We start from the raw sequence: 144,179 nt of genomic DNA, 5'->3' as shown, positions 1-144,179 counted from the left end.
GAGGCTTGCGTTTAAGTGGAAAGATTTTTCTCAGTGCTGGACACTGGGATGCCCACAGGGGACTTAAAGGGCCTTCAAACCACAGGATAAATTGTGAGAAAGCTTCAGGCTTTGAAAGCCTGCTGCATGGAGCTGCAATTCAACCGGTGCTATGAAAATCTCTGGTCAACTCTACTTTGGGAAATTGGACTTTCATCTTTCTCTGCTTGTGTATTACTATTTTGATCTCCTGTTTTATTTTCCTTGGCTCTTCTTTTATTTAGTATTATTATTTGAAGAAATTATTTTAATAATCTTAAATTTTTCTTTTAAATATTTTAGTTTAGTTGTTTTATTCAGGGATCCAGAAGACCCAAGTCAGAGCAATCATGACTGCAGACAAACTTCTTTTCCTCTTCCAAATTTGTATTTGTGGGCTCATATCTCATGCTAGCAGCAGTAGGGAGTCCAGTGTTTACTGTGGAATTAGAAGTGTTTATTGCTGCTTCACAAAGGTTGGTGTGAAAGGCACCAACGGCAAGTTTTCACCTTGCAAATACACTTAGCCATTGGGGTCCTGTGGAAATTGTCTTGAGGCTGCAGATTTTGATATTTCATGGGCACTTTGCAAAGACACTATCAGAAGTGCCCTCACTCTTGCCTACTCACCTGGCAGCAGTCACAGGATTCCTTGGCAGCTGGCTGGGGACTCCTGGGTGGGCAGTCAGGAGGTCCTTGGGAGCTGTAGGAGTTTCATGACTGCAGTAGGAAGAGGTGGGGACTTTGAAACTGTTCTCCATGTGGTGGTTGTTCCAGGGCACACCTGTTGACACTGTGGGTTCCAAGGGAGTCCAGACATCAGAGGGTGATGACCTCTGCTCACAGCACCTCCCCAAGCCCTCTTTGTTCATTGATTCAAGAACAACAGGAGGCAGGAAGCTCTCACTTGCCAAGAAGCTGGAAGTGCCCAGCTGTCCCCTTTGCAGCCAAGTGGTCCATGTGTCCACTTCCCAGGGGGGAGTGGGATTGGAAGTCCTCTGGGCCCTTCCCCAGAAGTGTACATGCAGATCAGAGGGGCATGAGCCGTATACCTGTCTTTGATCTGGTCTGAGAGGTGTGCATGTGTGATGGAGCCTTTCTTGTCCCCCAACTGATCACCATGCTCAGACCCCCAAATAACCCTGTCCCTTGAGTTTCTCCCAAATGCACAAGGCCTCAGGCTGCACTTTATGCCTAAGACTAGCTGGAAACCCAACCGGAGACAAGTGTAGGTTGAGTGATACGGGTGTGAGCATAAGCTGGTGTAGTTGTGGGTGACCCTGAGAATGAGTGAACAGAGTGCGGGAGGCCCTTGTTCTCTGCCATGTCAGGCCATACCTGGGGTCTCTGGTCACCCCTGGGCATCACCCATCATAAGGGGAAGTGGCAAATGAACTTGTGGAGGAGTGAAGCAGCCAGAAGGAAGGTTAGAGGGATTCAAAACATGTCGTTAAGAAATAGCTGAAGGAGTGGAATGTTCGTTCAGACTCTACAGGGGACCTGGGGGGTCTGTCTTCAGATGCTGGGAAGGGATACTACTACTAATACTAATGATGATATTAGCTCACATTTTTTCAATGCTTCCTCAGTGTAAGCTCTATTCTAAGCATTTACATGTAATTCTCAAATTATCTCACTGGGTATATACCATTATGATCCTCATTCTGTAGATGAGAAAGCTGTAAATGGATTATGAATTGTGAGTTTCATTAGAAGGTAATGCCAGGAAAAATGGTGCTTGTCACCATGGGGCAGGTCCAGTAGGAGGAAGAGCTTTCTGACATTTGCACTCTCCAGAGGAAGGTAAACATGGGTGGAGGAAGGGGAAGGAAAATAACGTGTGTTGAACATCGACCGCATGCTGGACATGGCTTTGGGAGCTTCCCGTGTGTTATTTCAGTTAATCCTCACCAGAACCGTGTGAGACAGGAACTATTATCCCTATTTTACAGATGAGGAAACTGAGGCTTAGGGATGTAAAATAAATCAACTGAGACCTTTCCACCAGAAACTGACAGCCCAGGTACCTTGAGCTCTTAAGTCCATTGTCACTGCTGTTTAAACAAAGATGATGGTGCACAGGTGGTCCCAGGGTGCAGGTACCAGTCTGGCTCTCTCTGCTGTACGCTCCTGCTTCAGCCTGAATTTCACAAGTTGTAACTGTTTTATTGCTTGCCTGTCCCACTAGACTGCAAGATGCGTGTGGGCAGTGGCCACATCTATCTTGCTCAATGCTGTATTCCTAGTGCCCATCGATATTTGAAAGAATGAATGAATACCAGTAGAGATCCCTTGTTATGACAGGGGAGGTTAGAAAGAGGATGTTTAATCTCCTCTTGGGATGTTAGAGGGAGATCAGGGATGCATTAGCAGTGGTTCTAATCCCAGCAGAGCTTCAGAATCACCTGAGGGATTTTTATAAATATAGATTCGTAAGTCCACATCAGACCCCTGGAATCAGACACTCCAGGAGCGGGGCCTGGGTATCTGTATTTTGCATCACTCCCTGGTCGCTTCTGCTACTTGGCCAGGTTAGGAAGCCCCCATAAATGCATCTGAGTCTGGGGTTCTCTGACTCTCATGTGTTCCTGGGGCTCTTGGACAACCCTTCTCTCTTCCCCCTGCTTCTCTGCCTGGGCTTCCAGGCCAGGCCATGTGTGTGCCTGGAGCATGGATGGAGGTCTGGTGCTGGTCAGGCTTGGGGTCTTATCAGGTGGGTATTTACTGAGCAAAGTTTGGTTAGGGCAGCACTGCAGATCCGGCTTTAATAGATACCCAGGCTTCCGGGCCTTTGATTCAGAGCCCAGGTCCCTGGGCCCTTATCAGTGGATGATAATGGACTCCCATGTGAGTCGTAAGGCCCAGTGCTACTTGCCTTTCTTGGCTGACCCAGGCCTGCCCTCCAAGGGCCCAAGGCCTCCGGCTGTGGGCCATCTGGGGGGGCAGATTGTCACTGCCCAGCCATGGCTGCTTTGGACTTCTTCTCCTGCCAGGGAGAGCCCTGTGTTCCAGCTCATGGTGCTTTGGTTTCCTGGCATTGATGGCAAAAGGCAGATGGAACCTTCTCTCAGAGGCAAGGCTGGATACTCTCTGGCCCCAGGGCACGTGGATCACCATTGGGTATTTGTCCTGGGAGACACAGAGAACCTGGGAAGCATTCACTGCAGCCCATTCTAAAGTTCCAGGAGAGGTGAAGGGAAGATGAACGACAGCACATTTTGAATAATCATCCAACCAATTAATCAACAAATAACTTACTGAGCTTATGATGGACATGCTACTTGGGATGATATAGAGAAATAAGGTATACTATTTCACCTTGAGAAGTTTATAACCTAGCTAGGGGCATAAGAAATTTACCCCCAAAAGGATTACTAATTATTACATAGCAGACTACAAATTTATTGAATGCTTACTCTGTACCTGATTTTATACTTAGCATGTATTATGCTTCCCATTTACTACGTCAGTGACTCCTTACGACACTCCTTTGATAAGAAACTGCAGGTTAAGAGGCACAGAGAGGCTTAGTAACTCGCCCAGGATCACACAGCTAGAAAGTGGCAGGGGCAGGTTTTGAGGCATCTGACTCAGAGTCCCTGCTCTTATGCCGTCCTCTGCTGCCCCCTGTGATGAATACTAACCTGCCTGGAAGTGTTGAAGAGGTTGTAGGATGAAGCAAATTCTGTGGGCTCTGTGGTCAGTTAGGAGGCTTGCAGTTGTAGTCTTGGGTCAGGAAGAATCCAGAGGTCGAGAAAAGTGAGAGGGAATCCTGACCATGGGAAACTGCAAGTAGAGACGAGGAGGGGAGACATTCAAGGGAGGTGGAGAGGAGTCTTGGTAGACCTTCTGGCTGGAGTCAGGCTTTCCACAGTGGTTAGTGTAACAAAGAAGTTGGGAAAATGGGTTGAGATCGCCCTGTGGTACTCGGGCCTTAATCCTCTGGGTGCAGGGGAGCCGTAGAAGGTTTGGGGCAGGAGGAGTGATAATAGCGGGAGGAACACCCTGGGAAGTCTCGTGTGGTCCTGCACGTTCAGGCACAACTTTGGTGAGCAGGCAGACCCTCGAGGAGAGGGGGCACGTTGGGGTGGGGCCTGTCTGCGAAGGGAGACGAGTACCAGTGATGCTCTCTTCACAGCCACAGCTCCAGAGCAAGCCCCGGCCCCACCCCGGCCGTACCAGGGCGTGCGGGTGAAGGAGCCAGTGAAGGAGCTGCTGCGGAGGAAACGTGGTCACGCCAGCAGCGGGCCGCCGGTGGCACCGACCGCGGTGAGGGGGCCGCTGTGGCCAGAGTGTGTGTGTGTGTGTGTGTGTGTGTGTGTGTGTGTGTGTGTGTAGGGGGCTGGGGGTGGTCAGGTGGCTGTGTATGTCCCGCTCCACGGGATACTCCTCGAGGGCACGGAGGCTGCACGCTGCCCTGGTGTGGCTGCCGGAGAACGTGCCCAGGAAGAAGTGCCTTGAAGTGGGATGAGGAATATGGGCCGGCTGGCTTGGTCCCCTGAACAGCAAGTGTCTCACACGTCCTGGTGTGAGTTGAGGGCTCCCCCTGGGACCTTGATGAAGCCAGTTCCCTCAGTGCACAGCCTTCTTGCTAAACGGGAACACCGATCCCTCGAAAGTATAGGTGGTGATGGTTGGGACATGGGGCTTAGTTCTAACAAGGGAGCTTCTTGCGCCCCACCCGATACTCTCCTGCCCTGGGGCCCTCTGGGCGAGCTCCCTGCAGAGGGCCAGCGGGAGATGGCTGAACCCTGATCCCGGTCTTCCTTCTCCCCTCTAGGTGGTGCTGCCCCATCAGCCCCTGGCGACCTACACCACAGTAGGTAAGAGCTCCCCACAGCCCGGGCCTCCTCCCGGCCCCTCATCTGGGTGACACCTGCAGCTCTGTAACTTCCTCCTTCCCACAGGTCCTTCCTGCCTCGACATGGAGGTCTCTGCTTCCACAGTGACGGAGGAGGGGGCCCTGTGTGCCGGCTGGCTCTCCCAGCCCGCCCCGGCCACCCTCCAGCCCCTGGCCCCATGGACACCCTATACGGAGTATGTGTCCCATGAGGCTGTCAGCTGCCCCTACTCAGCTGACATGTATGTGCAGCCCGTGTGCCCCAGCTACACGGTTGTGGGACCCTCCTCGGTGCTGACCTACGCCTCCCAGCCGCTCATCACCAATGTCACGGTACGTCACACAAAGGCCTTTCTATACCCACCCATGCTGAGGGCACCCTTTTAGAACTGGGGCTGACTTCCAGACCCCTGATCTTCCTTGCTGTTGATTCCCAGGATAATCCCATCATCTAAGCCCACCCCATCCTCCAGGAAGGCCTACTTTCATTCCCAATGACTTCAAATATCTTTCCTAGAAAAGGCTTATGGCCTCCTTTGTCATGCTTTGTGCTCCTCGGGGTTGGCACGTCCTCCTGCCTCTCTGTCCTAAGTCTCCGCTGCTGCCCCATATGCAGTGAGTCTCGGTGATGAGTCTAAATTTTTATTGAATGGTGATACTTGTGTGGGGTCTCTTGCCAGAGCCAGCCTCTCCTTCCTACTCAGATTATTTAGGGGGTGATTGTTCACCCAATAATGGGAGTTACTAGAACATTTTTAAGCTGCACAACAGGTGACACAATTTTTCAGAAAACTACTTTTGATGGAGTCAGACCCACCTGCAGGGTAATGTTTTGAGTTCCGCCTCTAGTGTCAGATTGCCTGGGTTCAAATCTCTGCCCCTTCACTCACTAGCTATGTGATCCTGAGCTTGGTGACTTAATGCTCTGAGTCTCAGTGTCCTCATCTGTAAAATGGGTTGATGTCAGGATCAATGACATGATGCACGTAGAGGGCTTAGAACACTTCCTGAGCTCAGCATAGTTCCTAGCATACAGAAAGCACCCGATAGATGCTAGTTATTATGATCGTCACCAAGTTGGCCAACAATACTAACCAAGGGCCGTCTTCAAGTGCCGGATAGGAAAGGAAGTGCTTGCTCCCCCGAAACGGAGGAAGGAAGAGAAACAGTTTTATGTGAATGATGTCTGTTTGACCAAAGGAATGGGAATCCTCCAAGTGTTCAGAGGAGAAAAGACCTGTGGTTACAGCTACATCCAGCTCCAGTCCAAGGAAAACTGTGGGCCTCATGAGTCACTGCAGAACCCACCCTTGATGATGGAACTTGCTTTGGTGCCCCAAACCCCCTCTGTTTACCTCAAGGTCCCGTGTCACCCTGATGCTCCTGCCCCTCAAGCACCGTCCAGGCACAGGCTGCAGGAGCCCTCCCACTCCATGCCCACCTGGCTACTCAGCAAACCAGTTGTGGGGCCTGAATGATGGTGGATGGGAAGGAGTTAATTCAACACCTCTCCCAGGCAGCTCATTTCCATATCAGAGGCCTGGGATGGAGGTGGGGAGTGGTAGACACAATGGTTTCCCAACCATTTCAGGACCAAACATTCCTTTCATTATTTAATCCTTTCCTCAATCTCACCTCTTGCTTTGAAAGGTTCTGTGTAACAAACAAACTATATTTATTAAGAAATAATTTATTTGTTTTGCCATTTTGTAAATTAACTCATCAAAGCTGGTTAGAGCTGCCAATCAGCACTCCAGATCAGCAGGAGATAAGACCTGTTATGATGACAGGTTGATGTAATTCTATCCCTGAGTCAAGAAACCTGCAGTCGCAGTTGACCTGCACAGGTTTATGACTCAAAACTGTAGGATTTCTGTTTGGATTTTTGAAATACTAGAAATAACAAGGCTTTGTTGGGAGGCTGGAAGTCCTCTGAGACCCTTTCCAGCTCCATCATTCTATAGAAAAACACCCTAAAGCCTTGCTACTCAAACTGTGGTCCCTGGCCTAGCTGCACTGGCGTCACCTGGGATCCAATTAGACACGCAGTATCCAGGCCTGACCAGACCTCCTGTACCAGAATCTGCATTGCAACATGGTTCCAGGAGATTAAAATAAGCTCTTCCCTGAATGACTCTAATAGTTTGCTCCCAAGACACAGTGGCAACTGGAGGAGCTATGACAGAGAAGGGAGTGTGGTAGGGGGAGGTTTTGGCCTCTCACACACACATCTTTCCATGCAAAGACCTTCCTCCCCCACCTGCTGCCTCAACAGTGGAAGACAGTAAGAATCCAGGCCCTGGCTTTGCAGGCTTGAGCTGGGATTCGTAGGGCAGCTGCTGTGCAGGTGAAAGATGTTGTTTACAGAGGACCTGGGAGACCGGCGCTGACCTTTGGAGGTCCCTGGGGTGGCCACACAGGGCCCAGCTAAGAGGCAGCGGAGGGTGAGGTAGTGGGAGGCTAGTGGAGCTGAGTCCAAGGGGTCCTTAAAATGCCAAAGCTGCTGTGTGGAGCCTGGACAGTCTCTGTGTCTGGGCACAGCAGTGGCCGCTTTGGGATACAGCTGCTATGCTGTGTGATGGGCTTGTTGTTTAACATGCTGTGTTTTCATTGATTTTAAGATGCACACCTCCCCCTTCCTCACACATATTTTAATATCTCTGAAGTCGGGTTGCATTTTATATTCAGTGAAATCTGGAAAAGCATCTCTAATTCGCTCAGCCCTATGATGTCAGTCCTTTGTGTAATCTATTTTACAGACGCTTCAGATGGGGAAGTAGCATGGGCAAGGACATATAGCTAGTGAGTGACAGGGTAAGGGGTGCGGAAGTGTGTCTGGCTTCTCCCTTGGGGAAGACTTTGAGCAGGGAGAGACGGAGCCCTCTGGGGTGAGATGGCAGGAAAGGGCTGAGGTGAGGGAAACAGAGACCCCCATGAGGACCAGGGTGGGCAGTGGATATACCCCAGGGCTGCTAACCAACCAGTGTCTCCCCCATCACAGACGAGAAGTGCTGCCACACCCACAGTGGGACCCCAGCTGGAGGGCCCAGAGCACCAGGCACCTCTCACCTATTTCCCGTGGCCTCAGCCCCTGTCCACGCTGCCCACCCCCACCCTGCAGTACCAGCCTCCAGCCCCAGCCCTGCCGGGGCCCCAGTTTGTCCAGCTCCCTATCTCTATCCCGGAGCCAGTCCTTCAGGACGTGGAAGACCCCAGGAGAGCCATCAGTTCCCTGACCATCGACAAGCTGCTTTTGGAGGAAGAGGATAGCGATACCTACGCGCTCAACCACACGCTTTCCGTGGAAGGCTTTTAGGGCTGGCTCCCACCCGAGCATCCTGTCCCCTGAAACTGGGATTTGAAAATGAGCCTGGGACTGAGCCTCAGATTCATATCTGTTTGGAGTTTCATAACTACAAACTACAGTTTCTACCCCAAACTAGAATTGTAAACCAGACTTCCTTCCTCCCTCCCTCCCTCCCTTCCTCTCTTTCTTACTCTCCCTTTCTTATTTCTTTTTCCATTTCTGTTTCCTTTTGGGAGGGAATTATAGGGATTTTAAAGATAATATTTGATGCCAAGTGTTGCCTAATCTGTGGCCCAGGGCTTTCATTTCTGCCACGTTTCCTTCCTGGAGAAGGCCCCTCTCTCCAATGCCCACTGCTTCATGGGAGCAGCTGCCCTGCTGAGCCGCCTTCAGGTAGCGATGCCCTGTGCTCTATCATTTTGAGATGGATGGGGTGCCCTGTGAGAAGACCAGCCCTGCCAGCATCTCCAAGGGCAGAACCAATGCCAGAGGCCTTGAGCTGTCAGTTCCCACAGTTGCTCCTTTGTTTGCTGTTCTCAGTTTTGGCCAGATTTACAGTCTTGACGGCAGGGTCTCAAGGCCTGGGGCTCAGCGAGGCTGAGGTCTCAAGGCCTGGGGCTCAGTGGGTGGAGGGTGGGGGGAAAGGGAACATCAGAGTGTGTAGGGGCTGGGTCAGAGGGCCAAAGGAGGGATGGGGGCATGGAGTGTGTACGTGGGGGGAGGGGCGAGCAGGAGGGCTGAGGAATGGTTTGCTTTAGATTACTTGGTTATTAAGAAGGGGAATACATTGAAGAAAAATATGGCTTTAATAGGTGGTTTTGCTGCTCTCCTTGAGGATGCTTGCAGGGAGAGCCGAGCTTTTGTAAACAGGACGATGGGATGTGTCTGACTGCATCTTTCCGTGTCCAGACCCTCTTTGGGGCTGTGTGCAGGCCAAGAGCCACTGAGACCCGGGGGTGACCGAGACCTGGTTGAGTGTGGCCACATGTGCTTCTTTAGTGTCTTAAGCCTACATGGGCCACGCTTATGTGGAGCCAAGACCCCCTCCCCAAGCACCATCCTTCCTGGGGGTTCTAGAGCCTCAGCCAGAAGGACCATTAGGATTCATTTCAATTTTTATTTTTATTTTTTTGCTGGAGAAACATCAGATTTGCAGGGACCTGAGCACAGTGTCACCAGGGGTGCACAAGCTCCTGGCAGTGGCTGTGTCCTTTGGGAACTAGCACATCTGTCTGCTAAGGACACCATTGTCACTATTAGGTAGATGCGTTAGTTGGAGGACTCCGCATAGAAGTAGTGGACTTTTCTGGGAAGTGACCCTTTCTTTGATATATATATTGTCATTTTAAATAAAGACTTTGGAGAAAAATTGCCTTTTTTGGATTTTTCTGCTTTGGGTTTATTTTTGATCCAAATTTTTGGTATCTGCCTAAAATCCCCAAACAGATATCTTGAATTGTTCTGATTTAGACAATTTTTAGATTTAAAAGGTTAAGATATCATTTTAGATAACAAATTTCTATCTTTGTTGGCAGTGATGTGAGTAGGAAAGGGAGAAGGGGGTCTCAGGCCCGTTTGATCAAAAGCCCTGGCTTCCTATAAAAAACACTATGCAAGATTTTTCCGCTTACTGTTTGAGGATTTGAGAAGATGCAGAAGCAATCTCCATAAGGGAGTTTCAGCTGACAAAACTAGCAAAGAAATAAAGTACTTGACATATTTGCTAAGATTTAAATCGTGTTTTTTTTTTTCTTCTTATCTTGAGGTCGGATATCTTGGTTGCATCCATCCATCTAGGTTTCCTCCTGAGTTTTTCTGTTAAGATGGAAACATTTTCAATAAAGATTTGCTCAGACTTTTCTGTGCTGAAGTGTTTTATTTCTTATCAGATTAATCCCCTTAGCTTGCAGTCCCATGTCAGGCAGTGCCATTCTAGGAAGGAGCTTATACTAGTCCTGTTGATTTTGCACCGTGACTGGCTGCCAGGGAAGATAAAACCAGCCCCACTAGGCTTGCGGTCCGATTATCCCAAGCAGGACATGTGAGGCCAGGAGGCTTGGTCTCCAGGAGAGTAGGGATCTGAGGAGAGGAAGAAAATCTTTGTAACCCTATTACTCTTCCTGTTATTCTTGGTACGTGAATACCTGGTCATGATGCTGGGCGTCCGGGGATAAATCAACCGCTGGCATTTCCACAGCAGGTTCTTAGCGTCCGCCAGTCAGAACCCAGGGCCGTGTACATGGTGCTGAGCGCTATGTGCAAAGGGAGCCATCTCTTAGGACCAGACATCCCAATGAAATGGAAACTCAAGACGCCAGCCAGCCTCCTCTAACACCAGTCCTCGGAATGAGTAACAGTTTGGAGGGATCTCCTTTTCCTGGTAATTTTCTGAGTTGCTGAGAACCTCTGAGGTCATTGCCTTCGCTGGTAATATTTACAGGGGTAATTTTTTTAACGATCCACTTTCTTCTGCTGTGTGTCTTATTTCTCGTTTAGGGGGACAAAAGTACATCCAGTTATTTACCTCAGTTTAGATTATCATCACCATTGTCTTTTTTGTTTATTCTCCTTATAGATCATAATCCAGAAAAAAAAGATACGGAAAGAAAGGGATTTGAGGTTTTTTTCTCCAGCTTTACTAAGGTACAACTGTAGGGGAAGATCTTTTAAAAATGCATTTTGCAGGGGCTTCCCTGGTGGCGCAGTGGTTAAGAGTCCACCTGCCAATGCAGGGGACATGGGTTCGAGCCCTGGTCCGGGAAGATCCCACATGCCGCGGAGCAACTAAGCCCGTGCACCACAACTACTGAAGCCTGTGAGCCACAACTACTGAAGCCCGTGAGCCTACAGCCCGTGCTCCGCAACAAGAGAAGCCACCGCGATGAGAAGCCATGCACCGCGAGCCCCGGCTCGCCACAACTAGAGAAAAGCCCACGCGCGGCAACGGAAACCCAATGCAGCCAAAAATAAAAATAAATAAAATAAATAAATTTATTAAAAAAAAAAGCACTTTGCAGTCCTCACCTCCTTATGTGATAGAAACGTGAACCTCTTGCTCTGGGATGTGAAGAGGGTGGCCAGCTTCTTCTATATGTATATTTAGTAATTTTAAAATTGTATCCCTGAACTATTCTATAAATATAACATCCAATATAAAACAGTCACAATAATAGAAATTTAAAAGATGAAGTAAGTATAAAATAGATAATATTTTAACTAATTATTTTATTTATTAGCGGTATAAAAGTACTTTTGACCTCATTTACTATAAATAATATTTAGAGGGAGAAATGTTATTGAATATGTCTAATTGCTTTTAAAAATATTTGTAATATACCAATTTGAAGATCTGGGTCTAAGTTCAATTGATTTCAGTTCTCTGCTTGAATAGATATCATAGCTGAAAAAGATACCATACAAAGATATTTACATCCAAATAAAATAGTATATAATTGGCTGTGCTAAGTAAATTACAAAACTCATTTCGAAATTCCTTCCATCAATTTTGCAAAGGCTTTATTTTAAAATTTGGCTAGTAAATTTCATCTTAGTTTATGTCAGCTAGTCTTGCAAACTCGTTAAGGGGGTTGACTTTTTATTTTTTAACACATTGAGTAAAAACCACTCAAATTCTTTATTTGGAAAATTTAAAATAAACTAAAAAATTCTGCTTCTACTTTTTAAAAAAGTGGAAAGATAAGAGGTTTTACAGGTGACACATACCTACATTGTTGTTAGAAATAATATCACATAATGGTGGAATCATTCCTAAACATGCACTAGACTTCACTTTCTAAAGTTTTCCCCATTCATTTACTTTCTAAAAGTACTATTAAAATGTCATCTATACCTTGATGGGCTGGATTAAATGCAAATTGTGATTATTACTTTAAAAAAATCTGCAGGTAGCATATTTTGGACAGTCAACTTATCAACCAAAAAAGGTCAGAAAATTTAGTACTATTGTATTTTTTAAAAATTACTAATAATTTATTTTTAAGTTTGACAGTTCTTTGGAGTTTCTTTGCCATGAGATAATCAGTGATTGTCTTTGTGGTGGAAGAATCTCATATCATTATAAAGATTGTATCATTTAAAGCTATTGCACCTATAAAATTAATCACATTTGTAATTGCCCTGTAAACTTCAAAGGTTGCCGTGTGATGTGGAAATGAATAAGCTGAGCAAGGGCATCACCATCACCCCTCCTCTCGTGCATAACTTCCACTTGTCCCTGCAGACACTTTCAGAACCATGGATCACACATAACCAAGTGGGATGCCAGCATTGGTCCATGTTAGGTGACCAATTTGTCCTGGTTTGCCTGGGACCTTCCTGGATTTAGTCCTGTGTTCCAGGAAATCCTTTAGTCTGGAGCAAATTGGGACGTTTGATCACCTCAGTCCACATATTAGGTACAACTAGATATTAATTTCTTCTTTTCTCTGTTTTTTTCTTACAAATTAGTAGTTTTTTGGTCTGCACGCCAATGGTTCGCCTCATGTGATTGCTAGGATACATGTGTCCCACTTCAGAGCTTGTAACTGAGATTCTTGCTTGCTAAAATTCTCAGGAAAAGTTCCCCTGGGGACCACATGAGGGAAGCTGGCTCTGGCCTGAAGAACCTTGTCCTAATGGGTTCTAAGTCAATACTAGGTCTAGAAACACCAGCGATTCTACCAGGGAATGATCCTGGGGTTGCTCATTTGAGTGGTAATAGCATGAGATACACGTTACATACTATCTTAAAACTAAAGTCAAGTTCTCACAAAAGGTTTTCTTTATGTAACCCGATCTTAAAGCAACACCTGTACGAATATGACAATGTCAGCTCATTTGGGAAAATCTTAAGAGAAGGCACATTTTTCCTAAAGTCAAGGTGATGGCTTCTCCTACCCAATTCAATCACGTGGGACACTTTAACAGGGGTCTCTGCCTAGACTGCATACTAGAACTTCTTGGGGGAGTTTTAAAAAATCCCTGTGTCCAGACCAAGACTTAGATCAACTAAAACAGAATTGCTGGGAGTGCGAACTGGGCATCAGGAATTTTAAAGCTCTCAGGTGATTCCAGTGTACAGCCCAAGCCCAGAACCACTGCTCATCTACCCTCCCCTGCCAGTGGTTTTGGGATAGCTGTCATATCTGAAAGCTGAAAAAGAGATCTCAATGACTTGTGCATGACATGTAGAATTGATGCTGTTCTATTTAATTAGCATTGTTTTCCTACCAAGCCAGGCAGGGGTATAGGACTGCACCATCTCTTCATTAGAGGGTGAAAGCCCGGTGGTCTTAGCAATCACTATAGGAGGGCTGCTATCAGTTGAGAGATAGCAGCTAAAGTCATTTCAGATGCCCATTATCTGATAGCACACGGATTTTCTTTTAATATGTGTAGTTCCCACAAGTAAATGCAAGAATGAAACATAAAGGAAAGAGCAGGATGTTAGAATCTTCTCCCCTTGCCTCACCTGTGTGCCTTTAAACTTCAGTAATGGATTGATGTATTCAATATGGAGCTGCTTGGGCCAGATGAAAAGATAACGGGGACAACAGCTATGATAGAATCCCCCATATAAGCCTATGCTTGTGGTCAAGTCAAGGGCCTCCCTGGGCAGAGGGCTTTATGACGTTCAAACCAAACCAAACCTTAAAGGATGAGCCATGTAGGACCGAGAAATCTGCTTCTTCCAGTGATGGAATATAACTAAGTCTTGACCAACGTCCTTATTTGCTATCTTAGATTCTATGTATTTCAGTGGAGAAAGATCTTGATGTCTGGAGGGCCTGAGAGAACTGGAGGACTTGGGGCCCAGGAGTGTAAGGAAGGTTGTCACCAACTGCTGGTAAATGAGACTGGAGACCCTTGTTTTGTTTACCAGGTGCAACAGCATTTATGTGCCGGGTACTTGTCGTGGAATTCCAGGCCCTGACCACAAGAAGCTCAGAGTTAGTGGGGCAAGTGGAAGGTTGCAGTAGAGTGAAATGAGTGGTAGATCTAAACACAGTTGATTTACCTGTCCCTCCTTTACCAGTGAAAGCGTTATTACCATCTCATTTAATCTTCACAAAAAGCAAATAAGGACTGTACAATTTTAATTCCCATTTATGGGAGGAAGACACAGATTTAAAGAGGCTAAGTAACACGTCCAAGTTCACACATTCAGTAAAAGGCCCTGCTGGTGTTCAAACCCACCATGTCCAATGCCATTCTTTTAATCAGTTTGTCATACAGCCAACAATATTGGCTCTGGCCTGAAGAGCCCTGTCATAATGGGTTCTAAGTCAGTACTAGGTCTAGGAACACCAGGGATTCTAACAGGGAATGGTCCTGGGGTTTCTCATTTGAGGCAAAGAGTAGGGATGGAGACCAAATATATCTATTTCTTACTATAAATCACAGTATCATAGTGACCAACTAATATGTCCAGACTTGGTGCTGGGACACTTTACAGATCAAGAATTTGTTGCCTTCTTGGTTCCTGGCATACTTAACACAAATCAGAATATTTAAAGGGCTGAAATAAAATGTATTAATATTTTGGTCAATTTCAACACAATATTCAGTTCTGTTAAAGTATTTGTGAGAGTCTCTTAATCTGTAGATTTGGTTAAAAATGACTTTCAGAGGAAGGATATGATGAATATGAAGTTTTTACAGAGATAATTCGAAATACCTATTTCACTTGATTATGAAAAAGATTTTCTTTTGTTTTTCCAAAAGACTTAGATTTACATATTCACATTCCCCCTTTTAAACGGAAATCTGCAAGCCACCTATTAACAAGAAATAGCCTAATTCTTTCTGCACAAGCCAGTAAAGAGTCCAAGGGCTTTGGGGCTAAGATGCACTAAAAATGCCTCAGTGCCATGGCAGACCTGGATTTCTAGAGGTGTGCTTTCTTTATGTCTAGGGAAGTAAGTCAGGATAAAGAGTTTTCAGAGTTGCAGCATTTGCAGCATTTGGCCCTGTTCACCCCTGGGAACAGTGACTCTGGTCCATGTACTTGAAGACAAGGAGGCAGACCGGAGATCCTCGTGATGCTGAAGGGGCTTTTGCTCACCACAGTGACTCAGCACCAACTTACAGAGACTAGCTCAGACTGCTGTGCATTTGCTGCTGTGTTTCATGTCCAAGTCTTGATTAGGGGCACTTTTGACATGGAATAACCGTCTCTTTCACATATCAAAAGCCATCGTTACCTCATCTGAGGCAATGGAGCACAGTGGAAGGAAGAACAGTTTGGAGCAGACGAAAGTGGGTTTGAATGGGGATAATATACGTGATAATATAATTAAAGAGACCACTGTCATGTCTGACATTTCGTAAGCCTTTCATAAATGTTAGGACCTCTTAAGTAGAAGGTTAGAAGGTCGTGCATCTGAAGCTTTTAAAATTTAAAAACAGCTCACAGTTTTGATAGAAATACTTTATATAAACAAAATTTAGAGGCAAATCAGTTTTCATATAGCTGATGTTGAAATAGAATCTCCTGGCTGGGAAATAATTTGCCTTCCTGTTTACAGTTGTCATTTTTCATCAATTTTAGGTCTGAAATAAGAGTACTTTTTACATAAATAAGGTAGTTGTCATAAGCTTTATCATATTAGTAATCACAGTTTTAAAAATTAGAATGTACACACAGACTTGCTGAAGTAGTAATGACTTGTTGTATATTCTTTTTCTGGGAAAGTTCAGTGCAGTGAATGAGCTGGGTTTATGAGAAGTCTGGGTGTTGGATAACCCATGCATGGCGCAGATGGGCTGATGGGCTAGTATGCGGCACGGAGAGCACATCTTCCAGGGGCTGAATTCCTCAGGGTTATGTCCTGAGGTCACCAGGGAGAGTTTTGATTTTTCACATCAGTGTTACTTTTTTTCTACCCATCATCTTATTATGCAAATGTTCAAACATGCACAGAAATTTAAAGAATTGTACAGTGAACTTCCATATACTCACCACCTAAGATTCTACAATTAACATTTTACCGCAAATCTGTCTAGCTCATTTACTCACCCTCTATTTCTCCTTTGATCTGTCTTGTATTAAGACAGATTTCAAAGTGAGTTGCTGATACCAGTACACTCACCCCTAGATACTTTACGATGCATACAAGAAACTGATATTAGATTAGGGTTTGTTTGTTTGTTTGTTTTTAAATTGTCAGGTCAAATTTGTGTATGGTGAAACAGATAAATCTTAAGGGTACCATTAAATTAGTTCACCTGTGTCACTCAAATCTCTATCAAGACACAGAACATTACCGTCAACCCCAAAATTTCCTCATGACCCTTCTCAGTTAATCTCCATGCCTACCTCCTTAAAGGCAACCACCAATTTTTCTTTTCACCATAGATTAATCAGTGTTGCCTCTTGTAGAATTAACACGAATGGAATGACACAGTGTGAACTCTCTTGTGTAAATATTCTTTTGCTCTGCATAATGTTTTTTATATTCATCCGTATTGTGCACGTATAGGTAGTTTGTTCTTTTTTATTGCTGAGTAATATTCCATTGCAAGAATATCTACTGTAGTTTGTTTATCCATTTTCCTATTGATTGACACCTGGGCTCTTTCCAGTTTTAGGTTATTATGGATATGGTTGCTAAGAACATTCTTGTACAAGTTGGTTTACTTTGTGTGTGTATATGTGTGTGTGTGTGTGTGTACATACATTTTTATTTCTCTTGGGTAAATACCTAAGAACAAAATTACTGGAGCATACAGTAGATATATGTTTAGTTTTATAAGAAAACTTAGATCTTTTTCCAGAGTGGTTATACCACTTTACACTCTCACCAGAAATGTATGAGAGTTCCTGTTACTTCACTGCCTTGCCAACATTTGGTCTATCTCATTTTGGTTTTAATTTGCATTTCTTTGATGACTAATGATGTTGGACAATTTGTTCTACATTTATTTATTGATCATTCATCTTCCTTTGTGAAATGTCTGTTCAAATCTTTTGTCCATTTTTAATAGGTTAATTTGTCTTCCTTTTACTGAGTTATAGGAGTTCTTGATATACTGTGAATACAATTCCTTTGTTAGGTATATATTTTGTGAATATTTCCTCCAGGCTGCAGCTTGCTTATCATTTTTCTAGTAGTATCTTTTGATGAGGATAAGCTTTTAAACTTGATGCAGTACAATTTATCATTCTTTTCTTTTATGGGTGTTTATTTCTGTGTCTTATCTAAGAAATCTTTCCCTCCCCAACCCCAAGTTGTGAAGATATTATCCTGTTTTCTCACAGAGGCTTGGTAGTTTTATGCTTTACATTGAAACCTAAGGTCCATTTGTGTCTGTGGTATGATACAGGAGTCAAGGTTCTTTTTTTCCTACGTGAACATTCAGTTTATAGGAGTCAAGGCTCTTTTTTTTTCCTACATGAACATTCAGTTTTCCTAATACCATTTGTTGAAAAGCATTTCCTTTCTCCATTGGATTTCTCTGATGTTTTTGTTGAAATTAAGTGACTATATAAGTGTGATTCTATTTCTCAACTTTATTTTCTGATCTTTTGATACTTTTTATCTATTCTTATACCACTGCCACACTGTTTTAACTAATGTAGCTTTATAGCAAAACTTGAAATCAAATATGTAAGCCCTCCAATCTTGTTTTCCTTTTTTCAAGATTGCTTTGAATATTATAGGTCCTTTTCATTTCCATGTAAATTTTAGAATCAGCTTATCAATTCCTACAAAAAACCAGGTGAGATTATGATTGGGTTGCATTAAATTTGTAGATCAACTTGTAGAAGATTGACATCTTAAAACATTGCATCTTCTAATCCATGAACGTAGTACGTCTCTCCATGTATTTAGACCTTTAAAGTTTTTCTCAGTAAGGTTTTGTATTTTTCAGTGTACAAGTCCATGCGTTTTTAAAATTTATTATGTATTTTACGTTTTTGATGTTATTATGAAATAAATTATATTTTTAAATTTTATTTTCTAATTGCTACTAGTATATACAACGCAATTATTATTTGTGGATTGACCTTGTATCCTTCACCTGCTAAACTTATTTATTGGCTCTAGTATCTATTTTTTGTAGATTCGTAATGATTTCACATGTAAGCATTCATGTCTGAGCAGACATTTTACTTCTTTCTTTCCAATCTGAATTATTTCTTCTCCTTGTTTTATTGTATTGGTTAGAACCTTGGGTAAAATATTGAGTAGAAATGGTGAGAGACAATGTATTTGTCTTATTCCCAATCTTAGAGAGAAACAATTCAATATTTCACCATTATATATGATATTAGTTATAGGTCTTTTTTAAATGTAAAACCTTTATCATATTGAGGAAATACCCTTATATTCCTAATTACAGAGTTAAAAAAATCACACTGGTGCTTAATTTGGATTTTTTTGATCCACTGAGGTATTCATGCAGATCTCTGAATATCATAGGAGGGGCTGGGCTATGAACATCACTGTCACAACATACATTTGATGAGCATCAGCTATTCGTCTTCATTGTGTTGTATGTAGTAGAGTTTGGCCTGGAGGCAGAGGGCTGGGTAAGGTGATCTCTGGTTGGCTGCCTGCCCTAAGATTCCATGACTCCTTCTTATGTAAGCCACAAGAGAAGCTGATGTCTCAAGCTGCCACTCACTAGGGAAACTGATCTTCCCTGAAGGAGCCCCTCCCTAATTCTCACCTGGCAGTCTAAGCCCCAGGTGGCCAATTTATTGGTCCTCATGGGGCTGGGCTGCTCCAGCTGGACCCAGGAGCTCAGCTATGCAAATACCAATTATGAATTTGTATTTGTGTTGACCTCACCTTTTGCTTTCAAACCTCCAATGCCCACCAGGAGGAATCTATCTAGGGAATTTGGACAGTAGTGTTTTTTTTTTCTTTTTTTTTGGCTTGTTGTTTATTTGGTTTTTGCTCGTGATGAATTTTATATCTCATAGACATGAACTTGTGATTTTTAAAAATATACCTAGCTTTGTTACAGTGATTTTTCTTAAAAAAAAAAAAAAGCACTTTGACTTTATTTGTCACCTAGCCAACTTTACTTCAATCACTTGCTCCTCCTAAAATAAGCTGTGGACCTTCCTGCCTCTGTGTCCTTGACATGCCCTTTCTCTGCTGTTGATTCATCTCCAATGTCCAGTTCAAATACTGCCTTCTCTGAGAAACCCTCACCATCTGGTCAGAGTAAATGATTCTGAGCTCCCAAGGTCCACTGAAGAAATCCTTCCACCTCCTGTGAACCCCAAGGATCCTCTGAAGGAAACACTTTCCCCTTCAAGATGTGTGGGGAGGCAGGGATTGGGCTTCAAACCCACTGTAAGGTCAAGACTGAGGGATGAGTTGTGTGCCTGTCACGACAGCCCTGGGTGGTCACCCTCTGCTCATCAGGTTGTCATGTCCTGGGAAATCTCTTTGCATTGATCAACGGTGTCTGTTTTTGCTCTATAGCTGGATAGAAAGGGTTAAGCAGTTAGGCAATTCCCCTGTGGCTTGGTAATTTCTGGAGAATCCTGGCACAAGTAATTTGCATAAGGAAGACTTATCTCCTGGACGATGCACTGCCCTGCAATCCCAATGCAAACAAACTGCAGCTGTATTAACCTCCGAGGCTTGGGGGACTGATTGGACCGTCCCTGGGAGCCCTTGCAGATCACCCTTCCCCATCCGGCCCCAGGGACAGCAAAGTAGAGACAGAACTTCCTTTGTCTGGGGTTGGAGTTATGCTGAAGGTGATTCTCGCCTCATTTCATCGCATCAGCAATAGGGCTCAGGAGACTGCCAGAGAGCTTCGCCTATGAGGCTATACGGACCTGGTTTCAAATCCTGGTAGTCATGTGACCAAGGGCAAGTTGCTTGGTAACCCTCTGCCCTCGTTTCTCCATCTATAAAATGGGTCCTCAAAGGATTGCCATGAGGATTAGATGAGATAATATAATATATGCAAAGTACTTAGCCTAGGGCCTGATGACTTGAGTGATTTGTGTCTGTGATGACGATAAGGAAGAAAACCTGCTCTCAGAGATTCCTCTCTGGAACCTGTGAGATCTGACATTCTCCCCTGAATAGAAGACCATCGGCAGTGTTCTAAAGACATGTGGCCCCCTCTCACTGAACTCTGCAGCTCCATTGGGGGTGACCAGGGGTCCCTCCTGCATGGGGACCCCCCCATCCATTCAGATGATCTGCTACCTATTGAGGGATGAAAGGGAGAAAGGGATGACACTGAATCAGATATCCCACGAGAAGAGTCTTAGGACACTGTGCAAACAGAAAACTCAGTGCTATGCCTTATGCTCTGATCAGATTCACTTCTCTACCAGCACGAGCAGAAACTCCTGGATCACACCTGCCAGCAGGGCCCCGGCCCCAAGGAGTTACAAGAGCCTAAGCTCTCCGCCCTTATGAATATCTACCCCTCTGTGGATCCCTGCCATCAGAAGCCCTCCTGGTTAGGAAGACTCTGCCGGCCTCTGTGAACAAGGAGACCTAGCACGTGGGCTCACCTTCTCCTCATCTCCAAGGAGATTATCGTTTTCTATTCTTGCCCCATTAATGGGGGTAAGGGGGTAGGACAGGAGTCTTCAGCAGGGACCTGGAAAGTCCCCAGGAAAGACTCAGTGAAGAGGCTGGGGTCCTGGTTGGTCCAGAAGAGTCTGAAGGGCCTGGTGGGACCAGGAGAACTAGGTACCCTGGGACTGAAGATCACCTTTGCCCCTTCCAAACTTCAATCCGGGCTGGTCTTTTCTTTAGGTCTGGGACTCTTGGACGCCCGCGGACCAGTAGACCCTGCTGACCCTGGGTTGGAAGGCCTGGATTTGGTTCCCAGCCTCAGGCAGGGCTCAGGTCCCCACTCTTCACCCCTCCCCATCCCCGGTGCCCGCACCTGCAGGGTATCACGGCGGTAGAAGTTAATGAGTGATTTATTAAGTCCCACAGGTGATATTCCTGCTATTCAGGCCCCCAAACCCAGAGGGCTGAGGCAGACTTTCATTCTAGGATTTAACAATCCGGAAAACTTGTTTTGCCGAGGAGTGTGGATTCGGATTCTGTGTATCGTGGAGCAGTTTCTTTGCCGAGATGGCTCAGGAAAGACTAGGGCGCTTGGTGTGGGAGGCAAATTCCACCCTGCGCGCTCCTCGGGGACCGCGTTTCCACCGAATCAAGATAAAGCAGGTAGAACTATTGTCAATATTTAATCGGATACAAGGATTCGGCTCTGTAAAGGCAACACTCAGGACTTGTGTTTGCAGACGCTGGCCAAGCGCCAAGAAAGTATTAGTCCCTCCCATGTTTTAAGGGCAAGATAACAGAATTTCTCCCAAAGTATGTCACAGGAATTCACATGAATAACTGAGCTGCATAGCAACCCCAGACCCCTACCTCTTCAAAGCCACGCTGCGGTTCTGTGCTGGGTTGGGCTGGGAGGGACAGAGCCTTGTCTTCCTAAGTGGACCTTCCCAGGCCCCCTTATTGCCCAGACCTGCTCTGTTCACCTTCTCTGCTCAGATAGCGCTGAGAGCGGTCAACCGCGTGGTGGCCTCACAGGAAGGAAGAAATGCTCTCTTTAAGTTCTTATATCTGACCTTTCTCTTTCCAAATGACTTACTCTAGGGATTTGGTCTCCTTGGTGGCGAGCTGCTGTCCTCAGAGCGAACGGGCTCTGCCAAGTCGGGGTTAGGACCATAGATGCTCTGAGGCCGAGTCCTGGGTCCCGGCCCTGCTTCCATAAACATCCTTTGATCTCAACAGACAAATGCTTCCACCTGTGTTCTCCACCCAACTCTCCTCTTGGATGTCACTTGCCCTCCCATTTCTTCTCCCTTGGGGTGCGTGTACCTGCATGTGCCTGTGTGCGGGGTGGAGGAGGGGCATGAGCTCTTGCTGTTTCCCTGATAGAAATCCTGGAGTTGTGATGAGGTATTGTTACTTCCCAGCAGATCTCTGCCAGCTTGAAGGCATAAATCAGAGCTCCTCCAGATGTTTAGGAGCGATAAAAGTTGCCTACAATGATTGATCACTATGTACGCACAGGGTTAAGAGCTTTATCCATTACCTCATTTAATCCTTCACTACACCTTCTCAGCTAAGTGTGATTATCAACTTCATTTTATAGCTGAGGCTAAAGAGATGTAGAAAGGTTAAGTAACTTATTTCAGATCACAGAGCTACTGAGTGGTCAAGTCAGGGTAGAAGCCCAGATCTGTCTGAGTCTACACTGCATCCTTTACCACCACATGCTATCATTTTTCTAATGTAAGTAATTAAAACAACTTTATATTAAATTTACTATAATTGCACAAGTAACACATGAATACATTATTCTTGTGAAAACTTAAAACTGCTCAGACAGAGCTGGAATCCCCTTTGATCAAATCCTCTATTCTTTGTTACTTTCCCTCACTCGGTGGGTAGTTATTCTCAGTTTGGCTAATATAATTTCAGACCTTTTCCTATATATTTACATACATCTAAATATATGCATAGAAAACATCAGCATCACTAGCTGTGCATAAATACGTGGAATCATGCTTATAAGTACCATTCTGAAGTTGCTTTCCTTTCACAATAGGTCTTGATTCTCTTTCCATGTAAGCATAGCAGATTCGTTCATTCCTATCACTGCCTAAAGTTTCATGTTATGTGTATATACCATAGTTTTCTGTTTTGTTGGTCGTTCGGCAATTGGTGAACATTTGAATTGTTATCCACTTTCCATTATCACAATATTTCAACCAAGATCCTTGAACATAGCTACTTGTACACTTTTGTAAGTATTTTTCTAGGACAGAGGAAGTGGGGTTGGTGTGTGATAGAGTATGCAAATTTTAAATTTTAATAGATACCAGCAAATGATCCTCCAAAGTGGCTGCACCAGTAAATAACTTTAACAATTGTTACACACATGTTGGGGGAAAAGTACTGTCTCTCCAGTGAGGACGGCACGAAAGAAAATGGGCTCAAACGGCCATAGGACACACACAGGCAACAGGCAGCAAGTGACTGAGCTGTGGCTTCACAGCCTTCTAGTTGGGCAGCTGACAACCTCTCTGAACCTCAGTGTTCACATCTGCAAAATGAAGACAACAATCTCACTAACTCAGGGGGCTGTTGTGAAGATTAATTGAGGTGATACATGAAAAACTCTTAGTATATAAAGCCCTGATGACGGTTATCATTAGCTCTAGGGGAGGTTCGGGGCTGTCTTTCCTGGGAAATCTTTAAGGACAGCAAACCCACATCTGGGCTGGACCCAGGTGCTGTCCCCTGGAGGCAGAAAGTTGGATGACAGGGCATTGATGCTCAGCCAATTTAAAAGCAGAGCTATAAGCCACTAGCCATGACCTTGAGCTTGACAGGCCAGCCTAGGAGTGGTAGAAGACCATACAGCATGGACATTCACTGCCATTTTATGAAAATTACAAGGTCATAAGAAATGCTCTTGATGTTTTTGCCCTTGAAATATCTTGACTTTTTACTCCCAACTTCTTTAACATTCTGTGTGGCAAATATTCAGGATTTCAGGCCATCAAGGCAATGCTAGAGTAGTAATGCTTTATTTTGTGGGTTTTATTTTCCTACCAGCATGGCATAGTCATCTTGGCTCTGACCTTCACTTGGTATGAATAGCCCTGAGAAAAATGTGGAACCGCTTTAGGTCTCAAATCCTTTGTAAAAATTGGATGATAATAATATCTATAAGTAAAGCTAATGTTTATGGAACACTTAAAATGTACCAGACATTGTGCTAACTAATCACTTTACATGTAGTGTTAGGTTATTACCTAATTTAATGCTCACAATAAGTAGAAGTGGGTGGTGGTCCAGGAGGCAAATCTGGGTTTAAACCCACTAGCAATAACTGACTCCAAGTGCCAGGCTGGGCCCAGCTCTCTTGGGGAGTGGTCTTCTCTTGGGCCTGGTAGATGAGACCAGTACTGGCAATTCTTGGCTTGAGAGGCAGCAAAGAGGGTCATGTGTTCCCGATCTGCTTCTCGGAAGCCTTCATGGTGATCTGATACTTGCATGGCAGATTGGGACTGAAACCAGAGCTCTTGAACCATCTTGAGCTTCTTAAACCGCCGTCTCCCTTCTCCATCCTTCCTTATGCCCAACTCTGTGTGCCAAAGGAAGGGTGCCAAAACTCAGTCCCTTTTTCTCCAGCTTCTAAACTGCTGAAACCCAAGGGGGAAATTCTACAGGGGGAGCAGCACCTTAGCATCTTGGCACCTTGGAACTCATCAGAGCTGATTTCCTGTCAGATAGGAATGCTGAGAACAGGGCAGTGAGAGAACAGGACACCACAGAGGTAAGATTTGGTGGTGGAGAAGTTTGGAGACTTGCCCTGGGAGGACAGGCCTAAGCATGGAGCAAAAGAGAGAAACACAGACAGAGAAGGAAGGGGCTTCTGAAGAAAATCTATATGCTTGTGACCATCCCCGTCTTGGTGACTCAGTTGTCTCCCCATCAACCCTGGGACCGTGAACTCCCTTCTCAGGATGTGACAACAGTCATACTGTCCTCACTGGGCAGCCTGGGAGCTCAGATGGGAGCTCTGCCTTCTCAAGTGCCTCTTGGAAACTCCTGTTCCCTGAGCAGGTAGGACATGGGGGAAGCCAGTCATAGGAACATGGGTCTGTCTGGGCATCAGAAGCTCTTTATCTGTATGAAACTGGACATCCCAGGGCCTTTCGACGGTCATGCCTAGAAGCACCTGGCTCATCACCATCTTTAAAGGAAACCTGTTTCTTGTGTGGTTGTGCCTGGGCCTGAGCTGCCCCCCTCCAAATTCAACAGGGACAGTGTTCTGGCCCAGGGTGTGGCTGACCGAGAACAGGATTGGGGGCCCTAAGACTGGGGTTAAGTAGTTGGGTGACCCAGGGCAGGTCTCTTTGGCACCGAGCTTCAGTTTTCTTCTCAGCGGAGTGCGGGGCTGGCCGGCTCTGAGTGGGGAAACAGTCACCCCACAGCACGCAGGATTGAAGGCAGCTGAGCGTTTAAGCAAAGGAGGCTAGTCTCTTCCTTGGTGAAACTGACAAATACCAGCTCCACACGGAACCGACTTCTTCAGAGGTCCTAAAGCAAAGCTAGCGAGTCTGAGGGTCTCACACAGTGTGGGGAGCTTCTGAGCTTCCAGATCTCTGTTTTGCCAGGGGCACTCACTGTTCCTAGGGTGACCAACTGTCCCAGTTTGCCCAGGACTAAGGGAGTCCCCAGAAAGGTGTGGGGGATGTTGAGTGGTAAAATTGAGAAATTTGAGGCAAACTGGTCAAATTGGTCACCCTAACTCTTCCCCGAGCTCTCTTCCTGGAGGCCTAGGGCAAGGCCCTTCTGCCTTTTGGTCTTGGGCTGAGTCCAAACCCAGATGCACTTGGCTCTGACCCACTGGAGTCTAGCAATGGACCTGGGCTTCTTGCTTTTCTTGCCTATGGGCTTGGTGTCTTTCTCTCCTCTGTGCCTTGTCAATCTCATCTCCCTCACCCACTCGAGTCAGACAGTCCTGGATTTTGACTCTTGGGGAAGTTATTTGACCAGGTGTTCTCATCCGTACAGCATAAAATGACACATATTGTGCTCTCATCAGGTGCCAGACAAAGTGCTAAGAACTTTCCATATCTTAACTCATTATTCCTCACAGCAATCTCACGAGCATTATTATTATCATCTGTATTATCAGGCATTATTATTATTATCTGTTTTAGTCAGAGTTCCCCAGAGAAACAGAATCAATAGGATGTGCATCCATCCAACTATCTATCCAGCTATCTATCTATCTATCTATCTATCTATCTATCTATCTATCTATCTATCTATCATCTATCTATCTGGAGAGATTTGTTTTAAGGAATTAGCTCACATGATGAAGGAGGCTGGGAAATCCAAAATCTGTAGGGATGGGGAACAGCAGGCTGCAGACCAGGGAAGAACTGATGAGCATGGAAAATGAGGCACAGAGAGGTAAAGTAACTTGCCCAAGGGCACATAGCAGCAAGAAGAGGAGCCAAAATTTGAAACCGGGCAATCTTTTCTTCAGAGCCTAAGCCCCTAATTACCATGGTAAACAGCCTTTGTAATATGGGGCTATTACTATACCTATTACCTTGCTGAGCTCTTGGGAGGATAAAAAGAGATACGTTAATCATTAGAGAAATTCAAATCAAGACCACAATGAAGTATCACCTCACACTGGTCAGAATGGCCATCAATCATCGAAAAAATCTAGAAACAATAAATGCTGGAGAAGGTGTGGAGAAAAGGGAACCCTCCTACACTGTTGTTGGGAATGTAAATTGATACAGCCACTATGGAGAACAGTATGGAGGTTCCTTAAAAAACTAAAAATAAAACTACCATATGACCCAGCAACTCCGCTTCTGGGCATATACCCTGAGAAAGCCATAATTCAAAAAGACACATGCACCCCAGTGTTCATTGCAGCTCTATTTACAATAGCCAGGTCATGGAAGCAACCTAAATGCCCATCGACAGACGAATGGATAAAGAAGACGTGGCATATATGTACAATGGAATTACTCAACCATAAAAAGGAATGAAATTGAGTTATTTGTAGTGAGGTGGATGGACCTAGAGTCTGTCATACAGAGTGAAGTAAGTCAGAAAGAGAAAAACAAATACCGTATGCTAACACATATATATGGAATCAAAAAAAAAAAAAAGGTTCTGATGAACCTAGGGGCAGGACAGGAATAAAGACGCAGATGTAGAGAATGGACTTGAGGACACGGGGTGGGGGAAGGGTAACCTGGGATGAAGGGAGAGAGTAGCATTGACATATATACACTACCAAATGTAAAATAGATAGCTAGTGGGAAGCAGCTGCATTGCACGGGGAGATCAGCTGGGTGCTTTTTGACCACCTAGAGGGGTGGGATAGGGAGGGTGGGAGGGAGGCGCAAGAGGGAGGGGATATGGGGATATATGTATACATATAGCTGATTCACTTTGTTGTACAGCGGAAACTAACACAACATTGTAAAACATTTATACTCCAATAAAGGTGTACAAAAAAAAAAAAGAGATACTTTATGTGCTTGGTGACTGGCAGTGAGGAGACACTCAATACTTGCTACTTCCCTTCTCCCAGATCTTTTCTGTTGTAAACAATGAGCCACGTGGCCACAGATAGTCTGCTTACTATTACTATTAGACTCAGATGGTTGGCACCCATGAGGAATGGATTTTTAGCCAGGAGCGCATGTGCCTTATGCACGTTTATTATGTTGCATGGCTGGGGCAGTGGGGATGCTGGGCCAGTCACCTGCATTCCTCTGTGTGTCTCTAAGCCAGAGCAGGGCCAAGCCAGGAGCCTGGAGAGAGATAACAGGGTCTGGGGCAGGCCTGTAAAGCCCAGGGCCCTGCAGCCAGCAGGGAGAGAGGGGCCAGGTGGCCTCAAGGGCCTTTGTGAGCCTGCCCTTTGTCCCGGGCCATGGCCTTGGCATGTGCCCAGCCTCCCATCTCTGCTGCCAGATGCTAGGATGTGGAACCAGTCGGACGGTGATCCCTGAGGCCGCCTCACCTGACCCTCTGCCCCAGTTATCGGTCCATCTGACCTGAGACCCACGATGAAGCTATTGAACTGCTGGCTGTGGTATGTGCAGGTGACATTCATGCTCATGTCTGCAAGCTGTTGTGCAGGACCCTGTCAGCTTTCGAGGAGACGCCACCAAAGGCAAAGAGGTGAGCTCTGGCGCCAGCCGGCCTGGGCTCAAATCCTGACTCCATTTACTAACTTTGTGACACTGATCAAGTCAATTTACCTCTCTAAGCCTCGGTTGACCTCTGAGCTGGTTGGTTCAGCTACAGGGACTCACACATGTCAAAGGGCTTGGCCCAGAATAGGAGCTCCTTCCTCTTCTGTGCTTGGAATCACTCCTCATCTGCTTAAGGTGTTGATCCTGAGGCCACCTTCTCTGACCATCTGCTCTGTCTTCCTTGAGTCTGGAAGCATCAAGAAGGGCTCAAAGCATCTTTGACTAGCCCCATGCTTGGAGCCTAGGCTTACAGTAACTGACAAAGCCAGGCTGGGCTCCTGAGAGGGGGGCCAAACTTGGCTGAAACCCGGATGGTGGCAACAGTCTCGCTGCAGGGAAAGCACCCCAAACTGCTGGGGTAGATTCTTGTGCATTTCAGTTATATCTCCCGGGAACAAGTCCTGGCTGGTTTTGATTGATTTTTTTGGCTTTCAAGTTATAGCATATGAACTTCTAAATTTCAAAGCCCTCTAGCCAATATGCAAATGGCTTTAATTTGAGGTGTGACAGGTGGAATTAACACTAGAAAGCCAGCACTTTTTTGGTTCCTGCCATAAAGCTGATCACCGAAAAGCAAGATTATTCTTTCAATTTATAGAAACTGTTTGGGTCTCTTCCATCCCATGGTCCTTCTAGGCTGTGGTGTTGAAGAGGAAAACATTTAAGGAGAAAATTCTAAGAAGAAGGATTTTTTTCCCCGCTTTTGGATACGACACATCGCTTTCTGTGTGGGTTTAGCAAGAGTGTGTTGGGGGCTGTTTGGATGACAGTTGGGTCAGTCTTGGATCAGAGAGGACAGGGCTTGTTTTGGTCCTTTTTTGTCAAGTTTTCCTTTTTCTTTAACTCCTCATGGACTTTCTTTTGTGGGACACTCTGGCCCTACAGAACAGTCCCTGACTAATTGGGATTAAGATAATGGTTAAAAGCATGAGCTTTAGAGACGGACAGATGTGGATTCAAGTCCTGACTTTTTCCACTTCCTGTCCTTGTGACTATGGGAACTTCAATAACCACCCTAAGACTTGAGTACCTGTAAAATGGAAATCAAAACAGCATCTGCTTCATTTTGCCAGGGTGAAATACGTCATTATGTCAATCACACAGTACAGCACATGATACTTGAAAACTCCCTCACAGAATGTTTCATTCTTTGTTTAATGTATTATTAACAAACTAAGGAGCCCCAACCCATTAGCAGCTGATGGGTCATACTGTGGTTCCAGACCGTGCTGCGTGCTCCATGGGGAGACAAGAGAAAGATTAGCCTTGTTTCTTGGCTCTGAGGACCTCTGGGAGAGACAGGACTCACACATGAATAGAAAATGATGAGCCAATGAACAGCCAAGCCAGTGTCTAATAAAATGCTAAGTTGAACGAGACCGGTGATAAGAGCGATTGAGATTCAGGGAGGCGGGAGGCTGTGAGAAGTGAGGAGGTGCCCAGCATTTACTGAGGACCTACTATGTGCTGGCTTCACAGGACTGGACCCTCAGTCCTTACCGTAGCCCCGGGAGGGGGACATTTTCACGCGTGTTTTACTCACCAGAGGGCACTGAGGCTCAGACACGTGAAATAACCTGCTCGAGGTCATCCAGGTAGAACTGGCTGGAGTTGGCATCGGAGTCTGGATGACGGAGGGTGGGCTTGAGCTGACCTGGAAAGAGGGGTGGGGTGTGGAGAGGCAGAAGTTGAAGGGGAGCTCTATTCCTTGGTTTGCTGCCTTTGGCCCTTGGAGCTGGGCCCTGCTTGGAAGACATTAGAAGTTCTGCCTGGGACCCACCGCTGGGCTTGCCACGCCTGACAGGCAGTGGGCATCAGTGCCAGCCGGTCCTGGCAGGTGGAGACCACATACAGCTCCTACCTTGCCACAGTCCAGCAGTGAAACCCGACCCGTGTCTTGGCTCCACAAGGTGCCAGGCATTTGCCTTCTTATCAGGCTGGGCACATTCCATGGCCAAGTGGCCACCTGGGTTGCCTGTCAGGGTAGATCCACTTTGGGCTGTGTGTGCATTTGCATTGCTGCCTGTCCTGCAACTTTTGCATTTTTGAGAGTCTGGCCTGGCGATGCGGGGGGCGGGTGCCGGGGTCCACTGCCTTGGCTGCTGCCCTTTGTGGCAATGAGACATACTGCATCCTGGGAGAAGCGTGGTTCCGGTGTAAGAGGACCTGGCTTTGAATCCTGCCCTCCTTTCTTGGTTGTATGATCTGGGGCAGGTCACCTAACCTCTCTAGGCCTCAGCTTCCTTTACCCAAAATGGAAATGGTAAAAAATACCTACGCTCAGTTTCAGCTTGAATATCACATATTATAAAGACCCTGACCTACCTTGCTAGGTGCTCCATAAAGTTAATAATCATTATTTGTAATGGTAATCACTGCTTCTGGAATATTGAGAGTTCTAAGCTCCAAAATCGTGCTCAGAAGGGAGTGCGCAGGGATGAACACAAGGGTGTGGTGTGAGGCTGCCACAGTGTCTCGCTTGTGCAGACTCGGGGGAGCCCCAGCTCCCGGTCCTCAACTGTGTGAGGGAATTTGAGCTTCCAGAAATCCTGTGCTTCACCAGATTGCTCAGAAAGGATGTGTGACTGTGATAAAACTTTGCCCCTACAAAGTCTCTGTTGGGCTGGAACTGGGTTTGAGGAGAGTTTAGCTCAAATGCATCACCCAGTAGGGAGCTATAGTGAACATAACGTTCAAATGCATGTATACGTTTCTCGTCCTTCATATCCGGGGCTCAGTGGAGAAAGAACACAGTATGTGTCAGATGAACCTGGGTTTAAACTGCAGCTTGGGTTTAAACTTCAGGTGATCCGGGGCAAGTTCTTCCACTTCTCTCAGCGCCCTCTCATGTCAGGAGGTCTGCATTCCTCTACACTTTCTTTCACTTGGCATTTACAAGAGCCTGTGAGGTTGGCGTTATGATGATTATTATTGAGCAAACAAGCTCGGATCACTTAAGTGACGTGCCCAAGGTCACCTGTGTAAGAAACCCAGACTGAGAACAAGGTGTCACACCAGGCTTGAGCCTCATGTGTTGAAAACTTCATCTAGATTCCCCGGGACCCTCTCAAAAAAGTTCTAGGCCAGTGGTCCAGTTTGAGACCTTGAGTTCTTCCTTTGGCTTCTTAATCACTGTGCTTTTCCAAACAAAATTCCTATCCTCTGGTGATACCGACTGCATGTTTGCATAGTGTATCTCTGAGAACAATCTCAGGCCCCTAATCTGCCATTTTATGAGAAGTCGGCTAATTATATGAGGCACCATCAGTCTGCAGCATGGAGAAGATAGGGTAGATTGACTGTTTCAGGGGATTGTAAAAATTCTCTGGATGGCTGTTGCTAAAAAAGCTCTAAAATGGACAACAAAGTGGTTCTGCAAAGACATTTTTGGGGAGGGGAGGTCTGGCTTTATGGAGAGTCACTACAGAATAGTCTAGATTGGCCTGGGGTTTTGATTTTGATCAATTCAGTCTGAAATCAACTTTATTCTCAAAAACCTGGTCAACCAGCCTACAGCTCTGAAGTCTCAGTCAGGTGAACACAATGCAGAGTTGGTGAGAGGGTGAAGGCAGTTCTGGTAAATTCGGGGTTCTTTTCTGAGTTTCAAAACGTAGAATGACCCATTAGAGGAGGCAGACCTGTGGATCAAACAAAAATTTTATTTTCCTCCAGCAAACGAACAATTCACACTGGCTGGAGGAGAAGCTGTGGCTTTTGTGGAAGCAACCTTAGCACTGTTTTCTCCACAAGAGCACGTGGCAGCCGAGCGGCGAGCAGGGAGGAAGAGGAGGCGAATGATGGATGGCACTCGGCCAGGAGGAGCAGATTTCTGCAAATCAGGCTGCGGGTGATTCTGAGACCTCTGCTTGATCTTAACTTGCCCAGCTCCCAGTTTGGAGAGTGAGAGACAATCCCCACTCCACATGGGGAGCTGAGGTTCGAAAAAGAGGCAGCTAATGGTTGCATGAGTCAGGCCGAGAGCTGGAGATGCAGTGGTGTTTTTTCTTTTTAACATCTTTGTTGGAGTATAATTGCTTTACAATGGTGTGTTAGTTTCTGCTGTATAACAAAGTGAATCAGCTATATGTATACATATATCCCCATATCTCCTCCCTCCTGTGTCTCCCTCCCACCCTCCCTATCCCACCCCTCTAGGTGGTCACAAATTACCGAGCTGATCTCCCTGTGCTGTGCGGCTGCTTCCCACTCACTAGCTATCTATTTTACATTTGGTGGTGTATATATGAGACGCAGTGGTTTGATTGGCAGGTTTGGAGACTGGGGCTCAGAAGCTGGCTGACTCCTTAGCTTCAGCCCTCCAGCCTCTAGGTGAGTGTAATTCCCCGTCCTCCCCACCCCCTACTTCATAGGCTGTAAGTGAAGGGAATAGAGGACCAAGAGGATGCCTCAAAGTCTTCTTTGAAGCCAAGGTAACCCAGTTCTGCCCTTCCCAGTACCACAAGCTGGCGAACCCATCAGTCTCTCTTTGAGTGTCTACCTCTTCTTCCTGGCTTATGCGGTGGGTCGTTCCCTTTTCTGGGAGGAGTCAGGAGGCGTCCCACAGTGGATGTGCTAGCGCCCTCATGCTTGTTCTCTTTCTTCTTAATCAGCACTTGAGACATGCTAGGAATAGAGTCCTTGCTTTCTCCTTCTCTCCCTCTCCTCCCCTCACTCTCACTCTCTTGCTCTCTCCCTTCTTCTTTTAACCTTTTCTGTTCCTCTTCTTCTTTTCTCTCTTTCCCCAGCCTTTCCCCTTCCTTGTTTGGATGCATTGATTTGGTCCCTACACCTGACAATCTTGCCTCCTTAACAGAAGCGTGGGATCCCTGAGGCCAGGGACCACGGCCTGAACTTGCACCCCGATCTGGCATGTGCAAGGACTGTCTCGAAACATTTGTCAGTGTGGTTCTCAGTGAGGCTGTGTCCTTCCTGGCCTGTGACTCCACTGCAGAGACCAAGGCAGGAGTGCCGCCTTCCCTCCCCAAGCCCTCCTGGGCTACTTTCCTGGGCTGTGGCTCTGTTGGGGCAGATTTAGTAGCTGATGGTGGCTTGTCTCTGCCCTGGATGGCGTGTCCTGTCCTCAGCCCAGGGTCAGTCCTCAGCTGCTTGTCTCCACTGCACAGACTCTTTTTTAGCAGCAGAAAAGGTCTTGGACGGCAACTAAGAGAGTCTACAGTTCCCTGTTCTCTGCATTTCTTTATTCCTCTGCTGGCAACAAGAAGCCTTAGTGGCTGGAAAAACCAAAAAAATATCTGAGCTGTAAGTGTCTGACCCAATCTGTCTGAAAAAATAACACAAAATAAAAAAATGAATTTGTTCAACTCTACTTGTAAGATATTACTGCAGACAAGCATATATCATTATCCAACTTTAAGGGTGAAATCTTGGCTTTTCATGGCTAGAGACTGACCAAAATGCAGAGATGCATGAGAGTTGGGGTCAGGAAGTCTCCGTGGAAGGTTTATTTGAAACCTTAAGGTAAATAGCTAATTTCAGGCACCCGGTTAGCTGCTTCATGTGCATTCTCACTGAGTCTGCAAACAATCCTAGGAGGCAAGCAAGTGTTATTTTTACGCCTATTTTACACATGAAAAAACTGAAGCTTAGGAAGGGTTAAGTAGTTTAGACAACCATATGTGCCTAGAGATTCAAACCTGGGGTGACTCTGGTTGGTGCTTATGTTCTTAGCTCCTATATTGTACTACCTCCAAAAGGAAGTATAGTGTCAAGTTTGGAAAGCCTTCAGGTCCTGAAGTGAGGATATCCAATTGATAATGAACTCTCAGATTAATAAGTCATCACAGGAGGATTATGATGCCTGCCTCTGTTTTATATGTTTGGGTCCATTAGACTAGCCCTAAAATGTATGCTCTTTACTTCTGGACACCATTACTACAATTTGTGTAGCTGCCACCAAGTGAATGAGCATCTTGGTCCCTTGCTACTCAGAGTGTGTCTGAGCAAGGCACTGAAGATACCTAGATGAGTTTATTAACTCCATAAACACATAGGTTCCATCCCAGCCGACCAGCAGTGTCAGCCTCAGCTGGGAGCCCGCTAGAAATGCAGGATCTCAGACCCACCCCAGACCTGCCCAAGCTCAGTCTCCATTCTAACCAGAGCCCCCAGAGACCCATGTGCACATGAAGTGACTTGGGCTCACAGCCTTGGCCTATGGCTACGTTACCTAAGCAGTTGGATTTTTCTCAAGAGTAGAAGACAGAGCTAATTGATTCATAATTCAGCCCACCCATTTTTCTAAAGGAACACAACTTTGTATTATTTAAAAAAATATTTAACCAATCATGATGTAACTGATAACCATGACTAGCTCATAAGAACTAACCATTTAGAGAGACAGAAACTCCACCCCAGGTAGAAGGACGTGCTCTCACTCCCTCTTGCGAGAACACCAGAATCACAACTAGTTGCTGGACAATCATCGACAGGAGGACACTGGAACTCACCAAAAAAGATACCCCACATCCAAAGACAAAGGAGAAGCCACAGTGAGATGGTAGGAGGGGCGCAATCAGAGTAAAATCAAATCCCATAACTGGTGGGTGGGTGACTCACAGACTGGCCAACACTTATACAACAGAAGCCATCCACTGGAGTGAAGGTTCTGAGCCCCACGTCAGGCTTCCCAACCTGGGGGTCCAGCAACGGGAGGAGGAATTCATAGAGAATCAGACTTTGAAGCCTAGTGGGAATTGATTGCAGGACTTTGACAGGACTGGGGGAAACAGAGACCCCACTCTTGGAGGGCGCACACAAAATAGTCTGGGCATCGGGACCCAGGGGAAGGAGAAGTGACCCTGGGGGAGACTGAACCAGACCTACGTGCTAGTGTTGGAAGGTCTCCTGCAGAGGTGGGTGGTGGCTCTGTTTCACCGTGGGGACAAGGACACTGGCAGCAGAAGTTCTGGGAAGTACTCCTTGGCGTGAGCCCTCCCAGAGTCTGTCATTAGCTCCACCAAAGAGCCCAGCTAGGCTCCAGTGTTGGGTTGCCTCAGGCAAAACAACCAACAGGGAGGGAACCCAGCCCCACCCATCAACAGTCAAATGGATTAAAGTTTTACTGAGCTCTGACCGCCACAGCAACAGTCAGCTCTACCCACCACCAGAGCCTCCCATCAAGCCTCTTAGATAGCCTCAACCACCAGAGGGCAGACAGCAGAAGCAAGAAAAACTACAATCCTGCAGCCCGTGGAAAAAAACCACATTCACAGAAAGATAGACAAGATGAAAAGGCAGAGGGCTATATACCAGATGAAGGAACAAGAAAAAAACCCCAGAAAAACAACTAAATGAAGTGGAGATAGGCAACCTTCCAGAAAAAGAATTCAGAATAATGATAGTGAAGATGATCCAGGACCTCAGAATAAGAATGGAGGCAAAGATTGAGAAGATGCAAGAAATGATTAACAAAGACCTAGAAGAATTAAAGAACAAACAAACTGAGATGACCAATAAAATAATTGAAATGAAAACTACACTAGAAGGAAGCAATAGCAGAATAACTGAGACAGAAGAACGGATAAGTGACCTGGAAGACAGAAGGGTGGAATTCACAGCTGCGGAACAGACTAAAGAAAAAAGAATGAAAAGAAATGAAGACAGCCTAAGAGACCTCTGGGACAACATTAAACGCAACAACATTCGCATTATAGGGGTCCCAGAAGGAGAAGAGAGAGAGAAAGGACCTGAGGAAATATTTGAAGAGATTATAGTCGAAAACTTCCCTAACATGGGAAAGGAAATAGCCACCCAAGTCCAGGAAGCACATAGAGTCCCATACAGGATAAACCCAAGGAGAAACACACCGAGACACATAGTAATCAAATTGGCAAAAATTAAAGACAAAGAAAAATTATTGAAAGCAGCAAGGGAAGAACGACAAATAACATACAAGGGAACTCCCATAAGGTTAACAGCTGATTTCTCAGCAGAAAATCTACAAGCCAGAAGGGAGTGGCATGATATACTTAAAGTGATGAAAGGGAAGAACCTACAACCAAGATTACTCTACCCGGCAAGGATCTCATTTAGATTTGATGGAGAAATCAAAAGCTTTACAGACAAGCAAAAGCTAAGAGAATTCAGCGGCACCAAACCAGCTCTACAACAAATGCTAAAGGAACTTCTCTAAGTGGGAAACACAAGAGAAGAAAAGAACCTACAAAAACAAACCCAAAACAATTAAGAAAATGGTCATAGGAACATACATAGCGATAATTACCTAAAACGTGAATGGATTAAATGCTCCAACCAAAAGACACAGGCTTGCTGAATGGATACAAAAACAAGACCCATATATATGCTGTCTACAAGAGACCCACTTTAGAGCTAGGGACACATACAGACTGAAGGTGAGGGGATGGAGAAAGATATTCCATGCAAATGGAAATCAAAAGAAAGCTGGAGTAGCTATACTCATATCAGATAAAACAGACTTTAAAATAAAGAATGTTACAAGAGACAAGGAAGGACACTGCATAATGATCAAGGGATCACTCCAAGAAGAATATATAACAATTATAAATATATATGCACCCAACATAGGAGCACCTCCATACATAAGGCAACTGCTAACAGCTATAAAAGAGGAAATCGACAGTAGCACAATAATAGTGGGGGACTTTAACACCTCACTTACACCAATGGACAGATCATCCAAAATGAAAATAAATAAGGAAACAGAAGCTTTAAATGACACAATAGACCAGACAGATTTAATTGATATTTATAGGACATTCCATCCAAAACAGCAGATTACACTTTCTTCTCAAGTTTGCACAGAACATTCTCCAGGATAGATCACATCTTGGGTCACAAATCAAGCCTCAGTAAATTTAAGAATACTGAAATCATATCAAGCATCTTTTCTGACCACAACTCTATGAGATTAGAAATGAATTACAGGGAAAAAAATGTAAAAAACACAAACACATGGAGGCTAAACAATATGTTACTAAATAACCAAGAGATCACTGAAGAAATCAAAGAGGAAATCAAAAAATACCTAGAGACAAATGACAATGATAACATGACGACCCAAAACCTATGGGATGCAGCAAAAGCAGTTCTAAGAGGGAAGTTTATAGCTATAAAAGCCTACCTAAAGAAACAAGAAAAATCTCAAGTAAACAGTCTAACCTTACACCTAAAGAAACTAGAGAAAGAACAACAAACAAAACCCAAAGTTAGCAGAAGGAAAGAAATCATAAAGATCAGAGCGGAAATAAATGAAATAGAAACAAAGAAAACAATAGCAAAGATCAATAAAACTAAAAGCTGGTTCTTTGAGAAGATAAACAAAATTGATAAGCCATTAGCCAGACTCATCAAGAAAAAGAGGGAGAGGACTCAAATCAATAAAATCAGAAATGAAAAAGAAGAAGTTACAACAGACACCGCGGAAATACAAAGCATCCTAAGAGACTACTACAAGCAACTCTATGCCAATAAAATGGACAACCTGGAAGAAATGGACAAATTCTTACAAAGGTATAACCTTCCAAGACTGAACCAGGAAGAAACAGAAAATATGAACAGACCAATCACAAGTGATGAAATTGAAACTGTGATTAAAAATCTCCCAACAAACAAAAGTACACAACCAGATGGCTTCACAGGTGAATTCTATCAAACATTTAGAGAAGAGCTAACACCCATCCTTCTCAAACTCTTCCAAAAAATTGCAGAGGAAGGAACACTCCCAAACTCATTCTATGAGGCCACCATCACCCTGATAGCAAAACCAGACAAAGATACTACAAAAAAAGAAAATTACAGACCAATATCACTGATGAATATAGATGCAAAAATCCTCAACAAAATACTAACAAACAGAATCCAACAACACATTAAAAGGATCATACAGCACGATCAAGTGGGATTTATCCCAGGGATGCAAGGATTCCTCAGTATACGCAAATCAATCAATGTGACACACCATATTAACAAATTGAAGAATAAAAACCATATGATCATCTCAATAGATGCAGAAAAAGCTTTTGACAAAATTCAACACCCATTTATGATAAAAACTCTCTAGAAAGTAGGCATAGAGGGAACCTACCTCAACATAATAAAGGCCATATATGACAAACCCACAGCAAACATCATTCTCAACAGTGAAAAACTGAAAGCATTTCCTCTAAGATCAGGAATGAGACAAAGATGTCCACTCTCACCACTATTATTCAACATAGTTTTGGAAGTCCTAGCCACGGCAATCAGAGAAGAAAAAGAAATAAAAGGAATACAAATTGGAAAAGAAGAAGTAAAACTGTCACTGTTTGCAGATGACATGATACTATACATAGAGAATCCTAAAACTGCCACCAGAAAACTACTAGAGCTAATTAATGAATTTGGTATAGTTGCAGGATACAAAATTAATGCACAGAAATCTCTTGCATTCCTATACACTAATGATGAAAAATCTGGAAGAGAAATTATGGAAACACTCCCATTTACCACTGCAACAAAAAGAATAAAATACCTAGGAATAAAGCTACCTAGGGAGACAAAAGACCTGTATGCAGAAAACTATAAGACACTGATGAAAGAAATTAAAGATGATACCAACAGGTGGAGAGATATACCATGTTCTTTCATTGGAAGAATCAATATTGTGAAAATGACTATACTACCCAAAGCAATCTACAGATTGAATTCAATCCCTATCAAATTACCAATGGCATTTTTTATGGAACTAGAACAAATCATCTTAAAATGTGTATGGAGACACAAAAGACCCCGAAGAGCCAAAGCAGTCTTGAAGGAAAAAAACGGAGCTGGAGGAATCAGACTCCCTGACTTCAGACTATACTACAAAGCTACAGTAATCAAGACAATATGGTACTGGCACAAAAACAGAAACATAGATCAATGGAACAAGATAGAAAGCCCAGAGATAAACCCATGCACCTATGGTCAACTAATCTATGACAAAGGAGGCAAAGATAGACAATGGAGAAAAGACAGTCTCTTCAATAAGTGGTGCTGGGAAAACTGGACAGCTACATGTAAAAGAATGAAATTAGAATACTCCTTAACACCATACACAAAAATAAACTCAAAATGGATTAGAGACTTAAATGTAAGACTGGACACTATAAAACTCTTAGAGGAAAACATAGGAAGAACACTCTTTGACATAAATCACAGCAAGATCTTTTTTGATCCACCTCCTACAGTAATGGAAATAAAAACAAAAATAAACATATGGGACCTAATGAAACTGCAAAGCTTTTGCACAGCAAAGGAAACCATAAACAAGACAAAAAGACAACCCTCAGAATGGGAGAAAATATTTGCAAACGAATCAACGGACAAAGGATTAATCTCCAAAATATATAAACAGCTCATTCAGCTCAATATTAAAGAAACAAACAACCCAATCCAAAAATGGGCAGAAGACCTAAATAGACATTTCTCCAAAGAAGACATACAGACGGCCATGAAGCACATGAAAAGATGCTCAACATCACTAACTATTAGAGAAATGCAAATCAAAACTATAATGAGGTATCACCTCACTCCTGTTAGAATGGGCATCATCAGAAAATCTACAAACAACAAATGCTGGAGAGGGTGTGGAGAAAAGGGAACCCTCTTGCACCGTTGGTGGGAATGTAAATTGATACAGCCACTATGGAGAACAATATGGAGGTTCCTGAAACAACTAAAAATAGAATTACCATATGACCCAGCAATCCCACTACTGGGCATATACCCAGAGAAAACCATAATTCAAAAAGACACATGCACCCCAATGTTCATTGCAGCACTATTTACAATAGCCAGGTCATGGAAGCAACCTAAATGCCCATCGACAGACGAATGGATAAAGAAGATGTGGTACATATATACAATGGAATATTACTTAGCCATAAAAAGGAACGAAATTGAGTCATTTGTTGAGACGTGGATGGATCTAGAGACTGTCATACAGAGTGAAGTAAGTCAGAAAGAGAAAAACAAATATCGTATATTAACGCATGTATGTGGAACCTAGAAAAATGGTACAGATGAGCCAGTTTGCAGGGCAGAAGTTGAGACACAGATGTAGAGAACAAACATATGGACACCAAGGGGGGAAAACTGCGGTGGGGTGGGGATGGTGGTGTGCTGAATTGGGTGATTGGGATTGACATGTATACAGTGATGTGTATAAAATTGATGACTGATTAATATAAAAAGAAAAGAAAAAAAAAGAACTAACCATATAAAAACATTTCTGTTAAACAGTGACGTTTACCTGAATCCAAATACCTGGGCACACCTCAAGTACTTCATTTACTGAACATCACCTGTTCTCATTCTAACACCTAGAGACTTTCGGAGTCACTCCACAGGATGAGATCGTTGAAAATCACTCAGCAAAAGCATTTAGCCACCTGTGTGCACTTATTAGAGAAAAGAACAAAGATAGCCACCACTTATTAAGTACTTCTACTTGGGGTCAATACACGTTACTCATATTTCTATTATTTTTTTGGTGTGGTACTTCAATTTGCATCTCTTCTGATATATTTTACAGAAGAGAATTTCATATAATATTGTGACTTTTTGTTGACAGGGGCTATCTTAGTCACGTTTCCACCTGCAGAGTGCCTGGTGCAGTGTTTTATATAGGGTAGTTGCACAATACATGTCTTTTGAATGTGGGACAGCCCGGAAACTCCAAGCTCTTCCCAAGGATGCTTCTTAAAGGAGCCTTTTGATTTTTCTTTAGGACATTAAAAATAATAGTTCCATGGCATCATTTGAAACAGAGTTGTAGTGGAGCAGTTTTTTTGCAGAGGCCATGATAATATCTGATCAAATTCTCTTAGTTCCTTTTCTGTTCTGTACCATGTTTTACCCCACAGCTTTCCAATTCAGCATTTTGTTGTTAGTCAAAGATGCCCTCATTCTGCTGATGGATAGCGCTGACTTATCCATGGATGAAGAGTGGGTCAGTAGTGTGAACCTCAGGACAATTCTGTTCTAGAAGCACCTAGGGCCCTTCCTAGGGGAAGGAGGTCATAGGCTATGGGATTAGACAGATTTAGGTTTGAATTATGCTCCTTTAGCTTACTGGCTTGGCATTTGACTCAAACTTACTGAATTTTAGTTTTCTCATCTATAAAATGGGATAACAATACCTACCTTACTGGCTGGTTTTGGGGACCAAATGAGATAGTGGCAGGTAGGTGGCCTAGCAGAAACAAAGTAACTGGGGATCTCTACCTGCAGGGGTGACCAGCTGAAATCAGCAAAACCATGATTTTCTCCTAAAGTGCAGAGAGAGCAGAAAAACCAGATAGTTAGGGAAGTCTTTTCCAAAGGAAGAAATGTGACTCTTCTCAGACCCCTGTAACACTCATGATGCTCTCACAATCCCCATTCTCTCCGAGACATGATGACCTCTCGTCTCAATGTCTTAGAGAATTTGGAAAGGTCCTGGATGCTCTGGCCATGCAATGTGACCCAACTTCCTGAGCTCTTTTTTTTTAAATTGAAGTATAATTGACCTAGAATGCTGTTAGTCCCAGGTGCACAAATAGTGATTCTATGTTTCTATACATTACAAATGATCACCACAATAAGTCTAGCTACCATCTGTCACCATACAAAGTTATTACAACGTTATTGACTATATTTCTCATGTTGTACATTGCATCCCCTTGACTGTATGAGCTCCTTTTGATCAATGCAAAAAAAAAAAAAAAATAGTATTCCGTAAGTTGTTTCCAGGACAAAACCAATTTTGAAGAGTTTTTCTGAATGAGTAGGTTTTACTCCATTGATTTGTGTGCTTTGGTCACTAAATTGTAGCCCAGAGAGGTTAAGGCTCTTGTCCAATATCACAGAGGAAATAAGTGGTGGAACCAGGAATCAAACCCAGGTCTGTCTGGCTCGAAAGATTGTAAGTCTGGGCTGTATTGCTTTGTGCCTGGGGAGCTGGATTCCCACTCCCCTCGTCCTGCTGCAGGAAGGAGACAGACAGAAGCCAATGCTCCTTTCTTCCGTTGCAGGGGTGGGAAGGGACACGGAGGCTCAGGCTCCGCTTGGCTACCCAGATCAGGAGGCTCATTTCGTCCTCCCCAGGTGACCTCCTCCAGGTGATCAGCCAGGACTGTAGGGGGTGGGGTGGGGGACTTCCTCCAGCCATTCCCACCGCAGGGAGAGGAAGCCTCAGGGAAGGGCAGCCAAGCCCATCGTAGCTTTGATCCTTCCTGCAAAACATTGGGAACACAGAGAAAACTTCAGCCTTTTCATTTTCTTATTCACAAAGCTCGGTGAGCGAGCGCTTAAAACTCTTGAAGAAGAACTTGAAAGAAGCCACAGGAAGACTGTCCTGCAGTCTGAGTCTACCTCTGCTTGCTGAGCCTGTGGCAGAGAACAAGCTGCTTGGACAAGCCTGGCCCCTCAGACCCAGCTCAAACTGGCTTCAGCTGGCGTGTGCCGAACAGGAGGGCGGAGAGTGGGGGACAGGAGCCCCAGGGTTCTCACCTGCTACACCCATCTCTGCAGGCCCTCAACCCACTGTGCTGCCCTGGGGCCAGACTCCAGTTAAAGTTTAGATGGATGTCCTGGCTGTGGTGTTCTGTCTCAGGTAAAGGGTGGCACGTAGAGAGATTTACTCAGGCCGGAGCCGTCTCACCCGCATGGGGCCACCTTCCGTGCCCTCCCCCGGCTGTGCCGTGTTTGGTGGACCGAGCAGTTCCATCAAACTGTGGAACATCTCGGTGTAGCAGCAGAGGCCACTGCAGAAGGGGGAAACACTCCTGTGGCTTCCTCAGGCCAAAATGCACATAAAATAGAGACACAGGGCCCCAGAGAGGGTAGGTGATCGCCTCCACCACCTGGCTCAATGCCTCAGTGGAGATGGGAAGACGGGTCCCCAGAGAGAGCATGGCAGGAGGTCATCTGAACAAGGCCGACTATGTGTCCCAGCCACTGAAAGTCCCTTTGCAACGTGAAGCAAGCAAAAGGAGCCACACAGAGAAGAGGTCGAAGGATATGAGAATGTCCACGTGATGCCAGGCCTGCGATCCCTCCAGGCCAGAGCTCTCTGATAGTAATAATCAAGGTGGGGGAGGTTTTCTGTTGGCCAGGGCCTATGCTTTTTATGAGACTTTAAAAAATGTCTTTCAATAACCTTATGAGGTTGGAAGGGCTGCCAGAGGTTGGATTTTCTGTTTGTCCCTTAAGGGGACCTAAGCAATTAGGCACGTGCCCCTTCTACCTCTTGCTCCCCCTCTCCGTCAGCTCTTTCTCAGTAGCTCATTGTTGACCTGTTAACAACTTTATGTGCAGCAAAGAACTTCCCTCCTGAAAGACAGTCGTGTGCTCAGACAAGTCACCTTGCCCCTCTGGACTCAGTTTCCTCACTTGCGGAATGAGGGTTGGTTGGACACAACCACTGGTTCTCAACCCTGACTCTGCATTAGGACCTTCGGGGGAAGTTCTTAAAACATACGAATGCTTATTTCATAGACACACACACACACCTGTGACACATAAATGCATGCATGTGAAAAGGGTGAAAACTGCATAAGATCTGTAGTCTAGTTAACGGCATTGTACCAATGTCACCTTCCTGATTTTGCTATTGTACTGTAGTTATTTAAGATGTCAGTCACCAGTGAGGGCAGCTCTGTGAAGGGTACATAGGACTTTAAGTACTATTTTTGCAACTTCCTGTAATTTGAAAATACGGAGTTAAAAAAATCCTAATCCCCAAATTCTACCCCAGAGATTGTGATTCATTAGTCTGGGGCTTGGATGGCAATATTTTTTTAAAACCTCCTTGGTGATTGTAATTCGCAGCCAGGGTTGAAGACTCCTGAAGTAGATGATGTCTGGGTCCCTTTCCAGCCCTGAAATATTATCAGCCAAATTAATCTCAACCCCTTCCTGAAACTATTTAAATGTTCAACTTGTAGGGGTAATTTTTTAAAGTTTATTACCCACTGTGTAAAGGCGTTCTTTTATTTGTCCTAAAGTTACCCCTTGTCTGTTAGCCTCTTTCATTTCCAAGCACTGTCATCCTCTAGCTGGATCTTGGAATTGCTGCTACTAATTGATGCCCTTTCCCTGTAATGCCATTGCCACCACTCACTGGCTGCAGGTCATTCTTTTTTGTTTTTTTAAACTTTGGGTTTATTTATTTATGTATGTATGTATGTATGTATGTATGTGTGTCTGTGTTGGGTCTTCGTTTCTGTGCGAGGGCTTTCTCTAGTTGTGGCAAGCGGGGGCCACTCTTCATCGCGGCGCGCGGGCCTCTCATTATCGCGGCCTCTCTTGTTGCGGAGCACAGGCTCCAGACGCGCAGGCTCAGTAGTTGTGGCTCACGGGCCTAGTCGCTCCGCGGCGTGTGGGATCTTCCCAGACCAGGGCTCGAACCCGTGTCCCCTGCATTGGCAGGCGGATTCTCAACCACTGCGCCATCAGGGAAGCCCCCTGCAGGTCATTTCTTATTCACCCTGGGCCACAAGCCCCTGCATTAGATGCTGCCAACTCCGCATGGGTCTCGGCAGATAGGGGTGAATCGGGCAGGCTTCCCTTTAAAGTCTCTTTATTCTCTGGACTTCCACCCAAAGCCCTATGCGGAACCAGACTTTCCTGAGCTATTGGGGGGTAACCAATAGGAATTATAATGTGGGAAGGGGAGGATTCAAGCATAATGCTGAATGGAACTGTGCTCACCGTCTGAAAGAAAACCACGTCAAACTTAAACCTCCCCCAGGGAGCCCACTTAAGGATGTGCCCCTGTTCTTATGCTAGACCCTCTGCCCTCTGAAAAACTGTCTTTTCGGAGAACACCCCCTTCTTTTCACAACCACAGTGAAATGTTTACCCTACCCACCTTTAGGAAAAGTGTCACCTACTGACAAATTGATCTCTTCTCCTAGGACTTGAGTAACCCCCAACAGAGCGCTTCTCAAAATCTGGCTTATTCAACTATGAATTACACGGAGTGAGGGAAGTGGACCTCGATAGGACAGCCCCGTGTGAGCTTTGACAGATTTAGTCCTGACAGGTTAAAAGTGAGTATCTCTTCTTTCCTGCTGATCACCCAGGTGGCAGTGAATGAATGTCTCTCTCTCTCTCTCTCACACACACACACACACACACACATACACACACACATTTTCCAAGACCCAACTGCATGTTCTTTATCTATAATTAAGCAAGAGAAACTGTTTTCTAAGTGGACGCAGATTCCTGCCCTCAATGAGTTTGAAGCTTCATTACCGTGCAGAGCTGTGTCCACTCAGATTTGTTCATCTTCCAGCTCCTACATCCTGCCCAGAGGCCTACTGGAGCAGAAGAAATGGCTCTACTTTCCTGCCTTTTAAAGCACAGAGCCACCTAGCCCTGAATCCCCCCTCCGTTGCCACACTAAAATCTAGTCACTCGGGCTTTGTGATACCCCCCGACCCCGGATCAAATCTTGTATCTTAGGCAGGGCATCCCCATCCCCTTAGCTGTGACAGGAAGGGAGGCAGTGTGAGGGTTAATTTTCCTGAGCAGCCCTGCCACCATTGTGCAGGCATCACAGAGGGTTTGAGGATTTAGAAACGATTGTAAGTCTGTGTTTATTTTAGTCTATTATAGTCACAGTTTTCATTGGCTTTGATTCGAGCTCATTGTAGCCTTCATCCTTCTGGAATGAATAATGATTTTAAAAAACAATTTCTGTCAGAAAGTAGCACTGCACCCCCTCCCTCCCCGTTCCTGCCCTGGCCCCATCATCATTCCAGTTATCCTTATCTGTGCCTTGCCTTCTGACGTCCACCTGCAGTCTTAGGCAAGCTGCCAAATGTCACCGCTCTGGCCCATTGCTTGAGGTAATAGTTTCCAAATGTTTACTGCTTTAAACTTTGTCTCGTCTTATCTCTCTCAGGCTTCAAGGCTTGACCCCCTAATGTAAATTTCCCAAGAATTTGAAAGTCAGTCCACGCCCATCCTCCCCGTTTCAGATTTTTAAAATCACACCTTCTTTTAAACTTTTGACTGGATTTTGAAGGCATGTAATCCATCTTGCACACAGTAAGCACTTGATATTTTGTTTTATTGATCTCTCTAATGGTTCTGAATAACATTCATTCATTTAAATTTCCATTTGTAATCTTATTAAATGACTCTGAGGTATGAGGAACTGGCTACAGATATACATGTACAGATACATATATGACTTTTAAGGCAAAAGATCAAGTTCCAAATAGATTATGCCTCCAGGTCTAATGCATGGAAAGTATACTGAGACTATTGGAAGTTCTGACTGTGGCATCAGATAACCTGAATTGGAGAACTCTGATCCCGATTTATAGGTTGTGTGACCTGGGGCAAGTTATTTCATCTCTCGAAGCAGCAGTTTTATCATTGAGAAAAATGAGAACCATAATAGTATCTATCGGGTGTGCTTGTTTGAAGATTAAATGAGATAATGCTCACGTCACTGGCCCATAGAAAGAGCTTAGTCCATGTAAGCTATAATTATTGTGCTTCTAGGTTCTACAAGGGAACAATCCAGACATTGAATACATCAGTGTTTTTCAAGTGTTTTTCAGAATCAACTTAGGTACATTTAAAAATGCAGATGCCTGGGCCCTACCACCGGCTTACTGATCATACTTTCTCACACTGAGGTGTAGGCACCTGTATTTTACCCAGCTTCCCAGGCATCTGTTGGTGAGAAGCCTTCTAGATTGCCCCACTGCTGCTGCGGGGCTCCCGAGCTGTTGTGTGAGCTGCAGTGGGTAAGAGACTGGGTGGGCTGTGATAGACTTTGTAATGTGCCAGGTGATCTGTTGCCCCAAATTTCTGCAAAGGTCTTGAAGACCATTTTAAGATTGGAGATATTCATCGTAATGCACAGGAGCAATATTAGCTCTTGTCTCACATTTTTTAAATGAATCTTTTTCCATGCCAGATTTAGGGAAAACCTCAGAGGCATGTGAAGAAAGAACAAGAAACAGGGAGGTAGGAAGTGCTCTCTGTTTGTTAGAGCTGCAAGATCATTGATTCAGAAGGCAGAGGATAGAAGTGGGGAATAAAAAAAAAAAAGATTGGCATCCAGGAAAGAGAGATTTTGGTGCCAACCACTGGACATCTATGGGTTCTCTGTTCTTTGTCCCTTTGGGACAGCTGCTGGGGGTGGGGTGCAGGGTGTGCAGGGGCTTTGGGCTGTGTGAACAGACGTTTGTTGACAATAGGCCAGTTTCAGTTTAGTTCGAAACTATTAAAAATTTAGTTTTATTGGTGTCTCAGAAAGGCAGTAATTGTTCTGTTCCCCTGGCATATCTATTCCATGAGGCAGGTTGTAACTCGTCTTGTTTGCCCAAGCCTTAGCAGAGTCCCCAGTGAGGGGACAATCAGACGGTGTCAATTTGAAAGCAAATCTGTCTCCTGATCAAAAGAAACCCACTGAGGTAGCAGTTTGTCTCCTTCTTCCCCTCAGTCCCCAGAGTGGGGGACTCTAGCAGCTCTTGTGCTTGGCATCTTTGTATCCTGTGGACAGCTTGACCCGTCTGGGGAGCTCTGATTATTGGTAGTCAGCTGGGAACACAGCTTTGTGTGTACAGGGGTTTAATGCAGGATGATTCCACAGGTTCCTGAACAGTCTTTCACAAATGGCGACAACTTTTCACTAGTGGAGAGTAGGAAGCACCACCTGGTGTTCTTCAGACCCAAGTTCAGGCACTTATTGTCTGGGTGACATTGGGCAGGTGACAACTTCTCTGAGCCTCAGACTCCCATTTTGCTATCAATGTTGTTGCAAAGATTAAATGAGAGAATTAAATGTGTGAGAAAACCCTTAGACAATTCTGGCACACAGGAAGGGCTCAGAAAATGGTAGCTGTGGCCAGTACCAACGGTACCAGTATTGCTGCCATTGTGCTGAACCTCAAGACGAGGAAAATGTCCCCCAGACCTCACAGCAGGGATGAAGTCCTGTGCCTTAACGCCCTCTGCAAACAGGATTTAACAGTATAGTCTAGCACAGATGGCTTAAGTAACTCCTCTTCAGCTTGAAAGACAGTTGGCCTTGTTCAAATAGATCAATCAGAGGAAGTTCAGTTGTAAACAACATGGTCAAGCCTACAAATCAATCTGTAAACACGAGTGATGCATATTTAAAGACCTAAAGCAAAAAATCAGAAATAGAAGGTAACAGAGAATTCTAACCTTTTTGGTACATCAACTGCATGGTAGCTCTCAAGAGAAAGATCAAGTATTTGCCCCAAAAGTTTACAAAAAAGGATTTTGGAAATGAAAAAGAATTATCTACAGGTTAACAGTGCTGTAGGTAAGATGTGCTTTTTGGTCATATTAACCTTCCACTGACTACTGATGGATATGAGAAACTAATGATTCATAAATGTCTTTCTCCGATGTCGCCCCAAGACGTACACCCTCATCTAGCGGTGAGGCTGACTGTGCCTTTTCAGCCATCACAGCCGTGTCTACCCTCCATCTCCATGGGAGCCAAGGCACCTCACGATATTAAAATAATTTTCAATCCGTGAACAAGTGAGATTAAATACTGAAGAGTAATTAGTGATTTCCAGAATTAGTTGATATCCCTCAAATCAACTGGGGAATGAGTATTGGAAAATAAAAAAAAAATAAGCCAACTTTTAATAATACAAAATTATTTATTAGTTAAAAAATTATAATTTGTTCGTTACACAGAAAGTAAAACGACTATTCCCTACAACAATTTTTAACTGTAAGCATACAAAGTAGGCGTGGCGCTATGACCGGGTCTGAATTTCATATTCATGCCTAAATTAGTGTCAGCAAATCAAAAATGGTGACACGTAAACTGCGCCTGTGATATTTTGTCAGCAGGTTGCATATTTTGAGTTGTCATCTAGAGGTGGTAAAAAAATAGATGTATGCATGCCATGTTCCAAACTAATGTAATTTCTATTAACTATAGCAGATGTCCCAGTTTGCTTCCCTCCTACAGAAATCACTGCTTGCTGCTGCTGAGGGCGTGAAGGTCCCATAGTCTGTGCTGGGGTAAGAAAAACACTCTGAAGCTCTGAAGGTGTCCGAGTGCTCCGCCTCGCAGCATGCAGAGCAGCAGACAGAGGCGGCGGCAGAGGAGGAGCGGTTGCACTGGGTGTGTGAGGGCAGGTGAGGGTAGGAGTAGTCTTCCGAGGCATAGCCCCAGTTTCTGGTGTCCAGAGAAGGGGCAGAGTCGTAATTCTCCAGAGTGTATGCAGGTAGCTGAACAGGAGAGTAACTGCAGTCCAAGGAACCAGAGAGAGTGGAGGAATCCGAAGGCCATCCTGGGGTCTAGAGAGATGAAAACCAAGGAACAGAAAGCTTGATAAATTAGACAGGATTAAAAGAACTGAATAGAGTAGATTTAGTAACTCAGAGTAAGAACATTAGGGGGGGAAAAAAAAAAAAGAAAAGCACAACAAAACACCCAACCCAACCCAAGTCTGCAGAAGTAATTTTATTTGCTGGCTGGCGTGATTTCATGACACCACATTCTATACTTACCTATTTCTTTCCCAACAATAAATTGCCTTGCTTCACTGGCTTTCTTTGTTATAAGCATACTTTAGAGCATGCTTTGTTCTTAAACCACAAAATCCCATTGTGCTTCATCACCTGCACATCAAATCCTGCTGTGTGCCACGATATAAGCTGCAGGTGGCACCCTGGACGCTTCTCCACACCCTTGACTGTGGAGAACAAGGTGAACATACACAGGTAGAACCGAGATCCTCAATGAGCCAGTGTCTGGGAGACTCCAAAACTCGAAACTACTGTTACAGGCGCTAAAGTCTTGACCCCTGCGGAGAAAGGTACTTTCTGCTTCCTCTTAAGCAGGTCCACAATTGTTACTGAGAAAGCCTAACTTGGAAGCTGGAAGAGAAGTGAATGACTGGGGCCCTGTGTGCATATCCTGTGCAGTTAATTTCTTATCCCCTTAAAATTTAGTCAGATACCTACACGGACTTTTGACAAACCAAAAGAAAAAAGTATTTACATTAAAAAACTACTTTCTAAGGTTTAAAAAAAACTATATGAGTAACTAAAAGACATCTTCAACAACTGGTATCCACCAATGGACACCTTATTTCCATTTTAAGTGGTAACACATTTTCAAACATTTGAGGTCCATGAAGAACAGACAATCCAAACGTTTTCAACTATTAGGGCTTCATTTTTTTACCAACCATCTCAGACCCAAATGAGTTCTTGTGCCTGTAGCAGACCAAAACAACCAGTTAGTAGAGCCAATTCAGTGCCAGAATAAAACAAAAAATCCCTTATCAGATGACAGTTTGTACTGTGTTGAAACAGACTTAATTCCAATTTCTAGAACTCAAAATCCAAGGGCCATTGTTTAAATCAGTGATTTCCAATGAGTAGATTTCTGAACTTTACAGTTTAAAAACATTAAATGAGTATTGCTGGGAAACCTCTTTTTATGGCCACACACCAACGTACTAGGGCGTAGCCGACTTGGGAAATAATAATTACGTGTGTATCCAAAGGTTTTTGCCCTTTAGTGTGTGGCTATTTCTACCTCCATTGAGTTTTAAATGGTTCTTTGCTTGTTTCCTGGATGATTTTCTTGTTGATAGTGTTTTTATGATTTCTCACGAGATGATACAAACTCTCTGACCCATAGTAAACAATAAGAGGTTTTGTAAAGAACAGAGATAAATTACCAGGCTCTGGTTAAAGCAGAAAGGGGCAGCCTGGAAGCTGTCTGGGAAATAGTGTGGAGTACTTTGCATGGAATTGGGCGAAGGGTCCGGGTGTGTCTCTGTCTGAAGGTAGGAATCAAATATCTGGTCGAGGAAGCCTGGATTTTCTTCACAAGAAACACAACTGGAAAATTCTCGGGGTTGGAAATAATTGGGTGTGGAAGGAATTGGTTCAGGCTCAAAATACTGTCCTAGAAGAAAAAGGAAAAGGAGAGATTTTTGTTTAAAATTGCACTTACAGATTTGAATGGAATTCTGTTCTATATTCTGAATATTTACTACCTCTAGGGGGAAAGGGGGCTTAAGAAGTTCGAGAAAAGTAAACAGGCAGGCAATCTGGATTTTTTCGTTGCCTTAGATAATTCAAGCCCACTGAAATGAATCTGGTTAATAATGTGGAAACTGGCTGTAAATGTGGCCTGGGCAAAAGAAAACAATGGTGATCCCATTTCTGTCCAACTGTCACAGTCAAGCTCAAACTTCCACTGTCCACTTTCTTAGACTATAAAGCACAAACACCCAGCCCCTATCTGCAGTCCAAGTGAACCTTATCTCTCAGAAGTAACGTGTAGTGTTGTTTGAGACTTTAAGAAAACTTCTGATGCCATGGGAAATAATTCCCTTGATCTAGGGTTAATTGTTTTCCAAAAGTTTTCACACTTACTCAGTAACTTAAATTTTGAGGAGTATTGCAAATGGCAATGCATATTATAAGTAGAGAAACCAGGAATGTCGAGTACAAATTAGTATTGCTCATTTTATATTACAAAAAGCAAAATGTTTCCTTAGTGAACATGTTACACATGATTATGGAATTAATATGTTAAATACCAAACAAGAATAGTTCTGAAACCCCTCCCTTTTCCATTTCAGTATTAATAGGCCCCATTTCTGATTATTACCCTTAAATGCTCAAAGAAGATAGGTTTAGAGTGTGTCCATCAGAGAAACGACAGAACACTGGAGTTTTTGAAGTCTCAAGGCTCCTTTAAGGTTAAGTTAAAGTGGCACATTCAGTGGGGAGCTCCCATAGCACTGGTTTCCTTATATATGACCTCCTTAAACTCTGAGCCGTTGAGTGGCATAAGTAGGAGTGTTTATGTAATAGAGTTATTCGTAATGGGCTGAGAAAACTTACACTTGTTTGAACTGCTTTCTGGGAAGAGAGAAAAGAAGGGGAGGGAAGCCCCTGTTGGCTAGAAACTAAGCGAAACAAGAGCAAAGGCATTATTCTAGAACCTCGGGATGTTCTGTATTCCATCTAATAGTACACTAAAAAAGATAACAGGTTTCTGAAAACAATTCTGATCTTTTAATCGAGTTTAGTTACTTGGAGATGAGGACCTGGAACTAATGTGAAGAACAAGCTCTTGGCGCAGAGTAGGTAGCAGGGAATAGACAGTTCAGAAATGAGGACAAAATGTTGCACTTGTTTCCTTACTGGGCTTGTATCTGGAGTCACCATGCCTTTTTTCACCTTCTGATTGGTTGGATTCCAATTAAATGGTGGTGCCTATCTTAACCCCTGAATCAAGTACTGAAAGCCTTTCGAGATGGACTTTTGGAAGAGTTTTTGAGGGAATTGTAAGGCTGGCTTTACTGACCTGCAGAAGATGGTGGGACTGGGTCTGAAAGGTGGACATTGTTGCCTCCGGACAGCTGCCAAAGCAAGAAGATGACCACAAAGCAAAGTGAAATAAAAGTTCTTTAAAGGGAAAGCTAAGACATTTTGACGTGAACTGTGTTGCCTTCTGCTTTAAGGTAAGCCAGATTCTTTCTTCTGAAAAAAACTCACTGTTGTGAAATACAACCAATGTTATATCTTCTTCAGATTCAACTTTTATTTTTGCTTGGGGATTTTTTTCTAATATCTCCCACTTAAATTATACAGGCTGTTAATTTTGATAAAAATTAATTTAAATGATTTTTATATGACATAAATGAACAGTGCAAGAAAACACAGTAAATAGCCTTTCTATTAAACTATTTAATTTAAAATAAATAAGGATTAACATTTATTTAATCCCAACTATCCGTAACTTAGTCAATCATTTTCCTCAAAATTTTCATATACTATCTGGCAGCTCAATCCTGGATAGCTAAAAATAGTCACATGTTCTTCCTAGCTATGAAATATTAAAATAGAAAATATTTTCTTAAAGTTGTAGTCAGTGAACTGGAGCCTATCTACATTCTAGTTAATGGCTGGGAAATATTTCACCTCTCGGTATGTTTTTTACTATTTTCTATAAAAGTTGCTTTTTTTCACTACGATAGTTAAATACCTGAAGTTTATGAGACTGTTCCTTTTAACTATTCAAAGTAAAGCAGCCTGTGTCTTCCAGTTAAATTGATAATTGTACTGAGTAATTTAGGACTTCTTTTTTTTTTTTTAGATTTCAGGTGGTGGCTTTAAAGTTTAAAGGGACCAGCCTTGCTCTGAGAATCTGTGCTGGGAAGCAGAGCTCAGCATGCCTCTCTCCTGGTTTACAGGGTATTCTCACTCCTGTACACTGAGCCGCTGGGAGCCTGCACAGTCGGCCGCTGCTGAAACAGGAGGTGGTGTTAATTTTGAAAACGATCCATGCTATAATGTCATGAACCAGGAAGTTGGAATCCCTCACCAGTTCTTTATGCAAATATTTGGCTGCAGCTTAAGCTCAAGCACTTGCAAGGAGTGAGTTTTAAAAACTCTGCTTCAGTGTAGAGCTCTGGTTAACCCCATTCCTCCCCCGGAATGGTCCGTTTGTAGGCCTCCCCAGGTTATCTCCCTCAGGTATGTTTACAATACCCTACTTGATATTATCTTTCTAGTTATGGGTTCACTTTCTACTTTGCTGCAAGAATACAAAGTCTCCTCTCTCTTAGATTTCAAACAGCACAAAAATCCACAATCTACAATTTATAAAAATACATCAAGGCCGTTTAAAAAAAATTAATGGTAAAAAAAGGGTAAATTATGTCTTTTTTGATAAGTACTAACTCCAGTTTCTCTTTATCCTAAAGGTGAAAGAGTTGTGTGTGCATGCATGTATGTGTGTAGGGCTGTTTGTAAACTGATCTGGCCGAAGTAAGTTTTTTAATCAAACTGACAAATCTGGCATACACGTGTTTCTCCTGGCACTGAGGCCCTAATATTTGTCTCAATCTATAACTTCCATTCAGGATTGCCTTCTTAAAATTTCAAATTGTGGATTCTACTCTGACTTTATAGCAAATTACGATAAATTTCTTCCTGCTTTATTTTTTGATAAAGTTAACTCTTTCCTTGGCTTAACGCTTTCCAGAGGTATCCTTAAACCACTGAACAAATTGGAGATGATCTCTGTTAAACCAGAAGCAGGCATACACCATGCCCTGTTACCTGCCATCCCTGCCTACTGAGTATACCTCACAGCTTTCCTAGAATCCTAGATCTTCTGATGGTTCCCAGTGAGAGATTTTACATTTGGCTATCGTAATTAAATCATCTCTGTGTTACTCCTCCATGTCTGTGAGGACCTGGGTGGATATAATCTTCCAGAAAGCAAAGTTGGGCTGGCTTTGCTCTGCACGTTCCTGAAAGGCACTGGCTCAGAAGTACTGCTTGATTATTTCTCAGGGAGGAATTCAGAAAATTCAGATAAGTCAGACTGCTCCAGAGAACAGATACTGGTCAGATACACAAGTGAAATGTTTCAGCCTTGCCTTCCTTCCAGCAGCTAGCTGACAGGGGAACAGTGGCCAAACCAACCTGTAAGAGGCCAAGGGTAATAAAACTGCCATGTGCAAGTGGGCAATTGCAGTGCAGGTTGCAGCTGGAGCAGTATTCTACCAGGTACCAAAGCTCCTTAACGAAAGATTACATTTTGTTAAGAACGTCTTGATGATTTTTTTTTTTTTTTTGCACCAGCAGTACTTCGCAGTTCCCTTGTTCCTGGTTTTATTAATTTTATAATAATCTCTGAACTGAAGGGGTTGATGGTTGAGGCTATCAGGCTCCTGCTCAGCACAGCTGGATCTGCAGAAAGATGAATTTTAAGAGCCAGTGGGTGGGAAGTTTCTTTAAATATTAAGAATAAGAAGATCTTGGTTCCACTTTTTGCTCTACCATTAGTGACTGTAAGGCTTTGACCTTTAGACGTAATAGAGGCATACAGATCCCCCGATCGACTTACCTCCCCTGGTTGTCATAAGAATTAAAAGAAATAGTGAGTGTGCAAAAGTGCTTTAAAAGAACCACTGGAAAACCCTGTACAAATGGAAGGAAGTTTTATGGGGTTAGCTGAAATTCTACACATGGAGGTACTGACTTTACATCCAGCAAATGGAAAATGTGTGCTGTTCATGCCATATCACAGCAAGCTCACGCCAGAACTCTAAGCTCTGAGCAAAGGGCACGAATGAACATTACTGAATAGCTGGCTTTCAATCCCTGGTTGTACTTTTATTTTAGCTGCTTTTTGCAAATAATAATAATGATAGTTAACATGTATTGAGCACTTTCTAAGTGGAAAGCACTCTTCTAAGTGCTTACGTGCAGTGACTCATTTAATCCTCACAAAATTCCATTATCTCCAGTTTAAAGATGAGGAAACTGAGACTGAGTAACTTGCTCGAGGCTTCACGCCACGGAGGAGCTGAGGTCTGACCCAGTCCATTGGTTCTAAAACCTGTGTTGATCACCCCTACGGCATCTGCCTCTTCCCGAAAAGGCCCAGTTTCATGAAGTCGGGCATTGCACACAAACAGCACTGGACACAAAAACTGTTGTGCGACGGATGCCAATAAGCTGGAGACAGGACCAGTCTTACCGCTGGCAATATGGGCTCTATCTTTCATATCTGACATTCACACCCAAACCAACCCAGAGGCAACTGTGTGATCAAGGGCTCTCAGCAGTGAATTGCCCTCTCTTGGAGGATAACCCCACCTCGTTTATTTGGTTCTGCTGCTGCCCTGAGCACTCTTGGTAGTACTTTCTGCTTTAGGATGTACATAAAATGGCAGGGTACCCTTATGACTGCCCAGATCAATCGCATGATAACTTGGAACTGCTCAAGGCTTCATTACATCTTAAGGAGGTTCTATATTTCAAGCTGTCTCCTCTGAGGCTACACGGGCCCTTTCAGCTGGGAAATTTCAGTGCTTTACAGATCAATGACCTCAGAGGCTGGGTTCCAGAAGAATGAGGTGGTGGGGAAGATGTTCCACGGAGATCCTCTCCTTGAAGGGCTCCCTAAAAGGAAGTTTCTGGGAGAGATTTTCTTTGCCTATGTGAGGGCACATACACCGTCTTCCTACAAAATAACAACCTACTTACCTGCTGGCTGCCTCTCCCTGTATTGGACCAACATGCTCTTCTACTCAACTATGATCAGTGAGGGATGGGCTCCCCCAAATCTTGAGCTCCACAACATGCCCCAGCTGTTCTCTGTGGTTTTCTGTAGTGAACTGGGATGAAGGTGGGCACAGACGTTATAAGAACAGCTATGGAAGGCCAGGCCTGGGGATGGTGACTGGGGCCTAGGGTGGCCGCCTACACCTTCCCAGACACAGGGCTGAATGAAGCTGAACACGAGTTGGGAAGAAGTGAAGGGTTTATGCTTACGGTTCCCCCCGAGGCTGCCTGGTGTGCCCTTCTCTGCTGCAGCAGCTCCTTCACTGTGATCTTCACCCGGACACCTTGATACACCTTAGGTTTTTCTGGGGAAAGGCAACCGAGTCAGTGGTCAAATGTGAGGTTTGGGTGTCAGGCTGGGGTGCGGGGGGGTTCTTCTTTATAAACTATGGCACCTGACGTCAGATCTCTAGGTCTGGAGAATGCAAAGAGAACGCTAAAAGACAGATGGGAAAGAAACTCAAATTTCTCAGACTCGAAAGGATGAAGAGATACCGTGGGCAGGTTTCAGGGCCACAGTGGAAACAAAACCTATGGAAATCTGTGGGGCTACCTGCCCCAGGCTGAGCCCTATCCCTAGGCCAATAGCACAGGTTTTTCTGCTCAGGAATGTGGAGACCAGTCTAGGGGAGCTCACCCCTTGGCTAAGTTAGGGGAACCTAGGGTTCTGGTCCGGGAGAGGATGGAGACCCCTCCCAGACCAGAACCTGGGGAGGGGCTGGGCGCCGCCGCAGCTGACCTAGCCTACCCCACTCCCATGCCAGCCAGTGGAAGTTCTCAGTCCCTTCCGTCTCCGCCAGGGCAGACGTGGCTTCTGGGGAGCCTCTGACCTCTACGTGCCCTTGGTCTGGAAGCCAGCCCTGGGGCAAGCAGCGGCCAGGTGGGTTTGGCCAGCCCTGTCCTTGGGTCGGTGAGGGACTCGCCAGACTGACCCCAGTAAAGGGACCAGGCCCGAGAACTCCCTCCCTCCCTCCCGTCTTTTTCTTCTGCCTTCTCTCCCTCACCCCCCTTTCTCGCCTTTCCTGCTCTCCATCTTTTCCTCCTCCCTCCTTAGTCTCCGCTCCAGCTCGCTCCTCTTCCCGTCTCTCCCCACCCCCTCCCTTTCTGGGGCAGGCATTTCTCCGCGGCGCCCGAAGACTCCGAGTCGAGTCCGCGCAGCGCGAGCTGGGGAAGGCGTGCGGGGCGGCCGAGGACCGCGTACTCGGCCGGGAGGCCGCCCTCCGGAAGGGGCCGCCCCTGGGGCTGGCGGGGCCGGGCCTGGGTGCTCGGCTCGCGGGAGAGGCCGAGCGCGCCCTAGGGGTCGGCGGGGAGGGCGTCCTGCGCGCCGGGAGCGGGGGCAGCCGCGGCCCCGGGCGGGCCCCGCGGAGCCGCGGTGAGTAGGTCGGGCCGGGCTGGCGTCTGCGGGCGGGGGTGGCCGCGGGATCCCAGGAGCGACTCCCGCCCTGACGTCGACCCTGGAGTGAGCGCGGGAGAGCCGCGCGGGGAGGGGCGGGCCGCGCCATCAGCCGGGGCGCCCGGCGACAGGGCCGGGTCGCCAGCGCCTCGCCTGGTCACTGCGGAGACCGCAGCAGGACAGCTGGGAGCCCCCCGGGCCGGGTCCTGGGAGCTAGGCTTCTCCCCGGGAAAGGAGGTCGCGGTGTTCGTCGCCCAGACCCAAGGAATCCCGCGCCTGGCCCGCAGGGCCTGGGCGCCGCGCCCTCTCCGCGGTCCAGCGTCTCCCTGCGACTTCCTCGCTGCGTCCGCGGCCCCGCGGACAGCGGGTGCGGCCCGGGGTCCGCACAGGGACCGCCACGGCTCAGCTCTGTGCGGCCGGCTCAGCCGGCTTGAGTCCCGGGCTCACCGTGAGCCTCTAGCTACCGCCGCCGCTGCTGGGCGCACAAAGTCCGCGCCGGGAAGTCCCAGGGTCACAACTATAGCCAAGTGAAAGGACCGGTGGTGGACCGGGGTACGCGGACGCCACAGCGGCCAACTGGGCCTGTGGGCCTCTGCCCTCGGGACCAGGCGCGGAGTGGGAGCGGCCACAGCGTGGCCCGTGCCTTCTCCGGATCCCCGGCTCCTACTTGCATGCCCTGACTTTGTGCCTCTCTGTTCCATGCAGGAAAAGCCGTGGAAATACACCCGGATCCAAACGCCCCTTGCCCTCGTGACCCTACCCCAGGACAAGCAGCCGAGTTACCCGACATCGTGGTCAGCAGAAGCTGGGTTGGTGGCTGTATGCTGCAGCTGCAGGGACTCGGCGCCTAGGAGGGCTCCTGTGCAGGGGGAGAGGCAGAGATGCAACATTTTTAAAGTTTCACAAAGCATCCAGCTGCACCCAGGTTCCTGGAGCAGGAGACAAACAGAATTAATGTTTTATACCTTCGGGTATAGGTTTGAGTTTTTTCCCCCTCATGCCAAGTATTTAAAACCTCTAGAAACCCATGATTTGACAATCAATGATTGCGCGATACTTTCAATTTGAATATTCAAAGGCTTAACAAAATGGACTATCTTCTGCAGAAATCCTGCACACAGGCACCCCACAGAGAGTCCACAGAAACAGGGAGTGAGACCCCTTTGGGGCCTGGCCCTTGCTTTTATTGTATTTTGAGCATTTTGCCCACCTTCCCACAGACAGAGCAGGAGTCCTCAAAGATGCTCTGTATTTCTGCCTCAAAGGCAGCTCAGGGAGCCTTGAGTGACTTAGGCTGCCCTTCAGGACCACCTGAGCCAGGCTGGCCGGGCTGACTGATTTCCATCTCTTCAGTCTCTGTTTTAAGAGAAAATCTCAGGTTTTGGGGAGTGAACATGGCAGCCAGTAGGTCTGTCCTAGCAAGGAGTCCCTCTGGGCCCAGGTTGCAGGCTGGAGGCCTGCAGAGGCCTCAGCTCTGTGCCTCATCTCCTTCTGGCCCCGCCTGGCCACGTGCTGGCTTCCCTCCCCTTTCTTCCGCTCTTTGTCTGTGCCCCAGACACTGGGGTTTCAATACAGAATGCCTGCCTGTTAAGACCCTTTGCTCCTCCCCACAGAGCTGGGGATGCCTGTGGGGCTTCACCCTCTGGAGAGTTTCTGAGGCTGGTGTTTTTTTCACTGTGAAGTTCCCTTTTTTCTCCTCTTTATCCCTCTAGAGCCATCCCTGCCTTTTTGCTGCAGGAGCGTGTGTTGAGAGAAATGATAAGCTTGGCTTCTGCTCATTCTAGCTGAAAGGGTATGGATTTGTGTCAGGCCTTCACACTTTGGGTGAGAGGTGGGAGGGATATGAAGTCAACTGCGTCATTGGTCCAGGCCTAAGCCCCTCACAAATGACCAGGGATTGTGCTGGGTTCCGTTCTCCAGCCACTTGCTGTACCTCTTCTGTGTGATTTGGAAGCTGAGAAGACAGGAGTGGTCCAGAGAGGGAGTGGGTGCCAGGCCATATCCTCTCCTGGCCCCCAAGGGAGGGCAGGGTGGGGCTCCCTTTCCAGATAAGCCAAGACATTTCCATGTTGCCAGGACAGGCAATGGTTATAGGCCTCTGTTCTTTGTTCTCTGAATTCTCTGAAATGCAAGAAGTGGAGTTGAGCCCCTCAGGCCACCGGAAAAATACCCGAATGCCCTGGAATGTGTTGGATGCAGGAAGGAGCACACAGAAATGGAAGAAAGGGGCTCGAAGAGTGACAAGACACCAGGGTCTGCGATGGATCAGAGTTGCTTGGCAACTGAAGCTGTGTCTCTGGGGGAGGGAATCAGGGCTGGGAACACTCGAGATGGCACCTGGCAGTAGGTGTGGGGTTTGTTTGTCCCCAGCCCAGCTGGAATCTATCAGCTTCTGGAGCCTCTCTCTTTCTCCAAAGGCACCGAGCCTGTGTCCTGAGTTTCCCTGATGTACCTCAAGACCAGACTCATGAGGAGGCGAAGGACACTGGGAGTTCAGAGAGCCCCTGTTTCTTTCTCCCTGTCCTGCTGTGTCTGGGCACGGCCCCTTCTGAAGGAACAGTGAGCAGAGCGGCGTAGAATTAGGGACAGTCTCTTGTCCTCATAGCTTCTTCCATAACTTCTTTTCTCTTTTGTCCTCCTTTTTGTTTTATACTTATTTTTTGGTTTGCTTTAAAAAAAATCTTCCTCTATGGCCTTTGTGTTTATTTTTTTCTGAGTTTCTTTCTCTTTGTCTCTCTTCTTGTCATTGCTTTCTATTTCTTACCTACATTGCTGTTTTTCTCCCTGGCTTTCTGTGTGTGTCTGTTTTCCCATGTTCTGGGGTGCTGTCTCATTTTTTCAGGCTTCGTCTCCTTCCTAACCTCTCCTTTCATGTGGAAGTGGACGGGGACGGCAGGAGGCCATTGAGCGCCCTTGGCAACATCATTGAAATTGATGCTGATGATTGGCTGCCCTTTGGAGAAGGCAGGCAGGGCTGAGTGAGAGGTGAGCTCCTTGGAAGTCACGGGCTCTGTAGAGACAGCAAAGACCTCTTTGTCCCTTCCTCCGGAAGCCTCTGCCCAAAGAAGGACAGCAGTTCTGGGGGCTTCTGCGTTGGCCCCTGCTGCTGGGATGGATGTTCCAGTGCTGTTGCTAGCCAGCAACTTCAGAAAACTGGGTTTCCTTAGGCCTGAGCCCTGATTTGAGAAAGAAGCCCCCCAGTTTTTAGCTCAACAATAAGGAGTTTCGTTCCCCCTGTTTCTATAATTGCAGAACCCCAGCACAGGTATTTAAGGGCCACATGCCACACCTGCGGGGGTGAGGGAGAGTTCTTCTTAAATTGGGTCCTGTGAACCCTCCTTGTGGGGCTGCGTGTGTCATGAGGCCTGGAATAACCGGGTCAGCTCTGAGGCCCCATGGAGTTGGATGTTCCTCATGGACTTTTTAGAGTTTGTCCTTTATTGTTTCTTGCATGTCAGGCCCTGTATGGTACAGCCTCCCCATGTCACAGGTGAGGAAACAGGCTCAGAGGGATGAGCAACATGACCAAGATTACTGAGCACACACAGGGCAGGACTGGGAATCAAACTTTGATAAATCAGATGCTAAACCCTTACTCTTAATTAACATTGTTGTCTTCCTCATCTTTTATAGCAGAGGCTTTCAAACTTTTAGGACTTCAACCCACACTAGGAAATTCATTTTACATGTTCACATACTATATCTATGACAATATTTATATGTTTACAAAACAAACTTTTCATGGAACAATGTACACCTAGGCATAAGAGATATCCTGAAAATTTCTATTCCATCTTTTCCATCTCATTCTATTCATGAAAAAATCTATGTTGATTCGGAGTCACTAATATAATTTAATGACCCACCAGTGCGTTGTGACTGACATTGGAAAATATTGCCCGTGAGACATGCAAACCCACTTGTCAGAGTTGCGCGCGTGGACAGCGTGTCCTGTCTGCTCTACTGTCGGGGTGTGTGGGGAGGCTGGGGCAGTGCAGATACTGACTGGAGAGTGGTCTGTGAACACTGGGGTCACCGGAACCCCGAGAAGAGGCTGACTGGACGGAAGGGGAAGCTGCTAATTAGGCTAATGACAGTTTGTGCGTCTCAGACCGGAAACTCTTCTTTCTTGCTGGGGTCATGGTCACCTTCAAGGTGTCTGCCCTGAGGTTCTGATCATCTCTTTGGGGTTTTTAATAAAAGAGTGAAAAAAATGTTGTGGGCTTTAACAGGCTCACTTGCTTCAAAATATAACATAGGATCCAGATGTTTGGATGTTGGAAGGGATCTTTGAGGGACTGAGACAGACTTGGAGTGTTTTTCCAACATCCCTGCTGGTGATTGTCTGGCCCAGGCTCCCTCCGCCACTTGGCTGAGCTGGCAGCCCATAGAGGAAGTGGGAGATCACAGTGTGTCAGGCCGCCTGTTCCACTGTTGGACTGCTTTAAATATAATGATCATTGGCTGAGACAAAATCCAATGCAGTATATCAGCTGAGCACCATCTATGTACCAGGCCTGGTACCAAGCACCAGAAATACAGACTGATAGTCCTGCTTTCTGTCATCAGCTGCTTGGTGAGTAACATGGAATACCTGTTCTCCCATGTCCACACCACTGCTCCTTCATTACAGGTCTGTTTGGCTCATTCATTTGTTCATTCATTCATTCATTCATTCAACAAGCGTATACTGATGATCTGCTCTGACCAGGCCGAGGGCTAAGCCTGAAGAAGTTATCATGTCCCCTTCCACCCCCACTGCAAACCTTCTCTTTTTAAGATTCACCATCTGTAATTTCTCTAGTTCTTCATATGTTGTAGTATTTCAAATCTCTGAGCCACAGATCTCAGAAACCCTTTAGTTGGTCCTTGGCCTTCTTAAAGTCCTGTAGCACCAGAATAATGGGAATAGAATACATTTTTTTTAAGTTTTAAACCGAATATTTTAACTGAAATTTTTTGGCAGGCTTTTGTATGCAAATGACACTACAGAACATTATATTTAGAAGATATTATTAAATTAGACACATGTGACACATGAATATGAAAAGACTTCCAGTAGAAGAAAAAGAGGGAGTTTATTCCCTCCAAATTTGACTATGGCTTTAAATTCTCTTTATTAATGCAAAGTTCTTTTGTCATTCTGACTGTGGGACACTGTTACCAAACCTTGTGGGAAATATCAAGTTCCAAAAACATGGAGGAAACAAGTACTTACTGGGTCCAATATGAATGTTTGGTCCATATGAAAATGACCAGGAAGACTGTTAGATGAAGGTTATTTAATGATTTGTGGTAAGTCAGTCTCTTCCCATAAAATATATCCAAAGTTTTTACTTTAAGAGATTTCCATGGGGAATGAGCATTTGATAGTTTATCATTTAAATTAGGAAGATACCATCAGATTCTGCTTGAAAAGTTCATCTTTTACTTAAGACATTTTTTTTTTTAACATCTTTATTGGAGTATAATTGCTTTACAATGGTGTGTTAGTTTCTGCTTTATAACAAAGTGAATCAGTTATACATATACATATGTCCCCATATCTCTTCCCTCTTGCATCTCCCTCCCTCCCACCCTCCCAAGACATTTTTATTATGCAACATTTGAGACATACAAAAACATAAAGATTACTGTGATAAAAGCCTGTGAATATATTATCAAGGTTAAGAAATAAGTGATATTTCATTTATGATTAAATTAATTTTTTAAGCCTTAAACTTTTAGATTATCCACTCAAGATGTTTGGTTAAGAGAGAAGGTTAGCAGGGATGGCTATCAATTTTCCCAATTTGAAAAGCTAATTCTTAGGTATTATTTGTTTTGTCCACATTTTTTTCCTTTTGGAACTTGTAAATTTTTTTTTTCTCTCTTTTCCTTTTGGCTTGTAATATACTGACAATGACATTGCATATTGCAAACCCACACATTTATCAGAGATTATGATTAGAGGACACTTTTATAGCAAAGATCAAATATAACATGGTGTCATCATTTACAAATAATTATAGAAGATTTTCTTATTATTTATTTAACCTGATCTTTAGGGATTCTAATTCCTGATCTATTTATCATATGTGTTTTAATCACACCAGAGATAATACCAAACACTGAATAACTTTTATTTATAAGAATTCTTAGCAATATTTATAGTCTACATAGATACTAAATGAATATATAAACATTTTTCTATGCTACTTCAAAGATTCAGTAATTTTCCTTCTTAAAGACATTTAAAAATATGAAATCAGTCGTCTTAAATATATTACCACTACAACTCAATAGCCAGTACTGTCATGATTTGCAGAGAGTATGACTAAGTTAAATACTAAGCATGGTGAGGACTTTCTTATACATCAGAATTGTCACCCACAGTGCTGGGGTCTAAGTTGTTACTCATCTTTGTGATATAATTTTCCCTCAATTTAACAGAGATTTACTGAGCACCTACAACCTGCTGGACACTAAGCCAGGTGCTGAGGACACAGAACTGTCCTTCCCTTGATGAGTCTAGTTAGAGAATCCTCTTTAGCCAGAGTGTACGATTTTGCACTTAACCTCTCGAGAGTCAGTAGTTTCAAATATGGTGTGTAAGATGAACAGTGTAATATTGTTTTGAACAGAGAGGATACCTTAGACAGAACCTAATGATAGAACATAAAGAAAGAGTATAATTTTGATGTGTGGTTGGTAGAATGACTGTAACGTAATGTGACTTAAACCTTGGACATCAATTGTTATTTCAGTTCTTTAAATATACCTGATGTTTTATTTCTTGTGAATGTATTATTTAGATTTACATATTAAAAATGGATCACAGAGGTACTAGTAATTCCTTTATATACGTTTACATTTACGTGTATATACATATATATATATATATATATATATGTATGCAAATATATATTTTACTATTGGGATTAGTAATTCTTTTCCCTTTGTGGAATTTTCTGTACAGTACTCTAGTACTGAAGTCTTCCCCTTGCCATCATATTGTATTAGTAACTGAGCTGTAGCAAGTCATAACGCTGATTTAAAAGCAGTTATTAAATAAATGAGGTAAAGCTGTGGTTTTCTTCTCTCTTTCTTTGGGGTTTGTATAACATTGTAAGAGAAGTACAAACACTTTCAACTACATGCTATAATATCTGTTTTCAGCGATGTATGGGGTGATTGCCTATATTTTAGCTTTTGCATGGGAAAATTTTGCTTTCCACTTTTTTTGGACATTATCCTCTAGGGAGATTTCTTAGCTTGAATTTGACATCACCATCTCTGCTTACTTTAAATCTTAAGGGACCTAAAAGAGATGGTGTTTTGAACCTGAATACTTAAATTTTCTCTGGCTTCCCCAGGAAAGCTGTGAGTCTGAGAAGAGCAGGTTTAAGAAGGAGAGGGAGAGGAGAACATGTATAATCTTTATGTTGGCATTCTGCATTATTACATAAAGGTGCAGTTAGTCCCTGGCATGCAGTAGGAAATAGAGAGTACTTGAATGGGAAGTGGGATAGGGAAATATAAGTTATTTTCCTAGCATAAGTTTATATCTTGGTTTCACTTTTTAACAAAGTATTGTAGATTCCCAGAACAATAAAACAGAACCAAATTAAAATATATGCAATATAGCAACACTGTCAAGCTAAATAGAATTCTTAAAAGTCATTTACCATTTGGAATTATTAGCACCATTCCCCACTCCACTTGATCCTTTAGACTAGAGAACTGAAACGGATACTAGACAGAGTATGGGCCTGTGTGTGTCTCCTTTTTTATAAATTAAATTTGCCAAACACTATGAAAGGGCTTGGATGCTCTAAGAAGAATGTAGACACCACTGGTCACTGAGCTCTACTTATCTGAGAGCCAGTGCATCCTCAGGTTGTGAGAAGATGAACATAATAGGTGAATAGACAATAGCAAACTAAGAGAAATAAGCATGCCTAACATTTAGTGTTATAATTAAACCAAAATTAAAGTTATAGGAACACATATTTATGACTTACACATAAACTTATGATTATTGTGTTGTGTGCTACTTAGTAACAAATGGTAAGCAGTAGATGACTGTAATTATTATAAAATTTATACAACCAATCTAGAAAAGTGACTTCGAGACCCTTCCTTGTGAAGACCCTGCATCTATAGGGAGGGCCAGATCTCTTCCTTCTGATGTGGGGCCTGCCGTCCAGGTATGAGTGAGGCTGGATGACAGATGGCTCTACCGAAGATGCTGGCAACCAGGACTAAGGTCTCCAGTCTCAGCAGACTTGAGAAGGGCAGCTCTCTCCCATGGTAGAAGCTGCCCCCTTCCACTGAAGAGCAAATATTGGGCAAAGTAAAGATCAGGTTGTGAAAAGGAGTGGTGGGAGGGAAGGATTAGGCAGGGGACCCGGGAGAGTGCAGCCCAGCAGCTATGGACCACGAATGCTCCTTGGTTTGTTCCTCCAGGGATGCTTTCCCAGGAGGGGGATGAAGGGTGTGAGGTAAAAGAAGGCTCCTATTCAAGTATTTCTGTGAGAACTCCACAAATTATGTGTGTGTTTGCTCAACTAGGATATACCCTTGAAGGCCTAGAGAAGGAAGAATATCAATTATTCACTTCTAAGTGTGAATTAATATCTGTATCTTACTCTCTAGACTCCTACCGAGAGCATGGAACCCTGTCACAGAGGATGCGATGGAGACTGTATTGAGGGGCTTTGGGCCCCCAGGAGATGGAGGGAAAAAGCACTGTGTCAGGAGAGACCCGATGGGTCAGAAAAATGTGGTGAAGGGAATAAAGAAAGGAAGGTGGTAGGAAGACAAGAGGAAGACTGTGGGTGTGACCTGTGAGCCTTGACTCACATTTTGCAAAGTTAAAGTGTGTGCAAGGTGTTTATGATGGGCTTGGCCTGCAGACAGGCACACTGCTTGGTGGGAATTACTATGGGAATTTAATTGCCAAAGGAGTCCACACCAGTCAGACTTACATGAGACAGGTTGATGCTTCAAATGTCAGTTTCTTCATTTATGTATAGTAAGAGCTATATATTTCTGATCAGTGAGCCATCAACAAGGTCTTTCTTCAAAGGTCATGTTGTCAAAGGACCTGACAACATTTCCTTTTCCAAAGACCCTTTGCTTCTTGGTGTTCTGTAGTCTGTTGTTTCTTGCAGACAGCCCAGGACTGCTCTCTGTGTTTTCCTTACAATGCATGCATTCTTATTTGATCATAGAATGTCCATTTTGCTAATGCATTCTGATAACTGTCGGTTTATTCCATCAGAGAGACAATGTCTAGCTTAATTAAGGCTACCATGATCAAAGAAAGCCTTTGGTCTTTGTTGTTTTTTGGATTAGCCTGATTTTTGGACATCCTGGGCTTTAGTGCAGAGTCAAAACCATGTTATTTATGAAGCCATAGTGTCCTGACCTCGTTTTAATGACAATAAAGCATTTATATGTGGTGTCACATTTGTTACTTGCAAGTTATTGTTATTTGCAAGTCACTGTAAGGGGATAAATGCATATAATGCTTCACACTTTATAAAGTCACATGATATAAAATGAGTTTTGTTTTATGCACCCTAATCTATATTATATCCTATGCATTCTCTTTTATTGAAGAACACACATAGTTCATAACTAAGAAAAACTGGACAGGGAAATCAGTATGTTTTATGATCTGCATGAAGTTTTTAATGTAATTTAAGAAAAAACTATCAGTGCTAAAAATGATACTTCAAAGATAACAAAAGATTCAGAACATAATGGGTTACTAAATTCCCCCAGAGACCTCACTGTCAGGCTGTCTAACTAGAATATGGTCCCTGACACACTGAATTCACATTGCGGTGTGTTTCAGTGGGGTTATAGTGGCAGGATCACAAATAAATGCCATTATCGTCCATTAACAAAGGGTGGCACGATGGCTTATCCTGAAAATCCAGTTCTGAAAGAGCTGCCACACCACAACAGTCTGTGAATACAGACACTGACTCAAAGAAAAGCACAGAGGTCCTCTGGCGCGCTCAGTAAGCTCGGCGGCACTCATATGCCCCCCATGCCAGGCTCCCATCTTCTTTGGTCCACAGAGAAGGGTCCTGGAGGACAGAGGTGTCTGCCCCCTCGTCCGGGGAGAAGGGCCCCACCTTGGGTGGTGGGTCATTGGACATTGTCATGAAAGAGGTGAAGGGGTAGGGGGATGGGGTCGGGTACCCCTGCATGTGGTACAGATCCTCCAGTGTGTGCAGAGGGTAGGACTGAACCCCCGCTAGGGGGGCCCCCCAACTCGAGCTCCTGTGCTGGGCAGTGCTCCCCGACTCTAGCTGGGATAGGCAGCCTGTGCTGGGCGCCAAGCTCTGCAGGGCATCGGCCGGCACGGGGTCTGGCTGGCTGAGGCCTTCGGGCACCGTTCGCTCCCACGAGTCCCTCTGAGGAGGATGGAAAGGTCACTGGGGTTAGTCATTAGGTGATCGTCGGACATGGGCAGATTTCCTTCCCAACACAGGGTGCTGCTGGCCCATGTCTTCCAAAGCAGACTAGGTGTCCTCCCTCTGCTGTCCAAAGCCTCCTTACCAGGCAGCTCTCCCCTCTGGTGTTTGACATTGGCAGTGAAAGTTTTAGTTCCTTTCTTACTGTAGAATTAGATTGTGTGTGTGTGTGTGTGTGTGTGTGTGTGGAGAGAGAGAGAGTCCTTTCCCCAGAAAACATTAAATGTGAAGATAATAAAGTGAACATTTTGACAGCGATTCATCATTTACTCGTGGAAGAAGTAGACTCTAAGCTACACAGTGGGCTTCTGAGTGGGCTAGGAGGGCTACCTGCCCTCAGTGAGCAAGGAGGTAGAGCCTCATAGGCTTGGAGCTGGAAAGATTTGGGTTCGATTCATGGCTGGGCCACTTACTACCTTCCTGATTCTGAGTACTTCACTTTGTGCATCTGTGAGATGGGGCTTTAATAACTATACCCTGAGTTGTTGCAAGTATCAAATGAACAAATGCACATAAAAGTTCCTGGCTGCAGTAGATACTCAATAATGTTAATTCCTACTCTCCCACAGCCTGTTTTGTCTAAAATCCCATCTCCAGAGAGATTCATGCCTTTGTGGTTGAGGGCTTTACAGTATAAGAAAGTTACTAGTATTCTTCTTTATGAACTCGTCTCTGGAAGGACTGCGAGAGAACAAGGTTCTAGAGGGTAGAAGTATCGTGGGAGAGGGGAGGCAGGGAGGGGGAGGGCGAGAGGAGTCCTGATGCACCTGCCCTGGCTGACGGCCTCGCTGTCTGCGAGGTAACTTCAGAGCTCTTTCCTTATGCACGAGAGGAATAATGGGGAAACATCTGGCACAATCGGTAGAATATTAACAAAATGGATATATGTCCTGTTTTATCAGTCGTCCCCGCCCAAATCCCTGGATAGAGCTTCCTGCCGCGTGGCTGGCACGGATCTTTGGGGAGGGCTCCCTGGGCGTGGATCCTGGCATCTCCCGGGGCGGCGCAGAGCAGCGTCCCGGGGGTCTCCGGGGCGAGCAGACCTGGTTGCTGAGCACATGGGCTGACCAGGGCCGCGGGAGCCCCGACGTTAGTGACCCCCTAAACTAAGCCTCTGCATACTTACCAGCACGAAGTGTGCGGGCTCGCTGGGGAAGGGCGGCGGCAGGAGCTGTGGCAGGGGTGAGGCGCTGAACAGGGAGCCGCTGTTGGGGGTCAGGGCCGTGGGGCGGTGGTCCCCGTAGAACTCCGGGAAGTAGGAGTCCAGGTGGGCCGGGTGGCCCTGCCCTGCCGAGGACTCGCAGGCAAAGTCCTTCGCCACAGTTCGGGTGCAGGCATCGTTTGCGAACTGCTTACTGTTGTGGAAGTCCGAGTCGGATAGGAGGGATCTCCTGTCACCATAGTAACCTGACATCACCCGTGAGCCTGTTGCCAAGGGGAAAACAAACGGGCAAAAGTTTCCTCGGAGGAAGTCAAGGCATCTCTGTTGCAGCCAGGTCTCTCCACGTGTGAAATGGTATTTCCAACGCAGGCCTGACGCCAAGGCCAACATTTAAATAGATAAATAAATATCTTGAAAGGCATTAAATATAGCGGCATCACCTCTTTTAACTGGTCCAGCCCAAATAATTCATACATTTAAAGTTCGCTCTGCCTTTGGGGATAAGTTCACTTTAGATGGAGCAATAACTGTTCAGTGTCTCTCACTTCCTGTGCACCTTCAGTGTGCCAGGTGCTGTGCTAGGCGCTGTGCTTATTCTATCTCTTTGGGCTTAAGGAGATAGAATAAGAAGCCCTTGGCATTTACATTTCATCTAATGAGGTATCTTTTTCACAGCTTCTGAGCTCTGCCCCCATAGACACAGGACCGTTTGCAAGAGGCTGCTTCTGGGGCATGTTATGTGAGACTCAGCATCTCTAGATAAGGTGAGACAATAACCCCGCCCCAAATCAGAGGCAGGCTGTACTCTTCTTCTAATTTTTTTTGTACACTGGCCGTGACTTGTACCTATTAGGCACCAGAAACGGCTGCTTGCTTTGCTTCTGTGAAGCAAAGTTAGAGGACCACAAAAAATGTTTTCTGGCTTTGATGAGTCTGGTGTTATTTGCTGCCCTCTTGTGGCCACGTTGAGTCTCTCACTCAGCTCACCTGGGCACTGCAAGCGTGAGAAGGGATTGCGTGGCACAGAAAGCTCCCCTTGGTAGAAACCTGGAGAGGCTGAAACTGAGAAGAATCTCATTTAAGGTAAGGCCAGTGAAAGGGTCCCAGAGGAGAAGAGATGTATTTGCTAAAGACTTTCTGATCTCGTAGCTCAGTTGTAGCAGGAAACCCTTCATCACTTAGAACATGTTCAGGAGCACAGACTCAAGGGCTGTAAAACTGATTTTTTTTTCCCAGCTGGTGGTGGGTGTGATCCAATTAGCTAAGACCTACTCCCTCAGGTCACAGAGAGGCTGAGCTGGGAGGACGATGCGGGTGCTTGTCTTTCTCACCTTCCCCAACCACAGTGGACCGCTTCTGAGCTTTGTCCCTGCCCACCCTGCCCACTGTTTCACAGGGAGAGAAGAGAGACTCATCAAGACCCTCCTTCTTATTACCCTGACTTAGTCGTACATGACTCTCCAGACACAGGACTTTGGCCTCTGCCACCTGATGTGGCACTTTGTATTATGCTCGATACTCTCTCAGCTGAGTTACAGCCCTCTTTCCAATCGACCTGCAAGCTGCATGGGGGCAGAGCTTATGTCCTACACATTTTCTGTAAACGCAGTCGTATAATACGGTGTTCAACAATTACACGTGAATTTATTCATTCATTCAGAGGAAATCAAAATTCCCTGTAGAAACTTAAAGCACAATTCCTCTCACTCCACTTTCATCTTAAATTCTATAGCCCCAAACTTCTAATCTGCTCATGAATTTGAAAGCTGCAGTTACAGGTTTCATCGTAAGCATACTTCTCTAGAAAAAACATCTGTGCAAGTGAAAATTAATATCAATAAATAAGGTTTTGTTTCATGCCATGAATTTATATCCACAGTAGTGGTTAAGGCTGAGAACAGAATGAAGAATAAGTAAACAAGGCTTCCAGGATCTCATGTCTGTATTTCCAATTTCCAAATAAAAAAACACAGAGAAGAAAACCCTTTGCTTTTTAAGCATGTATTTTTCTCCCTAAAAAGAGGAAGAATAATTCTAGATGATAACAGAGGCTGCAGAAATTTTCTTCTGTAGAATGGAGCAGATACAACCAGATTCCAGAGACAATAAATATGATTGGGAAACACAGCATAGAGACATTCAGATATGTGGGATCGTCTCCTGCTCTTATTCCTTTCCCTTTTCCAGCTCTGAAGATTACCAAAATTATTGAGAAACCGTATGCCCTTCTGAGTTTGGGATCTGGAAGGAACATGTGTGTGTGTGTGTGTGTGTGTGTGTGTATGTCTACATGTGTATACACACACATGTGAGAGTGCCCCAAATTATTATTAAGAATGCCCCTATTCCATTCCACCAGGAGTACCTAATGAGACATATGTATTAAAATGAATGTAAGATGCTTAACTAAGTGCCTGGCATATAGAAAGCACCAGTAAATAATTGTTATTCCACCTGCCCTCAAGTCTCTCTCTTTCTGTTCTGAAGCAAGTGCATAATCTATCAGACCACAGTGCCAGAATCTTAAACATTTTAAAACTGTATCAAGGGCTTAATTGCTATTGCTTTTGCCCAATAAGCTTATGCTGGACAGAATGCGTTCCAAATTCAGGAATGACTGAATGAGGTCTGCCTTCCCTGATTTTACATTTTAAAAATAAATGTTTTAAAGCTGCAAAATTTTGAAAGTGCTGTAAGGCAGCTATGAAAGAATGCAAGCCTAAATGCCTGATTTAGCTCAAAAGGGAAGGAATTGCCCCTTGAACTGCAATACTCACCTGGCATTGGACCAAACGGAGACTGAGCAGAACTGACACTGCCCTGTAAGACAGAGGGGGCACAAGTGTTTTCTTCTTTAGTTGCAAGTTTGAGCTTAAAAAAGTTTAGGAATACATTTTACAAGCTTTATTGTCTGCTACTAAGAAACATTTTAGGAGAGGTTAGCTTAGAGGGGTGTCAAATGAGAGTTAAGAACACAATACCAGAAAACAAACAAGGGACAGAGAACCACCAAAGTTTTAGATTCTGATAAACTTGCCAAAAAGCAGAGTCTAGATGAAATAATTTATCCTTTGGTTTTTTTTTTTTTTTTTTTTTTTTTACTGTTTGTGTTAATATCCTTCATCAAATATATATCAATGATTTATATAAATACATACATACATGCACACACAAATATGTTTGTATTTGGTTTTAACATTGAATAGCCACTTTTTAAGCTGTCTGCCTCCACGTAGAATGGAAGCTTCACTAAGGGTAGAGACCTTGACTGTGACTTGTTCTCAGTGTCCAGAACAGAGCGTGATTCATCACAGACACAATAAAAATATGTGGAATAAAAATAGCCGTCAAAGATCCCACAGTTTAGTGAGCATAGGAGGTTGAGGGATGTTGTCAGTTGAATTATGTCCCCTGAAAAGATATACTGAAGTCCTAATTACCAGAACCTGTGAATGTGAACTTATTTGGAAATAAAAGTTTTGAAGATGAAACTAGTTAAATTAAAATGAGTTCATCCTGGAGGATTGTGGGCCCTAAATCCAATATGATTGTTGCCCTTATAAGAAGAGGAGAGAGACATTCAGAGACAGACACACAGAGGGGAGAAGGCAGTCTGAAGAAAGAGGCAGAAATCTGAGAGCTACAACTTCAAGCTAAGGAACACTAAGGTTTGCCAGAAACCACCAGAAGCTAGGAAGAGACAAAGAAGGATGCTCTCCTAAAGCCTTCAGAGGGAGCCTGGCCCGCTGACAACTTGATTTTGAACTTCTAGTCTCCAGATTTGTGAGACGGTAAATTTTTATTGTTTTAAGGTATCCCATTTGTGGTAATTTGTTACTGTAGCCCTAGGACACTAATACAGGGAGTGATTGATGATGAAACAGATAATTCAGTGTAGTGTGAGAAGTGGCATTGTAGAAGTAAGGTGGGCTGAGGTGGACACCTAAGCCAGTATTAGGGATGGGATGGGGGATGTATCCTGGAGGAGGTGTTGCTTAAGCTGAGCGCTGAAGGAAGAGTATCCAGGTGTGTAGAGTCTTAAGATATACAAATGCAAGCTCTGGCTCCAAGATGCCCAGGAACAATGTTGCTGTTGTAAAAGGTGAGTCCTCAACATCTAGTTCTTTGGATTTGAACACTTAGTCTTGACCCTCATAATCCTACAGACTCTCAAGAGTTGGAAGAGATTTTACAGAGAGTCTCATTCAACTACCACTCAAGGCTGAAATCCTCTCCATGTTATCAGCCCTGGGTGCATTTAGCCTCTAGTGGTGGAGAACTCAGCACCCTCTGAGAAAGCCTATTTCTTCTCTGGGGACCTCCAGCTGTGATAAAGTAGGCTGAAAAGAGTCATGTTCTTAATTCTAATCTCCTTGGTCCATACAGAATAAGTTAAACCCTTCTTCCATACATAGCTCTTCAAATATCTGAAGATAATCCATCATTTCTCAACTGTCTTAATCAGTCTGGGCTGCTATAACAAATACCATAGACGTGGTGGCTTAAACAACAAACATTTCTCCCAGTTCTGGAGGCTGGAAGTTTGAGATCAGGGTGCAAGTATGGTCGGGTTCTCTGAGGGCTCTCATCCTGGCTTGCAGATGGTTGTCTTCTCACTGTGTCTTCATGTGGCACAAAGAGAGATCATCTTTTCCATGTGTCTCTTCTTATAAGGGCACCAATCCCATTCATGAGGGCTTTGCCCTCATGACCTAACTACCCCCCCAAAGGCCCCATCTCCAAATACCATCACACTGGGGATCAGGGCTTTTTTTTTTTTTTTTTAGATTCCATATATATGTGTTAGCATACGGTATTTGTTTTTCTCTTTCTGACTTAATTCACTCTGTATGACAGCCTCTAGGTCCATCCACCTCACTACAAATAACTCAATTTTGTTCCTTTTTATGGCTGAGTAATATTCCATTGTATATATGTGCCACATCTTTATCCATTCATCTGTCGATGGACACTTAGGTTGCTTCCAGTGATGAGGACTTTAACATATGAATTATAGGGGTGGGGTACAAACATTCCATCCATAGCCCCAAACTGGAATTGTATCTTCTTTAGGTAAAATGTCCTCCAACTGTTCAGAAGTAGCACAGTATTTGAGAGTGAAGACTCTGGAACCAGAGTGTGTGTTTGAATCCCAGCTCTGCCTCTTGTTAGCTGTGTGATCTTGGGCACATGAAGATTAAATGGGATTTTATGTGTCAAGCACTTAGAATAGTTCCTGGCTTAGAGTAAGGAGGATGTAAGTATTAGCTATTATCACTCAGATGCATTTTTATGTCTTTTCAAATCTATGGTATATTCCTCTAAACATGTTTTCCTATTTAATAGTTAACACTTTCTTTTTTTGTTAAATTTAATTTATTGACATATAGTTGATTTACAATGTTGTGTAAGTTTGTACTGTACAGCAAAGTGATTCATTTATGCAAATATGTTTTTTTATATTCTTTTCCATTATGGTTTATCACAGGATATTGAATATAGTTCCCTGTGCTATACAGTAGGACCTTGTTGTTTATCCATTCTATATATAATAGTTTGCCTCTGCTAATCTCAAACTCCCTAATAAATTAACAATGGCAAATGGCAGAAGGGAACTCGTGGGCATGCAGGGTCAGAGGTGGGTGTAGGTCAGGGTACTGTGATTCTTTTTTTTTTTTTTCATAAGTTTATTTATTTATTTATATTTATTTATGGCTGTGTTGGGTCTTCGTTTCTGTGCGAAGGCTTTCTCTAGTTGCGGCGAGCGGGGGCCACTCTTCATCGCGGTGCGTAGGCCTCTCACTATGGCGGCCTCTCTTGTTGCGGAGCACAGGCTCCAGACGCGCAGGCTCAGTAGTTGTGGCTCACGGGCCTAGTTGCTCCGCGGCATGTGGGATCTTCCCAGACCAGGGCTTGAACCCGTGTCCCCTGCATTGGCAGGCAGATTCTTAACCACTGCGCCACCAGGGAAGCCCCAAGGGTACTGTGATTCTTATATGGGAAGGAAAGGAGTTAGTGATTAACTATAGAAGCACTTGTGTTTGGGCACATTTTCCCATGTTGCCAGGGCCCATGTTATCCAGTGTTTCCCTCTGATTTCCAGCTCTGTCCATCTGTGTCTTTCCTCTGAGGCCTGTGCCAGGGCCCATTCCCTCTGGCTTCTGCCTCAGCCTCCTTCACTGGGTAAGCAGGGTGTGGCAGGGTGTAGCCGTCCTGGGTGCTGCCTGGGGAGATGTCCTTTTGCTCTCCTGCCTCTTTTCCTCCCTGCCTGCTCCCTTAAACTGCTCTGGCCAAGGCCGGGGCCAGGAGGAAGGCTTCTGTGAGACGCAGTGCACATGCCCAACCTGATGGACAGAAGTATCGGCACCTGTCAGCCATGCACTGGTTCATCAGCTGCTGTGGCTCTGCCCTGGCCTCTGCCTGAGGCATGAACAGAACTCAGTCTGTGCCAGCACAGCCCCTGCAGCTTCTACCACCACCAATGCCACCAACAGTCTTCTTATATCCCTTCTTCTTCTTCTGCCCAGTTTTAATTATTACTGTGAAATTGCCAGCACTGTACCCCCCACCCCAACCCAATTTTAATACCTGAAGACTCTACAAAGCTTTCATAATTACTAGCCTAGTTGATTTTATTTATTATTTGATGAAAAGAAGCCTCTTGTGTTTGTTTCTCCTACATACTTTTGCCCTTTACCTGCTGTGGAAAGTAAACACTCTATTTCCATTCTTTACGATTAGTCATAAAATTTTACCTGTGTATTGAACAAAGCCAACAAACAGTATCTTTTTTAAAAAATTTATTTATTTTATTTTATTTATTTTTGGCTGCATTGGGTCTTCCTTGCTGTGCGCAGGCTTCCTCTAGTTGCGGAGAGCAGGGGCTACTCTTCATTGCAGTGCACAAGCTTCTCATTGCGGTGGCTTCTTTTGTTGCGGAGCATGGGCTCTAGGCACGCAGGCTTCAGTAGTTGCAGCACGCGGCCTCAGTAGTTGTGGCTCGCGGGCTCTGGAGTGCAGGCTCAGTAGTTGTGGCTTGCGGGCTCTGGAGTGCAGGCTCAGTAGTTGTGGCGCACGGGCTTAGTTGCTCGCGGTATGTGGTGTCTTCCCAGATACCCGTGTCCCACTCATTGGCAGGTGGATTCTTAACCACTGCGCCACCAGGGAAGTCCCTACAAACAGTATCTTAAACCTCCCACTGACAGACAAGATCCTTAGGACATTAACTCTTATTGCTCCTCTCCTAATTTACATGAGTATGTATTTTCTTGTATTTTAGCTTGTTTCTTTTTATTAAACCTCCACAAATTAGACTTCATAATTATTTTCATCATCATTTTATCAAGTAAATCTGTATTAGATTTACTTACATGTTCATCATTTTCTTTGCTTATCTGTCCTCCAAACTTTTTTGCTAGATTTCATTTTCCTTCTTCTGAAATAACCCTTTAGAAAATTCCTTCCCTGTAGGTGGTGTTGGTGGTAAACTGTTGCAGTTTTTTATTTATCTGAAAATATAATTTCTTTTGCCCTTGTACTTAAAAGATACTATTTTTGAGTTCATGATTGTAACTTTACAGTTATTCTTTTGTCAGCACTTTAAAGATAGCTCTCCACTGTCTTGTGGCTTCCATGATTGCTGTTGAGAAGTTTGCTATTAACCTTAAACTTATTCTTTGTAACAATCTTTCTTTCTTTTCTGACTACTTTTTAAATATACTCCCTTTGTCTTTATGGTTTTTCAAGTCCATCTCATTTTACCTTGAGGTAGATTTTGAAAATGTATTCTGCTTGTATAGGGTATGCTTCATGTGGCTGGGGATACATGTCTTTCAGGAAAGTTTCAACCATCCTCTCCTTAAATATTGCCTTGCCTGTATTATCTGTATTCTCTCCTTCTGGGTCTTCGATGTATGTTAAATCTTTTACTTTTATCCCCTATATATTCTTAACTTTTTGTTACTTCCTTTATATCCATGATTCTATGTTCTATATTTTGGGATAGATGGGTATAGATTTCTTCAACTCTACATCCAGTTCACTAATTCCTTCTTCAACTGTAGCTAATTTACTGTTTAACACAAACATTGAATTTTTTTAGTATCAATGATTAGATATTTTTTCATTTATAGAAGTTCCATTGATTTTTTAAATATTTTGCTTGGTCTTCTGTTGAGTGTTCATTATGTATTATGTTATTGTTTATTTTGTATTTGGTAGTTCTAATATCTGAAAGCCCTGGGAATTTAACTTTATTGTTTATGCTGACTGTCATTCTTAGTGACTTGTTTCCTTGTGCATTTGGTGATCTTTGATTGAAACTCATATCTGGTTGACCTTAATCTGTGAAAATCTGGGTTCCTAACTTGAGGTTGTGTTTCTCCAGAAGAGTTATGTTTATATTTCTTGGGAGGCAGCTCCCTTCCAGGTTCCCTGTCCCAGGTTCATCTCCCCAATCTTGGCAAAAATAGCTCAAGAACCAGTCTTCATGTATCAAGCTAATTTGAACACCCTTCCTTAGGAGAATCTGCCTTTTTGGTGTGATCATCTTCTCATCATTCTGTGTCCTTACTTCTGCTCAAACATTTTCCCCACCTTCCATGCTAACCTTCAACCCAACCCCCCCTGCCCCAAACCCCCTAGCTTTGATGATTTCCCTTACTTCCAGCCAGCCCAACAAATTAACAGAATTTGTTTTATGCAGGATTCTATTTTGTTTTGGGTACCATCTCCCCACCTCCAGACAGTTGACTGTCTGAAACAGAGTCAAATCCCTAAGTATTAAAACTAGAAGTAGATACTGTCCTGTTGTACCCACAGTAGCTTTTATTTTTAACTTTCTATTTTTCTATGACTGCCAACATTTTCCAGCAGAGATTTAGATTATAAATAAAATTCATAAGCATGCACTTGTAGTAATTTCATCAGCACACCATTAGGCACACAGCCAGATGTGTTATATCTACTAACTCATTTAATTATCACAACCACCCCAGAAGATAAGTAATGCTATTTTCATCTTGATGAGGAAATTGAAACAGAGAGAATAACTCAGGTTCCCCTGCAGGTAGGGTTGTTGTTAGTGGTGGTGGGTGGGATCAGACAAGGACCTTTCTGATTCCAGAGACTTTTTCTTAACTACCACAGCATACTGCCTTCCAAGAGCTTTCATAACTTGAAAATAAAAGTCGGAAAACATCATAGTTTAAAAAATTAGTATAAAGGAGACTTAGGGACATTCAGAGAGATCATATAATTATATAAAAGCTCACAAAGATCTAGTGGGATTTGTATTTCCCTGTGTGTAAATACTACTCTGGGGGGTTTCCCTGGTGGCGCAGTGGTTAAGAATCTGCCTGCCAATGCAGGGGATACGGGTTCGGTCCCTGGTCCGGGAAGATCCCACATGCGGCGGAACAACTAAGCCCGTGCGCCACGACTACTGAGCCTGTGCTCTAGAGCCCGCAAGGCACAACTACTGAAGCCCACGCGCCTAGAGCCTGTGCTCTGCAACAAGAGAAGCCACTGCAATGAGAAGCCCACGCACCGCAACGAAGAGTAGCCCCCGCTCACCGCAACTAGAGAAAGCTCACGCACAGCAGCAAAGAACCAACACAGCCAAAAATAAGTAAATTAAAAAAAAAACTACCCTGCATATGTATGTGTGTGTGTGTATATATATATATATATATATACACACACACTCTTTAGTCCTATTCTATTTTTTGGGGGGAGGTCAGCTTTATTAAGGTATAATTTACATATAATAAAATTCACAAATTTTAAGCATACAATTTGATGAATTTTGACCACTTTAACAAACTCTTATGACCCACCACCATGATATAAAACATTTCCATTTAATTATTTATAGCTGTAATTAGTGCTGTGCTCTCTATGGTGGTCTGGGAAATATTTAGATGGATAAGTAATATAAAAAGCAATGATAACACACAACTTCAGTTTGTCTCACAGAACATAGACGAGATCTAAAGGGCTTATGTTGGGACTGGGAAGGATTTCACTGGATAGATTTTAGAGCTGGCGTCCCAGATTTATAGGTTGAGAAAGAACAGCTTAAAACATGAGCCTTCGGCATGTGCACTAGTTATCATTGCTCATGTGAAGGGAAAACACATTCCTTTTCACCTTGTTCAAGATATTATATTTGGGACTTCCCTGGTGGTGCAGTGGTTGGGAGTCCGCCTGCCAATGCAGGGGACAAGGGTTCGAGCCCTGGTCTGGGAGGATCCCACATTCCGCGGAGCGACTGAGCTCATGCGCCACAACTACTGACGCCTGCGCGCCTGGAGCCCATGGTCCACAACAAAGAGAAGCCACCGCAATGAGAAGCCTGCGCACCGCAACAAAGAGTAGCCCCGGCTCGCCACAAATAGAGGAAGCCCATGCACAGCAACGAAGACCCAACGCAGCCAAAAATAAATAAATAAATTTATTAAAAAAAAGATATTATATTCACGCAGTTGCATCTCACCATACTAATTCTCCAGAAGTAATATTGAAATTAATATCGAAAAGCCCATAAATTTTGACCAAGCGAGATGGTATATAATTTTTATTTTGCATACTGCAAACAACAGGATCCTGCAATGCCAGGTAGCCAAATTTAGAGGTTTACATTTGAATGAAATTTGCCAGTCTGCAACTTCCTGTAGCTAACACAGCAGCCTCACAGCTGCCCCAAAAGCCCCTCCATGAAAATGAGTTAATTTGAACCAACAGGTTACCACGGTAGTAAAGTGATAAGATTAGGAGTTCAGTACATTTATTGTCATTTTTATGACCCTATAATATTTTTAGATGCCAACCTAGTTGAAAGACTATTTTGAAATGTACTAAGGAAGAGAGCTTCAAGTAGCATAAACTTTTCCACACTGCTGTATATTTAAAAAATTCTGATTACATAGTTTGAAAGTGTCTCTTTAAACTTAAATATATTGCTATTAATGCTTAAATAAAAATCATAGCTACTTGTGAATAGCTGTGATCCTTTTTCAAGGAATTCACAGTATATTTAATTTTTCATTGTCATCATATCTATGGTTGGGAGAGAGGTGGAACTGATGAAATACTGAACATTTTAAAACCATCTTTTAATATCTGTTTTGAGACCCACCATAAGTCATATGATTTTCCTCCAACTTTGAAATGAATGTAAAGTTAATGCCAGATATAATGCTGTGAGCTTTTAAATGGACACCTGTGTTAGGATGGAATACCTTCTTCCTCCAGAAGAAAATGCGCATGGAGAATTAGATGCCTTAGTTACTGTGACAAGCATGTAGTAGAACTGGGGCATTCTGATTGGTGTGAAATCTTATACAGTGACTAAACTATACCATACTTGTTCTAATAAATCTTACTAGTTTTGCAAAGTTTGAAAGAGGTTTTGATTTATGGACCAGTTATCTGAGTTACTGATACATAGTAATTTAATCATAAATAAGAAAAACACTCCATAATGAATAGGAGCTACAGTTTTAAGCATCTACCATGTGCCAGATGCTTTATATGATGTTATCTTATTATAAAGTAGATATTATCATCTCAAGTTTACAAAACAGGAAACCAAGCATCAGAGAAGTTAAGTAATGTGTCCCAAATTATCTATTTAGTAAATTACAGAACTAGGATTTAAACCCAAACTGTCTGACTCTCAAATTTATTCTCCTTTAACCTCTTAATGACATAACCAGTAGGTTCTGTGCACTAGCTCTTCCATCAAACCAAAGATATTTACTGGGCACCTCTGATAAGCTAGGCACAATGCTGAATGTTTCAGGTGCTAGAAAAAATGCAGCAAGGGCTTAGATTAGTATCTACTTAGGGACACAAGCCATCTGTGGTGGATTAAATATGGCCAGAATTACTTTACAGCTCTTCCCATCGATAAGTTAGTCTATCTCTCTACCCCTTGAATCTGGGATGGTTTTGTGACTTGCTTTGACTAATAGAATGTGGCAAAAGTGATGTTGTGTGAGTTTCAGAATCTAGACTTCAAGAGGATTTGCTGCTTTCACCTTTGCTTGCTTGAAATGCTGCCTTACAATTTCCTCTTAAAAAGTCATTCTAGGACTTCCCTTGTGGCACAGTGGTTAAGAATCCACCTGCCAATGCAGGGGACCCGGGTTCGATCCCTGGTCAGGGAAGATCCCACATGCCCCAGAGCAACTAAGCCCATGTGCCACAACTACTGAAGCCCGTGTGCTCTAGGGTCCGTGTGCCGCAACTACTGAGCCTGTGTGCTGCAACTACTGAAGCCCGTGTGCCTAGAGCCTGTGCTCCACAACAAGAGAAGCCACCGCAATAAGCCCGTACACTGTAAGGAAGAGTAACCCCCGCTCGCTGCAACCAGAGAAAGCCTGAGAGCAGCAACGAAGACCCAACACAGCTAAAAAATAAATTAAAAAAAAATTTTTTTTAAACCCCAATGTATTAAAAAAAAAAAAAGTCAGTCTAGCTTCCTGGAGGATGAGTGAGTGTGTGGAAGTGAATCCAGGCACCCTGCTGACAGCTAGCACCAACTGCCAGACATGGAAGGAGCCATCCTGGACTTTCCGACAAGGCTGGACCTCCAGTTGAATGCGACTGCATGAGTGCACAGAAGTACACAGCCAACCCGCAGTATTGTGAGAAATAATAAATCATTATTATAAATGACTAAGGTTCAGTGGGCTCCTATGCAGCAATAAGTAACTGATAGAGACATACCCAGGAAAAAGTAGCTCATGGTACAGAACAGTATGTACCTAGTTTCCAGGTGCATGGTCCATGCTCTATATACTCTGGAAGTGAGAAAAGGGGCAAATCAATGTGCTAAGGATTTGAATTTGGCACTGAAAGATGAGAGGATGCAGAGGAGAAAGGAAACTCCCAGGTGCAAGGAATTTTGTGAACCAAGCACAGACATGGAAAAACATGGCTCTTCTTCAAGGAATAACAAGCAAGTTGGTTTGCCCAGAGCAGAAGTTTCACTTAATTGATTAAATAAAAATATGTTGTGGGGACTTCCCTGGCGGTCCAATGGTTAAGACTTCGCCTTCCAATGCAGGGGGTGCAGGTTCGATCCCTGGTCGGGGAGCTAAGATCCCACATGCCTCGGGGCCAAAAAACCAAAACATAGAACAGAAGCAATATTGTAACAAATTCAATTCAAATTAAAAATGGTCCACGTCAAAAAATCTTAAAAAAATATATTGTGTGCCTACTATGTATCAGGATTGTGGTAATTTCCAGAAATACAAAGAGGAATAAGGCATGGATTCTAAGGGAGCTCACAGTTTCAGAAAGAAGAGAGTTGCAGAAATATATATGTAATTGGTGAGGTAATAAAAATAAGGGTTGAGAGGACTAGCATTTTATGAATACCTACTTCACGCCAGACTCTGTATTAAGCACTTTACATGTGTGTTTCATCATTTTTAGTAAGAACTAACATTTGTGTGCTTTATATACTCTGCAGTATGCTAAAGATTCACATGCATTATCTCATTAAAGCCTTGTCATTAACCAATGAAATAAATTGTAGTAAGTTATTATCTCTAGATTACAGCTTGGAAATTAATAGACGGTATAAGGACTTTTCAAGGTCACGAAGCTAGTGAGTGGCATAGACTGGATTCTACTAGATCTACTCTAACCATGATTTAGTGCAGGTAGGGGGAGGAGGTTGGGGTTAGGATGAGGGTAGGGGTGGAGGCGAGTTGCTATCTTGAGGGATGACTGAACGTATCATACTGTAGGTGATATATGAATCCCCTTTTGAAGGATGAAAAGAAATCAGTAAGCAGATAGGATAAGGGGCTTTGTCGTTGGGGAGCAAAGCAAAGGCTCAAATGTGTGGACAGCATGTCAGAGACATGGAAATGTGTGCAGGAAGTGTGCAGACAGGGAAACTGGGGAGAAGCTGGAGGAGGGAGCAGGAGCCAGGTTATAAAAAGCTTTTTTGAGCCAGGCTGAGGACCTTGGACTTTGTCCAGTAGCAGGCAGTGGTCCTTTAGATGGTTCTTAGCAGTGTAGACGTGCTGAAAGTGGCATTCTAGGAAATTTAATCTGGGGCTGAAAATGATGGGTCAGAAATGGTTGGTGGGGTGAGCGTATGGGCTATTGCAGCTGAACAGATCCAGTGATACAGATCTGAGGGGCTCTCAGTAGGGCGGGGTTTCGGGAGGCCAGCAGGGGACATTTATATCCACCTCTATTTGGCTTTGTGTTAGAGCCTGGCGAGAGCTGATACTCTTCCTGTGGGTGCTAAGGGCTGCTGGCCACCTGTCCCAGTTGTACCAATTCCCAGGGCTCTTTCTTTTCTTCTTTATTCCCATCCTCCCCACTGATAACTGTGTGTAAAGAGGGGCCTGGCATGTCTCCCTCATACTGCCCTGTTTACAGAGGAAAAAACTCTACATCCTTAAGTGATTTAATAGGGCATTGTGTAGGTCCAGTCCTAAAGCCTGTAAGAGTTTGTGAGGAAGGAATATTGAAACATATATCCTTAAAAACATTTACTTTGCATCTATAAAGCCTAGATTATAGGGGATTTATCTCACAAAGAAAGAGTTGTATTTGTGCACCTTGTTTGCAATATCACCACTTCAGGTGACAGTAGGGACTATGTAATTGACATAAGATGGAGACATGAAAGGATGAAGTGCTTTGCTTAGTGCCTTCAAATGTATAGAAGTAAAATGAAGACTGAAAAAGGCCTGTTTAAATTCTCTCTTGGGGGACAGGAATTCACCATGAGAACATTATTTTATGCATTTTTGTAATAGTACATGTAAATATCTAAGATTTTGATGTTCATTAACTTGGTGCAAAAGCTTAATTTCTTTCTAATATAATGTCATAGAGAAATTCTGGAAGATTGCACATAAAACTCAGTATGGTGACCCTGGGAAGTAGAACGAGGGGATTGGTAGGCAGGGAAGGTCAGTAGACTTCTATTTTTTATTTTATATTGTTTTATTATGTTTGAAATTTTACCCTGTGTTACTTTTGTAATCGAAACAACCAGTTAATAAAAATTTAAAAATAGAATTTGTCTTACATCTTTATTGTAAATCTCAAATTAAAAACAAAAACTGTGATTCCAAGTGTCTTGCATTTCTGGTATATGAATTATTTTATGCCCTTTGGAAAGTAACACTGTTTACAGAATTCCAGATTTCTGACAGTTTCTTGAAATTTTACCATTAAAACTCTCCTGCTTAGCGCAAAATTATGTCCAGGCTGCCTCTTGTGGGAAAGTGATTTCTGTGGCTTGAGTTACAAAATGAAACGCTTTTTTTTTTTTTAACCCCTGGGTCTCGGTGTGCCTTTGGAATGCTATTTGTATTTATGTAGCTAAGTTAGAACAACAGGAGCCGCTGGGATGCACATTAATAAATGGTCCTGTACACTTTGGCCAGAGCAGAATCTGCAGAACTTCAGCTCTGCCAGATGGACTCGCCATGGCTGTTTCACTGCAAAATCTGATTATTTTTGCAAGCTGTGTGAAAGGATTCACCACCAGGAAATGTTTTAAATTTCATGATATTAAAAAAAAAACCCTCCAGAATCAATAAGACAGCTGAAAAAATAAGGTGCTTGCAGAAGGTTTGCCTTTATTATTATTATTATTTTTAAATTTCTGCAATTGTGACGGAGCAGGTGGCTGGGTGGGGACCATGGACAGCCCTGGAAATGCGGCTCAGTTCTCTAAACAGGCAGGACCGTGGGCTAATTAAAGTCAGACAATGGGCCATTTTGAAAGCTTTAGATAAAACATTCATTCAAATGAATGCCAGGGATATAATATGTACTTATGCATTAAAACATTGGCATTTGGAGTTTACAAAGCATTGCCTGCTCAGAAAATGCGTTTTTTTTCTTTTTGAATTCTTTCTGGGCTCAGGAAGGGGTTAGTTGGAAACGTTAACAAGCAGTATGCAAAGCACTGCGTTATGAGAGTGAGTGAAAGGTTTGGGGGGGACACTCCTAGGGTAGACACTGATCCCATGTATCAATAACTGGGCAAACATTACAAATGAATGGATCCTCCTGCTGGCAATTCAGAAAAAAGTAGCAAGGGCAAGCGAGATGTACTCATTAAGGAAAAATTATAGTTTTCCTAAGAATTTGATAAACACAAAGAGCATACATACTTCTAAAATATAAAGAAATATATATAAGAAAAATAAAACATTAGTAAAGCAGAAAGATACACATTGGGCCATCTGATGACCACTTGCTGTGCCCAGGCAAGCGCGAAATTCTTACTAAAGCCAGAACACACGGTAGGAAGGGTTCTTTTATGAAAGTGGAAGAGATGAAAAATAACTTTTATGGTAAATTTTTAGAAATAATAGAAAAGCATGAGGATTTCTTGTAATAGCAGTAGTACAGATAATTTGCACTCCTGTGTCTTCAGAGCTTGCGGACACCTCTGACGATGGAGTCAACAGAATATACATGTGCTCTGCTTTTACACTTGGCAAGTACAGTGAGGGCTGCAACGGCTGTGATTTCTTCTTTGAATTTATATATGGCCAACTGCCTAAATGTAAAGCATGGATAATCAGTGTGTGGGCTTATTTACGTTCTGCCTCTTTCTTTCTTTGAGGCTTTTCATTGTTATTTAGCACCACCATTAGAATATCAAAGAGAAGTAGCACAGTATATAAATTGTCCAAGTTTGAGGAGGCTTTGGGGGTTATATCTTGATTAAAATTAGATTTTGATGTTAGTAAAGGCTTCCATCTGTCTTTAGCATGGAATTCTAAAAACTGCCCAGGAAATGAGACTATTGGTGGTCCTTCTCTCTCCATCTTTTTCCGTTTGTTCATAAGAAGGTAAGAGCAGAAGGAAATTGCCCGCCCCTTTCCTTAGTGGTTATTATATTTATTCAGAGTATGCATATGATTCTTTAGTGTGTGCAACTGTGAGAGTGCTGGACACTACGTAGGTTGCGAGAGTACCTAAGAGGTGGACCAGCAGAGTCAACTGAGCTGGTAAGCTCTGCATTTCCCTGGGCTCAGGGATCTTTTCCAGCCTTCAGAAGGGAGCTGAGATGGCCTCCTCCTCCTCGAGTGGGAGAAGTGACATAGTACATCCTGTCCCAGGAGCAAGCCATGTGATACCAGCCTCTCAGGTCAACTCGGCAACTTTCAGAAAAGAAATCACACCTCAGCAACAGGCAGAGCAGGGCTATAAGATTCAGGCAGGAAGAAGAGGTCAGAGTATAATGGGTTGGCCGAGGCAGGCCCTAGAGAGTGCAAGCAGAGCAGCAGAGAGGTTTCTGCGAGGTCGATGTGCTGTGCTTGGACTCTGGCTCCGGAAATGGTTTCCTCTTTTACAGGGAGGACTAGGTGCCATGCAAAGCTCAGGAGAACAGGGGGCCAGGAGTGGTGGGGAATGGCAGAGAGAAACTACACTCTGGAAGCAGGTTCTGGGACAGAGCTAGAGACAGGTTCTAGAAGGAAATTGAGAACTTCTGTGTCCAGTTTCTTCTAAGATGTCTGGGTATCAGAGGAGAGGAAGGTCCTGGCTCTGGTTTGGGCTGGGTGTGGCATCATCTGAGCAGTCTACTGAATTGCTGCAGAGACGGACAGGGATGAGGACAGATGGTTGAGAGGGAGCGAACGCGTGATGGGGCCAACAGAATGTATGGAGTGTGAAGGGTGAGCTCAGCACTGAGCAGAGAACCCGAAGCAAAGTGGTTATTCCTAAGATAGCCCTTCCTTGGGCCAGAAATGTAAACTGAAGAAGGCAATACTACTTTGGGTAAAATAAAGATCTGGGTCCAAATCTAAGCTCCATTGATTCCTACATGATTCTTAGTTTTGTCATCTGAAAAATAGATATGAGTGTCACCCTCTTAAGGCTACTGTGCTCCTTGTTGATAAGTGAAATTTACTTTCAAATGGATAAATGAAAATATTTGTCAAGTTTCTATTTCAGAGCCTAGCAGTAAATGATAGCTATTATCATTAAGAATTCTTATTTACCCCAGAGAAAATTGAGGTGATGGAAGGGAACTCAGGCCCAGCAGTCACCGCAACTGTCCTACCCATGCCAATCTTTGACCAGATATTAGTGTAGAATATTTGCACTGCACATCATTGTTCTTGTGCTTATGTGATTTTTCTGTTGCCTATTTCTCTTGCAAACTCCATTTGCAAACTCTTGTCAAACTAGAGGAAAGATGATTTATCTTTTTCAGAATAAATAAGGGACACAGCTTAGCTTTGGGTAGACCCCTCAGGTCAGGAGTAGGGTAGAACATGTTTTGGGGTCGGGAAAATCTAGCAAAGCAGAAAGATAAGCAGCTGTACCCAGTGGGGATAAGGGAGACACATCAAAAACACAGTGAGTACTGGTCCCCTCCCACCCATACCATTCATAGGATTATATGATCCTTTGTAATTGAGGAAATGTAGGCTTAAAAAAGTAACTTGTTAGGTCAGTAAATTGAGAGCAAATCCTGATCAAAATGTTAAGACTTTTATTTCCTTCTTCCTGCTGTGTGAAGTTGGTGTTTTCATAAAACAGTCATCCACGATGGGTAAGTATAATACTTGGTTTTTTATCTAAGACTGGTTACATATTTGGAGATTTAGAGCTGCAGGATGGGAGCAGTTGAATCTATCCTTTTTTTTTTAGTTGAATCTATCTTAATGAAATGCACCAAGTTGGAGCTTCAACTCTAGCCATCTCAACCCACAGAACGGAGGAGGGTGGTATTGCTGAGTCAGAATAAAAACAAGGTTGCTAACTGTCACTTCCACTATTTTGTTGTTTCATTGGCTCATAGTGAATCAATTTTTCGAACCTACGAAAGTTACCCAATGGCCTTTTGCCAGGTCAATTTATTTATACTCTATTAGAATTTGTAGTAGTGAAGACAAAGTATCTAATTCCCAAGGCTGCTGTTCGGAGCTCACCACTAACTGTGGGTGTCTGCCTTTGCACAGCACACTTGCATGATAAGTAACATTTATCAAATGCTACCACACTCCAGGTACTAGCAAAACCATAAAAGCTGCCATTTGCTGAGCATTTACAATGTGCCATGTACCAGCCGTACCAGGGGCTTTTTATACCTTATCTAATTTAATTTTCATGACACGTTTGTGGTGGGTACCATTCTCTCCATTTACATAGAATGAAACAGAAGTCCAGAGAACTTCGATCACCTTCACACAATAGAGTCAGGTCCTCAGTCTGTCAGACTCCAAAACACAAGCTCTCAACAGTTCTACCCCACTGCTGTTTCTCCTGGGCTGGAGGCTCCAAAAGGAAAAAGTGGGAATAGCAAGACATTAACCAGTTGGGGGAGAGATTTAATAAAACAAGCAATTATCGTGCAATGTAATAAGTATTTTAGCAGATAAATACACCAGAGGCTCTGGGCATGGAGGGGAGTGTCTGGGAGACCTCAGCAGGCAAGACTAGAACTAACTTTTGAAAGGTCATGTACCAGGCCAGGCCTCCTGACTTTCTCTTCACTTCTCCACCCTATAGACCAAGAGGGTCTACCCACTGCACATCACAGACAGAGTGTCTCCTCTCCCTCTGGACTGTCACCCCCTCCTCGTGTTCTGTTTGGACTCTACCCCTCCTCACTGCTCATCTGAGTTATCGTCTTCCTTCCAAACTTAGCTCAAGGCTCACCCTCCTCCAAGAAGTCTTCTTCCATCTACCCTGTCCATGCCTTTCTCTCCCCCTTTTCAACCTCCATCTTGTTCACTGATGGTCACTATTATGTGTTTGGCACTTGGAAACCAAAGCCATCTTTTAATTTTTAATCACTTATTTCATGTATAATTCTTTCTCCTACAGCTGGACTATACATTTCTTCAGCTCAGTGAATTTCTTACATCACTTGAATTCTAATGTTCCTTCATTGCAGTATTTCATAGCACTAGCATTGACTGAACACATACCATGTGCAAAGCTCTTGACGTATTAAATCTAACCTTGCAAGGCATGTATTATTATCTTCCTCTGACACCAAGATTAAAGTACCTTTACAGTTATCATACAGTTAACAAATGGCAGAGCTGAGTAGTGCATTCAGGTCATCTTGATCCAGAGCCCATACTCTTCCTCATGCTATGCTGCCTGTACATTAGATGAGAAAATTCTGTGAACCTAAGCGCTGAAGATTCCCAGATGACAGAGTGATCTGAAACTTCAGCTCAAGGACGCTGCAGCTTGAATATGAGCTAGTTCTCAGAGATTCAGATCTACTTCAAATCATAAACAGTGAGATGTGAACATTTGAAATATGAATAATAAAGAAGATAAGGGGATGGGATAAACTTTTTAAAGTTTGAGTATTAAAATTGAATACTGAAATGAGAGGAATCAAACTCTACTTTTATTGACAAGGACACTGAGGAGAAAGGAATTGCCAGAGACCACTGATAACCAGAAGGAGGGGGTTCAAACAGACTGAGGAGGCAGCAATTTCCCTTTTGGTGCAGAAGAGAAGTCTCACATGTGTTTTCCGAAGTTTCAGGGAAATCAAAGAAACTTTGAGATGCTGTAATATACAGTTTCCAATTGCTTATTTTCATTTTTTAATACTTCACAAGAACTCCAAATGCAAATCACAGATATGGGCATCATGTTTACACTCGGTGGTAACTGAAATGCGCATGTGATTGGTGCCACAAAACAGCAGCTGGATATAGAACAAAACAAATCTCTAACCAGCAGTCCTGATGGAAAGACAGACAGTTGTTACAGATGGAGCTGGACAATGCACATCTGTTCTACAGTTAAGAGTTCACCGACCTCTCAAGGAAGATCAAACACTTTCATATAATTTATGCCATAAATGCACTAGATGGCTTCCATTCACCTTCTGTTCTTCCAGTTTTTTCCATCAGTATGTACTATTGTCACGCTTCTTTCTGTGCTTACAATGTTTTACTTCCAAAATAATTAGGAAAGATTAACCAAGACACCTAGCTGACAGTATGGCTTTAAGGTTAGTATAAAAAGAATCATGCCAAGTGGAAATAGTTAGATTTTGGTCTGTGTATGTATATTATGTATAATTCAAGGCTTATATGATCCAAATATATTTCCCACTTGGGATATAGCTCCTCAACATTTCCCTCAGTTCAGATCTTCTAAGAACAACCAGAAATCGTCACTTGTTTTTCCTCATATTTATGTAGGATATTAACTTAAAAATCACTTTCATATCTATTTCCTTATTGTTCCTCACTATAGCATTTTGATGAATGAGCAGAGCAGAATAGCTATTAGGGTGTCCATAAACCAGTAAAATAGATTAAATATCAGACCCTGATTGCTAAGCCCATTCTTAATTCCCCCCATATTGCACTGAACTCCCCCATTCCACTACTCAATTTTAACTCCAAAATTGGGTCACTTAGCTCCATTTCCTACTTAGCAAGTTTAGAATTTTTCCCCTCATGCAGCTGTTTTATATTCAATGATTTTAAATGAATCTTTATGATAGCTTGGGAAAAATTTGATTAGAAAGTTCAATAGCCTGCAAATTGTTCATTGAATTTCAAAACAAAATGAAAAATTGTGGCTATTAGGCTTACTGCCTCTTCTTCTTTTTAATTTTACTATAGATAACTGAGAGCTCACCGAATTTTGTGATAATATTTAAAATTTTCAATGATCGGTTTTTATGGAATGTCATTGAAAGAGTGTAATTGAAAACAATGCAACATAAACTTACATCAGAAGTCTAAATACATATCTTTTGGTACCAGATGTTGGTGAGTGGCTCATATTTTTAGTGATCTGGTCGATAGTATAGTAAAGAATAACCCAGAAAAATTTGAAAAAGAAAGAGGAAACGATTATTTAAAATGATATCCATGATAATAGTTGTGAAACCACAGGATTATGGCTAAAATGCACACAGTGGTTTTAAGTCCAGTATTTGGTGAAAGTTTCTTTTGATGCAAGGGATTTTTTTCCCCTTTCGATTCCTACTGCAAAAATGTGAAAAACACTTCATGGTATCGAAAACAGATGTTCATGAGAGAAATTGTGGTAAAGATGAGTCAACATAACCCATGTAAACTTATTCAAGTGCTGTCACAAAGAAAAGAGCAGCAATTTGGGCATCAGATAGACACTTCCTAGAGAGTACTTATCTGGGGGATGTAGTTTTCATAATATCTGTGTATTAGTTTCCTAGGGCTGCTGGAAAAAACTATCACCACCTGGGTGGCTTAAAAAGACCAAAATTTATTCTTTCTCTCTCCAGGGGCCTCGAGGGGAGAGTCCACTCTGCCTCTTCCAGCTTTGGTGGCTGCCTGCCTTCCTTGATATGTGATAGCTGCCTCCCTGGTCACGTGGCCTCTTCCTCTTTTGTGTGTCTCTCAAAACTCCCTCTTATAAATGTGGCACATATATACAATGGAATATTACTCAGCCATAAAAAGAAACAAAATTGAGTTATTTGTAGTGAGGTGGATGGACCTAGAGTCTGTCATACAGAGTGAAGTGAGTCAGAAAGAGAAAAACAAATACTGTATGCTAACACATATATACACTACCAAATGTAAAATAGATTGCTAGTGGGAAGCAGCCGCATAGCACAGGGAGATCAGCTTGGTGCTTTGTGACCACCTAGAGGGGTGGGATAGGGAGGGTGGGAGGGAGATGCAAGAGGGAGGAGATATGGGGATATACGTATATGTATAGCTGATTCACTCTGTTATAAAGCAGAAACTAACACACCATTGTAAAGCAATTATACTCCAATAAGGATGTTAAAAAAACCCCACAAAAACAAAACCAAAAAAAACACAATTCTTCCACATTAAAAAAAAAAAAAAAAAAGAGAACATGGGATTGCATTTAGGGATCACCTCTTCCAGGGTAAGTGGAAGATCCACCCAAGATCCTTAACTTAATCACATATTTTGCCATTTAAGTCAACATTCACATGTTTCAGGGATTTGATGTAGGATCTCTGGGGGTCCATTTTTTGGCTTAGGGCAATATCTATGGTAAAACAGTGTGGTAGGGCCTCCAGTCTCCTCAAGTTACCCTTTGACTGGTTATTACTCATGTTATCAGTAGCAAATTTTGAACACGTCTAAGGATGGCTTTCCTATCTAAACTTACCCAAGATATCAGACTCATTGTCACCTAGTGAACTGGGATGAAAAGCAGTAGGGAGTGTCTGCATTCCTCATGCCATTAGAGCCCTGTAAGTGCTGCCAGTAATGTGATTTTCCATGATTCCTGCTCATTGAGTTGTGTTTGACACAGGAACAGAAAAAGTCCTTGAGAGTTAGTGATTAACTAATATGATGTCTTTCTTGGGATTTTCTAGAATAGTGGTTGAGATGAAAGAAGTAGACAGTAAAATCAATTCATGGAGATACCTAAAGTCCAAATAGCCATGTAGTGGGACTATATGCATTTAATTACCCAAATTTAAAAGGTCTTTGAAATGAGGACGAGAGTAAGATACTAGCAGTGAGACACTGAGTAATATGTGAGAACAGGAAGTTACGGTTGAGTTCATATTGCCTGTGTACCTGATACCTGAGAAGAACGACCATAGTTAGAGCTGGTTTGCACCTTTCCAGTCCTTTCTATATGATGATATTTTCTTATGCTTTCATTTCCTTTGTTTGCATGTGCTGTGGTCTGAATGTTTGTGTCCTACCCAAATTGACGTTGAAATCCTAAGGCCCCATGTGATTGTATTAGGAGGTGGGGCCTTTGGGAGGCAACTGGGTCATGAGGGTGGAACCCTCATGAATGGGATTAGTGCCTTTATAAAAGGGCTCTAGAGAACTCCCTATGCCCTCCCATCATGTGAGGATACAATGAGAATTCTGCAACCCAGAAAAGGGCCTTCACGAGACCCTGACCATGTTGGCAACCTGAACGTGGACATCAAGCCCCCAGAACTGTGAGAAATAAATGTATGCTCTTTATAAACTACCCTGTCTGTGGTATTTTGTGATGACAGCCCAAACAGATGAAGACAGCATGAATCAGAAATGATTCTACTCCAGTCCACATTGATCTTTCCCTTTAGAAGGGATATGGAATTGGCAGTCAGAAGACCTGCCACTTGCTAACTGCAACTTGCAAACAATCCCTTCCCTTCTTTTGTTCTCAACTTTTTCATCTGTAAAATGGAGGACAATGTCAACATCAATCTCATAGGAGTAGTGTGTCTATCGAATGAGATAACACACAGGAAGTACACTTTAAACTGTGCTTATGTAAATAGTATTCCAATCTTCATAACACATGGCTATGCTGCCTGGTCTTTTGTCTTCAGCATTCAGTGTAGTGCTTGGTTATATGATCTGGTATTTTTTAAATGTATAAGTGTTTTCCTTTCCACCAGGTTATTTGTTGTTTAATGGCACAGACCATGTATCACATGTTTCCTGTACCCACTTTTGTATAACATTTGCAGTGTCACTGGGCCAGTAGCAATAGCTCAGCAACTTCTAATCTGGGTAGAGATAAGAACCTTGGTTATGTGTGGGGTTTTGACAGTTGCTCTTTGCTGTGTGGTAAAGTTCTCATATTATGATGTGCAAAGAAATCACCCAAGGAGCTTGTTAAGAATGACCATTCCCTGCCCCCAGACCAATAACTCTATGTTAGTAGACATGGAACAGGGACCAGGAATTTGCATTTTAAAATTAAATCAAATAATATGACTTATTATTAATTATGTTTATAGTGTTACATCTTTTAAAAAGTAAAAGCATCAAAAAATAGAGAAAACACACTCTTTGATAGTCGCAGAGCTTAAGTAAGAAATCATGTTAGGTAATTTTTAAATAAAAAATATATTTCCATCCACCATTAGGATAGGTGCCTCTTTGTCTTGTTATGTAATTCCATCTGGCACAGTGCCCTATCACTGTATGTGTGTATGGATGACATTGCCGAGGAGGGAATTATAGCCTCACATGGGGCAGATAGACTATCTGTTCCTTGACTATGAAGTTATCCTCATTGCGTCTCTTGTCTTCCCAACTGACAGTATGCCTGGAACTTTTGCAGGTTTCACAATTCTAGCCATAGTAGTGGCCAAGCAATCCATGTTACATCCATGCCGCTATAGTTCACTTAGAGTAGATTGAATTCTCTGTCTCTTTCTTTTTTCCTCTCTCTCTTTCTCGCAAGAGACTAGATTTGTATGGATATTTTTAACTCACATTCCAGATGATTCTGAAGAAGCATGAGGAGAAACACGGCACTAGGAGCAGACAAGGAGCCAATTATTCAGATTTCTCTTTATCAACTAAGCTCCATTTGTTGAACTAGAAGAGAGGAGGTGGTTTAAAAGAAAGGAAAGCCAAAAAATGTGCAAATAAAGGATGTTCTTGGATGGAAGGAAATTGAATCTGGAGTTGGTTCATTTGAAACAAGTCCCAGAAGTTTGAGTTTGGAGCAGTGTTGAATATGGTGCTGACGTCCTGGGCAGAACTCACTGGAAGAAGCAGTTCCCACTGTGTACCAGCCCCTGTGCTCAGTGCTGTATGTGGTCACCTCCTTTATTCCTGGTCATCTGCTCTCATGTCCTGCCCCCAGCAATGCAGGTGAGTAATTATATACATAACTTGATAGCCAACTGCTATTTCCATTCAAGAATCATTATTGTAGATTTGGATGTAACTACTTAAACATTTTAGGTACAGAGCGGAGCTATTTATAAAGACAAGGATGTCAGATAAAGATTTTAGACTTAAGACAACTCCTACTAAGATTTTAAAAATCTGATTTTGCATGTTACAGAGAAGATGTTTAGAAGTTGTCTCTATCAGACTTAGAATAACATGTGGATGAAGGTCAGCATTATTCCCACCAACTGAGCCTTTGGTAGTTCATGACTGGCAGAAATGAAAAAGTCAGGACTCATCATCATTTCATATCCAGTAGCTGAAGTAGCCAGCCAATAAGTTCACAGAGCTCTTGGAATCCTTGCTTATAGATTGACAGATGTGCCATAATGTTAATACTAGTAATTATATAGTGTGTGCCAGTTAAAGGGGGGCTTTGCTGTGGAGAATATCAGACTCAAGACGTGAGAGATTGGTGTGAAGATAAAGGGAGAGGGGAGATAACTAATCTTAATAGGACTTAAACCCCCAAAGACTTCAGAATGTGTTCAACAGAGACTTACATTAAATCTTGAGTTACTTGTCTGCTTGGATCGTTTTTCTGCCAGTAAATCTTTGACTGTGTGCTTCACTCTCACGCCTTGATACACTCGTTTGCTGTAGTCTCCTGGGACTTAAGCAAATGGAATAATAACAATCAAATGTGGATACTATAAGTAGGTTAACCTGTCCAGGGCTAATATTGTGATGCTATTTTCTCATTAGAATGATAGACTTGAATCTGAAGTGGCTTCAACACAGGTAATTTAGTTCTATCTCCTGGTCCTTGACAGAAACTGATCCAAGCTAAGTGAAAGAAACACTATTCCATCTTTTACGTATTAGCCACTGACTTGGGAAAATCACAATTTCTCAGCCCTGTTTTCTTCATCTGTAAAATGGGTATAATAATCTCTCTGAAACTGACTGCAGAGTTATATAAGATATGCATATGAAAATGTTGTGAAAATTACCAAGTTAAATACAAAGTTCCTGTACAAAATGAAGGAGAGAAAAAAACTAGGTTCCAAGACAATTTATTATTCAATTCAAATAAAGCCACATGCAACCTGATTTCAGCAAAACAGTTATTTGACTGATCCTTTGGGTCTTATTTTGACAGGATTTGGCCTATACATCTTTTAATTAAAGAGGTTTAAGTATCTCTTTCAAATCAGCCTCAAATTTAAAGCTAAATGATCTTAATGTTTGTTCCAAAGGAATCTAAGTGTTGCTCTTAGAATTGTGTGTGATGCCTTATTTTTTGGGAAAAGTCTAAGGCTACATTTATTCATCGATAATTTATTGAGTATTTTTTATGTGTCAGGCATTGTGTCAGAGCTGGGAATACAAAAGAACATGCCATCTAGTGGGAGGAGAGAAATACTTAAAAATAATTATAATGCAAATGTGCAAGTACAACAAAAAGTATGCCTGAATAGAATACTCAGAAAAACACAGAATGTGTCAATTTCTCTTGAGGGTGGGGAAGGAGTTAGGGAACGCAAGGTGATAGCGGAGGTAAGCGGTGTGTATGATGGTAAATGGGTAAGAGCATTCCAGGTATAGAGGGCAGCATGGGCAAAGTCCTGGAGGTAAGAACAGAAGGAGGGAGAAACAGCCTGGGGAAAGGAAATGATCACGGCGCAGTCATGAAGTTTCTTGTAGGCGAAGGAGTCTGGACTTCATCCTGTGTGCAGTGAGCCATTGGAGGCTTCCAAGCATGGGAGTAGTGTGGTTAGATTTGCATTTTAGACAGACTTTTCTAGCAGCTGTATGAGGGTTGATTTCGATTTAAGAATCACAAAGCCACAGGGAGAACTGTCAGGAGGATTCTAGGATAATTCAGGCAAGAGATAGTGGGGTCTGAGTCGTGGTTGATAGGAGGGCAAGGAGAGGACAGATTTGGAAATTATTTAGATGTAGGAGGGAAAGGAGAGGGAAGATTCAAGGCTGATTCTCAGGTTTCCACCATGGGATTGGTCTGCGTATATAAGTTTCAGAGCCATCATAATGTTGATAGTAAGGAAACCAGGAAAGAGAATGAACTCTCTTGGAATGTTTGAAAGGTAGAGTCATAACAATGGCACTCACGGAAAACTTATGCGTCTGGCATATTGGGATAAATAGGCCAGGCTACTCTCAACGGCTGAGATCAATATCCTGGGACCTCCTACAATGCTGATTCCTGACACACTGGTTGGGAAGCTCTGGACCAGATGGTTAAAGATGGAAGGCTGGGGAACATCCACATTTGAAGTGTTGTCTGAGGAGAAGGAGAGAACCCTAATAAAGAAGAAATGGTTGGAGAAGAACCAGAAAAAAACAGGGGAATGAGGCATCACAGAATTCAAGGGAAGGGATTTCAAGAAAGAAGGAAAAAGAATGAGATACAGCAGAATTGTTCAGGAAGATAAGGACAGCAAAGCATCCATTGCTTTCAGTTCAGTGGTTGGTGTTGTCTTAGCAAGAGCAATTTTGGAAGCATTAGCTGGAAGCCAGGTGGTAACGTCAAGGGCAGAGGTGGAGACAGGGAGGGAGACTATTTCTTCTTGAAGTTTGAATGAGGAAGGGAAGCAAGAGATTGGATGATCATTGGAGACAATTACAGGGACAAGGAGAGGTTTGCTTATGTTTTTATATCTATTTAATGAATTTGTGGATAGGAGATATTTGAGGATATTTGAACAGGAAGAGGGAGGGACTGAAGATTTAGGGAAGAGGGAGAAAATGATGAAAGGAGATCTTGAAGAGGGAGAGAGAAATTGGGGTCAAGGACACAAGTTGGCTCTCAACCTTTGAGCCCGGAATAAAGAAGGGCAGGGGAGGGGTGGTGGCCCGGTGGTATGGTCAGACATCTCTAGTGCCCGTTCCAGCCGCCTGGAGTAGGAGAGTGACTCAGGCACTAAAGGTCAGAACAAGGCAGGAGTCAAAGCCAGACAGAAAAGTCCAAGTGAGAATACACACCAGTGATCCACAGAGTGTGAATCTTGGGCCAGGAACAATAGCATCGGCTAGGAATGTGTTAAAAATGCAGATTTTCAGGTCCTGCTCCAGATGTACTGAATCAGAAACTTTAGGGGTGGGCCCAGCAATTGTGTTCTAACAAGCCCTTTAGGTGATTCTGATGTTCTCTGAAGTTTGAGGACCAAAGATATACATAAGAGTAGGGACTTTGTAAGTTTCCTCTGGAAGTGGGGGCCAACTCTAACCTAGGCATTCCTAGCTGGCTGATTGATCGTGGGTGCGGACTTAGGTCTGAGAAGGAGATTGGGGTGGACGTTGAAGAGGTCCAGGTTGATCCTTTGTGTGTTTGCAGACAGTCTTGGTTTCACTTTTTCCGAAGGGCTTTTTAATTGGTGGTTTCAATCTGAATTATCCATTTATGCTTTATGTGTATGCCAAAAAGCCTAGAGGAAATATACCTATTCTAAATAAGTTTAACAAGTAACCACATGGTGACTAATGGATAAAGTTCATGAGATGGCAAATAAGCAGATCACAACTTCTGAAGTTTTGCCATAAAACAATCAGTCTTATGTACCAGTTGGCACCAACTCTAGTGCAAAATGTGGGGCTATATGCCACAGGGGATGCAAAATAAGTTTAGAACATATAACAGATGTCCTTAAAGACATCTTCTTTTAGTGAGAGAAATAAGACATTCACATGTGAAGGATTAAGGGAGGAGGAAGAGTATACTTTGGTTTGTTGATGAAAATTTTGTGGGAAGGGATGGGATTTAGTCTGGATTCAGACAGATGTGGATAGGTTAGGAGGAGGGAGAAAGGCCTTGTAGACATTAGGCATGGCATGAGCAAAAGCAGAGGTCGGAAAGAGCAAGGCATGTGTAGGAAGGGAAAGGAATGAGGGTAATTGGAGTTAATGGATTTAAATGCCATCAATATATAGATGAAGTTCAGATGGCTATCCCTAGACCAGACCTATCCTGGACTTTAGACTTGGATGTCCATCTTCACTTCGATGTCTAGTAGACATTTCAAACTCCATATGTCCAAATCTGAACTCTGTCCTTCCCTCTATATTTGCTTATCTGAAACCTTCCTATTAGTCGATGGCAACTCCATCCTTCTGGTTGCCCAATCGCAAAGCTATAAAGTCATTCTTAGTTCCTCTCTTTTCTCTCATACTTCACAACCCATCCTTTAGGAGTTCCTGATGGTGCCATCTATAAAATAGAGCCAGAATCTGCTGACTTTTCTCCAGCTCCACTGCTGATATCCAGGTAAAATCGAATGTCATCTCTCATGTAGATACTGCAGTAGCCCTCCAACTGATCTCTTTGCTTCCACTCTTCCCCCATCCCCAGTGTATCTCAGCACAGCAGCCAAAGTGATTCTTTTGAAAAGAAAACCCAATTGCCTCACTCCTCTTCTCAAAACCATACAATGGCTCCCCATTTAACTCAGGGTAAAAGCCAAGGTCCTAACAATGGTCCTACATAACCTTGTTCCACAACACCTCTGATCTCATCTCATAACACTCTATTGTACTCCAGCCAGTTTCTGAAATGCATCAACCACACCACTTCTGCCTTAGGACTTTGCATTGGCTGTCCACTCTATCTGGAATATTCTTCCTCCAGTTATCCACATGACTAAATGTCCTTGTCTCCTTCAAAATTTGGCTCAAAAGTCATCTTCTCAAGGAGAACACATTTAAAGTTACACCATCCCATAAAACATCTCTATTCCCCTTTACCCTATTCTACTTTTTCTTTCTATGTAGTACTTGTCACTTTATAATGTCCTATATAATTTCTTTATTTATTAAGTTTATTGGTTATTGTCTGTTTTTTCCTTGCTAGAATGTAAGTTCCACGAGGGTAGGGATCTTTGCTTGTTTTTACTCACTGAAACATCTTAAGTGCCAATGCCTAGAACAGTGCCTGGCACTTAGTAGTCCTTCAGTAAATATTTGCTGAAAGTATCCTTTTTTTTGGTTGAGAATAATGGAAATGTTGAAGGTCTTGAAAATCAGGCTGTAAAAATTTATACTTTATGTTGTCGGTAATGGAAACCACTAATGTTTTTGACCAGGGCTATATTGTGACTTTATCATATTTAGGAAGATTTGGAATTTTTTTTGGAAGATTAATCTGAGGGCACCTCTTAGGATGGGTTGAGGATGAGGAAGCAGAGAGGATGGAAAATGATAAAACAGTGAGAAGCTAACCAGAAACATTGGAAATGACAAGGGAAGGGCAGATTTAAGGAATCTTAAAGGTCTCTTTCAAAAGAACACAAACACACACACCTGCACACACACAATAAAAAAGACTACCATGATTAAGAAGAGAAATCAAGAAGACAGGGAAGAGGGTTGGTTTTGATGTGGAAAGAAGAGTTCAGTTTTGAATATGCTGACTTTGAGGTTGTGGTGGCTTAATCAAGTGAAATCATCCTATAGATAGATGAGAACTTTGACCAGCGTTAGAACTGTACATCTATGTACATACTATGATAACTAGAGCTATGGAAATAAAGTTCTCCAAGGAAGACTTTGTAGCAGAAAGGAGTAGAAGCCCTGGGAAAAGGCCATAGTTCTGATGCCCAGGGAAAGTAAGGGGCCAGGGAAGGTCAGGGCAGAAGTGGGGAGGAGGGGGCAGAGATGTAGGTATGTGACACAGCAGAGTGGTAGCAACAGGGAAATGAAGGAAAGAGGGAGCGTAGAGAAAGAGGAATAATGGTGGAGGGAGAAAGGCCTTGTAGACATTAGGCATGGAGAAAGAGGTGGTGTCAAGTATCTGGCACCTAGTAGGTGCTCAGTAAATACTTGTGGGGTAAAGAAAGTGCCTTAGAGAATTTGAGGAAAATGAAGACATAGAAATACCATAGGGTTTGGAAAACTGGAGATCTTTAGAATGTGGGAGAGAGCAGTTTCATAAGAGGTGGGGAAGAAACCCTTTCTCTGGGGCTTCAGCATGGGTGGTAAGAAAACAGGGACAATGGAGATAAACCAGGCTCTGAAGTAGATACAAAGAAGCAAATGCATTTTACACAGCATTTAAGGTGGATTAAAATACATTTTAACTAAGAGATGGAACCTACTAAAAATTCTTTAAACTATTACCTGGATTATTCTTCCTATTTTGGGGAATTCTGAAAGTTCCTTAACCTACCCTATCCTCCTTTTTTAAAGAGGAGTGATATTTAGAGTTTAAAAATGTTGCTAGTATTCCTACATCCAAATGTATTTCCCCTTGTGCACTGTGTCTATTTAAAGAATCCACACCTGCATAAACGAGGAGATGCTTAAGAGTTTTTATTCAAATACCCTAGATACAAACTTGCATTCAGATCAGTTGTTGAGAAAACAGAGACGTGTTTCCGGAGAGAAAGCACAAGCAAGTTTATTAATAAGAATCCATTTATCCTTTCGAATTTGGGAAAAAAATTCGTGTTGTCATATCGTGACTGTGTACACGCAGCAAACTGTCTCAGTCGTGCCCTCTCCACATTCCTGTTCCCTTTGAAGAAGAATTTGGCCCACAGTAGATTTAATGATGCTGCTGCTTTAATGTTATTTCTGAAAATTACATCTTTTCTCCATCAGATCAAACTCATACGTTCTGAAATTGGCTATTTAAAATGTAGGAGATTCCTCAACTGTTTTTAGTTATGAAATATCAAATATATTTATGACATTTGAAGCACCTTATTTTACTACTTTTGATGACAGTCTCTGTAATACATTTTCTTCCTTTTAAGTTCTTTAGAGTCTCTGAGCAGGTGCTTGTTACATAAGGTAAGGGAATAAAGAGACAGTTCGAAACAAAAAAAAAGAAAAATCCTATAACTTTATAAAACAATTCATATTTTGAGTTACGTCATTAGACAATGGTAAAATTAAGATAATAGATGATGTCTCTCTGAATTGTGGTCCCTCATGGTATGAAATACAGGCACACTCTCACTTAAGAAAGAGCAGAATAAACATCCTGGATTATTGGTGAACAGCACCCACGTTTGTTCCATTTCTCTGTTCATCAGGGAAGTGCCAAGAATGAGGTCCTGGACAGGCCAGTGGCAATACAGTGTTTTGGACCACCGTCTGGCTCAGGTGCCAGCCTTGAGGCTGCAGGTACCCCTCTCCTTACCCCACCAACCCAGCTCAGCCTGTCTTGCTGAGGCTGAGAACCCTCTCCCCAAGAGGAGGCAGATCCCCACGTAGGAATATAGTGCTTGATCTATGCCCACTAGATGCTCAGCATTTGTGGTTCCACTTTTGATCTGGGGAGATGATATTATGCTAGTTTTATTATGGGAAGCCTCTAGGAGAATACAGGGAAAGACAAGTTCAGCAATTAATGTTGAAATGTTCAATATATTAATTAATATATACTACTTAGGAAATTTTACACTGGAAATAAAGACTGAAACTTTTAAAGAAGTGGGGCTAAATTAGTTAACATGTGAGGATTTTGTAGCAGTTTGGTTTGCCCATACCATAGGCATCCACAAGCTCTTCCCAATAGCCACTCCCCTCTTCCACTTTTTAAGCCTCAGAGCTGGATCCAAAAACTTAGCACTTCTGTCAATAACCAGGTCCATACTGCAGAAGATAGATGCTCTTATGGCTCTTTTTATCTTTGAGGATCTGTGGTGTTTTAAAAAATATTAATTTTTCTTTCAAGCTACTTTACAAAGTGTTTAAAGAATATTTCTTCTATCATCACTTATTAACATTTAAAATGCTAACTTTTTAATCTCAAATTTGTTCCTGAAAGGGGTTTACTCTATGTTGACACTAACATTTGTATCCTCAGAGTGAACAGACTGAGAAAGATCTATATATAGTTTGAATTCATGAAATAACAGCTCTTCCTTACCGTGTGTATGTGGAAAGCCCTTCATCCTTAATCTTAAAAGCAAGATGCATGAATAAAAGATATTTCAAGTTCTATATAAATGTGGATTCTTCTCCTGCACTTTCTTTATAATTGAGGGCTTACTGGAAGTTGTTACCTTTAACATAAAATTTGGCTACACTGGAAGAGAATGCTTTAATATCCAAGTTCTCATTTTATAAAAATAATGTTCAATAGAATTGATATTTCAGAAAACATACCTCCATGAACTTGAAACAGCAAAATGAATCCAACAATTAATAATTAAATGCAACAGAATTATGAAAATGTTACCAAGAGTTCAAAGTTGTTGGTCTCTGGTCTGTGTTTTTATACTTTTACTGTATATGTTCTAGCTGGAGTTAGGGATATTTCTTCTTGTCTTTTGCTTTATGTTATGCATTTGTGATGTTAAAAATAAACATTAGGATTATTAAAGTTTTAAAAAAGTTTTAAGTAATTGATATTGACTCACCACTTTCCATTCTGGATGGTTCTGGTGAATTTCCTTCTTAATGGCAATGTAGGATTTCTGGTGAATGGCGTATTTTGCTTGGTAAGGGAGCCTGGTCTCCTGGAAAGGTCAGCCTGATCTTGATGTGAAACGCTTCTGTACACGGTAGTGATGCTTCTGAAATGACTTGCTTTAGGTTTGATTAAATGCAAATCCTTTTGTGTCTGTTTCTCTACAATTTGCATCCTCAATGTAGAGTATATATGAAGGTACTTTTTTTCCTCCCCAAGAGGATTTTTAGTCAGTAACAATGAGTTTCCATTGGGAACAAACTCTCTTGAACGTTTATTATGGAAACAAGGAATCCATTATTTGCTTTATGAATAGCAGTGGCATTTTCTATCCTTTTAATATAGAGTTAGGTTTTAAAAAATAGTATTTATGAAAAAGCCATATTTCCCAGTAGGTAATATATGTACTATGCTGTTAATACTGTAGTTATGAGTACACGATTTTTAAAAGCTAGGTTATCTTTCAGATAAAGATAGAATTCAGAAAGGTTTTTTATTTAGGGATAAAAATCAAAATGAATGTCACTTTAATACAATAGGATATCCTTTTTATTGTATGTAAAACATCAATATATGATCTATAGCAGAGGTTCCTAAACCTGAAAGTACATCAAAATCACCAGTGGAGCTTGTTAAAAATAACTTTGCCCAGCTCCCAGCCAATTCTAATTCAGAATCTTTTGAAGTAGAGGCCCAGATAGCTATATTTTAAAACAAACTTTCTGATTTTTTTTAAAAAGGGTCTTTTTTGATGCACAATCAGTGTGAACTCCTTTAGATCATAATTTAAAGAAACGAAATTTGAGGTACTTTCTGATATTTCCATCATATATCTTAACCCACTATTGCTGCTTAACCTAATTTTGGTTTTGTCTCCCAGTCTTTTTTTTTTTTTTTAACATGTTTATTGGAGTATAATTGCTTTACAATGGTGTGCTCCTAGTCTTTTTTATTATTTATTTATTTAGTTATTTTTGGTTCTGTTGGGTCTTCGATGCTGTGCGTGAGCTTTCTCTAGTTGCTTCAAGTGCGGGCTACGCTTCGTTGTGGTGCACGGGCTTCTCATTGTGGTGGCTTCTCTTGTTGTGGAGCACGGGCTCTAGGCACACGGGCTTCAGTAGTTGTGGCGCACGGGCTTAGTTGCCCTGTGGCACGTGGGATCTTCCTGCACCAGGGATCGAATCCGAGTCCCCCATATTGGCAGGCAGATTCTTTTTTTTTTTTTTCATACAATTTTAAAAAGTTACACTCCATTTACATATATTACAAAATATTGACTTTATTCCCCATTTTTTTTTGCTGTTAGTAAGATTTTTTTTTAACATCTTTATTGGAGTATAATTGCTTCACAATGGTGTGTTAGTTTCTGCTTCATAACAAAGTGAATCAGCTATACATATACATATATCCCCCTATCCCTTCCCTCTTGCGTCTCCCTCCCTCCCACCCTCCTTATCCCACCCCTCTAGGTGGTCACAAAGCACCGAGCTGATCTCCCTGTGCTATGCGGCTGCTTCCCACTAGCTATCGGTTTTACATTTGGTAGTGTATATATGTACATGCCACTCTCTCACTTTGTCACAGCTTCCCCTTCCCCTTCCCCGTGTCAAGTCCATTCTCTAGTAGGTCTGAGTCTTTATTCCTGTCCTGCCCCTAGGTTCTTCATGACCATTTTTCCCCCCCTTAGATTCCATGTATATGTGTTAACATACGGTATTTGTTTTTCTCTTCCTGACTTACTTCACTCTGTGTGACAGACTCTAGGTCCATCCACCGCACTATGAATAACTCAGTTTCGTTTCTTTTTATGGCGGAGTAATATTCCATTGTATATATGTGTCACATCTTCTTTATCCATTCATCTGTCAATGGACACTTAGGTTGCTTCCATGTCCTGGCTATTGTAAATAGAGCTGCAATGAACACTGTGGTACATGACTCTTTTTGAATTATGGTTTTCTCAGGGTATATGCCCAGTAGTGGGATTGCTGGGTCACATGGTAGTTCTATTTTTAGTGTTTTAAGGAACCTTCAAACTGATCTCCATAGTGGCTGTATCAAGTGACATTCCTACCAACAGTGCAAGAGGGTTCCCTTTTCTCCACACCCTCTCCAGCATTTACTGTTTGTAGATTTTTTGATGGTGGCCATTCTGACTGGTGTGAGGTGATATCATTGTAGTTTTGATTTGCATTTCTCTAATGATTAATGATGTCAAGCATTCTTTCATGTGTTTGTTGGCAATCTGTATATCTTCTTTGGAGAAATGTCTATTTAGGTCTTCTGCCCATTTTTGGATTGGGTTGTTTGTTTTTTTGATATTGAGCTGCATGAGCTGCTTGTAAATTTTGAAAATTAATCCTTTGTCAGTTACTTCATTAGCAAATATTTTCTCCCATTCTGAGGGTTGCCTTTTCGTCTTCTTTATGGTTTCCTTTGCTGTGCAAAAGCTCTTAAGTTTCATTAGGTCCCATTTGTTTATTTTCGATTTTATTTCCATTTCTCTAGGAGGTGGGTCAAAAGAATCTTGCTGTGATATATGTCATAGAGTGTTCTGCCTATGTTTTCCTCTAAGAGTTTGATAGTGTCTGGCCTTACATTTAGGTCTTTAATCCATTTTGAGTTTATTTTTGTGTATGGTGTTAGGGAGTGTTCTAATTTCATTCTTTTACATGTAGCTGTCCAGTTTTCCCAGCAACACTTATTGAAGAGGCTGTCTTTTCTCCACTGTATATTCTTGCCTCCATTATCAAAGATAAGGTGACCATATGTGCGTGGGTTTATCTCTGGGTTTCTATCCTGTTCCATTGATCTATAATTCTGTTTTTGTGCCAGTACCATACTGTCCTGATTTCTGTAGCTTTGTAGTATATTCTGAAGTCAGGGAGCCTGATTCCTCCAGCTGTGTTTTTCTTTCTCAAGATTGCTTTGGCTATTCGGGGTCTTTTGTGTTTCCATACAAATTGTGAAATTTTTGGCTCCAGTTCTGTGAAAAATGTCATTGGTAGTGTGATAGGGATTGCATTGAATGTGTAGATTGCTTTGGGTAATATAGTCATTTTCACAATGTTGATTCTTCCAATCCAAGAACATGGTATATCTCTCCATCTGTTTGTATCATCTTTAATTTCTTTCAAAAGTGTCTTACAGTTTTCTGCATGCAGGTTTTTGTCTCCTTAGATAGGTTTATTCCTAGGTATTTTATTCTTTTTGTTGCAGTGGTAAATGGGAGTGTTTCCTTAATTTCTCTTTCATATTTTTCATCATTCGTGTATAGGAATGCAAGAGATTCCTGTGCATTAATTTTGTATCCTGCTACTTTACCAAATTCATTGATTAGCTCTAGTAGTTTTCTGGTAGCATCTTTAGGATTCTCTATGTATAGTATCATGTCATCTGCAAACAGTGACAGCTTTACTTCTTCTTTTCTGATTTGGATTCCTTTTATTTCTTTTTCTTCTCTGATTGCTGTGTTGAAAACTTCCAAAATAATGTTGACTACTAGTGATGAGAGTGGGCAACCTTGTCTTGTTCCTAATCTTAGCAGATATGGTTTCAGTTTTTCACCATTGAGGACGATGTTGACTGTGGGTTTGTCATATATGGCCTTTATTATGTTGAGGTAAGTTCCCTCTATGCTTACTTTCTGGAGGGTTTTTATCATAAATAGGTGTTGAATTTTGTCAAAAGCTTTTTCTGCATCTATTGAGACGATGGTATGTTTTTATTTTTCAATTTGTTAATATGGTGTATCACATTGATTGATTTGTGTGTACTGAAGAATCCTTGCATCCGTGGGATAAACCCCACTTGATCATGGTGTATGATCCTTTTAATGTGCTATTGGATTCTGTTTGCGAGTGTTTTGTTGAGGATTTTTGCATCTATGTTCATCAGTGATATTGGCCTGTAGTTTTCTTTCTTTGTGACACGTTTGTCTGGTTTTGGTATCAGGGTGATGGTGGCCTTGTAGAATGAGTTTGGGAGTGTTCCTCCCTCTGGTATATTTTGGAAGAGTTTGAGAAGGGTAGGTGTTAACTCTTCTCTAAATGTTTGATAGAATTCGCCTGTGAAGCCATCTGGTCCTGGGCTTTTGTTTGTTGGAAGATTTTAAACACAGTTTCAATTTCAGTGTTTGTGATTGGTCTGTTTATATTTTCTCTTTCTTCCTGGTTCAGTCTGGGAGGGTTGTGCTTTTCTAAGAATTTGTCCATTTCTTCCAGGTTGTCTATTTTATTGGCATATATTTGCTTGTAATAATCTCTCATGATCCTTTGTATTTCAGCAGTGTCAGTGTTTACTTCTCCTTTTTCATTGCTAATTCTACTGATTTGAGTCTTCTCCCTTTATTTCTTAATGAGTCTGGCTAATGGTTTATCAATTTTGTGTATCTTCTCAAAGAACCAGCTTTTAGTTTTATGGATCTTTGCTATTGTCTCCTTCATTTCTTTTTCATTTATTTCTGATCTGATCTTTATGATTTCTTTCCTTTTGCTAACTTTGGGTTTTTTTTTGTTCTTCTTTCTCTAATTGCTTTAGGTATAAGGTTAGGTTGCTTATTTGAGATATTTCTTGTTTCTTAAGGTAGGATTGTGTTGCTGTAAACTTCCCTCTTAGAACTGCTTTTGCTGCATTCCATAGGTTTTGGGTGGTCGTGTTTTCATTGTCATTTGTTTCTAGGTATTTTTTGATTTCCTATTTGATTTCTTCAGTGATCTCTGGGTTATTTAGTAGTGTATTGTTTAGCCTCCATGTGTTTGTATTTTTTACAGATTTTTTCCTGTAATTGATATGTAGTATCATAGCATTGTGGTCAGAAAAGATACTTGATATGATTTCCATTTTCTTAAATTTACCAAGGCTTGATTTGTGACCCAAGATATGATCTTTCCTGGAGAATGTTCCATGAGCACTTGAGAAAAATGTGTATTCTGTTGTTTTGGGGTGGAATGTCCTATAAATATCAATTAAGTCCATCTTGTTAATGTATCATTTAAAGCTTGTGTTTCCTTATTTATTTTGATTTTTGATGATCTGTACATTGGTGAAGGTGGGGTGTTAAAGTCCCCTACTATGATTGTGCTACTGTCGATTTCCCCTTTTATGGCTGTTAGTATTTGCCTCATGTATTGAGGTGCTCCTATGTTGGGTGCATAAATATTTACAATTGTTATACCTTCCTCTTGGATCGATCCCTTGATCATTATATAGTGTCCTTCTTTGTCTCTTGTAATAGTCTTTATTTTAAAGTCTATTTTGCCTGATATGAGAATTGCTACTCCAGCTTTCTTTTGATTTGCATTTGCATGGAATATCTTTTCCATCCCCTCACTTTCAGTCTGTATGTGTCCCTAGGTCTGAAGTGGGTCAGTTGTAGACAGCATATATACGGGTCTTGTTTTTGTATCCCTCAGTCAGTCTATGTGTTTTGGTTGGAGCATTTAATCCATTTACATTTAAGGTAGTTATCAATATGTATGATCCTATTACCATTTTCTTAATTGTTTTGTGTTGTTATTGTAGGTCTTTTCCTTCTCTTGTGTTTCCTGCCTGCCTACAGAAGTTCCTTTAGCATTTGTTGTAAAACTGGTTTGGTGGTGCTGAATTCTCTTAGCTTTTGCTTGTGTGTAAAGCTTTTAATTTCTCTGTCAAATCTGAATGAGATCCTTGCTGGGTAGAGTAATATTGGTTGTAGGTTTTTCCCTTTCATCTCTTTAAATATGTCCTGCCACTCCCTTCTGGCTTGCAGAGTTTCTGGTGAAAGATCAGCTGTTAACCTTATGGGGATTCACTTGTATGTTACTTGTTGTTTTTCCCTTGCTGCTTTTAATATTTTTTCTTTGTATTTAATTTTTGATAGGTTGATTAATATGTGTCTTGGCGTGTTTCTCCTTGGATTTACCTTGTATGTGACTCTCTGTGCTTCCTGGACTTGATTAACCATTTCCTTTCCCATATTAGGGAAGTTTTCAACTATAATCTCTTCAAACATTTTCTCAATTTTCTCAGTCCCTTTCTTTTTCTCTTCTTCTTCTGGGACCCCTATAATTTGAATGTTGGTGCATTTAATGTTGTCCCAGAGGTCTCTGAGACTGTCCTCAATTCTTCTCATTCTTTTTTCTTTTCTCTGCTCTGCTGTAGTTATTTCCACTATTTTATCTTCCAGGTCACTTATCCGTTCTTCTGCCTCAGTTATTCTGCTATTGATTCCTTGTAGAGAATTTTTAATTTCATTTATTGTGTTGTTCATCATTGTTTGTTCGCTCTTTAGTTCTTCTAAGTCCTTGTTAAACGTTTCTTGTATTTTCTCCATTCTATTTCCAAGATTTTGGATCATCTTTACTATCATTATTCTGAATTCTTTTTCAGGTAGACTGCCCATTTCCTCTTCATTTGTTAGGTCTGGTGGGTTTTTGCCTTGCTCCTTCATCTGCTGTGTTTCTCTGTCTTCTCATTTTGCTTAACTTACTGTGTTTGGGGTCTGCTTTTCGCAGGCTGCAGGTTCATAGTTCCCATTGTTTTTGGTGTCTGCCCCCAGTGGCTAAGGTTGGTCAGTCGGTTGTGTAGGCTTCCTGGTGGAGGGGAGTAGTGCCTGTGTTCTTGTGGATGAGGTTGGATCTTGTCTTTGTGGTGAGCAGGACCACGTCTGGTGGTGTGTTTTGGGGTGTCTGTGACCTTATTATGATTTTAGGCAGCCTCTCTGTTAATGGGTAGGGTTGTGTTCCTGTCTTGCTAGTTGTTTGGCATAGGGTGTCCAGCTCTGTAGCTTGCTGGTCGTTGAGTGGAGCTGGGTCTTGGAATTGAGATGGAGATCTCTGGGAGTTTTCCCTGTTTGATATTACATGGAGCTGGGAAGTCTCTGGTTGTCCAATACCCTGAACTTGGCTCTCCCACCTCAGAGGCACAGGCCTGACGCCTGGCTGGAGCACCAAGCCCCTGTCATCCACATGGCTCAGAATAAACGGGAGAAAAAAAGAAAGAAAGAAAGAAAAAATAAAATAAAATAAAGTTGTTAAAATAAAAAATAATTATTAAAAATTTAAAATGTAACAAATAAAAAAAAAAAGAAAGAAAGAAGGAAAGAAGAGAGCAACCAAACCAAAAAATGAATCCACCAATGATAACAAGTGCTAAAAAGTATACTAAAAAAAACCCCCCAAAAACAACAAAAAAACGGACCAACAGAACCCTGGGACAAATGGTAGAAGCAAAGCTATACAGACAAAATCAAACACAGAAGCATACACATACACACTCACAAAATAGAGAGAAAGGAAAAAAAAAAAATATCGTTGCTCCCAAAGTCCACCTCCTCAATTTTGGATGATTCGTTGTCTATTTGGGTATTCCACAGATGCAGGGTACATCAGGTTGATTGTAGAGATTTAATCCGCTGCTCCTGAGGCTGCTGGGAGAGGTTTCCCTTTCTCTTCTTTGTTCGCACAGCTCCCGAGGTTCAGCTTTGGACTTGGACCCGCCTCTGCGTGTAGGTCGCCTGAGGGCGTCTGTTCCCCGCCCAGACAGGACGGGGTTAAAGGAGCAGCTGCTTCGGGGGCTCTGGCTCACTCAGGCCGGGGGAAGGGAGGGGTACGGATGCGGGGCAAGCCTGCAGCGGCAGAGGCCAGCGTGACGTTGCACCAGCCTGAGGCGCGCCGTGTGTTCTCCCGGGGAAGTTGTCCCTAGATCACGGGACCCTGGCAGTGGCGAGCTGCACCGGCTCCCGGGAGGGGCGGTGTGGAGAGTGACCTGTGCTCGCACACAGGCTTCTTGGTGGCAGCAGCAGCAGCCTTAGCGTCTCATGCCCGTCTCTGGGGCCCGTGCTGATAGCCGCGGCTCGTGCCAGTCTCTGGAGCTCCTTTAAGCAGTGCTCTTAATCCTCTTTCCTCTCGCACCAGGAAACAAAGAGGGAAGAAAAAGTCTCTTGCCTGTTTGGCAACTCCAGACCTTTTCCCGGACTCCCTCCCGGCTAGCCATGGCGCACTAGCCCCTTTAGGCTGTGTTCACGCCGCCAACCCCAGTCCTCTCCCTGCGATCTGACCGAAGCCCGAGCCTCAGCTCCCAGCCCCGCCCACCCTGGCGGGTGAGCAGACAAGCCTCTCGGGCTGGTGAGTGCTGGTCGGCACGGATCCTCTGTGCGGGAATCTCTCCGCTTTGCCCTCCGCACCCCTGTGGCTGCGCTCTCCTCCGTGGCTCTGAAGCTCCCCCCCTCCACCACCCGCAGTCTCTGCCCGCGAAGGGGCTCCTAGTGTGTGGAAACCTTTCCTCCTTCACAGCTCCCTCCCACTGGTGCAGGTCCCGTCCCTATTCTTTTGTCTCTGGTTTTTCTTTTTTCTTTTGCCCTACCCAGGTACGTGTGGAGTTTCTTGCCTTTTGGGAGGTCTGAGGTCTTCTGCCAGCGTTCAGTAGGTGTTCTGTAGGAGTTGTTCCACATGTAGATGTACTTCTGTTGTATCTGTGGGGAGGAAGGTGATCTCCGCCTCTTACTCTTCCATCATCTTGAAGGTCCTCGGCAGGCGGATTCTTAACCACTGCACCACCAGGGAAGTCCCTGTCTCCTAGTCTTGAACAAAGTTAGTTCCTGAACACTTTCCAGGTTGCTCTGGATTTGTATAACATGGTATTTCAGGTCTTCAAATGGGTAACAGCTAGTGGTCCTCCAGCTCTGCATCACATGTCCATTTCAGACAAATGGAATCCAGAAGACAGTGGTTGTGTTCTGTTCAAAGTGTGTTCTGGAGATCCTCCTAGGTCCCAGAGAATGGTTCAGGAGATCTGCATAGCTCAAACTGATTTTATAATAAAACTAATTAGTTATTTGCCATTTACTCTTTCATTTTCTCATGAGTGTCCAGAGGAGTTTTCTAGAGGTTACATGATCTGTGATATCGTAGCAGATTGAATGGAGAAGCAGATATGAGAATTTGGCTATTTTGTTTGAAGCCAGACAGGCAATTTGTAAAATTGTAAAACAGTGCCACCCTTTTCAACAAATTTGTTTGGGTTTGGAAAGCATAGCTATTTTTTATTGAAAAGTTATTTATATTGACATGTTATGGATTATTACTGTTATTTTAAATGAATAATACATATTTTAAATACTATTAGTTCTAATTTACAATGTGATAAATATACGTAGATATAAGTCCTATAAAACAGCTGTTTGGTGTCCTCAATAATGTATAAGAGAATAAAGGTGTTCTGAGACCAGACAGTGTGAGAACTCTCCTCTGGAAGAACATCGGTAGTTTAAATGAGTTTCTAGAGTGTTCTAATGCACAGTTAATTTGAGAACTTTGTGTCTGTGTTTCTCTTACTGGTAGAATACACCTTTTGTGGTCTCCACGTTTCTAAAAGAAAACCGAAACGACAAAATTTGTCTCAATTTCCCAGTTTCTCGCAACTGTTTTCTTTCCTCCTTTAAGCAAAGAAAGAGGAAGAGCATAACCACACTGGTCCTAGAGCCAGTGATTTGCGTCCTTTTTTCAAGCAGGAGTGCATTCTTTTTTTTTTTTAATTAATTAATTTATTTCATTTACTTATTTTTTGGCTGCGTTGGGTCTTAATTCATGGTGGCTTCTCTTGTTGCGGAGCACGGGCTCCAGGGATGCGGGCTTCAGTAGTTGTGGCTCATGGGGTCTAGAGCACAGGCTCAGCAGTTATGGTGAATGGGCTTAGTTGCTCCATGGCATGTGGGATCTTCCCAGACCAGGGCTCGAACGCATGTCCCCTGCATTGGCAGGCGGACTCTTAACCACTGTGCCACCAGGGAAGCCCAGGAGTGCATTCTTGCTTAATCTTTGAACCAGTAGCTCTATATTAAAATAAAATATAAAATTTTTAAGTGACAGTAAATTCTCCAAGCATGTAGATTTTTCTCAACACTGTAGTTTTAAAGGAGCTGGAACATTATAAAGCTTTCAAGCATAATGGAACCATTTACAAACACAGATACAGCCCCCATTGTTGATGGAATAAAACTCAACTTCCTTAGCCTGGCACTCGACGTCTTCTACGATCTGGGCCCGTCCTACCTTTCCTCTTGTTTACTAGTTCTTCCCTCTACACAGCCTCAATCCCAGTGCACAGTGTGGTCCTTGACCACCTGCTTCAGAATTACCTGCAACACTTAATAAATGCGGTCTATCTTAGATTTACTGAATCAGAATATCAGGCCGTCATGCCAGATAATCTACCTAATACACAAGATTCAACCCCCCCCCCCAATTTTGATTCTTAATAAATACTGAAGGTTGAGGGCCCTGCTCTAGCTATAACTGATAACTCAGTGATTTTCAAAATTCAGCCCAAATTACTTTCTCCAGGCAGTTTGCTTGTATACTCACCAAGATGGGTTCAATGGCCCATTTCATGGTGCTTCTAGCTTGAGTCTCTGTAATGGCAGTGATTTCATGCTGCTTTCCATTCTGGTCAGTGGCTTGCCTAGTCAACCTCCATCCCCAACCAGACTGGCTCTCTCTTCTGCTCTGTATTCCCTCTGCTCTTAACTGTGTTGATGGTGCTGTGTACCTAGAAGGTACCCAGTGAGTGCCTGTCATGCTGAACCCTGCTACAGAATCTATCAGAGATGACAGTTTCTGGATATGAGCAGCAATAAGAGATAAAACATAGTAGAGGGAATTACGTTATTTTTCATGGTAGAGAAACGTTATCACAAGTATAACCTTTCTCTTTCCAAAAACTGGACACAAACTGAAGAGTTTATAACCATCTCCCTGTAGGCTGATCCTGCATCCAAAACTCAAAGACACAATGATTTTCTAGAAGAAGTTTAATGTAGAGACGCCTAGTACCCTGCAACCTGAAAACATAAGTGAAACCTGAAAACATAAGTGTCTTAGAATCCATAAAATAAGGAAGAACTCTTATAAGATTTGCATGTCTGAGTGTTCATTTTCCCAAGCTGCTAACATTTTCCTCTAGTAAGGGGTACAAATCCATTCTCTTCAGTCTTTCAAATGGATCATACTGTGTTTGAGGAAACCATAAAATCCATTCCCTTAAGGGGCTTGTGGTTTAGTGGGAAAGACAAAGGAATGAATGATTAGCTTGCATTGTGATAAGAGCTATTTGGGGATTATTATCCCTGCCCTCAAAGTGTTTACAGTGCCGGTCAGTGTTTCTCAACCATTTTAAAAGTCATGTTTCTTTGTGTTAAAGATTAAAAATCTCCTCCTCCTAAAGATTCAGAAAGTAGCAACTTCCTCCTCATTTTCACTCCCCATTTCCTCTCTTCTTCCTCTACTTGTTTTCTCCGCCTCCTCCTCTTTCTTCTTAGCGGAACAAAGAATTCCATTCAAATTAAGGTAAATCAAAGAAGAGCATAGTGCCCTAATAATGGCACAAAATGTCTATGAGTGGCCCAGAGAAGGTGTTCACAAGGCAGGAAGGTTAGAGAAGGAGACATCTGAGCTGAGTCTTGAAAATGTATGTGTGTGCAGCTGTGTGCGTGTGCATGTGTGTGTGTTGGTATATAATGAAAAGTTTCCTATTTACCCATCCCTTCTATCCTATAGATAATCATCATTGTTAGTTTCTTGTATATTTTTCCAGGGATTCTTTATGCATTTACTAGTAAATACAAATATAAATTCTTACCTGGCTCCCAGCTTCTACAAAAAGATAGCACACTATATACACTATTCTCCCACCTTCCAAGTTTTGCTTCTTAATTGTCTTGGAGATTCTTTTAAATTTCGACATTGTACTCTTTTGTAGGCCTGTACCACCATTCATTCAATCAGTTTCCTATTAATAAACATTTGAGTTGTTTCCAGTCTTCTATTGCAAACATTGCTACAATAGATAATCTTGGACATCCATCATTTCATCTGTATGCAAGTATATCTATGGAATAGATTCTCAAAGTGGGATTGCTGGATCCAAGGTATTGTGCATTTATTTATTTATTTAAACTTTTATTTTTATTAATTTTTTTCCAGTTGTATTGAAATAGAATTGACCTATTACATTGTATAATTTTAAGGTGTACAACATAGTGCTTTGATATATGTATATATTGGAAGTTTATGTGCATTTTAAATCTTGAGACATATTGTCATATTACATAGCCTTTGTACCAATTTCCCTCCTGCCAGTAATTGTGGGAGTGCCTGTTTCCTATATCCACATTGGTAGTGTCTATAGTAGGTAGGAAGAATAATCCCCTCCCCCCATGTCCAAGTCCTAATCCCTGGAACCTGTGACTATGTTAAGTAACATGGCAAAGAGGAATTAAGGTCGTTAATTAGCAGACCTCAAGATAGGGAGATTTTTCTGGATTATCTAGGTGGGCCTAATGTAATCATAAATGTCCTTAAAATAGAAGAGGGAGCCAGAAGAAGAGTCAGAGGAAGATGTGTCAGTGGAAGAAAGACACAAAGAGATGCAATGCTGCTGGCTTTGCAGATGCTGGACTAAGACCGCCAGCCAAGGAATGTGGGCAGCTCTGGAAGGTGGAAAGAGCAAGGACGCATATTCCCTCCTAGAGCCTCCAGAAAGGAACGCAGCCCTGCTGACACCTCGATTTTAGCCGGTGAGACCCATGTTGGACTCTAACCTATAAAACTGTAAGAGAATTAATTTGTGTTGCTTAAGATTTTAAGTTTGTATAATTTGTTACAGTAGCAATAGAAAACGAATACATTGTGCTGTCAAGTTTATAGATCTTTGCCAATCTAAGGTGATAAAATGTTATCTCAACTATTTTTTTTTTTTTTTTGGCTGTGTTGGGTCTTCATTGATGCGCGCGCGCGGCTTTCTCTTGCGGTGAGCAGGGGTTACTCTTTGTTGCAGTGTGCAGGCTTCTCATTGCGGTGGCTTCTCTTTGCTGCAGAGCACAGGCTCTAGGCACCAGGCTTTAGTAGTTGTGGCCAAAGGGCTTAGTTGCTCCGTGGCATGTGGGATCTTCCCCGACCAGGGCTCAGACCCATGTCCCCTGCATTGGCAGGCGGATTCTTAACCACTGCGCCACCAGGGAAGTCCCTCTCAGCCTAGTTTTAATGTACATTTCCCTTATTATGAGTGAGATTGTGCATCTTTTTACGCATTTATTTCCTTTTCTGTGACCTGTATACTTTTATATTGGGTTGATTGTTTTTCATTTTATCAAAATCTAGTATTTTATAAATTGAGATCATCTTTTTCTGTGACATGAATTGCAAATAATTTCCCCTAGGTTGTCATTGTCTTTTGACTTTGCTATGGCTTTAATTTTTGTAGGGTTTTTTTTTTTTTTTGCACAGTATTTTAATTTTTATTTAGCAGGATGTATCAATCTTTTCTCTAAGTCTTCTAGAGGCCTAGTCTTCTAGGCCTTTTTAAAATACAGGTTTATAAAGGAATTCTCCCACATTCTTTAGTATTTTAATTAATTATTTATTTTTAAACACTTAAATCTTGGATCCAATTGCAATCCAGATGGTAAAACAATTATTTGAAAAGTTATCTTTTCTATACTGATTTGAGATGACTCTTTTATCATAATCTAAATTCCTGTATATATTTTTGTGTATTTCTTGACTTTCTATTCTGTTCCATAAGTCTATTTATGTACCAAACCAGCATCATTTGAATTTTTGAGACTTTAGGTTTTAAGATTTGATAGGGATATTTGCTCCTATTTTCCCAGAGTGTTCTTAGCTATTTTAATTTGGTTTTTCTCCATATGAACTTTATAATTATCCTGTCTAGTCCAAAAAAAGAGAGAGAGAGAAAGAGAGAGAGAGAAAAGGAGAAAACCAAAACCCTTCTGGTATATTTATTGATTAGGTTCATGTTAGTTACATTTACCAATTAACATTTTTCACTTGTTCAATAAAAAATACCTTATTTGGTATCTTTCTGTATTGTTTAATTTTTATTCATGTTTAACCTAATTCTTATGAAGTTTATTCTAGATAGTTTATCTGTTTTCTTGATATTGAAAATGGAGTCTTTTCTTCCATTATACTCTAACTCGTCTGTATATATGAAAGCTGTTGACTTCTACATATTAATTCAGCACCTCTCTGTGTTACCAGATTTCTTATTGTTTCCAGTAGTTTTACAGTTAGTTGTATTGTGTTTTTAAAATATATGATCATATCATCTGGGGATATTTTAAGTAAATTACATATTCATGGAAAAATATCCTTTTAATCTAGATTATCAGATTTATTTGTGTAGAGTTGAATGGAGTGGACTATTATGATTCTTTTAATTTCTCCATGTGTGTTTCTCACATTTCTTCTTATGTATATTGGGTGCTTTACCTTTTCCTTAACTAGGTTAGCTGGTAGTTTATTCATTTTTAAGGTACACTTTTTGCATTTATTCATTATTTCTGTTTTCTAGCTCACTAATTTCTGCTTTATCAATTCTTTACTTCTATTTTCCTTTGCTTTATTATGTTATTCCTTTCCTAACATTCTGTGTTGTTTTCCTAACTTTCCTAACTTGCTGATTAACACATTTGTTTTTATCCTTATTAGTTTACTAAGATACCGTCCTGAAAGTTATGACTTAAACATTAATTATCAAATTCGATGGCTTTCGCCCATCTGCATCATCTTTGTCTTTCACATAGTTGCCCCTTGTTGAGAATCCTTTCTTTTTTCTCCCAGAACACTGAGCCTTTCTGATTTTTCAGCTGTTCAGGTAAGTTTTCTTTTTTTTCCCTGAAGATTCTTCCCTGTACTGTTACTGTGTGTGTTTTCTAAAGTCCCGCCAACACCCTTGTTTAAGCCCAAGTTGGTCATCCTGTCTTCTCTTACCCTCCTGGTCTCTTTCCCTACTGACTACTTTAAATCCATATCTTACACTAGAAATAACTCTCATCTCAGCTTCAGACTTACATTTTGAGCTGCTTTTAGAAACCTCTCTCTGGGTCTTCTAGGAATTTAAACGTAATATTTGAAGCTGAATGCTTCACCCCACCGTCTTTATCCAATCTCCTTCGTACTTTGACTTCCATACCTCAGCAGCCTCACCATTGTTTAAGGAGCTAAACCTTGACAACTCTGAGTTATGTTTTATTTTTCCTTTTCACTCCCAACATTCAACCAATTGTCAAATCCTGTCAGTCCTGCTTCCACTGTGGTTTTCCTTTCAGGCTCCTCGCTGTACCTATAACTTGATTCCAGCCTGTGCTTTCTCCTCCTTGACTATGGCAGTGGTTTTCTATTAGTTTCTCTATTTCCAACCTCCCCCTTCACTCCACCTGTCTCAACCAGCATCAGAGCTCTGAACATTCACTGCCCAACTCGAAATACCGGAAGATACCTCATGGCCCACAAGTAAAGGATTTCCTTGTCTGATCCTCTGCAATGCGGCTCTGATCTCCCCCCAGCTAATACGCTATATACTCATATGCTCATTGCTTTCTAGAGTTCCTGCATTTTATTATCTTCAAACTTGGCTCATACTGTTTTCTCCACTGGTAATGTTTTATTCTCTTCTTTATCTAGTACAATTTTATTTATCCTTCAAATTCCATCTCATATACCACTTCCTCTGTGAAGACTTTCCTGTTGCCCCTGAATCTAAGACCATTTCTCTCTCTCCATTGTGTTGGATTTTCTTCTCTGCACACATTTATTAATTTACTTGCTTTGTCTTCCCATTAGATCTTGAGTCCTGAGAAGGCTGAGACTGTATCTTCTGAGAAATGTAAGCCAGCACTTTTAAATAGTAAGTTCTCAAATATGTATTGAACATAGGAAAATTCTCTAAAACAAGATGAAGAAATAAAGTAGAAGAGTCCCTGAATGACTGTGTCTGGCAAACAGCTTGTGACTTTTCTGAACTGTAACATGAGGGAGAAATAAACTTTATTTTTAAGTCACTGTAATTCAAGGTCTCTTTGTTACAACAGATTAGTCTTTCAAACCAATACTATGGGGAACATACATAAGTAGCTGATGACATTAACATCTACAGAGGAAGGCTCATTCATTCATTGATCTCAGGGGGTGATAATCAGCTCTGTCTGACAAATACATGAAGACCTAGGGGTGACCCTTCCAGGATGACTGAACCTTTGCATTAGGGAATGACAGCAGTCTGGCAGTGTGGGAGTGACCTGACATGGAGTGGAGAGTCTCATGTCATGATGACCTTGTAACCGCTGGTGAGATTAAGCCCTGAGCTCAGCTTAGAACAAGAGGTGAAGAATCTACACTTCTCCCAAGGATAGAAGCAACCTTGAAAGGTAAAAATAAGGTGAGCAAAACTAGACAAGACTCACAGGAATGTGATGGAGTGGGATGCAGTGGCAGTCCAGATGTGCCTGAAGGGCAAGAATTCTTGAGGCTCAAGTGGGAGAGGTACCATCCTCTGCCTTGGTCAGAATACTGGGGGCTTGGAGGGCCTGGAGTGCCTACAGAGTAGATATGATAAAGCCTAGGGACAGAAAGGAACACCTGGAGGCTCATTCTTAGAAAATGTATCAGCATCCGGGTTCCAACAGGGTCAAGAGTCTGTCACACCTGGCAAGATGCTAACCTGAACTGAGTTGGGACCAAGTCTGCATAGCTTAAAAAACACTTGACCTCATGTTGGTTGACACTACATTGGGCTGCTTCCTGAATCTACTTTTGTCTGTCCAGACCTCTCCTGTCTGATCCTTTGAATGCTTGTGTCAACTGAAAAAAACAAACAAAAACAACAACATACAATGTGAGAGCTGTGAGTTCAGTTTTATTTGGGGACTTACTGAGGACTGTAGCCCGGGGGATAGCCTTTCAGATAACTCTGAGGAACTGCTCTGAACAGGTAGCAGGGAAGTCAGCATACATAGGATTTTGTGAAGGGATACGTGCAATCAGTCACACATCTTGGTAGAAGGTTGCTGCTAGTCACAAGGAGCGAATGTCTCTGTTAATTATTTTAAGTGTTTTTCTAGGTAGGAGAATATGCAAGAAATTTGGTTCATAATATTTTCTCCTGAAAATATCTAACTATCTGAAGGCCTGTTCTGCCAGTTTTTTCTGAAGGCACAGGGTGTCTCATTGCTGATCTCAACCCTTAACTCCTTTCAGGCCCTGTTAAAGGTCAGCAACTGCAGTGGCTAGTGACTTCATTCTTGTAGAACCAGATGGCGAGTGACATTCTTTAGTTTGCACTTGGAATTTCTCCATCTCCCCAGGTTTCTAGAGGTGGGTTGGGGAGACCAGCCAGCTGCCTGTTTCTCTGGGCTGGGCCGTACCACAGATCCTTCTTACCAACCACCCTGACTCGACGGCACCTGACACCAGAGTATGACCACTGCTCGGGATTCTAGAAGCTGTACTTATATCCTGTTGCATCAGACTGCACCTCTTAGCTGTCCCTTGTTCTTATAACTCTCTGTTGTCATATGCCAGAGCTAGCTGAGAGTTCTGCTGGGGCCGTTGACCTGACCTGCCAACCTCTCTCCCATGGAAGTGCCTGACACTTCAGTCTCAGGTGGACTGTCTCGCTTCTGTGTGCCAAGTAAGGGACAAGGGATAGAGATCCACTAACAGCTCCTGAAACTGCAAAGAAGGTGGGGATACAGCCTGCAACAGTGCATACTGCAGCCCTTCCTTCTATTATTCTGAGTTTTAATATAAGCTCAGGGAAAACTGTTTTTTGAGAAGAAAGAACCATTCCCCCCACCCCCATTTTCTCTTTCCTTTCCTGCTCCTTCATTACCACTAACTTCTCTATTGAGTTTCCCGCAGACATTGGGTAAGGCCCACAGATAGCCAAGATGGTTCCTAAACCTGGCGAGAGGTTTTAGAAGACAGGATTTTTCAGTCTGCTGTAGAGTAAGTGACTGGGGTCTGGGATTTAGGTCTCCTGGATTCTAGCCCTTGCTTTGTTCCTGATACGCTGGGTAAATCCTTGAGCAGGCTGGCATGAAAAAAGACATCTTTTAATGATGTGCTTCTATGAGCTACAGGGGGTACAGAAAGGCTTTGAGCATGGGTAGTTTTTGCTTTGGGCTCCCTTTTCCTGCACTGGACGCATCTCTGCTTCCTTCCTTGCCTCTGATTCTCCAGGGACATCCTCTGGGAATATTTTCAGCTTAAGCCACTAGGTGGTGCTTCGACCCTATCAGTCACTCACCAAAATGCCTGCTCTGACAGCTGGGTTAAGAGCAAGGATTTCTTGGGAACTGCAGTGACATGGAAGGAATGTATTCTTTTCTTCCTGAAAACTCTGAAAGTCAACCTAAATGCTTTTTCCCTGGCTGCCTGAGGGGAAGGAGGCCATTTCCCCAATTTTACTGCTCATTCCTCCGACTCTTTTCCCCGCCTTTCGCTGTTAATTGCAGTAGGTTAATAGCTCACAGAGGAGAAGCATCTTTCTTTGGGTGATCCTGGGGTGGGAAGGCCTCTCTTTTTCACAAGAGGTAGCAAAACCAAGTGGTTAAGTGCACAAGTTCTAGATCTATTGGGTCATAGCTGAACATGGCTCCGCTTATAAACTATGTAAATGTGAGCAAGTCACATAACTTCTCCATGCCTCAGATTCTTCATCTATAAAATGGGGATAAGGAAAGTGACCTGCCTCGGGATGGTTACACTGTGGTAGTGTAGCTATTATTTATTAGCACTGTTCAGGTTAGGTACCAGATCAAACCAAGCAAACTTTAGACCTTGGTGAGATCAGTCTGCCATCTCACTAGCTCTGGTCTTTTCTAGTCCATATCTTTTCTAGTCTTTTTTCCCAGAAGAAACTTTGGTACGCCTCGGGCTCCCAGCACTACCTCTGGGTAGTGAGAGAGCTCTACCTCTGACCACGAAGCTGGTAGAAAACTGTTAGCCTGCTCTTCTGGTCTTGAACTTCTTCCAGTTGACCGTCTCCTTGGAGGCAGAGCCTCCGGACCATACATCAGTGTCCCAACTCAAGGCTGGCTGCCTCCCCACCATCAGTCTGCTCTTGGCACTTTCTCCATTTGTAACCATTGGTATCTAACTCGACATTTTTTTCTTCACATTTCTAAGTCCTCAGCTAGATATAAACTTTTTTTTTTTAAAGATTTTTTTTTGATGTGGACCATTTAAAACAAATCTTTATTGAATTTATGGCCACGAGGCATGTGGGATCCCAGCTCCCCGACCAGGGATTGAACCCGTACTCCCTGCATTGGAAGGCGAAGTCTTAACCACTGGGCTGCCAGGTAAGTCCATAGACATAAAACTTTTAAAATCAGTTTGGTTTAAAAATATTATTTCCAGTGACTCTTATGGCCAGACACTGTGTTAGTATGTTTTGTATCTTCTATAGTATTATTTCTAGAGAGTGTATCATCAATTCCAGCAGCCTAGTAGTAGGAACCAACTCTCTTCTCATGGCGAATAGTAGCGATGCAAAGTCTCAGTTCATTGAGTGAGTCTGGGTATGCAGAGCCGTGAAGGGAGAGAGCAGGGTCCTCTGGATACACCAGCCCTCTGTTCCCAATACCGAGTTACAAAATGAAATTCACATCTCCTCAGGGTTCTGAACATCACAGAGGGAGTCACCTATACTCTATTGATAATAACTCTCTTTACCTCTTAGGTTTTTCCCAATTATCTATACTTCATATTCTTCAGACTTGTTCTCAGTTAGTGGTTTACTGACTGACTTTCGGAGTTAAGTGAGGATTAGAGGATGAGGGGAAACTGGATCCCCTATGAACTGAGGAATTTCAAGCACAATCCTCTTCAGGCATCAGAGAAGCCACTGGTGGGTCCTGAAGACTTGATTGTCTGTTCCCTGTCCCCAGGCAGCTGATTGGTTTCCTCAGCTACAGACATAGTCCTTCTTTTCTTGACTGGCTCACGAGAGAGATGAACATTTTGAATAGGAGGGGATTTCTGTGCCTACCCAAAAAAGATACAAAGTCTCACTCATTCCCAAAAAAACAGATTTGTGCCTTGGATTCTGTGGTGAAAATATTGTGCCTATTTTTTTTAAAGAAAAAAATTGTGGATTTTTCTGTTGAAGGATGCTAAAGGATGTCAAGGGATCATTCTCTTGATACACCGGAACGGGCACTAGAGCCCATAGCTGAAAACATCAGGCAGGAACTACCTGTCATTGTGGAGATGGCCACCAACTCAGGCAGGCCCCTGGAAGCACCTGCTCCAGGTTTATTAAGAAGTAATGAATAGTCCCTTCTACCACCAGCCACTAGCCCCCCTCCACCAAGTCTATACAAGGAAACTAAGGGGAGAGAGAAGAAGGAGTAGAGAAAAAAAGCCATTGACCTGCAGTATTTGTGTGAAGTTAATTCTTGCCTGTCTCCTGGGTGAGGAGTGAGTTATATGCCACTGCCCGTCCCCAACCCCAGTGACAGGGAGGTTCCAAGAAAATTACTTGTAGAAACTGGGAAAGGAGAGATGGGCATCTTGATCTCCAGCTGGATGATTTGCTTATCCGCCTCATCTCATCTGAGCAGGGGAAGTAGGACCGGGAGATGGTGGGGCTGAGAAAGGTGTGACCATGGCGAGGATACCTGTGTCCCCCGTGGGCCTAGAGGATGCAGTGGAAGGTAGCTGGGCTTGCATCACTTGCGAGAGCTTCCCACCGAGAGGGGCCTGGGTTGCCATGGCGCTGTGGCTCCGTCCTCTGAAGGTGGAAGCTGGGAGGAGGGTGGAGCAGGTAGAGCCAGAGTTAGATCTCCTGAGTCAGGAAGTGTGCTGGGCGGGGTCCCGGGAGCGCCAGCGAGAGCTCCCACGGGCTCTTTGAAAAGCACACAGCAACTAAAGGGGAGAGGAACCACAAGAACTGGTTAAATAGGAGTCATCCCTCTCTACCTCCTTCTTGCCAACATACTGGAGAGACTAGACCTTAAAGGAAGGTAAAGGGAAGGCAGTTCACTGCTTCCTGCGTCCCCTTCCTCTCTGGACTCCACAAGGGTCTGGGTCAAAACCATGCTAATGGGAGGAGAAGACGTGATATGCGAATCAAGTTTGAGTTTCAGTCGGACTAAGTTTTAGCAATAGAAAATAACCAGGAAAGTTTTGAAATCTGCCTAGGATGTCACTAAGGAATGCAAAAGTCAGATTTGATTGAGTTTGGTTGAAGGCAGTAACTAGAGAAAAGTAAAACTACATCGTGTTGTGTTCATACAACACGCAGTTGAGTCAGAGCAATATACTCATTATATACAAGTCTTTTAAAAATGATTTGTCCCAAACGGGACACAGCCATCTCTAAAAGAAGTCTAAATTTGAGATGCCTTTATTAGAAGGAATTTATAAAATTTTCTGGTATAAAACACAAATTTTTCCTAACACTCGCATCTTAACCAAAAGCAAATTATAAAAAGCCACTTGGTGTTAAATTTTAATAGATTTCCATGTAGTTCGAGGTGAGAGTTGGGAATTAAGATTAAGGATTATTGGCCTAAACTTTCCTTGTTAGCCTACCTAAAGTTGACTCAAAGTCCACCAAAGATTCTAAAAATCATGTCGATTTGCATTTTTTTAATAATTAGAGATGCTGAGCATTTTTTCATGTGCCTGTATGTCTTCTTTGGAAAAAATGTCTATTCATGTCTTCTGCCCATTTCTTGATTGGGTTGTTTGTGTTTTTGGTACTGAGTTGTATGAACGGTTTAGGTATTTTGGATATTAACCCCTTGTCAGTCATATCGTTTGCAAACATTTTCTCCCATTCCATAGGTTGTTTTTTCGTTTTGTCAATGGTTTCTTTTGTTGTGCAAAAGCTTTTACATTTATTCAGGTCCCATTTGTTTATTTTTGCTCTTATTTCTTTCGCCTTAGAAGACAGATCCAAAAAAATATTGCTATGACTTATATCAAAGAGTGTTCTGCATATGTTCCCTTCCAGGAGATTTATGGTTTTGGGTCTTACATTTAGGTCTTTAATCCATTTTGAGTTTATTTTTGTATACGGTATCAGGAAGTGTTTTAATCTCATTATTTTACAGGTAGCTGTCCACTTTTCCCAGCACCCTTCAATAAGTATTGAAGAGACTGTCTTTTCTCCCTTGTATTAAACTTTTCTCTGGGCAAGCTTAAGTATTGGAACATCTTTGGAGCTATTCTAGAATCTATATCCGTTTTGACTGATTCTGTTCAAATACTCTGCCAGTAGGAGCTCCAATTCATTCTCCTAGGACTAATGGATCCCTACAGAGCTTTAGTAATCACTTCCTACTCCCCACCTCCGCCACCAAGTCAATAAAAATGCACCTACCTGGTGTGGGTCACCACTTTTGCCTGGACACTAGGCATGGCTTCTCTTGGCCTATGATTACTTTCCATGACTGATCATTGGCCATCAATTGTGACCTCTGCCTAAGATTCCCTTCTCATTACCCCTGACTATGACCTCAACTTAGCCTAACTTATTAAATTCTCTTGGTTGGCCATGACATCTGCTTTGTCTGTTAAGCTCTGCTGTCTATCTTGGTTAAACATTTTCAAACTGTGTCGCTTCTTGTTTTTAAACCATTTTACTTTGAAAAAACACAACATGGGAGGTGACTAAGGATAGCAGTTTTTGCAAAGAAGAAAGGATATTGGTTGGAAAACTATTATGGCAGGGCTATATTGTGTAGTTAAATCTGTGTGTTTTCTGACATATGTCCAGTATATCTTTCCCCCTCTGCACTCTCAGCGGTGCCTGAGAGCTGCTTTCCCCTTTCCAGCCCACATGGAAGCAGAAACAAAGACTTTAAAGGAGTTGCTGGCCTAACCCAGGAGGAGAAAACTCTGATGCTTGTTTATGTTAAGCAGTTTTCTATCCCCAAAGGTGAGGTGAGCCTCGAGCTCTATGAAAGAGAAGATGAGGGGGAGGGACAACAGACCAGAGAGTTTGAAGTGGGGAGGGGAAGACACACAAGCTTGGTGAAGATTTGTGATGGAGCGAGTGGTTGGTCCTCAGGACCATCCACTGCTTGTGCACAACACATTGTCCCACGGTCCTGGATCCCTGCAAACCCCTGAGCAGAGGGTAAGGAATTTGGGATACCTAGTGTGAGAAGGGGCTATAAAATGAAATCTTCATCCCTGGTCAAGGAGGAACAGTTCAGAACCAGTCAGATTTTCCTTTGACAGAAAGGAACCATGGGCATGCTCCCATTGTTACATACTTCAGAATGAACTGAGCTGGTTTGTTAGCTTGTCGGTAAAAATGATGCATTTCACCTGAATTTTAAGTTCTGTGTCTGGTAATTCTAGAGGGTCTAATTTCTCAATTGAAAATGTTGTTAATTTTACAGATTCAAATGAGTTACAAGGTATAATATATTTTCCCTGGGTAATGTATTATGATAGTAATTTGGATGTTCAGTTTGTGCTGGGTACAACATCGGTCATTCCATTGATCTTCAGGATTGACTGTCTGATCTGGATCTTTCTGTGAATGATGGTACTAACCAATGCCAGTTTTTCAAGTGGTCAACTAGTGATTTAGCTGGAAACTCAGGAGTGCAAGTCTGGCTCCAAATTACGTGTCCCAACCTCAGATTCATGCTTGATTGTTTTTGTAGAATAAAGTATACACAGATACACCATCAACAAGTCAGCAACCAGTATTTATTGAGTCAATTTTGGGATTAAAAATTATGTTTCCTTTGTGCGTGTGTGTGTGAGTGTGTGTGTGTGAGTGTGTATATGTGCGTGTGTGTGTGTGTATACTTTGCAAAGAAGTAGAAACTATGATTATAGCACTTGAGGAGCTTATAATCTAGTTAGAGAAGTAACATATAAAGTTAGTAGGTTTAAATTTAGAATTGTCTTATGGCTGAGTACTTCTTGGTCCCTGAATGTGTGCTTATACACATTTATAACAAGACACTGAAGTTGAAGTTTCAACTGAGGCATTAAGATATAAAAGATGCTGTTTACCAAAATGATATGAGAGAAAAAATATATGATTGGAATCATGTAGTAAGTAGCTTTCTCAGACTGGTTTCTTTCACTTAGCAATATTCATTTATGATTCACTCATGTCTTTTGTGTCTTGATAGCTCAATTCTTTTTATCATTGAATAATATTTCCTTGTATGACTGTTCCAAATTTTGTTTATCCATTCACCTGTCGAAGAACATCTTCATTGCTTCCAGTTTTTGGCAATTATAAATAAAGTTGCTAACAACATTTGTGTGCAGATTTTTGTGTAGACATAAGTTTTCAAATCAGTTGGGTAAATACCTAAGAGTATACAATAAACTACATTTAGCCTTCTAAGAAACTATCAGACTGTCTTCTCAATCTGGCTGTATGAGTTTGCGTTCCCATCAACAATGAATGAGAGTTATTTCTCTGCATCCTTGCTAGCAGCTGCTGTTTTGGATTTTAGCCATTCTAACAGGTATATGGTAAAATCTCATTGTTTTAATGTTCAGTTTCTTAATGACAAATGATGTTGAGCATCTTTTCATATGCTTATTTGATATCCATATGTCTTCTTTGGTGAGATATCTATTCAGATATTTTGTCCATTTTTTATTTCGGTTGTTTGTTTTCTTACTGATGAGTTTTAAGGGTTGTTTTTTTTTTATATTTTGGATATAAGTTTTCATTAGATAAGTGTTTTGCAAAGATTTTTGCCCAGTCTGTAGCTTGTCTTTTCATTCTCTTAACAATGTTTTTCACAGAGCAGAAGTTTTCTAATCTTAGTAAATTCTACTTATCATCAATTTTTTTCCTTCATGGATTTTGCTTTTGATGTTGTATTTAAAAATTCATTGTCAAGCCCAATGTCACCTAGGTTTTCTACTATATTTTCTTCTAGAAATTAAATGTTTTGCGTTTTACATTTAGGTCTATTCTTGAGGAGTTAATTTTTGTAAAAGGTGTAAGATCTTTGTCTTGGTTGATTTTTTTTTGCATATGGACATCCAGTTGTTCCAGTGCCATTTGTTGAAAAGACTATTATTTTTTCATTGGATTGCTACTCCTGTTTCAAAGATCAGTTGACTATATTTGTTTGGGTCTCTTTCTGGGCTCCCTGTTCTGATCTGTTGCAATGTATGTTTCTGTTCTTTCACCAAAATCATGCTGTTTTGAGTAGTGTAGTTTTTCAGATTGTCTTTTAAGGTAAAATACACAGAATCGTACCTGCCCTTAGTAATGCCTTACACTCATGTGTGAGATTGAGTGGAGAGTGAAGTATTGATTAATGTCCTGAACCAGGTGCTTAATTTTTGAAACGAGACTGTATTTTTTTACTTAAAGTAACTGACAGTAGCTATTACCTTAAAATGAATAGAAAACTAATGTAGCCTTCTGAGTTCTTACCTAGTGCAAGGGCAAAGCTTCTTTCACTGAATAGCTTCATGGGCATTGAGAAGGCAAAAATAAAGTTGAGTTTTAATGAAATCCCACTCTATGGGGTTATTCAACATATATGTCCAACATACAAATATGTTAGAACTCAGATAGCATTTAAATAGTTATTTTATGGATTTAGGGTAACGTGGGTCAAATCATTTGCCTATAACATTATAACTATGTCTAGCAAGCAAATACTTGATACCTATCATAAAATATAGCAATTAAATTACAGGTATTAATTCTATTTTCTGATACCACATTTCTGTTGTATAGTATTTTCTTAATACTATATTGATATAACCAAGATAAAATGTAAATATGTCAAAATAATGTTTATGTTTTGTTTTATTAAAAGGTATAAACTTTAGGTTGCCTAATAACATCACAGTCTATTAATTACCAGCCATTTCTCAGTGTTTGTAATTGTTCCAAACTGTGGGTCTAACACAACATCAATTATGCATTATGTTATATAGCACAATTATTGTTTAAGGTATTTTCTACCTCTTATCTAATTTTATGTCTGAGACAGAATTATAATGCACCTTTGCTACACTTAGAGGATGTCACCATTGGTATTCTTGTGAGGTGCTTATATAAACTCCACTGTTGTCTATAACTGCCCTTGTCCAGCAGGAACAATTTCAGCTGCTAAGAATTGACCGACACATTAATGTAGCTCAGAAACTACTAAGAATTTTCCTAGTAATCTTTCTGATTATTTTATACCTTTTCCATGTTTGCACTTTGAAAAAGAAAGATATTGTTGGAATTCACCTCTTTGAGGAAGTACATCTGTTCAGGTAAGAGTGACTAATTAGCCTAAATCAGGAGTAGGTTAACTTTTTCTATAAACATTTTAGGCTTTCTGGACCACTTAGTCTCTGTCTCAGCCACTCTGCTATTGCAGCATGAAAGCATCATGGGTAATATGTGAACTGATGAGATGAGTCCTAATAAAACTTTATAAAAAGTGCCAGCATTTGGTCTGCAGGCTGTAGTTTGCTGACCACTGGCATAGAGAATAGAATGTGCACTTCAAACTTTTTGTTTGGAAGTAAAGTGGAATTAAATAAATGCTAACAGGCAACTTGTAAAATCTAGCACAGAATAATAATTACAATGGAAGTTCTGCTGTGTGTTTGTCAGGAGTCCTTTAAGAAAATGCCTCAAGTACCAGAACTTTATTTGGAAATGTTCAAGACTAAGAACTATTATCAAATGCCATCTTGTTTGTCCAGAGGAAGAATCAAAAGAAGGGCAAATTCTAAAATGGTGCAGATGAGCCACTGGAATGGCCTCACCTCTGTCTTGCAGCAGTGGTCTCATGCTGACAAAGGGAGCCTCTAAGGACTTGGTTATCTGGGACATTACAGAGGAACAGGAAACAGACACACATGCAGAGCTTAAAAAATGGTTCATGGACCCAACCCTACGTACTTTCCTCTTGGGAGAGACTCTAGCTTGTCAGTAACAGCATATTTATTCTTACTTTAGAATAGATGACCTAATTCCCTAGCCCCGGGTGGATCACAATCAACATATCAGTGAGGGGGAATAAGAAAGCTGCTGCTGGAGGCTGACAACCTGAGAGTAAGGAGAACGTAGGCTTAAAACAGACACAATTCGAAATCCCCAGCCTTGTAGTTATTTACTGCTGGGATAAACATCCATCCTTATGTACAGACTGATTTTGGCGAAGATAATTATGACATGTGGACCAGATCAAGCAGAAGCATTGTGGAAATAAAGCGGTACTGGCAGATGTGTGTTTATGAGTAGATGTTACTAAAGCTCAGTGAAATTGACTGAAGTAATGGCTTAAACAAATAGGAAAAAGAGTGATTTTCTGGAGACATACTCACCAACTGTTTAGCTGCCCAAAGTATGCAGGGAACTACTACTACATATATTTCCTGGAGACAAATGTGGACAAAGGTCCTTTGAAATGAAAAAATGAAATTAGGAGCCTACTTGATCTTGACCCCAGGTCAACATGAAAACCTTAATCATACTCTGTCTACTGTCTTAAGAAAGGGGAGAAAAACACCCAAATGTGCAATAGCTTTCCAAAAGTGATTCCAGTACAAGTGGTTAAAATTATTAATAAAAAAATCTTGGCACTTAAAGGCGTAAAATTATTTGAAACACTTCATTTCACAATGATGTTGAATAAATAAAGCATTACTCTCCTTAAGTAAAGCCAGATGTAGAAACAGATTACTTTTTCTTTGCTGAACTTTTTGGAGATTTGTACTTGCATAAGATTGTTTCCATATAATACAAAGTGTAGTGGACATTTGACTGTTATTTGGTAATTGTGATCAATATTAAATATCCAAGAATAATTTATTCCTCACATGAATTAATTTCGTGCAAATTTTAAGCTTAGATGTCTGATACCAATACGATTAACTGCCAAACATCTTTCTTTTTTCCTATGTAGATATCATTTATATTGCTAGGAGATTATTTGAAATTCTTAAGTTATCTAAGGTTTCAAAACTTGTTGCCAAGAAGAAATGACTGAACATTTTTTTCTTTTTAAGATAATTTACCTGTTACTCTGGTTTAACTCTTTTGCCTTATTACATGTTTTCAATCTCTCCTTTTTAATGTAATAAATAAAATATAGTAACAGATAAAGATGAAGACCCATTTGTACCCATCCCCCGTCCCCCTACCCTCTTTCTTACCCCAGAGATAACCTTTATCCAAATTCATGTTTTTGGTTTTTTGTATATGTACTTTAATTGCTATGTACAATTTCATTGTATTAATAAGCTGCAACTAACTCTCGATTTATCTGTTGATAGACATTTGGGTTGTTGTACTGGTATAAATTGTAATGAAATCAACTTTGCAATTTTGTTTCCACATACATGTATCTAGAAGTAGTATTATCTCCAGCCTGGCTTTTATTGCAAAATCTCTCTCTTCTGTGGCTGTACCAATGTACAGTCCCAACCATGTGTGAGAATCCTCATGTATCCACATCTTCAACAAACTCAATATTATCCAGCTTATAATTTTAAAATTTGCCAATCTGATAGTATTAAAACTGATGGGTTTTGTTTTAATTTTCATTTGCTTGATGACTAGTCACATGGAACATCTTGCATATATTTTTGCTTCCTTCATGTGTTTGTGAAAGACCCTATGAAATGACGGAGCATGACAATGAGTTGGGGTACCAAAGGTTTCCATGGCTAAGAGTTGAATTCTTCAAAAAATGAGGGACATGATTACATGTTGAGGAGATGTCAGCAGGGAGGAGAGGGAGAAGGAGTCAAGAACCTTTCAGGATCAAGAACATGTAAACAATGGTTGGGAAGTGGCACTGGGAACCTAAAAGACCCCTAGCAGAAGAACGTGGGGCTGCTTCCAGAGGGTTGAGAGAGTGGTGTCCAGAGAGATTCCACAGGAGAGAGCAAGGTTTTAATTTAGGGCATGAGAAGAAGTAGAAGATACGGCATGGGGTATGCTGATTGGAAGGTCCAAGGACACATTTGAGGATTTGTAAAGAAAGTAATAGGTCAGAATTAGGCATAGAGGGAACAGCATGGAGATGGAGATCATGGGTGTGAGGCATGATGGGACTGGCCCTGACGTGCTTTCAGAGGAGGGTAGAAACCTGTGTAGTGGGATGGTCTTCCCTTGATGGTAGGACATCTCCCAGGGAGAGGGATAGTGCTTGTTGCTCTTACTCAGTGTGGGTCCCAAGAACCTAATATGGTGCTTTTGTTTGAGTCAACAGTTTCCTATGCTTCCTGTCCTTTAAGAGACCGAACTAAATGCAACCAGAATCTAGAGCCAGAAGCACTTGATGAACTGTTTCTTTTTTTAAAAACCATCTTTATTGGAGTATAACGGCTTTACAATGTTGTGTTAGTTTCTGCTGTATAACAAAGTGAATCAGCTATACATATACATATATCCCCATATCCCCTCCTTCTTATGTCTCCACCCCACCCTCCCTATCCCACCCCTCTAGGTGGTCACAAAGCACCAAGTTGATCTCCCTGTGGTATGCGGCTGCTTCCCACTAGCTATCTATTTTATATTTGGTAGTGTATATATGCCCATGCCACTCTCTCACTTTGTCCCAGCTTACCCTTCCCACTCCCAGTGTCCTCAAGTCCATTCTCCACCTCTGTGTCTTTATTCCTGTCCTGTCCTATTTTTTTTTTTTTAGATTATATATATATGAGTTAGCATATGGTATTTGTTTTTCTCTTTCTGACTTACTTCACTCTGTATGACAGACTCCAGGTCCGTCCACCTCACTACAAATAACTCAATTTCATTTCTTTTTATGGCTGAGTAATATTCCATTGTATATATGTGCCACATCTTCTTTATCCATTCATCTGTCGATGGACACTTAAGTTGCTTCCATGTCCTGGCTATTGTAAATAGAGCTGCAATGAACATTTTGGTACATGACACTTTTTGAATTATGGTTTTCTCAGGGTATATGCCCAGTAGTGGGATTGCTGAGTCGTATGATAGTTCTATTTTTAGTTTTTCAAGGAACTTCCATACTGTTCTCCATAGTGGCTGTATCAACATACATTCCCACCAACAGTGCAAGAGTGTTCCCTTTTCTCCACACCCTCTCCAGCATTTATTGTTTGCAGATTTTTTGATGATGGCCATTCTGACTGGTGTGAGGTGATACCTCATTGTAATTTTCATTTGCATTTCTCTAATGATTAGTGATGTTGAGCATCCTTTCATGTGTTTGTTGGCAATTTGAATGTCTTCTTTGGAGAAATGTCTATTTAGATCTTCTGCCCATTTTTGGATTGGGTTGTTTGTTTTTTTGATATTGAGCTGCATGAGCTGCTGGTATATTTTTGAGATTAATCCTTTGTCAGTTGCTTCGTTTGCAAATATTTTCTCCCATTTTGAGGGTGGTCTTTTCATCTTGTTTATGGTTTCCGTTGCTGTGCAAAAGCTTTTAAGTTTCATTAGGTCCCATTTTGTTTATTTTTTTAAAATTTCCATTTCTCTAGGAGGTGGGTCAAAAAGGATCTTGCTGTGATGTATGTCATAGAGTGTTCTGCCTATGTTTTCCTCTAAGAGTTTGATAGTGTCTGGCCTTACATTTAAGTCTTTAATCCATTTTGAGTTTATTTTTATGTATGGTGTTAGGGAGTGTTCTAATTTCATTCTTTTACATGTAGCTGTCCCGTTTTCCCAGCACCACTTATTGAAGAAGCTGTCTTTTCTCTATTATATATTCTTGCCTCCTTTATCAAAGACAAGGTGAGCATAGGTGTGTGGGTTTATCTCTGGGCTTTCTATCCTGTTCCATTGTTCTATATTTCTGTTTTTGTGCCAGTACCATACTGCCTTGATTACTGTAGCTTTGTAGTAGAGTCTGAACTCAGGGAGACTGATTCCTCCCGCTCTGTTTTTCTTTCTCAAGATGGCTTTGGCTATTCGGAGTCTTTTGTGTTTCCATACAAATTGTGAATTTTTTTGTTCTAGTCCTGTGAAAAATGCCAGTGGTAGTTTGATAGGGATTTCATTGAATCTGTAGATTGCTTTGGGTAATATAGTCATTTTCACAATGTTGATTCTTCCAATCCAAGAACATGGTATATCTCTCCATCTGTTTGTATCATCTTTAATTACTTTCATCAGTGTCTTATAGTTTTCTGCATACAGGTCTTTTGTCTCGTTAGGTAGGTTTATTCCTGGGTATTTTTTTCTTTATGTTGCAATGGTAAATGGGAGTGTTTCCTTAATTTCTCTTTCAGGTTTTTCATCATTCGTGTATAGGAATGCAAGAGATTTCTGTGCATTAATTTTGTATCCTGCTACTTTACCAGATTCATTGATTAGCTCTAGTAGTTTTCTGGTAGCATCTTTAGGATTCTCTATGTATAGTTATCATGTCATATGCAAAGAGTGACAGCTTTACTTCTTCTTTTCTGATTTGGATTCCTTTTATTTCTTTTTCTTCTCTCATTGCTGTGGTGAAAACTTCCAAAACTATGTTGAAGAATAGTGCTGAGAGTGGACAACCTTGTCCTGTTCCTGATCTTAGAGGAAATGGTTTCAGTTTTTCACCATTGAGAATGATGTTGGCTGTAGGTTTGTCATATGTGGCCTTTAGTATGTTGAGGTAAGTTCCTGGTATGCCTACTTTCTGGAGGGTTTTTATCGTAAATGGGTGTCGAATTTTGTTGAAAGCTTTTTCTGCATCTATTGAGATGATCATATGGTTTTTCTCCTTCAATTTGTTATTATGTTTTATCACATTGATTGATTTGCATATATTGAAGAATCCTTACATTCCTGGGATAACCCTCACTTGATCATGGTGTATGATCCTTTAAATGTACTGTTGGATTCTGTTTGCTAGTATTTTGTTGAGGATTTTTGCATCTATGTTCATCAGTGATATTGGCCTGTAGTTTTCTTTCTTTGTGACATCTTTGTCTGGTTTTGGTATCAGGGTGATGGTGGCCTCGTAGAATGAGTTCGGGAGCCTTCCTCCCTCTGCTATATTTTGGAAGAGTTTGAGAAGGATGGGTGTTAGCTCTTGTCTAAATGCTTGATAGAATTCGCCTGTGAAGCCATCTGGTCCTTGGCTTTTGTTTGTTGGAAGATTTTTAATCACAATTTAGTCTCAATTTCAGTGCTTGTGATTGGTCTGTTTATATTTTGTATTTCTTCCTGGTTCAGTCTGGGAAGGTTGCGCTTTTCTAAGAATTTGTCCATTTCTTCCAGGTTGTCCATTTTATTGGCATATAGTTGCTTGTAGTAATCTCTCCTGATCCTTTGTATTTCTGCAGTGTCAGTTGTTATTCCTCCTTTTTCATTTCTAATTCTATTGATTTGCGTCTTCTCCCTTTGTTTCTTGATGAGTCTGGCTAAAGGTTTATCAATTTTGTTTATCTTCTCAAAGAGCCAGCTTTTAGTTTTATTGATCTTTGCTATTGTGTTCTTCATTTCTTTTTCATTTATTCCTGATCTGATCTTTATGATTTCTTTCCTTCTGCTAACTTTGAGGTTTTTTCTTTTTGTTGTTATGTCTCTAATTGCTTTAGGTGTAAGGTTAGGTTGTTTATTTGAGATGTTTCTTGTTTCTTGAGGTAGGATTCTATTGCTATAAATTTCCCTGTTAGGACTGCTTTTGCTGCATCCCATAGGTGTTGGGTGATCGTGTTTTCATTGTCATTTGTTTCTAGGTATTTTGTGATTTCCTCTTTGATTTCTTCAGTGATCTCTTGGTTATTTAGTAGTGTATTGTGTAGCCTCCATGTATTTGCATTTTTTACACATTTGTTTCCTGTTATTGATATCTAGCCTCATAGTGTGGTCAGAAAAGATACTTGATATGAATTCATTTTTCTTAAATTTACCAAGGCTTGCTTTGTGATCCAAGATATGATCTATCCTGGAGAATGTTCCACGAGCACTTGAGAAGAAAGTGTATTCTATTGTTTTTGGATGGAATGTCCTATAAATATCAATTAAGCCCATCTCGTTTAATGTATCATTTAAAGCATGTGTTTCTTTATTTATTTACATTTTCTGTGATCTGTCCATTGGTGAAAGTGGGATGTTAAAGTCCCCTACTATTATTGTATTACTGTCAATTTCCCCTTTTATGGCTGTTAGCATTTGCCTTATGTATTGAGGTGCTCCTATGTTGGGTGCATAAATATTTACAATTGTTATATCTTCTTCTTGGATTGATCCCTTGATCATTATGTAGTGTCCTTCTTTGTCTCTTGTAATAGTCTTTATTTTAAAGTCTATTTTATCTGATTTGAGAATTGCTACACCAGCTTTCTTCTGATTTGCATTTGCATGGAATATCTTTTTCATCCCCTCACTTTCAGTCTGTATGTGTCCCTAGGTCTGAAGTGGGTCTCTTGTAGACAGCATATATACGGGTCTTGTTCTTGTGTCCATTCAGCCAGTCTATGCCTTTTGGTTGAAGCATTTAATCCATTTACATTTAAGGTAATTATCTATATGTATGTTCTGATTACCATTTTCTTAATTGTTTTGGGTTTATTTTTGTAGGTCTTTTCCTTCTCTTGTGTTTCCTGCCTAGAGAAGTTCCTTTAGCATTTGCTGTAAAGCTGGTTTGGTGGTGCTGAATTCTCTTAGCTTTTGCTTGTCTGTAAAGCATTTAATTTCTCCACCAAATCTGAATGAGATCCTTGCTGTGTAGAGTAATCTTCGTTGTAGGTTTTTCTCCTTCATCATTTTAAATATGTCCTGCCACTCCCTTCTGGCTTGCAGAATTTCTGCTGAAAGATCAGCTGTTAACCTTATGGGGATTCCTTTATGTGTTATTTGTTGTTTTTCCCTTGCTGCTTTTAATATTTGTTTGTATTTAGTTTTTGATAGTTTGATTAATATGTGTGTTGGCATGTTTCTCCTTGGATTTATACTGTATGGGATGCTCTGTGCTTCCTGGACTTGATTGACAATTTCCTTTCCCATATTAGGGAAATTTTCAACTATAATCTCTTCAAATATTTTTTCAGTCCTTTTCTTTTTCTCTTTTCTTCTGGGACCCTTATAATTTAAATGTTGGTGCATTTAATGTTTTCCCAGAAGTCTCTGAGACTGTCCTCAATTGTTTTCGTTCTTTTTTCTTTATTCTGCTTCGTGGTAGTTATTTCCACTATTTTATCTTCCAGGTCACTTATCCGTTCTTCTGCCTCAGTTATTCTGCTATTGATTACTTCTAGTGGATTTTAAATTTCATTTATTGTGTTGTTCGACATTGTTTGTTTGCTCTTTAGTTCTTCTAAGTCCTTGTTAGACGTGTCCTATATTTTCTCCATTCTGTTTCCAAGATTTTGGATCATCTTTACTATCATTAGTCTGAATCCTTTTTTCAGGTAGACTGCCTATTTCCTCTTCATTTTTTTGGTCTGGTGGGTTCTAATTTGCTCCTTCATCTGCTGAGTATTTCTCTGTCTTCTCATTTTGCTTAACTTACTGTGTTTGGGGTCTCCTTTTTGCAGTCTGCAGGTTCGTAGTTCCCATTGTTTTTGGTGTCTGCCCCCAGTGGGTAAGGTTGGTTCAGTGGCTTGTGTAGGCTTCCTGGTGAAGGGAACTGGTGACTGTGTTCTCGTGGATGAGGCTGGATCTTGTCTTTCTGGTCGGCAGCACCATATCCAGTGGTTTGTTTTGAGGTGTCTGTGAACTTAGTATGTTTTTAGGCAGCCTCTCTGCTAATGGGTGGGGTTGTGTTCCTGTCTTGCTAGTTGTTTGGCATGGGGTATCCAGCACTGCAGTCTGCTGGTCGTTGAGTGGAGCTGGGTCTTAGCATTGAGACGGAGATCTCTGGTACAGATCTTGATGATTGATATTATGTGGGGCTGGGAGGTCTCTGGTGGTCCAATGTCCTGAATTCGGCTCTCAGAGGCTCAGGCCTAACACCTGGTTGGATCACCAAGACCTTGTCAGCCACATGGCTCAAAAGAGAAGGGAGGAAAAAAAAGAAAGAAAAATAAAATAAAATAAATAAAATAAAATAAAAGTTTTTAAAATAAAGAATAAAAAAAATTATTAAAATAAAAAAAATTTAAAAGTAAGAAAAAGAAGAAGAGAGTAAGCAAACCAATAAACAAATCCACCAATGATAACAAGCACTAAAAACTATACTAAGATAAACATAAACATCAGTAGCTGTTCTGTCTCATACAGCAAACCCCAAGTCTACAGTTGCTCCTAAAATCCACCATCTCAATTTTGGTATGATTCATTGTCTACACAGGTATTCCACAGATGCAGGGTACATCAAGTTGATTGTGGAGATTTAATCTGCTGCTCCTGAGGCTGCATGGAGAAATTTCCCTTTCTCTTCTTTGTTCGCACAGCTCCTCGTGTTCAGCTTTGGATTTTGCCCTGCCTCTTCATGTAGGTTGCCCTCTGGTGTCTCTTCTTTGACCAGACAGGAGGGGGTTAAAGGAGCAGCTGATTAGGGGGCTCTGGCTCACTCAGGCCGGGAGGAGGGAGGGGTACAGAATGTGGGGCAAGCCTGTGGCGGCAGAGGCCGATGTGATATTGCAACAGCCTGAGGTGTGCCGTGTGTTCTCCCGGGGAATTTGTCCTTGGATCACAGGACCCTGGTAGTGGTGGGCTGCACAGGCTCCGGGAGGGGAGGTGTGGATAGTGACTTGGGCTTGCACACAGGCTTCTTGGCTGCAACAGCAGCCTTAGCGTTTCATGCCCATCTTTGGGGTCCACGCTGATAACCATGGCTTGTGCCTGTCTCTGAACCTCATTTAGGCAGTGTTCTGAAACTCCTCTCTTCACGCACTCCAAAACAATGGTTTCTTGACTCTTGGGCAGGTCCAGAGTTTTTCCCGGACTCCCTCCCGGCTAGCTGTGGTGCACTGGCTCCCTTTAGGCTGTGTTCACACAGCCAACCCCAGTCCTCTCCCTGGGATCCGACCTCCGAAGCTGGAGCCTCACCTCCCAGCCCCCACCTGCCCCGGCAGGTGAACAGACAAGCCTCTCAGGCTGGTGAGTGCTGGTCAGCACTGATCCTCTGTGCGGGAATCTCTCCACTTTGCCCTCTGCACCCCTGTTTCTGTGCTCTCCTCTGTGGCTCTGAAGCTTCCCCCTGCCCACCCCCCATTTCCACCAGTGAAGGGGCTTCCTAGTGTGTGGAAACTTTTCCTCCTTCACAGCTCCCTGCCAGAGGTGCAGGTCTTGTGCCTATTCTTTTGTCTCTGTTTTTTCTTTTTTCTTTTGCCCTACTCAGGTACATGAGGAGTTTCTTGCCTTTTGGAAAGTCTGACATATTCTGCCAGCATTCAGTAGGTGTTCTGTAGGAGTTGTTCCAAATATAGATGTATTTTTGATATATTTGTGGGGAGGAAGGTGATTTCCACATCTTACTCCTCTGCCATCTTGAAGGTCCTCCCCAATAATCTCTGTTTCTAGAGTAGGTTTCTCAAATGGAATTCAGAGTTTAGAAATAAAATTCACTAAGCAGCTACCATAAAAAGTATTTTAAAATATTTCTCCTTTAGCTATATAAATACAAGTTCTTTTCTTTTCAGTTTAGCCTTTATCAAAAACTTCACAGGAAAATGGTTTTATTATTTAAAACATGTCTTTCCATTGGGATTACATTCTATGCAAACATCAGTTCAGAATAAGTCGTGGATGGTATGGCTTCATATACTGCATAGAATGTGTTTACTTTATGCACGTTTATCCACAATTAAAGGGATATATTTTGGGAACATTTGTTACTAGGTGTACTCTTTTTTTAAAAAATAATATTGAGTTTTTTTAATTTCATATTTTACTCAGTCCTCTCTCTATGGATATTTACAGTATTTGCAATCTTTTGCTGTTACATATCATGTTACAGTGAAAAACCTGTATCTGTACATACATTGCTTTCCACACATGCAAGTGTATTTTTTTTTAACATCTTTAGGAGTATCATTGCTTTACAATGGTGTGTTAGTTTCTGCTGTATAACAAAGTGAATCAGCTATACATATAAATATATCCCCATATCCCCTCCCTCTTACATCTCCTTCCCACCCTCCCTATCCCACTCCTCTATGTGGACACAAAGCACCGAGCTACTAGGAGTACTCTTGATGTTTATAAAAATCAAATTTTATACATTTTACTAAAATTTGGTGCTAGTTAAAATATGTTTTGTCATGTTGCATCAAATTTGTAAGAGCAAAGCAATTGCAGCATTAAAAAAACACCAAATCATAAAATCAATGTAGTACTCATAATTTCTTGGAAATTAGTGAAGACTTTTCAAATTTACCAAGAGTCAGCAATGAGTCTAGACAAAGGAATTAAGGCTGGAACCTACTTGGCCCAGTGTCCCATGTCACATCAAATGATGGGAAGGCACATCCTGCTCCTGGATTTTGCATTATCACCATGTGGTCTCTTGTCTTGGCTGTCTGCTGCCTTTACCCAGATTGAGATAACACATTTCTTGTAACTACTATTTAAGTACTTAAATATGAATTAAAATATTTGTTTAAATATTCAATTTTTTGGCTTAATAAAAATCTATTGTTAGAAATGAGAGAAGCATCATTCAAGAAGAGTAGGTCTTATTCTAGTTTATCTTCAATTCTTCCCTTTAATATTCCTACATTTACACCATGAAACTGGTTTTTCAGTTCACAATGTTTAAAAGAAATGAAATTATCCATTGATGTAAGAATGAATCTGGCTCACCCCTTCAGGTCATCAGTCAGTCAGTACTCAAGACCTTGTCAGTGAGCCAGAGACAAGGTTGCATGCTTCTAGGAGGCTCCAACCTGCTAACATTCATTCATTGAACAAACATTCAGTGAGTGCCTCCTATGTGTCCGCACCATAGAAATGCTGGGGATACAGAGAGAATAACATGCTCATGAATGCCTGTCTTCAAGCTTATATTCTGCACCAAATATAGCTGAGCAGAGAACCTGCTTCCTGGTCTTCCCACAGTGTCCTAGTACCTCCAGGTCTCTTCTCTAGCCACAAGTCTGACACCAAGGAGCAAGAAATACTTTCACTTTAATTCCCCTGAAAGTCCTTGTCTTTTAAAGTATCCCTAATGAGCCAAACAAAACCTGGTCAAATTGCTGTTGTCACTGGGAATTTGGCTGATGTAGCATACAGACTCAGTTGTCAGAGACAACCTCCTCCTTCTTGAAAACATGTCCCTCTTTTGACAACTTCCTCAGTGCCATTTCTCTCTGCCAGATCCTAGTCCCTTAATACCCTGCCTCCATTTTCCAGTCCCTCCGTCCTGTCTCATAAAGGCATGAGACTCTACTTCAGTGTGCCTCTGGTCTGTGTGTGGAACTTTAAAAAAGGAGTACCTAACACAGTTCCTGCCTTCTAAGAACTTAGTTTTACTGAAGATTTAATACATTTGAGATGTGATCATAAAGAAATGTGTCTGAATTAGAAAAATGTTTTCAGCAATGATAACATCATAAAAGTACAAATATATGAATGTAATAGAGATTTTTTTTCTTCAAAGTGACTGCATTGGGTTAGATCCATAAGTTCTAATGTTTTTAAAAGTCACTTACATTGTAATTGAGAATGTAATGGATTGTAAAAATGAGGCAGGTTATTGAACTGCTGTACACGAAACAAAGGATGGTATGAAGCAAGACATAATCAGGTGGTAAAGGAATGCCATGGACTATGGTAAAGGTGACATGAGTGTGGATTCCAGTCATGGGGAAAGACTCCACAGATGTTTTGAATCCTAAGTTTGGCCTTGAAGGAAGAATAGGTTCTAGATTGGGAGGAAGGTAAGAAAGAGTGACAGGAATGTGTTATAACCCGAGTGGTGTATCCACTGATGCCCTGGTTGGTTCTGTCCTGCCCCATTTTGATGAGAGGGAAAGTCATCCCTTTACACGGTCATTCCTAACCAAGACATCCAGGGACTGGACCTACTTTTGGGTGTGGAAAGATTGGTGCTTATAGAACTGGGGCCTCCAGGTTTTCTACAGACAGGGTGCTGGTGGGAGGAATGAAGTCCCATTGAGAAGAGCACTGAACATTAAATGGCTGACTGGTGATGATTGGGGAAGGGAATCATTGGTGTAGCGAGTTAACTTCCCATCGACTCTTAAAATATGATGACAAACACTGTTTTACAGGCAGAGGCAAGATTACAAGAAAGTAAGGGAAATCTGGAAACACCAAAAATGAGGAGGAAACTAAAATCCAGATCAGTAAGCAGCTGTCTTGGGGATAGGGTTGAAGTATTGGAGGTTGCCAGTTTTTGTACTCTAAGGATTAGTGTTTTAATGTCCATGTGGGACGAGACAATGAGGTTTTGGTCTAAGCTAGGAGGGAGAGTGAGTTGGACCTGAGACTCCTGCATAAGGACAAGATATTCAAAGGTCCATACCACCAGTAAAAGTATAAATTAAGAAAACAATTAATTGGTACAGAGAGGCAACAAGGGAGCCTGTCTGTCACGGGTGGAAAAAAGTTCTCAAGAGGTGTTAATGACAAGCTTGTGCTTTGTGCTGGTTTGGGGTCTGAATTTATGCTATCTGCTAAGAAATTAAGATAAAATTTGTCCTGAGCCAATAATACCCTGGCAAGAGGGAGTTCAAAAGCACTCTGGAGGGGCAAATCTTTAATGTAGTTTGCACAGAATTACCATCAATAAGATCCTACTAAAAATGAACTCACAATCCATATTTAGCTAACGGCATGCTGAATTCAATGTTTCTTGTGGTCTGGGAATTTTGACAGGAGCCCCAACGGCTGAGAACAACATGTATCACATCACCTACAAAGAACAAGTGAAATTTGTGAACTTATTTTGACCTACCTTCAGAGTAGGTAAGGATAGGCTTGAATATTGATTAGGAGGAACTTCAGAGTGAGAATTTCTTCAGAGAGAGAGAGAGAGCTGTAGGTGAACTAGGTGTTCCCTTCCCTCCCATTCTCCCAGTCAAATGTGGGTGGGACAGGGTGGGGTCATATATAACCACTCAGACAGTTTTTTTGTACCCTTGGGATTTAGGAACAGTTTTTTTTTTTTTTTCATTTATGTTTGGAAATATATAACAGCAATAGGCTGGCCATATGCCCTGAGAAAGAGTGAGGGTAGATGGCCACCATGGGAAGAAGCTACATTTCCATTGAGTGGGTGCAAAAATGAATGTTCTTGTGAGCCAGATGTGGACCTGTTGGACGGGAGACTCTGAGAAAAGGTTTTGCCTAGAGAGATGTGATGATTACAGCAGGAAGATTTTGGATGCAGAACCAAGAAGTCAAGGATTTGACTTCAAGGGTTCTCCTGAGTGGCCCCTAGAGGAAGTTGCTCATATTGGGAATATGCAGATGTACATTTTCAGAAGAGGGGAATCTCTGGGGAATGCCCTGGGCATTCCAGGACAGAAAAAGAGCATTCATCCATCTGTAACCACCTGAAGGCGCCAATGCCATGTTACCTACTTCCCACCAAACCTTGGACCCCAGGTTCACAGAACTGGCTCACTTACAATCCTTGGTCCATGACACATTCATCATTTTCATCATTAGTCTAAACATGGCCTGCTTGTATATTTATTTTTAATAAGGTAGTAATAAGGACCCATGAAACCACCACCCTAAACAAAAACCAAGATCTTGGTAATAGTCTAAATCTAATGGTGTGGTTCTCCCATCCCATTCCCCTGCCTCCATCAACTCAAAGTAGTCATCATTCTGAATCCTGTGTTCAACATTCCTTGGTTTCATTTTTCTCTAAAATTATTTTTTGAGGTATAATAAACATACATAAAAGTGTATAACTCAATAATACAACTCAATAAAATCAAAGTTGCTCTTTAAAAACACTAATATAATAGACAAAATTCTGGCAAAGCTTATTAAGAAAAAATAAGAGATAAAACAAATAGACAATAATAGGAATAAAAAGGGAATGAAACTAGAGATCCAGTGGATATTTTAAAAAATAAACATCTGTGAACAGCTTTTTGCCAATAAATTTGAAATATGAAATAGAAAGTTGTCTGGAAAAATGTAATATAATAAAACTGACTTAAGAAAGAAGAGAAAACGTGACTAGATAAATTATAACCAAAGGAATTGAATAAGTAGTTAAAAATATAACATCCACCTTTCCCAAACAAACAACAAACAAAAATGCATGAGACCCATATGATTGCTAGCAAACATGAAACATAAAATAACATTGTTATGCACACTTTTTCTGTGATTCTGTGTTTCCATTTTAGAAGTCACTTTTCTTTGTGGACGAGGTTGAGCCATGGCCATACGAACT

The 144,179-nt window shown here is 42.2% G+C and overlaps 3 protein-coding genes across 3 annotated transcripts in view; 1 reads left to right on the top strand and 2 right to left on the bottom strand.

Moving 5' to 3' along the window:
• Positions 1-8,305, top strand: part of POU2AF1 (POU class 2 homeobox associating factor 1) — a 22,229-nt gene extending 13,924 nt beyond the window's left edge. The window contains exons 2-5 of the mRNA XM_036861873.1: positions 4,157-4,287; positions 4,799-4,841; positions 4,926-5,191; positions 7,860-8,305. Coding sequence (XP_036717768.1) covers positions 4,157-4,287; positions 4,799-4,841; positions 4,926-5,191; positions 7,860-8,174 — 755 coding nt within the window. The 3' untranslated portion in view covers positions 8,175-8,305. The remainder of the gene's footprint in view (positions 1-4,156; positions 4,288-4,798; positions 4,842-4,925; positions 5,192-7,859) is intronic.
• Positions 8,306-48,641: 40,336 nt separating this feature from the next.
• COLCA2 (colorectal cancer associated 2) lies at positions 48,642-56,379 on the bottom strand (the record flags this gene model as incomplete). Its single annotated transcript, XM_036859983.1, has 4 exons — positions 48,642-49,245; positions 50,640-50,869; positions 52,283-52,337; positions 56,269-56,379. Coding segments are annotated over 4 exons (768 nt in total), but the record flags the coding sequence as incomplete, so codon positions are not given.
• A 10,985-nt stretch (positions 56,380-67,364) lies between these two features.
• Positions 67,365-103,086, bottom strand: C8H11orf53 (chromosome 8 C11orf53 homolog). Its single transcript, XM_036859243.1, has 5 exons — positions 103,077-103,086; positions 95,256-95,365; positions 71,863-71,905; positions 69,050-69,348; positions 67,365-67,863 (listed from the first exon to the last, which is right to left on the bottom strand). Exons 1-5 carry the CDS (start codon positions 103,084-103,086, stop codon positions 67,462-67,464), a joined length of 864 nt encoding a protein of 287 aa, XP_036715138.1. The 3' UTR covers positions 67,365-67,461.
• Positions 103,087-144,179: the final 41,093 nt, after the last annotated feature.

The sequence above is a fragment of the Balaenoptera musculus genome, chromosome 8, assembly GCF_009873245.2.
Source record: "Balaenoptera musculus isolate JJ_BM4_2016_0621 chromosome 8, mBalMus1.pri.v3, whole genome shotgun sequence".
NCBI lineage: Eukaryota > Metazoa > Chordata > Mammalia > Artiodactyla > Balaenopteridae > Balaenoptera > Balaenoptera musculus.
Note: the sequence above shows the minus strand (reverse complement) of the source record. Positions and strands in the feature narration are given on the sequence as shown.

Coding starts and splice junctions, on each gene's coding strand:
- C8H11orf53 (XM_036859243.1), bottom strand. Junction 71,906..95,255: donor CAAGTAACTCAAGATTTAAT/GTAAGTCTCTGT, acceptor TCTGTCTTACAG/GGCAGTGTCAGTTCTGCTCA. Junction 67,864..69,049: donor AGCCCGCACACTTCGTGCTG/GTAAGTATGCAG, acceptor CATCCTCCTCAG/AGGGACTCGTGGGAGCGAAC.